The sequence below is a fragment of the Saccopteryx bilineata genome, chromosome 4, assembly GCF_036850765.1.
Source record: "Saccopteryx bilineata isolate mSacBil1 chromosome 4, mSacBil1_pri_phased_curated, whole genome shotgun sequence".
Taxonomy (NCBI): domain Eukaryota; kingdom Metazoa; phylum Chordata; class Mammalia; order Chiroptera; family Emballonuridae; genus Saccopteryx; species Saccopteryx bilineata.
In genome coordinates this window covers 159,472,109-159,586,046 of record NC_089493.1, presented here as the reverse complement: position 1 = coordinate 159,586,046, position 113,938 = coordinate 159,472,109, and the positions used below count along the sequence as shown (strand labels likewise).

Genomic DNA, 113,938 nt, shown 5'->3' with positions numbered 1-113,938 from the left:
ACCAAAGGACCAGGACAAAAAAAGAAACTGCTTTTCTGAGTGATTAGAGGTTGTTTTATTTGTTTTTGTTGTTGTTGTTGATTTTGGGGGGTGGGGTGGCAAATAGATTTTTTTTTTTACTTTTGAGGCCAAAGGAATATAGAAACTAGAGTGATTAGTCAATATAGTTAATGGATGATCTCGCTAATCAACTTAGCTACCTCCACTCTAGGTAGGTTTTTCCTGCTTTGAGCTAATGATAAAGCCCTTCTTTAAACTACAGATTTGTACTGTTGATTAAAATGTCATGTCAAAAGTTTCAAAATCTGTGAAGGGTGAAGTACATTTTATTTAATTTGATATCAAATACTTGCTGCAAAATGTTAGATTACATACAAAATAAGCAAGACCTAAACTGCTGTATCAGGTCTGAAAAGCAAACAGCAAGAAATCGAAAGTATTAAATTTGATCCTAACCCTATTTTATCATTTGCGTGAGAACTTTACTAAAAATATGTTTGCTGTGTATGGATTCTACAAGTCCTTTGTACGAGTTAGAAGTATGAAGACTTCTTAGGATAAAAATGACACTTTAGTCAAACTATTTTCATCTTATAGCCCCTATAACAAAGTCCCAAATCATATTATCCCGAGAACACTTTAAAAATATACACAAGCACGCAAAAAAAAAAAAAGAAAGAAAAAAAATATACACAAGCACAAGTTTCTCAATCTTTTAATGAGAAAAAAAACCTCAGAGAGAAACTGAACCTTCCTGAGGTCAGACTGAAAATCGGGGTGACTCTTCAAATGGGCAAATGCTTAAAACTCATCTCAAACGTGCATTAGTTTCTTTCTCTCTTATGCAGCTCCTTAATGATCTTGGTTTGTTGACTCTGGCACAAGAGTTTGATGTGTTTAAATCAAGCTTCTTTGAACTTTGTTCTATTTAAGCAATGTCTGTTCAGAGAGGATAAAAAAACTGATGGAGAGGATTAACCATTTAAAAAAGTAAATAACCTCACTAGTTAAATCAGGTTAAATATACAAATTATTTGCTAATAAGTAAACAATGCTTTTTTTCCCTAAAATGTGTCCCACCCCTAAAGAATCTGTGTTGCTTTACCCCTCTCAAAACTAGGGTTGAGTCTCTTAAATTTTTTTTTTTTTTTTTACTTTTTCAATGTAGTCAGCTTTAAACTATTGACAATAAAAGCAGCATTTGTTATCTGCCCACTCTCAGGGACAATAGGAAGTTAAGTTTAAGTAATGAGATGAGACAGCATATTTAAAAGTTTAGTATTGTCCACATATTGTCAAATCCTTTTCTGACTTCTAAAAATGTGGTCACACAAATATTACGAAAAAATGTTTAGTGTTATTATATTACCAGTTGTTAAGGGTATTGATATTTCTTTAGTCAATTACCTCTATCTATCCTACACTACCATACACTTTTCTAAACTGATGTCAATAATACATTCAACTTTCTTATCCATTATTTCCAGAATGGGACTCTCTGCCACATCTGCATGCTTCATACATATATGTATCAGATTTCCTGTACATTATTTTCAGAGCCTTTGACCGTGCTTTAAAAAATTATAAACAATAAAGTAACACAAGAGTTTTTCAGTAAGGAGATAGCACTATACAAAGAATATTCCATTAAAGTTGATTATTCAGACCCAAAAGAGGGAGGAAGGCATTCCTAATAAAATGTGCTGATATGTAGAAGTGAACTTAGGCTCACACTAGTGTCCCTTTGCCTGCCTGCTCATGACTATTGAATTGTCAGCTGATAAACGGTGACCAATTGTGTTTCCTTTTTGGGGTGCAGGAAATTATTTTAGGGCCTTTCATTATTGTTTTTTACACTGTAATAAAAGCACTGTATTTTCTATTATATTAGCAAATTACACAGAGGAGCAATTTTTAAAATGGAGTCAAAATACAGGTTCTGACATTCACGAACACATATCGGAATCACTTGTGGAGGGGTGTTTTTGTTGTTGTTTTTTATACTTTTCTGAAGTGAGAAGTGAGGAGGCAGAGAGACAGACTCCTGCATGCGCCCAACTGGGATTCACCTGGCAAGCCTGCTAGGGGGCGATGCTCTGCCCATCTAGGGTGTTGCTCCATTGCAACCAGAGCCATTCTAGCACCTGAGGCGGAGGCCACAGAGCCATCCTCAGCACCTGGGCCAACTTGCTCCAATGGAGCCTTGGCTTCGGGAGGGGAAGAGAGAGATAGAGAAGAAGGTGAGGGGGAAGGGTGGAGAAGCAGATGGTCACTTCTGTGTGTCCTGGTCAGGAATTGAACCCAGGACTTCCACATGCCAGGCCGACGCCCTTTCATTATTTTTTAAAATGTGTTTTATTTCAGACAAACAAAATGATTTCAATTACAAACAACAGGCTTGTTTTGAAACACTCTTGTGGCTCCATTTTAGGAACAGTTCTTTTGGCCTTGTTTGCCTCTGACGGGACCTTTGTTTGTATCTGAAGTCAGTAGCTCTGAAGCTACCTTACAAGTACACTCTTCTCGCAGCAAACCAGTACATGCCATTATTATTTTTTTTTAAACTTCATCTTTCAGTAGTTCTGCACACTGGTTTTCTTCATCTTGCACTGCAGCTATTGGGATAGCCTTTCTTGTTTCCTCCTCTCAGATCCATCCTGCATGTTGAATTGAGCTCCTAAATACTGATTCTGTTTTTAGTTTCCTGTATCCTACATGTGCCTGATCCATCAAGTTAAAGTTCCTCTGTGTGGATTTTCTCATCTCATGCTAAGGAAAACCTAAGTCCTACCCAAAGCCTTCAAAGCCCCACATACTCTGGTCTTGCCATCTTCCGTACTTACTTTTTTCTCACTCATTCCACTCCAGACATACTTGCTCTTTCTCTAGCTACTCAAACACAAGCCTTCCTTTTACATTTACTTCTATTATCTGGGGTACTCTTCCCCAAGACACCCATGTAGTTCCATCTCTCACCCCCTCTACCTTTATTCAAATGTGACTTTATTGACGAGGACTGCTCTGAACACCCTGTACAAGAGTATACCCTCCCTGCTCACTCTCTATCCCTCTTTTTTCCCCACATAGCACTTCTAATTATTGGTATATATCTGGATCTCTGCTTATCTTTCTTCATTGGAATACAATTATATACTGTATTTCCCTATGTATAAGACACTCCCATGTAGAAGACTCACCTTACTTTTTGGGCCTGAAATTTGAAGAAAAAAAAAATGTATTACAAATGGGGAATTATGGTACGGTACATAACCTGTCAATTTTAAGAGAATCATTTTTGTTTTCATGTCTGGCTTGTTTAGATTGTTAGAGAGTAGAGGCCAGGGACTGTGCTCTCTTCACCTCTGTATTCTCAGCACTTGACTTGGGGCCTCAAACTTCATAGGTGTCCTAAAAACATTTTAAAATGAATAAATTTAAAGTGTCATCTCTTCTAGTCTTCCATTCTGATTATTTTAACCCTTATTAATTCACTACTACAAGTTCATATTGCACTTATAACTTAAACCACATTACTAGCACTTGCTACTAAACTATGGTAGTTTCTTATTCTTTTGAGGTCTTAAATTTTTTTTCATTGATTTGAGAGAGAGAGAGAGAGAGAGAGAGAGAGAGAGAGGAAGGGGGAGAGAGAGAAACACTGATTCATTGTTCCACGTATTCATGCATTCATTGGTTGATTCTTGTATGTGCCCTGACTGGAGATAGAACTGCAACCTTGGCATACGGGGATGACAATCGAACCAATTGAGTTATCTGGTCAGGGCTATCTTTTAATTGAATTTATTGGGGTGACACTAGCTAACAAAATTATAGAGATTTCAGGTGCCGAATTCTACACTGTACACATCATCTGTACATTGTACTGTGTGTTCACCACCCCAAATCAAGTCTCCATCCATGATCATTTATAGTTCCATGCTCTCCTCCACCTCACCTCCTCTTTTAGGTTCTTAATTATTATGCTACCTTGCGCCCCATCTGATGCAGACCTAATAGCATAGCTGAAATAGTGTCAGCTTCTCATCATGCCCTGTCTTCCCTGGGTAGCACCGGAGATACAATATCAAATGTCAATCCTTTTCTTAACCCTAAATATATCCTTTTGCTTCTACCTCCTCTGCAAATAACCTGGCACAACAGTAGCAGAGATCTGAGATGCAACTTCCCCTCTAAATCTATATTTTCATCATACTCTCTGCTGAATGTCCTCACTAGCTTTTCCATTCATTGATTACTTCATTCAACAAATATTTATTAAATGCCTTCTATATGCTAGGCACTTTGTTAAATACCAAGCAAAACCAAAACAGAATAGATAAGTTCTCTTCCTTCTGTGGAGTTTACATTGGAGGAAACAATTAAAATGTAGATAAAGATATATCTCAAGTTTAAAATTTAGTAAGTGCTATTGGAGTATTTGGTACTGAGATAAAGACTAGTTGCAGTGGATAGAGCATCAACCTAGGACATTGAGGCCCCAGGTTCGAAACCCCGAGGTTGTAGGCTTGAACTCAGGCTTACCAGCTTGAGTGTAGGTTTGCCAGCTTGAGTGAGGGACTGTTGACATGATTCCATGGTTTCTGGCTTGAGCCTAAAGGTTGGTGGCTTGAAGTGCAAGGTTGCTGGATTCAGAAAGGGGTCACTGGCTCAACTTGAGCCCTATGCTGGTCAAGGCATATATGAGAAGCAATCAATGAATAACTAAAGTGCTGTAACTATAAGTTGATGCTTCTCATCTCTCTCCCTTCCAGTCTGTCTCTTTTTTTTTTTTTTTTTTTTTTCATTTTTCTGAAGCTGGAAACAGGGAGAGACAGTCAGACAGACTCCCGCATGCGCCCGACCGGGATCCACCCGGCACGCCCACCAGGGGCGGTGCTCTGCCCCCCAGGGGGCGATGCTCTGCCCATCCTGGGCGTCGCCATATTGCGACCAGAGCCACTCTAGTGCCTGAGGCAGAGGCCACAGAGCCATGCCCAGCGCCCGGGCCATCTTTGCTCCAATGGAGCCTTGGCTGCGGGAGGGGAAGAGAGAGACAGAGAGGAAAGCGCGGCGGAGGGGTGGAGAAGCAAATGGGCGCTTCTCCTATGTGCCCTGGCCGGGAATCGAACCCGGGTCCTCTGCACGCTAGGCCGACGCTCTACCGCTGAGCCAACCGGCCAGGGCCCTTCCAGTCTGTCTCAAAAAAAAAAAGAAAGAAAAGAAAAGAAAAAAAGACAGGCCCTGGCCATTTGGCTCAGTGGTAGAGCATTGGCCCAGTGTGTGGAAGTCCCAGGTTTGATTCCCAGTCAGGGCACACAGGAGAAGTGCCCATCTGTTTCTCCACCCTTCTCCCTCTCCTTTCTCTCTATCTCTCTCTTCAGCCAAGGCTTCATTGGAGCAAAGTTGGCCCGGGCACTGAGGAATGCTCCGTGGCCTCCACCTCAGGTGCTAGAATGGCTCTGGTTGCAATGGAGCAACGCCCTAGATGGGCTGAGCATTGCCCCCTGGAAGGCATATTGGGTGGATCCCAGTCCGGCACATATGGGAGTCTGTTTGACTGCCTCCCACTTCTAACTTCAGAAAAATACAAAAAAGAAAAGAAAAGAAAAAAAAAAAAGACAAAGAAGACTAGCAAGTAGGGACCTGATTTGCATATAGTTAGGACAGGAGGGGATATTTAAGTTACAATCTAAAATAAAGAAAAGCTAGCTATACAAAGAAGATGGGGACAAGCAGGGCTCTGGGCAAACAGAACAGCATCTGCAAAGGCCCAGCGGCAGCAACAAGCTTGCTGTGGTGAGCAAGGCAGAATGGCAGGAGATATGATTGGAGAAGTAGAGACATGCAGAGGAATAAGAGCCTTATAAGGCAGTGTAAGGAGTTTTTAGGCTTTGGAAAGTAGTTGAAGAACTGTAAACAGAGAAGTAATTGATTCAATTCATATTTTAAGATGAATCTATTTTTTAAAGTTAGTTCAGCAGCTGTGAGGATAATTGATTGTTAAAAAAGAATGGAGTTGTTGTAACCCAGGGCCAAGATGACAATGACTTACAGTAAGGTGCTTGTAGTGGAGAGAAAGAATAGACTTAATAATCTAAGTTAAAACTTTGGACTTTGATATCTCCTTTACTTTTGCTACCAACATGCAGTCAATCATAAAATCTTATAGGTTCCAACCTTTACACTTTCTCACTCATGACTCCCTATTTCTCTGTTCCCACTGACCCACTGGTGTGATTCAGCCAGTTCGCAACCAGTTCAGCAGAACCAATACCTAATTTTTTGTTGAGTTCAGCGAACCAGTTGTTAAAATGACACTTATAATCAGAGTTCTCTCTAAGGTGGGTGCCTGGGCAGCTACCCAATGTGGAAATTACAAATTTACATTCCTTACTCTTCTTTAATGTTCATCTGTGCAACAGCATATTCTAAGCACCTGTAGTAATGTTCATTCTGTCCATAGGTGAAAAAAATTGCAAGTGAGGATGCCAATCAAGAAGCAATATGGAAATATTTTAAATAACAGTTTTATTGTTTTTTGCCAGGTATTATTTAATATTTTTTCATTAATATTTTAAAACTTTCTTATAACATAATCTAGTTTTGTGTACCTCTTTTATTGTTCTTATTTAAGTAATAAAGGCATGAAATAATAAACTACCTTTGGTATATCTTTTTTTATACTTAACACAATCATTAGGGCAGAGAACTGGTTGTTAAATTATTTGAATCCTACCACTGCACTGACCCAATGCAGGACCATGTACTTCTCACCTGCATAATTATAGCAGCCTCGTTGCTGATCTCAGTTTTCAGTCTTGACTTGTTCCAATACAATCCACACAATGGCAGCAGAGCAAACTTTTAAAAACACAACTCTGACCACGTTTCTGTTCTGCTCAAAATCCCCCAAAGGCTCAATAGTTTGGGAGTCAAGTTCCCTGAGAATCCAGCCCAAATATATCCAGTCAAACTGGGTGCTTTCCCCATCTCTATTCCTTTTTGTGTGTTATTCTTTCATTATAATACATCATCCTTTCTGGATATTAATCTCCCATATTACATATACAGAAACGGAAACTTTGTGTGGCTGCCAATGTTAGAACCATGGTCTCTAGCTAGAGGTTGAACACTAAACTATTACACTTTATTAAGAATGCAGCCATTAAAATTCATGATTTAGCCTGACCTGTGGTGGCTCAATGGATAAAGAGTCAACCTGGAGCACTGGGGTCACTGATTGGAAATCTGGGGCTTGCCCGATCAAGTCACATAAGAGAAGCAACTATGAGTTGATGCTTTCTGCTCTTCCTGCCCCTGAGTGTTTCTCACTCAATATCCTCTAAAATCAATAAATAAAATCTTTTTTTAAGAGAGAGAAAAAGGAGAGTAGAGAGAGAGAGAGAAAGAGAGAGAGAGAGAGAGAGAAAATGGGGTGGAGGGAGAGCAGGAAGCATCAACTCATAGTAGTTGCTTCTCATATGTGCCTTGATAGGGCAAATCCAGGGTTTTGAACTGGCAACCTCAGCATTCCAGGTTGACACTTTATCCACTGCGCCACCACAGATCAGGCAATAAATAAAATCTTTTTAAAAAAATCATGATTTAGAAGAATATTTATATAAGAAAGTACCCAGATTAAGTAATTAAGATTTAAATAGTAAATGTTTTACAAAACTATGTATAGTATGATTATAATCTTATAAAATTGGTTATATCTGTAAGGTGCAATTGGGAATGATTTTTGTTTCCATTATGTTTTTCCAAACTTTTCACAATTACTAAGTATTACTTTAGAACAACAATAATGATGAAAATAATTAGGGGAAAACATCCCATGTATCCTTTAGGGCTCTCCTCAAACACTGGCTCCTCCTGCCCTCCCCCTCACTCCCACCAACATACATACTTATTATCCTTTCTCTCCCCTATCTTTCTTTTTATTTCTTTTTTTTTTTTACAGAGACAGAGAGAGAGTCAGAGAGAGGGATAGACAGGGACAGACAGACAGGAAATGGAGAGATGAGAAGCTTCAATCATTAGTTTTTCTTTGTGTGTTGCAACACCTTAATTGTTCATTGATTGCTTTCTCATATGTGCCTTAACCGCGGGCCTTCAGCAGACTGAGTAATCCCTTGCTTGAGCCAGAGACCTTGGGCTCAAGCTGATGAGCTTTTGCTCAAGCCAGATGAGCCCTTGCTCAAGCTGGTGACCTTGGGGTCTCGAACCTGGGTCTTTCGTCCGATGCTCTATCCACTGCGCCACCGCCCAGTCAGGCCCTATCTTTTTTTATAGTTGTGGCCTAACACATCTCCCTGCAAAACTGAAAGGTCCTTGAGTAAAGACACTATGTCTTGCTTACTGTCATGTTCCTCCATTCCTCATTATTTCACAATATGTTGTTGAAGTCAGCAGCAGTCATAATTTAGAATTTTAAAGGCTGACTAAGATGCCAGAATTATTAAGAGAAAAAGGCTATTCAGACAAGAGCTATAGAGTAATCTTGAGGAGCTCTGTGAAATGCCTCAGGCTACCTAGAAACCTAAATTAAACTCAAGAGTAGGTGAGCAGCACTGGCCCAGTAGCTCAGATGGTTGGAGCATGTCTTTTTAAAAAAAATTTTTTTTTTTATTCATTATAGAGAGGAGAGAGAAGGGGAGGGAGAGAGACAGAGAGGAGAGAGAGAGGAGAGAGAGAAGGGGGGAGGAGCTGGAAGCATCAACTCCCATATGTGCCTTGACCAGGCAAGCCCAGGGTTTCGAACTGGCGACCTCAGCATTTCCAGATCGACGCTTTATCCACTGCGCCACCACAGGTCAGGCGGTTGGAGCATGAATTGATAAGAGAAGGTTGCAGGCTCAACTCCCCAGGAATCAACCAATGGATCCACAAATAAGTGGACAACAAATTGATATGTTTCTCTCTCTCTCTCTCTCTCCCCCCCTTCTTCTCGCTCTAAAACTAGTAATTTTTGTGTGTGATAGAGTCAGAGAGAGAGAGAAACAGAGAGAGGGACAGACAGACAGGAAGGGAGATGAGAAGCACCAACTCTCCGTTGTGGTACCTTAGTTGTTCATTGATTGCTTTCTCATATGTGCCTTGAACAGGGGGCTACAGCAGAGTGAGTAACCCCTTTCTCAAGCCAGCAATCTTTGGGCTTCAAGCCAGCAATCTTTGGGCTCAAGCCAGTGACCATGGGGTCATGTCTATGTTCCCACGCTCAAGCCAGAGACCCCATGAGCTTGTGAGCCCTCATTCAAATTGGATGAGCCCACACTCAAGCCTGAGACTTCAGAGTTTTGAACTTAGGTCTTCTGCATCCCAGTCCAACACTCTACCCTGTGCCACCTCTTTGTCAGGCTAAAAATCAGTAAATTTTTTTTAGAGTAGGTGAGGGAACCTAGACTAGAACAACAGGATCCTCTAACTCAGAGCAACGGACTCTAGGAAAATGCTTCAACCCTCTGAGGACAAAAATGCACCTAGGAATCCTTCACGTTATAAAAGAATCACTTGCTAGTATGTACTGGGCACCTATTTTATGCCAGGCACTGAAAATAGGTTCAAGAAGAAGAAAGGTCGATATGATTTTTGACTTCAGGAAGCTTACAGATCTGTTGGGGGAGAGGTTATATAAACGTACATATTTGTGTAATTATAAGCAAGATAATTTCAATAATATGGAAAAATGTCCAGGGAAACTTGTAAATGAGGGCTTAACCAAGTCTGGAAGGCTAGCTGCACTGAGACCTAAACAGTGTTCAGGAGTTAGCCAGGTGGAGAGAACATAACCTTCCTTAACTCCAAATTCATGAAAGAAACTGAACTGTCATTCGAGGAAGCATTTTTTCTCAATCTATTGAGATCTTGCTTCCAGTTGTGTCTTTGGCTCAAATAAAAAAATTTAATTGATTCTAGGAATAGAGCTAGAAACAGGGAAAGGGGGAGGGAGAAGGAAAGGGGGGAAGAACGAGAGAGAGAGAAAGAGAGAGAGAGACAGGGAGAGAGAAAGAGACATATCAACTTACTGTTCCATTTATTTATGCATTCATTGGCTGATTCTTGTATGTGCCCTGACCCAGAATGGAACCTGCAACCTTGGCAACCTTAGCATACAGGGAGGACACTCTAACCAACTGAATGACTCCGTCAGGGTTAGCTCAAATAAGTTTTTATAAAAATATGGGTTTGGGCCTTCTCAAAAGAGCAGTCTTGAAAGTACTGTCATCACACTTGCATTCAAGGCTCCCAAATATTCCTATTTAAAAACATTTAAGGAAGGTATTGCTAATTTACTAACAATGAACAGAGTCAAGGTAGTCTTGCTCAATACCCAGTATCCAACATATGATCTTAGCATTTACATTTTCTAAATCACTTGTCAATTAAAGAAACATGTACATTAAAAGTATATTTCTTAAAGATGATGTCACGGACATTTCCCCATGTTAGGAACCACTGTTTGCCTCTCTACTTAGGACCGTGAGCTCCCCGATTCCCTTCTGGCCGATGTGGGGAGGCTGGGCTGCGGGGAGGCAAATCCTTGCCGGCAGGGGCGTGCTCAGCCTAGGGATTGGCGGCGGAACCTCTAGAAGATGGAACTTGGACCGCACGGTGCTCCAGTCCTGCGGACAATCAGGAGTGAAGCACCCGCCGGTCCAGAAGGAGCTGACGAGAGCTGGGCTAGCGGCGGCCATCGTGCTTTGCAGTTGGGTTTCGGAAGGTGTAGGGCAGACGTCAATTAAGGAATTGTGTTCTCTCCAATCGCAGGTGAGTGACGGCCTGTCCTCCCGGGAGAGCTAGCAGGCGGCAGCTGTAGATCCCGAGGAAGGTGCACTTTGGGGGTCTAGGCCCACCCAGGGTCCCTGCGGGTGGCGGGGCGAGGAAGGGGCACCTGTTTTTCTGCCCCGGAATCAGGCGGCACGGGGCAGGATGGGTTCCTTTTCTGATGTGCGTGGCCATCTGTCAAACACTGCTGTCAAGTGGTGGGTTATTTCGGGAAAGAACCAAATGACTAAACTGCAGACAAACCCTTTCTTCCCCTTGGCCTCAATTTCCTCACCAGGTAAGGAAAAGGCGGCGGGAATCTTGGACAGCTCAAGAGGCTGTAACGCGGCTGTTGTTTGTTTTCAGATCTCCCAATTAGTGTATGAGAAAACTGAGCTTTACTACTAGTAGTTAACGTCTTGCCATAGCCCAAGTCCCATTTGAGTGCGAAAAAGATGCAGTAGGGGGAAACGAATGGTTTATAAATGTTCCAAGATTTTACCACAAGATAGAAATTTGTTTTGACAGCAGCGAAAACTGACATCTTTGGCTAAAAGAATCAAGCTCGTCATAAATTTAAGGTATTTGGTAAATTGGGCAACATATGTGAAGAAATCCTTTTATCTTGAAAAATTAAATCCAATATTATTTGCATATTCTTATATCAAGATCTGTATTACTACATGTATTGTTCTGAAGAATGTTCTCTGCTCAGTATTAAATACCAGTTAAGAGGAAGTCACGTTGAAGCAAATGAAAGGAAAGGAACATTTATTGACTACTATGTGTAAGGAGGTAGTCATGCACACAGCAGTCCACTAAGGAAGTTGGTAATATCATTTCTATTTTACAGATGAGGAATAAAGGAAGATCTATAATTTGTCAATGGTTAGTGGTGCTGATGTATCAAAGCAATTGTATATGTAATATTGTTTTAGTGGATTTGTATTCGTTATCAAAATATTTTGAACTTTAAAAACTTTAAGATTAGGCCCTGGCCGGTTGGCTCAGCGGTAGAGCGTCGGCCTGGCGTGCGGGGGACCCGGGTTCGATTCCCGGCCAGGGCACATAGGAGAAGCGCCCATCTGCTTCTCCACCCCTCCCCCTCTCCTTCCTCTCTGTCTCTCTCTTCCCCTCCCGCAGCCAAGGCTCCATTGGAGCAAAGATGGCCCGGGCGCTGGGGATGGCTCCTTGGCCTCTGCCCCAGGCGCCAGAGTGGCTCTGGTTGCGGCAGAGCGACCCCCCGGAGGGGCAGAGCATCGCCCCCTGGTGGGCAGAGCGTTGCCCCTGGTGGGCGTGCCGGGTGGATCCCGGTCGGGCGCATGCGGGAGTCTGTCTCTCCCCGTTTCTAGCTTCAGAAAAAAAAACAACAAAAAAATTTAAGATTATTCTATTGGTATTTTCTACATTTGCAGAAAGGAAGGTTGCCTTTATTTTAGAAATGGTAAAGAAGTGTTTTCAATAATTATGAGGGTTAACAGTTTAAATAAGTACATTTTAACCTTTCTTTCCTTGCACTTCAAGCAAGAATTGAGACAAAAGATTAGGCTATCAGAAAAGAAATCAGTGCCACATCATTTGAAGCTTACAAATCAGAATTCTATAGTAATGATTCATTATTTCTCCACCCTCTTAAGTACACTTGATGGAAACTCATTTAAATTATTTCTCTGCAAAACATTACTAACCAAATAATTTTAAAATCACAGTGTTGGAAAGTTTCTCTTCCTTGTGTATAGCTTTTAGAACAATTTCAATTAAAAGTATTTTAAGGATTGAATTTGTCATTGCTTATTTACTATACGTAATTTAGAATACACAAGTTGTGAGTACTCAGACTCACAACTTACTTCATAATATAGAGGTTTTTTCCCCCTTTTTTCACTCTTCAAATATCCTATTGTTTATATTTGTCACAGATTTAGCCTTCTTTCAATTGAGTGTCACTTAGGAAATTTGAGTATGTACTTTTTGTTGATTACATCAACCAGAAGATCTTTTCCATTATTGTGATTGCTATGCATTCAATCCTAAAATGTTTTCTTGAGTTTTTTATTTTCATCAGTGACTCAAAACTTTAAATGCTATAGAATGAAAATCTAACAATTTTCGGGGAGAATACTTATAAAGCAGCGTTGTCTTGAAACATTGAACATTGTTACTGTCCATCCTTAATAATGTACAGGGCCTTGCTGAACTTCTGCAAAACATGGTCAAGAAGAGATTTTGGTATTCTTTATATTTCTATTAGTTCAGTTTGAGACAGAGGTGTGTATAATTCCTAAGTTAGCTTACAGATAGTATATTGATCTTATGGATTTTGTACATTTTTTAATGTTATTCTTTTTCCTTGTCAACCTACTCCCTTCTCCACCTCATTTCCCACCCCTCTGGTAACCATCCCTTTGGTGTTTGTTTCTATGAGTCTGGTTTTGCTTTAAGTTTCCACATATAAGTGAATCCATATGGTCATAAACCTGACACGGTTAGGTAGAAAATTATGATTGATCTCTTTTAGTGAAACTTTTTAAATCTGGAGTTGAAGGAAACTCGTCTAGTGTCTTTTCTGGTGACAGTCAATGACAGTGTTGTTAATAAAGTAAAATCAGAATACCATGAACAGCTTTTCATATTAAAAGTTGTTAAGGCCCTAGCCAAGTAGCTCAGTTGGTTAGAGTGTCATCCTAATAAGCCAAGGTTGTGGGTCTGTTCCCCAACGGGGCCTATACAGGAGTCAACCAATTGAATGTATAAGTAAGTGGAACAACAAATTGATGTTTCTTTCTCTCTCTCTCTTCCACTCTCCCTGAAATAAATTTTAAAAGTTTTTTTTTCTTAAGTTAATATTGAAGTTAATTTGAAAACTGGCACTTAACTTACTGGGCATTGAATTTCCATTAACTTAGTCTGAACAAGTTAATTCCCCCTTATACTGTATAGTATTCAAGGTGTATTCAGGTATATTATTTTCTTTACTCATTTTTACAACTCTGATGCCGGTGATATTCCCGTTGTATGCAGAAGGAAATCGGGGCTCAGAAAGATTGACTTTCCCAGAATGAAATAACAGTATTTAAAAATATGCATGTTAGCCTGACCAGGCGGTGGCGCAGTGGATAGAGCGGAGGACCCAGGTTTGAGACCCCAAAGTCGCCAGCTTGAGAGCGGGCTCATCTGGTTTGAGCAAAGCTCACCAGCTTGGACCCAAGGTTGCTGGCTTGAGCAAGGGGTCACTTGGTCTGCTGAAGGCCCACGGTCAAGGCACATACAAGAAAGCAATCAATGAATAACTAAGGTGTCACAATGAAAAACTAATGATTGATGCTTCTCATCTCTCTCCATTCCTGTCTGTCTGTCCCTATCTATCCCTCTCTTTGACTCTTGCTCTGTCTCTGTAAAAAAAAAGAAAAAGAAAAAAAAAAAGCATGTTAAATCCTTATTTTTTAAAATTCTAATACAGGTACTCTATTTACTTCCCAAAGTTATTAATGTATTGCTTGTATAAGCCTACTCTGATGTCATATTTACCTCTTTAGACTATTATAGCTGTTTGCTATCAGCAGTACTTTTTGGAGTATTTGTATTTTGTTATATTTCATGTATTTTTCCTTTAAAGTTTATACCTAAATGGTTCTTCTAATTACCGGTACTTATATAAATTTGTTGTAAATGTTAAAAGGCCATGTAAAATTGTTAATTTGACTTTAATTTTAATTTTATTGTTTTTAGAGAGAAAGGAAGGGAGGGAGTAGGGGAGAAGGGGAAGGGTAGGGAGAAGGAGAGAGACACACACACATCAATTTGTTGTTCCACTGATTTATGCATTCATTGGTTGATTCTTGCCCTGACTGGTGATTGAATGTGCAACCTTGCCTTATCAGGACGACACTCTAACCAATTGAGCTACCCAGCCTGAGCTGACTTTAATTTTTTTAGTAGCAGCCCTGGTCAGTTAGTTTGGTCATTTGGAACATCCTCCTGGAGCTGGAGATTGCTGCTTGGATTCCCCAGTCAGGCACATATAGGAGCAGCTCTATGTTCCTGTCTCTCTCCTCCTGACTCTCTCAAAAAAGAAAAAGAAAAAAAAAAAAAAAAAGAAAGAAAGAAAGAAAGAAAAGAAAAAACAAAAAATGTTGAAAAAATTTTAATAGCTTTATTGAGATAGTAGTTTATATATCTTAAAATTTATCCTTGTAAATGCAGTTCAGTGTTTTTAGTATATTCACAATGTTGTGCAGCTGTCACTTCTATTTAATTCTAGAACATTTCATCACATCAGAAAGAAACCCAGTATCCATTAGCAGTCACTCCCGGTTTCCCCTTCCCCTCCTGTCTGACAAGCACTGATCTATTTACTCTAAGGATTTGCCTATTCTGGAAAATTTCACATAAGTGGAATCATAAATGTAAGTTGAATGGGACAAGGCTTTAAAAACTCATTTTTAATGTGAGAGATTCTTTTCCTTTGCACTCTTTGCACTGATTTTCATGTTATATCAGTAGATAGATCATTTTTCTGAACTGCATAGAACCTTTTCCTGTTTGGTATTCATGCAATAAATAAATATGCTGACGTGTATATATTTCCTTGTTCTTGACCTTTGCTCTTCACATGTCTTAATAGGGTGTTCATGGTGTTGTGTAACCTGTTCTCAGGGCTCAGGTATCTGTTTGTGGCTAAGTAACTTTTATTCTTAGTTGGGCATTTTTACCTCTACTTAAAAATGACTAATGACTGGTAGCTTGTTTTAAGGTTCTTAGAAACCACTAGTTTATAGAAATATAAATAACTCATTTTCTTCTAAAGCATATTTGCCCATATATGTTACTAAATTATTTCTCTTGTGAGAAATTTTATAGCAGCAAATAGGTACCATCCTTATGCAAAAAATCCTTTTTCCTTCAAGGTTTACCCCCTTCTACTCTCCATCAGCCTTTATAACTCTCACCTACCAATAGTCATCTTCAGTAAGGGCTTCGCCACTTGATTCAGTCTTCATTTCTATTGCAATGCCCTCCATTTTTGTAGGTGATTCTACTGCCTGTCAGTGTAGACAGAGTATCCTCTAGTTTGGTTTCCCATATCTTTCACCTCTAGTTCTCTCCAGCTGTCTGTGCAGAGCCAGGCCTTGGAGCTTGCCACCACCCAGATCTTACTCTCTCTTGAATTCTTTTTTTTTTAACTTCTAAAAATTTTATTTATTGATTGATGAGAGAGAGAGAGAGAGACATTGATTTCTTGTTTCACTTATTGATGCATTTGTTGGTTGAATCTTGTATGTGCCCTGATGGGGGATGGAACCTGCAACCTGGGCATATGGGGACGACCCTCTAACCACCCGAGGTATTCGGCCAGGGCCTCTCTAAATTCTTGAACCTCACATTCTTCTCCACTTTGCTGGCACAGTTATGGTCCACCTTCCACTTCTCTCACCCTTTGACTACATCTATGCTTGTTTTACTACTAAAGGCTTTCCCCCTTTTCTCCTTGTTCTATATTTTGAGAACCCTGCTGTCGATCCCCATCCCCTATACCACCTGCTTTTATAACTTTATTTCACTCAGCCTGAGCTTCTGATCAGATCACTTTAGTCTCTCGCAGTACTCTCGGTTTCCTGTTCCCCTTGTCTTTTTTTAAGTTTCTGTTCTGCAAGTCTCTAATTCTCCTTCCCTCAGTGTTCTCTAAAGGTAAGCATTGCTGGAGAGTGAGGGTGGGGAGGAGAGGAGATTGGAAATCAGTGCAGATCAGCACTGCTGTGAGTGTTTTTCAACCCCAGCCGAGCACTTGGCTGTTTTTACCAATCTTAACTTGATCTTTCTGCCACAGTAGCTATTCTAATCCTCACTCTGCTCCTCAAGATTTCTCTACACCCTTCTTCACTTTTGGAGTCATATTCCTGCCACCTCCATTTTACATTCCTGGCCTGTCTTCCTTGTAAGCTTGGAAGAAGAGATGTGCTCTCAGCCTAGGCCCCTTTTGAAACTTTGCCCCTTTTGGTTAACTCCTTCCTTCTCTTTCTCTCTCATCTTTAACCTCTTCCTTTCCACTAGCTCTTTCCCTTCAGTGTATCAGCATACTCAAGCCTCACCCTTCCTTAAGAAGAAAACCTCATTTTTCCCTCATTTCATTTCAAACTTTTTGTAAGAGAATTCTCTCCTCACTGCCTTCCTCTATTAACTTCCTGTTCCATTCATTTCTCAGCAACAGCAGCTAGTTAAGGACTTCCTTGGTGCAACCTATCTCATTGATCTTTACAACACCCTGAGAGGTTTTGCAGAAAAAACCTGTAACTTGTTCAAGGTCACACAATTAATGAGTCATGGAGCTCGGCTCTGCTGTGCTGGAAGTACTGGCCATAGGCTCTCCGGTACCACTGCACCCCTGCAAGTTCCTAATTCCCCTTCCCTCAGTGTTCTCTAAAGTTAAGCATTGCTGGAGAGTGAGGGTGGGGAGGAGAGGAGACTGGAAATCAGAGTTTGGAAATAAATGGAGGCTGCTCATGCTCTCAGCAATTGTCTCTGTGTCACCAAAGCCAGCTGTGGCATCTCTACTGCTGTATGTGATGGGGCTAACTTCTTTCCTTTTACTTGCCACTGTCTCTTCTAGTTGTACCCTTCCAGGGTTCCATTGGTTCTTCCACCCCATCTGGCCTGTAAAGGCCATCTCAAGTGATAACTCACTTCTTCCACAGCATTTGGCTGGTGCTTCAGGTGGGAAGACTTTAGGCAGAGGTGGTGGGAGAACATTCTGATGTTGGGAAAAACAGTGGGTAGAAGTTTTAAGGTGGTAAAATACAGGTCACCAGTGGTGAATTGCAAGCGGTTTACTTTGACCCAGGAATGCTATAAGTGGGGAAGTAATATTTATTAAGCTTGGAATAGTAGCTAAAATGTAGATAGTGGAAGTTCTGGAATAATAGACTCAGAGTTTGATTGAATCACTTTTCAGCTTAAAAACCTCCAGTGGCTCTCATCCACATGTATGGGGTGGCCACATCATTTCACACTTAAATCACCCTTTAAAGAGTGAAAGGAAGCAATATTAATACTTACACTGAGATAACTGCTGAGACTGACCCCCGCAAACGGGGATTTATAGTCACCCTGACTATATGCAACAAGTTCAAGATGACATTTTGATGAAACCATTCTGGAAGTTTGTGTACGAATGGATAGAAACAGATTTAGAGGTTAAGTTAGCAATTTAGGAATGAGACATAAGGTTCTTGACTAGGTAACACCTGTGGGAATCAAAGAAAGTTTGAGATTTCTCCACAGAAATTGATAGAATTGGGGAATAACTGGATGTGGGATGTGAGGGAGAAGGATTACATCTCAGAGTCATGAGCTGAAGTGATTAAAAAATGGTGCATAATACTTTAAGCAAATTTTAACCTTTATTTTTTTAAAATTTATTTTTTTGTATTTTTCTGAAGCTGGAAACGGGGAGAGACAGTCAGACAGACTCCCGCATGCGACCGACCGGAATCCACCCGGCATGCCCACCAGGGGGCGATGCTCTGCCCCTGCGGGGCGTAGCTCTGTTGTGACCAGAGCCACTCTAGCACGTGGGGCAGAGGCCAGGGAGCCATCCCCAGCACTCGGGCCATCTTTGCTCCAATGGAGCCTCGCTGCGGGAGGGGAAGAGAGAGACAGAGAGGAAGGAGAGAGGGAGGGGTGGAGAAGCAGATGGGCGCTTCTCCTGTGTGCCGTGGCCGGAAATCGAACCCAGGACCCCTTGCACGCCAGGCCGACGCTCTACCACTGAGCCAACGGGCCAGGGCCAATTTTAACCTTTAAAACTACGTGGGAGGGGCATGGACATGAAAGTCAGAAAGACCCAGATTTGAAACTTAGATGTGCTGATCACTAATAGTTAAGTTTCAGTTATTTTAGCCCTAGTTTCTTCTGAAAACTGGGAACAGTAATATATTTACTTTTAAAGGTTGTTGGGGTGGTTAGTGGTGATGTATGTAAAGTACTGAGTACCGTGGGCCATACAGTAGGAGAAATAACAGCAGCTAATATTGAATGCTTACTCCATGCCAGATGTGTAGTAGTGATTTGTGTGCTTCGTGGGTAGTAATTTACTTAATCTTCACGACAACCATCTCAGGTAGCTACTGTTATCCCCATTTTACAGGCGAGGAAAGTGAAGTCGCTTGCCTCAGGTAGATGGTAAGTGGTAAAGTCCTGGCTCGAGAGGTCCTGGTCTTAATCTCTATACCATCTGCTCCTGGGGATTAATAAATGGTAGCTGGTTTTTTGTTTTATTAAATTGAAAGATTGATTTGGCATTGTTTCTTATGCGCATATATACAGGTAGCAAGCATGAAGACCAGATGCCTAGAATTATTTCAGACTTGTTTATTACTCTGGCTCCTGCCTCACTTATGAGACCAGCTGATTTTTACTCTGTTTGCAGGTCCCTAACCCCAATCATCATCTAAGGATACCTGGCCTTTTGCTGTCCCCTTTCAGTTTCATACATCTGTACATGGTTTAACCTTCACAGCCTTTTAGCAAACTTACTCAGTCTTCAAGGTTTGCGCTAAACGTTATCCGAGAAACCTTTTCCTAGTTGCACCTTGTAGCTATAGAACTATGGGAATAGGACTTTGGATTTAAAGTCAAGCAGGATTTGGGAGCAATACATATTATACCTCTTTCTGTTGCATTATTTATTTTTATTACTTTGTTTTCATGCTCTAATCCACTTGTAGCTTATGATTTACAATGTGGGAATTTTTTTTTTGTTTTTGTATAAATCTTGAAACACTATAGGATAAGTTGTTACTGTCCTTGATAATATCCTATTCAGTTTTAACATTTTTCAGTTAAATCACACTTATTTAGCTAATTTATCATGCTAGACTATTACCTTTTTGAGAGATTTATGTTTATCATCAGTATTTGTACTCCCCATGGTGTTGAGCTTAGGACCTTCAGTTTAATATGAGCTCAGAAAACATGTATTGAGTTAAATATCTTAAGATACCACTGCTTTATTTGATTCTCTACAGTCAAGATTACGATGCTTTATTAATTTATTTTTAATTACAGTTTACTTTTAGCATTATTTTGTATTGGTTTTAGGTGTATAGCATAGTAGTCAGACAGTCATATACTTTACAAAGTGTCCCCCTGATATTTCCAGTACCCACCTGGCACCATGTATAGGTTATCACAATATTATTGATTATATACCCTATCCCATACCTTTTTTTTCTTTTTAAATCACAGTTGATGTATCATATAATGTAGTTCCCCATGTATAAGACGAACACATTTTCAAAAAATGTGTGTGTGTGTGGGGTCTAACCTGACCAGGCAGTGGTGCAGTGGATAGAGCATCAGACTGGGATGCGGAAGACCCAGGTTCGAGACCCCGAGGTCGCCAGCTTGAGCCCCAAGGTCGCTGGCTCAAGCAAGGGGTTACTTGGTCTGCTGAAGGCCCGCGGTCAAGGCACATATGAGAAAGCAATCAATGAACAACTAAGGTGTTGCAATGGCAATGAAAAACTAATGATTGATGCTTCTCATCTCTCTGTTCCTGTCTGTCTGTCCCTTTCTATCCCTCTCTCTGATTCTCTGTCTCTGTAAAAAAGAAAAATGTGGGGTCTAAAAACTGGGTGCGTCTTATATAGTGGTTGTGTCATTTCAAATGCCATAGATGGAACTGAGGATGAGGCAATATATGAAGACAGTGATTCATCATCAGACAGAGATGAGGACAAGCTAATGGATGAAAGTTTTGACAGTGATTGGGAGTTGTATGAATTTTATGATGAATAAAACTTGAGTTCAATAACTTTATGTAATACATTTTTTTCAAATTTCGGGCCCCAAAACTAAGGTGTGTCTTATACATGGGGAAATACGGCATTAGTTTCAGTCATACAGCCCTGTAATTAAACATTTATATAGCTTATGAAGTGATCACACTGGTAAACCTATGATTCTCAATGAAAAACATATATGATACCTAAAAAGAGATAAACCACTTGTATATATTTTTTTCTGCCTACAAGTTTCGGTTCTACATGACCTAGAATGAGAATAGTAGAAGGAGGTGTAATTTTCAACTTGAGTAAAACATGAATTAAGATATTGGATTCTTATATAAAAATATGTTGCTGTTGTAGATCTCATTTTTTTAATTGAATTTATTGGGGTGACACTAGTTAAGAAAAATATACAGGTTTCAGGTGTATGAGGTAGTAAAGCTTGTTCCATTCTTGTGTTACTGACACATGAAACTTCATAATTTGCTAATCACTCTCATAATCAGAATCAGCTGGTTGAAAGAACAAATTTCTGCTCATGTTAGTTTAAGTAAGGGTGAGAAACTGTTGCCAGGCTCCAGGGAATCTAGGAAAACTGCTAGGCCTTATACAAACTGGAGGCAGGCTCTTTTCTCTCAAGGCAAGGTGGTCCCTTAACATCTTTCCTCGAGGAGTTCTGAGTTTGGTGGCTCCACATGCATCAAACTTGGCAGCCCATGGAGTAAGAGATGGTTAAAGAAAGCAGTATTGGCCCTGGCCGGTTGGCTCAGTGGTAGAGCGTTGGCCTGGCGTGCAGGAGTCCCAGGTTCGATTCCCGGCCAGGGCACACAGGAGACGTGCCCATCTGCTTCTCCACCCCTCCCCCTCTCCTTCCTCTCTGTCTCTCTCTTCCCCTCCCGCAGCCAAGGCTCCATTGGAGCAAAGATGGCCCGGGCACTGAGGATGGCTCTGTGGCCTTTGCCTCAGGCGCTGGGATGGCTCTGGATGCAACAGAGCGGCGCCCCAGAGGGGCAGAGCATCGCCCCCTAGTGGGCATGCCGGGTGGATCCCGGTCGGGCACATGCGGGAGTCTGTCTGACTGCCTCCCTGTTTCCAGCTTCAGAAAAATGCAAAAAAAAAAAGCAGTATTGTGTGTCATAGTTTGTCCAAAGAATGTCAAAGGTAGCACAACCCTTTAAACTTTTTGGGTTTGGCCCAAGTTTTGGGCCTGGGTTATTTTTGTTCAGCTTTATTTTTGTTGAACTTTATTGATCTGAAAGTATATTTTTATATACAAATATGTGATCTTTCTTAAAGGGCTTCTTTTAATTTTCATATTAACATTTTATCAAGCACATGTCAATTAAATGCTGAACTACACTGCATTTTCTACTGTGATTTAAGATTTTTTTTTCAGTGATATGATTGGAATGTGAAAAATATAGCTCTGGCTGGATAGCTTGGTTGGTTAGAACATTGTCCTAATTTGCAAAGGTTGCCGGTTTGATCCCTGGTCAGGACACACACAGAAACAGATTGATGTTTCTGTCTCCCTCTCTCTCAAATCAGTAAAATAAATCTTTAAAAAAAATGAAAAATGTAAATAGATAATCCTATAAATTTATCACCTGGTACAAACTGCTCCAAAATAAATAGAAAAAGGTTTTTACTCCATTAGGTATAATCAGATTTTGAGACATTTTATTATCATAAACTTTCTTCTCTTTCTCTTCTCCCTGATAGTCCTCCTCCCACTCCATCGTTTTGGTAAATATTCCATAGGTCATAAATACTAATTAATTTAATCTGAACAAAGATTTTTTTCCAAATTTTTTTTATTTTTATTTATTTATTTATTTTTATTATTATTTTTTTTTTACAGAGACAGAGAGTGAATCAGAGAGAGGGATAGACAGGGACAGACAGACAGGAGCGGAGAGAGATGAGAAGCATCAATCATTAGTTTTTCATTGCACATTGCAACACCTTAGTTGTTCATTGATTGCTTTCTCATACGTGCCTTGACTGCGGGCCTTCAGCAGACCGAGTAACACCTTGCTGGAGCCAGCGACCTTGGGTTCAAGCTGGTGAGCTTTGCTCAAACCAGATGAGCCCACGCTCAAGCTGGCGACCTCAGGGTCCTGAACCTGGGTCCTCTGCATCCCAGTCCAACGCTCTATCCACTGCGCCACCGCCTGGTCAGGCTTTTCCAAATTTTTTTGTAACATTTTGATGCATATCTTTATATATATAACTTTTCCATATTCAGGATAATTTCTAAAAGTAGAACATGTATCAACATGTATTATTGCCAAAAACAATGCTTCTTTTACCACTCCTTTTCTAGCTAGCTAGTATATATATTTTTAAATTTTATTCCATATTATTTTTTTAAAGATTTCACTTTATTGATTTTAGGGAGAGGAGGGAGGGAGAGAGAGAAAGGCAAAAGGTGGGAGGAGCAGGAAGCATCAGCTCATAGTACTTGCTTCTCGTATTTGCCTTGACCAGGCAAGCCCAGGGCTTCGAACCAGCTACCTCAGTGTTCCAGGTCGATGCGCTATCCACTGCACCACCACGGGCTATAATTTTTTTTCTTGTTGGTTACTCTGATGGGCAAAAAACGGTCTCTACTTGGTATTTTAATGGTATTTTGTTTTTTATACATCAGTATAGATCAGGTTAGACCAATCTAAATAAGTGTTTTAATTCTTTGTTAGTAAGGCTATTAATGGGTATTTACTCAGTTGGTTAATTTTGTTGATATTTAATGTATGTTGATGTTTAATGTTGACAACTAAATTTAAAACGCTTTTTTTTTCTAGACCCTGTAAGATTTGGATATGTCCTTCATATTTGACTGGATTTACAGTGGTTTCAGCAGTGTGCTACAGTTTTTAGGTAATGTTGGTCCTGTTGTTACCCATTTAAGCCTATTTACATAAAAGTACATATTTGTCTAGAGCGTCCTTTTATATACCCAGTAGTTACAAGTATGGGTTTTGAAATTGTACAATCATGTTTAATGACTCATCCTATCATCTTTCTAATTAAAATTTTTTTTTTAACTTTTAAAAATTTATTTATTGACCCTGGCCAGTTAGCTCAGTGGTAGAGCATCGGCCCAGTGTGTGGAAGTCCCAGGTTCAATTCCTGGTCAAGGCACACAGGAGAAGTGACTCTCTGCTTCTCCACTGCTCCCCCTCTCCCTTCTTTCTCTCTATCTCTCTCTTTTCCTCCTGCAGCCGTGGCTTGATTGGAATAAGTTGACCCTGGGCACTGAGGATGGCTCCATGGCCTTGCTCCAGGTGCTAAAATAGCTTGGTTGCTGAGCAATGGAGCAGTGGCTCCAGATGGGCAGAGCATTGCCACATAGGGGGCTTGCCAGGTGGATTCTGGTCGGGATGCATGCATATCTGTCTGTCTCCCTCCCTCTCACTTAATTAAAAAAAATTGATTGATTTTAGAGAGAGAGAAAGGGAGGAGAGAGAGAGAAATATCGATTTGTTATTCCACTTATTTATGCATTCATTGATTGATTCTTGTATGTGCCCTGACCAGGGATCAAACCTGCAACCTTGGTGTATCAGGAGGACGCTCTAACCAACAACCAGCCAGGGCTCATTGTATCTTCTATAAATTATATAATCTTGGGCAAATTACTTTCTTCATGTTAGCCTTAGTTTTTTTTATCTATAAAATAATAATCCCTACTTCTTAAAGTAGTTGATAAGAATATTATATAAAATAATATTTTGTATAATAAAACTATTGAAACTTTTATATAATACTTTATATAAACTTTTATATCATAAAAGTATATGATAGTAGTTAATATTATAGTGGAGCAGAAGTAGGTTTATAGTTCTTCATTTGGCAAATGATTAATAAATAATACTAAAAGAGCTCTGGCCAGGTCACTTTGTCAGTGTTTTTGTATCACTTTATCAATGCTTGGTTGATACATCTAAAATTATGTTTTTTTGGCCCTGGCCGGTTGGCTCAGCGGTAGAGCATTGGCCTAGCGTGTGGAGGACCCGGGTTCGATTCCCGGCCAGGGCACACAGGAGAAGCGCCCATTTGCTTCTCCACCCCTCCGCCGCGCCTTCCTCTCTGTCTCTCTCTTCCCCTCCTGCAGCCAAGGCTCCATTGGAGCAAAGATGGCCCGGGCGCTGGAGATGCTCTGTGGCCGCTGCCTCAGGCGCTAGAGTGGCTCTGGTCGCAACATGGCGACGCCCAGGATGGGCAGAGCATCGCCCCCTGGTGGGCAGAGCGTCGCCCCTGGTGGGCGTGCCGGGTGGATCCCGGTCGGGCGCATGCGGGAGTCTGTCTGACTGTCTCTCCCTGTTTCCAGCTTCAGAAAAATGCAAAAAAAAAAAAAAAAAAGAAATAAAATTATATGTTTTTTTTTTTTTTTGTGTGTGTATTTTTCTGAAGCTGGAAACGGGGAGGCAGTCAGACTCCCACATGCACCCGATCAGGATCCACCCGGCATGCTCACCAGGGGGTGATGCTCTGCCCATCCGGGGCATCGTTCTGTTGCGACCAGAGCCACTCTAGCGCCTGAGGCAGAGGTCATGGAGCCATCCCCAGCGCCCAGGCCATCTTTGCTCCAATGGAGCCTTGGCTGCGGGAGGGGAAGAGAGAGACAGAGAGGAAGGAGAGGGGGAGGGGTGGAGAAGCAGATGAGCACTTCTCTTGTGTGCCCTGGCTGGAAATCGAACCTGGGACTCCTGCACGCCAGGCTGATGCTCTACCACTGAGCCAACTGGCCGGGGCCTAAAATTATATGTTTTTATTGTTGCTTAGTTTTATGCAATCCTGTGACTTGTTTAACCCTATTCTTAGGGAAATTTGACCATGACCTAAACTTTTACTGAAAAAGTCACTGTAATTTTTATTGTCAAAAATACTTATTTATAGCCTGACCTGTGGTGGCGCAGTGGATAAAGTGTCAACTTGGAAATGTTGAGGTCGCTGGTTCGAAACCCTGGGCTTGCCTGGTCAAGGCACATATGGGAGTTGATGCTTCCAGCTCCTTCCCCCTTCTCTCTCTCTGTCTCTCTCCTCTCTCTCTCTCTGTCTCTCCCTCTCCCCTCTAAAATGAATAAATAAAAAAAATTAAAAAAACAAACTTATTTATATCCATTAAGTTTTCTTTAATCTCTCTTTTGGTCTAGCTTCATAAATACATGATTTCAACTATTTTCGGAGTGTTTTTTTAGTAGAGGACATATATATATATCTCAGAATTGTCAAGGGGACAGCTTTTTGGCATTGTGGATAAGTTTAGATAACACATTCATTGATGGGGCAAAGTTTAGTTTTACTATGATTTGAACTCCCAAATCGTAAATAAATTTAAAATAGCTCTTCAAAACTAAAAATAGGCAGTCCTGGCCAGATAGCTCAGTTGGTTCGAGCATTGTCCTGAAGCACAAAGGTTGCTGGTTTGATCCCTGGACAAGGAACAAACAGGAACAGACTGCTGTTCCTGTCTCTCTCTTTCTAACCTTTCCTTTCGCATGGAAATCAATAAATAAAATTAAAACAAACCTAAAAATAGGTTAGAAATCCAAGCTTATTCAGACCAATTTATAAAGTCTTAGAAGTTCAAAAGGTTAATACGTGTTTCTTTATCAAAAATCTAGAGTAATTAGGAAAAGTATCTAAATAACTGTTAATATATTATAGTTTTATTGAAGGTCATTTTATTTGGATAATCTGTGTCAGATACCATTTTGACTAATCACAGTTCTTTCTACAGGATTATATAAGAAAACTGGCAAATTGGTATTTCTTGGATTGGATAATGCAGGAAAAACCACATTGCTACACATGCTAAAAGATGACAGACTTGGACAACATGTCCCAACGTTACATCCCAGTAAGTATATTCCCCATAAGTGCTAGTACTTCATCAAGTGATAACGATTCATAGGCATTGACTAGTGTTATTTTGTTTTGGGTTTTTTTTTGGTGGATAAAATATTATCAGGTGATTTGACCCAAATCCCAGGGAGCATATTTAGGTCTTTAAATAATACTCATATCTTCTTATCAGTTAGTACACCCTTCTTCAGCTAGAGGAATTAAAAAGTTATTGTCTCAAGGATTATGATATGATTAAGTTCTATCCAACCAGATATTTCTTAGGCTATATAATTCACCATAACCTTGTTTACATATATAAGTTTCTTTCAAACTTTCAAACTGCTATTTTAATCATTACTCAGTGGACAGAATACACTCTTCTACATCCTTTGCTGGTCTTTCAATTTATTAACCAGTTATTTTTCTAGTCCTAACAACCTCAAGAATATCTAATATAAAGACCATAGAATTATAGTCATGCACTGATACAGTTTAGTAAAGTTTTAAAATAATTAACTGTGCTTTCTTTAAGACAGACTACCTGAAAGACAATGACTTAATACATACCACTCTTTTTAAGAAAGTAAAGGTAAAGTGACAAAGTTATTACAAAGAAGCCTAACTTATAAATAACTGGAACCTCACTTTTACTGTTGAAAGACTATGAGTCAAGTAGACACAGAATTTAAAGACAATTGACAGAGATTGATATGAAATAGAGAGTGTGGCCTTAAGAATGAGTGTAAAATGGAGGACTGGACCAAAAAGTAGATAATATGATAGTTATCTAGTTCAGTAAATAATCAAGAACAAGGAAGGAGAACAGAAGAAAAAGCACCATTTTATTTGTAAAATTATTAGTGAAGTTGTCAAAGGAAGATTTCATAAAATTGACAAATCTTTTTTTATATTAGGAGAAGAGAGTGGGGCTTGGCAGATAAGATTCTGATACAAGAACAATACTGTTAAAGAAAAAATAATCATGGTGAAATTGTGTTTATAAAATTGTCTGCAAAAACAGCAGAATTGGAAGAGACTACAGAGTTGGTCTTATATTAGGTGTAAGTCATTTTATAAATTTTTTGATGTTGCTCTCTCTCATCTACTCAACAAACATTGAGCACCTACTGTATGTCAGACACTGGAAGCACTGGGAGTAAATGCAGTAGCATGAACAGTTGCTATCTCAGTCTTCCCTGTAGCATATAGTCAATTTCAGTTTCTACTTTTCAGTTAATCACAAGCATATATGAAAAAAGTGACATCTATCTACCCTAAGATCTGGCAGTTCCACTACTAGGTATTTATTTAAGAGAAATGTAAACATATCCACCAAAATCCTTGTATAAGAATGTTTATACTAGCTTAATTTGTAATAGCCAAAAACTGGAAACAGCTCAGATGTTTATCAAAAAAAGAATGGGTAAACAATGGAATTTTACTCAAGAAAGGGGAATAAAATGCTGATGCATATTATACTGCATGGAAAAAGCTGGTCACAAAAAAATGACATAGTGTTTAATACCATTTATATGAAATTCTAGAGCAGGCACAACTAGGCTGTGGTGATAGAATTCAGATCAGTAGTTGTTTCTGGGAGTGGAGGTAGGGATTGACTGGGAAGGGGCTAGAGGAAACTTCCTGGGATGTTTGCAGTGTCGTGTCTTAATTAAATAAACTGGGATTTCTTTAATAAAGCAGGGAGTATAACCATAGAGGTAGTTTGCCAGTTACATTCAAGCACTCAAGCACTGTCTTTTCCTTATGGAAAGGAACATACTTTGACCACAAATTTCATTAATTATTCAGTTGACACTGTGTATAGAGTATTTTTATTTTACTTTTAAATTTTATTTACTGATTGATTTTAGAGAACCTTTAGAAAGAGAGAGAGAAAGAAAGGAGGAGAAATATTGATTTGTTCCACCTAGTCATGCATTCATTGTTTGATTTTTGTATGTGCCCGACCAGGATCAAAGCCACAACCTTGGTGTATCTGGATGAAGCTTTAACTAACTGAGCTACCTGGCCAGGGCCATGTACAGATTTTTTTTTTTTTTTTTTTGTATTTTTCTGAAGCTGGAAACGGGGAGAGATAGTCAGACAGAATCCCGCATGTGCCCAACCGGGATCCACCCGGCACGCCCACCAGGGGGCGATGCTCTGCCCCTCTGGGGTGTCGCTCTGTTGCGACCAGAGCCACTCTAGCGCCTGGGGCAGAGGCCAAGGAGCCATTCCAGCGCCCGGGCCATCTTTGCTCCAGTGGAGCCTCAGCTGCGGGAGGGGAAGAGAGAGAAAGAGAGGAGGAGAGGGGGAGGGGTGGAGAAGCAGATGGGTGCTTCTCCTGTGTGCCCTGGCTGGGAATCGAACCTGGGACTTCTGCACGCCAGGCCGACTAGGGCCCATGTACAGAATTTTTAACAAAATAAACTATTGTGGGGCCTTAACAGTTATACTGAATAGTAAACAATTGCACTGAACCTTTCATTGTAGGAACTTATGCTTTTGGCCATGAGGGAGTTACAGAGTCCTAAATTGCCTTCTCACTGTAAACAACTATAGGAAACAGGACAAAAATATATACTACAATTGTTTTCAGATACTGGGCAATAGTTAGCTCATGACTATGATTCCTATGAGTAAGAAAACAAACCCTTCTTTTTTTGTGTGACAGACAGAGAGACACAGAGACAGGGACAGATAGGAAGGGAGAGAGATGAGAAGCATCAATTCTTCATTGTGGCACCTTAGTTGTTCATTGATTGCTTTCTCATATGTGCCTTGACCCGGGGGGCTACAACAGACCAAGTGACCCCTTGCTCAAGAAAGCAACCTTGGGCTCAAACTGTGAGCCTTGCTCAAACCAGATGAGCCTGTGCTAAAGCTGGCGACCTTGAGGTTTCAAACCTGTGTTCTCCATGTCCCAGTCCGACACTATCCACTGCGCCACTGCCTGGTCAGGCACAAACCCTTCTTTTTTTTTTTTTGTATTTTTCTGAAGCTGGAAACGGGGAGAGACAGTCAGACAGACTCCCGCATGCGCCCGACCGGGATCCACCCGGCACGCCCACCAGGGGGCTACACTCTGCCCACCAGGGGGCGATGCTCTGCCCCTCCGGGGCGTCGCTCTGTCGCGAACAGAGCCACTCTAGCGCCTGGGGCAGAGGCCAAGGAGCCATCCCCAGCACCCGGGCCATCTTTGCTCCAATGGAGCCTCGCTGCGGGAGGGGAAGAGAGAGACAGAGAGGAAGGAGAGGGGGAGGGGTGGAGAAGCAGATGGGCGCTTCTCCTGTGTGCCCTGGCCAGGAATCGAACCCGGGACTTCTGCACGCCAGGCCAATGCTCTACCACTGAGCCAACCGGCCAGGGCCACAAACCCTTCTTTATTCAGGCTTTATTATAGGAGCCTTGCTGAGTTGAGGAGACAGAGAACAGGTTTGGAGAGGCAGAGGTGACTAGAATTTGCTGCGTAAGAATAGTAGAGAGGAAGGAGCTCTGCAGAGAATAAACTCCAGAAATGGTTGTGGTTGAATACTAATCTGTGCCTGCACAGGGTAAAACTCCACATGGCCACTCAAAGAACAGCTTCTAGAGAAGATTGTAGCGGAGTGTTAACCACTGGGAATCATTCATGTTCCCATCAGCCAGAATGGAGAGATCTGGTTGAGTATGCAGGGTATTTATTTGATAGAAGCTCCAAAAGGCTTAGACCAGGGGTCCCCAAACTACGGCCCGCGGGCCGTATGCGGCCCCCTGAGGCCATTTATCCGGCCCCCGCCGCACTTCCGGAAGGGGCACCTCTTTCATTGGTGGTCAGTGAGAGGAGCATAGTTCCCATTGAAATACTGGTCAGTTTGTTGATTTAAATTTACTTGTTCTTCATTTTAAATATGGTATTTGTTCCTGTTTTGTTTTTTTTTTACTTTAAAATAAGATATGTGCTGTGTGCATAGGGATTTGTTCATAGTTTTTTTTATAGTCCGGCCCTCCAATGGTCTGAGGGACAGTGAACTGGCCCCCTGTGTAAAAAGTTTGGGGACCCCTGGCTTAGACCTTAGTAATGGGTTATAGTAGCCTCAGAGTAAAGCCTCTTTAGATCTGTCCTAACAAAACTTAAAAACTGATATGCAATCAGTTTAACTGCCTGCCAGAAAAAAGTTTAACTGCCTGCCAGAACAAAGTCTTCAGAAGAATACAACAGAATCTACCACCCAGTCAAAAAATTACTGGACATGCAAAGAAGCAGGAAAGTGTAATCCATAACTAGGAGGAAAATCAATCATTAGAAATAGAACCAAAAATGACAATGATGATGGAATTGGCAAATAGAAAGTTAAAAACAGCTGTTATGAATATGCTCAAGGGTTTAAGGAAAACATGAGCATAATGAGAGAAATGGAAGATATAAAGGAACCCAATAGAATATCTGAAATGAAGTTTTCATTGGATAGGATTAATAGCAAATTAGACAGTGCTGGTACTGTAGAAGGAAAGATCAGTGAACTTAAGTCAATGCAACAGGAACTATAAAATGTGGCACAGAAGGAAAATATGACTGAGAAAGAAAATGAACAGAGCCTCAGTGACTTATGGGATACTGTCAAGCCATCTAGCACAGTGGTCCCCAACCTTTTTTGGGCCACGGACCAGTTTAATGTCAGAAAATATTTTTACTGACCAGCCTTTAGGGTGGGACGGATAAATGTATCACGTGACCGAGACAAGCGTCAAGAGTGAGTCTTAGACGGATGTAACAGAGGGAATCTGGTCATTTTTTAAAAATAAAACATCATTCAGACTTAAATATAAATAAAATGGAAATAATGTAAGTTATTTATTCTTTCTCCGCAGACCGGTACCAAATGGCCCATGGACTGGTACTGGTCCGTGGCCCGGGGATTTGGGACCACTGATCTAGCAGACCTACAATTGAAGTCCCAGAATTGGAGGGAGGTAGGGAACAGAAAAAATATTTGAAGAAATAATAGCCAAATTTTTTTATGATAATTGTTTGTCATTAAAGACTCACTTGTAAAATTTGACAGCCACAAGACAAAATTGTTTATTCTGCCTGTGTGTCATTTAAGCTAATTCGCAGGAAAAATTATTAGATTGTTCACACACAAAAATAATTGTCTGAGTGGATTAACATTTTCAGCAAGAGAAATAGAAAGGGAAAAATAAGTGATGGGTTTGTGGTGCTGGGTAGTAAAGACTGGAGTTGATCATTACCATGACTTGTGTTATAGCATTGATATGACTTAGAGTATATCTGATTACAGTGAAGAATGACCAGTTTCTAAATGTTTGACCTTATTTGTAGTTAAAGTAAATCAAATACTAAGTAACAATATATATCGTGAATGGATTTCTGATTTTTATGTTGTAAAATATTTTATTATTTAGCTTCAGAAGAACTAACCATTGCTGGCATGACCTTTACAACTTTTGATCTGGGAGGCCACGTTCAAGGTAAGATTCTGTTACTCTTACCATAGCTTTATTTTAATTTAATAAAAAAATGACCATTATGTTCCAAGCACAAAATCTCATTCTACTCAAGGAGGGCCAGAGTAGACTTTAAATTCAGGAATTATTACTCCCAGCTAAATGCTTTAAAGGCAAAGGGTGTTTTCATGCTTCTCCTGGGCAATTTAAGTCTGAATTGCTTTTGGTGGTAAAGCAAATGAGTAAAATTGATCCTCCATTCTCTCTCCGCCCTAATCCACCTCTCACTTGTTGTTACTGTCATGTTGTGAATGTTACTGTTCTGTATAAAAAAAACCCAGTGGTTAACTCTACCTACAAATTAAAGGCCAAACTCATTGACCTGGCATTTAGGGTTCCTTTGATCTGATTCTAGTTTACTTTTCAAGGCTTTATTTCCCACTATTTCCCTTCCCATTTTCTATTCTAACCAAGCCATGCCCACTTGGTATTCTCCCCCCTCTGTGTTTTTGCTCATGCTATCCCCATATCACATGAGTGACCCCTCTAGGGCCCAGGGTGAACACTGCCACCCGAGGAGATGTTTCCAGCTGGGAGTGCTCTCAACTGTGCTTCCACAGCACGTAGTGCAATTGTTCACATGTCTGCAGTTTTGAAAGACTGCCTTCTCTCCTCTCCTAAAGTTTCTGGGATTAAAATCCTATTCTTTTTTTTCTGTTTATTTTTTATATCCCCAAAAGAACTTGGCAGTACCCAGAGCATAGTAATTCATAAATAAAGAATAATACAGCCTGACCTGTGGTGGCTCAGTGGATAAAGCGTCTACCTGGAATGCTAAGGTTGCTGGTTCGAAACCCTGGGCTTGCCCGGTCAAGGCACATATGGGAGTTGATGCTTCCTGTTACCCCACACTTGTCCTTTCTCTCTAAAATAAATTTTAAAAATCTTTGAAAAAAAAAAGAAAGGGAGACTACAGCCTCTAGTCAGTGGCTCAAGAGATAGTCAGCCTGGCGTATGGATGTCCCAGGTTCGATTTCCAATCAAGGCACACAGGAGAAGTGACCATCTCCTTCTCCCTCTTTCTTCTCCCCCTTCTTTTCCTTTTCTGTTCTCATAGATAGTGACTCAATTGGTTTGGGCATGGCCTTGGGTGCTGAGGATGACTCTGTTAGAGCACATCAGCCTCAGGCACTAAAAATAGCTCAGTACTCTAGCATCAGCCTAAGATGGGTTGCCTGCTGGATCCCAGTTGGGGTTCAATCAGGAGTCTGTCTCACTGTCTCCCCTCCTCTCACAAAAAAAAATAAGAAAAGTTTTTGGACATTCTAAAAACCTCATATGACAAATAGTTGAAAAGGTTTTATAGTTGTAGCTAGTGAAAGCACATTTGAGACATATAGTAATTTTTGAAATTCACAAAGTAATTTCTGGAATATAATTATTAGAGGGAATTAGAACCTAATGGAGCTCATATGAGACTTCATTTCTACATTGTTTTTAAGATATGTCATAAAACTGAAGTCAGAGAAAAAAGGTATTTTCCTCTAGGGTATTCCAAAAATTATTTTCTCTAGAAAAAAATGACATGAATAAAATTATCCTAATGGTTTTAGAGACTTTAGTTTATTTCTGATACGAGTAGAACAGTTTGCTTTTATTATTTTAACTTTAGTTTGTACCTGGTACTAATATCCTTCTGCCACTGACTCCAAATTTACCACTGGCTAAAAAACAAAAACAAAAAACTAATAAACTAGAAATGTCAAAAAATGAATACTGCATGTGAAAATAGTAGCAGTTGTCCAGTGAACTTAACAAGCATCATGTCCATTGGTAGCAGATATGAAGTCTTTCTACTTCTAACATAGGAACATGGGGGCAGAGTAAAATATTGACTTGCCCACAATCAAGGAAAGCCCAAAGCTTTGTTTTCTGGAAAGATTTTGGCAACACTGGGTAAAGATTAACGAGAATATAGTGAAACAGCAGCAGCTAAGGGATAAGTACACTTGGTATCTTATTGGACTTTCCATCAAACCATCTGCTAGGTTTGACCAGCAAATAAAATCTAACTCCTGATTGTTTTTGTTAGCTCGAAGAGTGTGGAAAAACTACCTTCCTGCTATCAATGGCATTGTATTTCTGGTGGATTGTGCAGACCATGAAAGGCTGTTAGAATCAAAAGAAGAACTTAATGTAAGTTAAATAATTAAAATTAAACATAGTTGGATTACTAGTAAGCCTGATGAAATAGGTTGGAGATCTAGGTATCAGAGTACAGGCTCTGATGCAACTCCTGGCAATTTGTGGAGCTCAGTGATTACTTAGAATGCAGAAGGAGTAGCTGTTGAAGAAGTACTAATGTAGACTTCTTTCCTGAAAACTAGAGCTCACTCTGTGCAGTGTGCCCTTGTAAGATATTCATGTCTGCTACATTCCTAGAGTGGCTTGGTCTTGAGCCCCTGGTCATCCTCAGATGCCAGTTTCTTAAGGACTTGGCCAGAACCTAGAAGTGATATAACATACTATCTTTGTCACCACTCCCAGGAATGAGCAAGGCCATGTGTAGCTACTTCCCCTCGCTTCATCTAGATAAGATGCTTCTCAAAGGGGCACAGGAGTGGCAGGCAAGGCCAGCACTGGATTTTGAGCCACAGAGAGCAGGTCCATGATTTAATTGAAGGCTGGCCTGCCTCTGCCTCTGCCCAGAATAGGTGAAAAAATGCTTACTTATGTGTAAAAGTCCAGGTAGGTTCGGTGGTTATGAAACAGGGTGAAGGAATTCCTAAGTTCCTACTTTATGCCACACGCTATGCATATTACCTCATTTAATTCTCATATCAACTTCATAAGGTAGGTGCTACTACTCCAGATTCTCTTTGAACTTCAGTGAGACCTATTTGTCCAAGATCTCACAGTTTGGAAGCAGCAGAACAAGAAGTGAAACCAGTCTGCCTGTTTTCTGGTCACTGTACCTCACTGAGTCACAGAGCAAGCAGTGTGAACAGCTACAGAAGGAGCCTTAGGGAGACATAAGAATTGAGCTGATGGATTCATTGAGCTCACTTTAAGGGAAAGCTTGACAAAGAAAGTTGGCAAAACTGACATGTTATGATAGAGAATGAATTACAAGATACCCATTTGGTATCTTGTAAACATAAGCCCTTCAGATGGTTTCTTATTGACATCTTGTGCTTCTTTTTGTTTTGATTTTTTTTCAGTCACTGATGACAGATGAAACCATTGCTAATGTGCCTATACTGATTTTTGGGAATAAGATTGACAGACCTGAAGCCATCAGTGAAGAGAGGTTACGAGAGATGTTTGGTTTATATGGTCAGACAACAGGAAAGGTAAAAAAAAAAAAAAAATTTGTTTGAAAAGCATGAATATTTCATTTAACAGTACATTTTTATCTTCTGAATTTTTTTTAAATTTAGGTATAATTAATACATAACATATTACTTTCATGTGTACAACAAAATGTCATTTTACATTACTAAAGTCCAACTACACAAGCCCATTATCTTTCCTTTTTTTTAAAAAAAACTATCAATTATACATCAATTAGAGAAATGCAAATCAAAACCACACCAGACACCTGTCTGAATGGCTGTTACCAAAAGTTAACAAGTAGCCCTGGCCAGATAGCTCAATTGGCTAGAGCATCGTCCAGCGGTTGTGAGTTCCATCCCTGGTCAGGACATATACAGGAACAGATCAATGTTTCCAATGTTTCTGTCTCCCTCTCTTTCCCTTCCTCTCTCTTTAAAATGAATAAATTAAAAACATATGTGTATGTATGTGTGTATATATATATATATATATATATTTTTTTTTTTTTTTTTTTTTGTATTTTTCTGAAGCTAGAAACGGGGAGAGACAGTCAGACAGACTTCCGCATGCGCCTGACCGGGATCCACCCAGCACGCCCACCAGGGGGCAACACTCTGCCCACCAGGGGGCGATGCTCTGCCCCTCCTGGGCGTCGCTCTGCCGGACCAGAGCCACTCTAGCGCCTGGGGCAGAGGCCAAGGAGCCATCCCCAGCGCCCGGGCCATCTTTGCTCCAATGGAGCCTGGGCTGCGGGAGGAATATTGAGAGACAGAGAGGAAGGAGAGGGGGAGGGGTGGAGAAGCAGATAGGCGCTTCTCCTGTGTGCCCTGGCCAGGAATCGAACCTGGGACTTCTGCACGCCAGGCCGACGCTCTACCACTGAGCCAACCGGCCAGGGCTATATGTTTTTAAGTTAAATAACATGTGTTGGCAAGGCTGTAGAGAAAAGGGAACCTTTGGGCACTGTTGGTTGGGATTGTATATTGGTACAGCCACTGTGGAAGATAGTATAGATATTCCTCAAAAAGCTAAAAATAGAACAATATGATCCAGCTATTCTGCATCTGGGTATTTATCTGAAGAACTCAAAAACACTAATTCAAAAGATATATACATCTCTATTGTGTGTTGTAGCATTGCTTACAACAGCCAAGATACAGAAGCAGCTCAGGTGTCCATCAGTACATGAGTGGATAAAGGAGATGTTAGTGTGTAGTACCCAGCAATAAACAATAAGTTTTGCCATTTGCAACAATATGGATGAACCTAGAAGACATTATAAGTGAGATAAGTCAGACAGAAAAATATAAATACCATATGGATTCATTTATAACGTGGAACCTTAAACATAAAGCAGAAACAGATTCAGAGAAACAGACACCAAAGGGATGGTTGTCCGAGGGGTGGGAGATGAGGTGGGTGAGTAAAAAGGTGATGGGGAATTGAGTCAATAATATTGTGATACGTTTGCATGGTGACATGACTATCTAGAATTAGTGGGGTGATCACAATGTAAGGTATAACAATGTTGACTTAACTGCCTGTGACTTAACTGCTTGTGGTGGCTCAGTGGTTATAAAGCATCAACCCGGCATGCTGAGGTTGCTGGATCGAAGCCCCAGGCTTGCCTGGTCAGCGTACATACAAGCAGCAACTACTGCGAGTTGATGCTTCCCTCTATTCCCCCGGCCTTTCTCTCTTTCTCTCGCTCTCTCCTCTCTCTAAAAAATATATAAGGTCTACCGGAAAGTTCTGTTTGTTTTTGAAATAAAACAAAATACAAATTTTTCTTACTGTCAATAAACTTTATTAAATAATATAATTGCCATTATTATTAATGATTTCTTGCCAGCGTGAGGGCAATTTATATATCCCATTTTTGAAAAATGTTTTATCTTTTGATGTGAAAAATTGAACCAGTGCTTGTTTGATATCTTCTTCATTTTTGAATTTTTTGCCCTTCAAAAAGTTTTGTAAGGACAAAAACAAGTGATAGTCAGAGGGTGCTAAGTCCGGGGAATATGGTGGATGCGACAGACATGCTTCTATAGCATTTCTTCCTTGTTGAAATTCGTAAAAATTACAGTGGCGTAAATGAACTTTATCAGTAGCCATGGGTACACTATCGCTTCACACATAAGACTAACGTGAATCAACTTTGTTTTAGTTAATTTGCTATGTCAGTATGTATACATTAAGTGATAAAAATAGAGAGGCACACATGCGCCAAATAAACATGTGCTTACGTGTCGAAACTTGTGATAGAAATGGACAGAACTTTCCAGTAGACCTTATATATATTGAGCCTGACCAGGTGGTGGTACAGTGGATAGAGCATAGGACTGGGACATGGAGGACCCAGGTTCAAAACCCTGAGGTCACCGGCTTGAGCATGTGCTCATCTGGCTTGAGCGTGGGATCATAGACATGACCCCATGGTCACTGGCTTGAAGCCTGAGGTCGCTGGCTTGAGCAAGGGGTCACAGGCTCCTGCTGGAGCCCCTTCTCTGGTCAAGGTGCATATGAGAAAGCAATCAATGAACAACTAAAGTGACGTACCTATGAGTTGATGCTCCTCTTCTCTCTTGCTAAAAAAAAAAAAAAAATGAAAAAAAATTTCCAAAGTTTACAAACAAAATTTCCTTGGTTTACATATATTCAGGTTATAGAAATACTGCAGCTGATGGAAGGAAACTCTTATGTTACACAATGTAGACTTGGGTCTCCTTCTTGTCTTTTTTTTTTTTTTTTTAAGATTTTATTTATTGATTTTAGAGAGAGGAGAGACAGACAGAAAGAGGGGAGGAGAAGGAATCATCAACTCATAATAGTTGCTTCTTCCCGGCTTGACAGGGCAAGCCCGGGGTTTTGAATCAGCGACTTCAGCATTCCAAATCGATACTCGATCCACTGCACTACCACAGGTCAGGGTCTGTCTTCTTTTTAATAACTCAATTCCATATTAGTTTTAGGAAATGCCTTGTTTAGTCAAAAACCTACTCAGAGAGTACTCATCCTTAATATTTGTGAAGCCAGTTTGAGTAACCTGAATTTTTTCTAAGTCAGTCCAAAATTATTTCTGTTCCTGAGTGCCTCGTAAGCCACTTCGTCCCCATTCTGCCCTGAGGTGGGACACAGAAGAGGGGGCTGTGTTTAGAGGACCCAGACGCCAGCATGGCTGGATCACAGTCACCTTTTGTTCTAAGATATATTGTATAAGCTGCAGTTCTGTGGGGGAGTGGAGCTTTTATTTCACAAAGGGGTCATCCAGCATGTTTGTCTTCTCTTCCAGGGCAATGTATCTCTGAAAGAGTTGAATGCCCGGCCATTAGAAGTCTTCATGTGCAGTGTGCTCAAAAGGCAAGGTTACGGGGAAGGCTTCCGCTGGATGGCACAGTACATTGATTAACACCAGCTGCCTTGGGTCCAGCTCTCGCCACTCAGGCCTAATCAGAGATTTGATTGCTGAACATGCATAACTTGAATTCAATAGACTTTTGTTGTTTAGAAAACAGATATTTTTTAGATTAATATTATATCAACTTAATTTGAGTGAGAATTGAACTGATTCAAGTAAGTTTGAATATCACAATGTTAACTTTCTAATTCCATAAAGATAATTAGTTTTTACAGTTTGTAATCTGACATGACCCCCAGCACCATTTATAAAGAGCAGCTTTGCAGCAGTACATTTGAAGCACTTTTAACAATATGAAACTACAAATATAAACCAAAATTAAAAGCTCATCATGTTAAAATTTTTATGTACTTTTTGGAACTAGTTTTTAAATTTTAGATATGTCCACCTATCATAAGTATACAGTTAATAATTAGCTTATTGATGATTGCATGATGCCTTACAGGTTTCAATATTTTTTCTTATGCAAACGTCATGCAATAAAACAGACCTTTGTGTTTTGGCATCTTTGTTGGACAAATGTTTCATTTTAATGTGTCTTATTTAGCTAGTATGCTCTGAAACTTTGAATATTTATATTATACATAAGAGGTGGTTGTTAGGAAAGAAAATTGCTTCAGAATATTTAGAATATTGTTTCAATCCCCAGAGACTTTTGGATTTATCATGAGACAGGTTGTGCTTGGTGTACCTTATACCACATTTATCTCTGAATCCTGTATTTTTTTATCAATAACAGTACCATTATCAGTGCTGATTAGGTCCCTGTGGGATTGGCCTTCTGAAGAAAAACACATCTTGTGGTACAACACTAGGCTAGTTTTGGGTTTGCAAGCCCCCTGTAGCTCCATTCCAGTTGTCTAATTCCAAAGTGCTCCATTTCTACTGGTGCCTGGCCTGATAATCTGCCTTGTCAACAAATGTAGTGACAGGCACCAGTCTCCCCGCATTTAGTTACTCCCCCGTCTCTTTATACTGAATAGCACTTCCTGGGCAAGTGACAAGCGGGGTCCTTTGTAGTTAGTTCATTGCGGAGCCTGCGGACCTGAGAAAGAAGAGCCTGCTCTGCCTCGTTGTCAGGGAGACGTGTCCTCTAAGCCCTTAGGCATTCTTTGTTATATTTCATTTCTTGGAAAGAAAATTAATGCTTGTATTTAACTTTCTTTTTTTTTAGTTGCTCCCAGCCAGCTGTTACATTACAGCACAGAGGCTTTTACTTTGAGACATAACGCTGGCCATGTGGTTATGTCCATTAAGAGATTCCCCTAATTAGTAAAAATAAGATGAAAGACAAGTGCCAAATATGTATTTTTAAAGACTCTCAAGCTTAAGATTTCTCTGTTGGTTATCAACCAAGATTTTATAGTATATTTAACCAATACCATTGAGAATAGATCACTTCAGCTCCATCAAGAATAATTTAATAAAATCAGTGTTTTCTCTAGCTATTGCTGAAATCCGTTCCTGTAGCCCTTGCACCAGTAATGTAGCACATGGCGGCAGATGAGGGCTGACGCGGATGCTGGGAGCTAAACCAGCAAGGCCATTTTTTAGCATAGCATCTGGTTTTAGTAATCTGGCTATTCTGTTTCGCTTTCAGCTTCCTTCACATTGAAAATTTAGAGCTTCCTCCATGTTTAGAAATGTAGTAGCACCATGGGAAAAGTAGGAAATAACATTTCAGCCTATTGGTTTATTTTGCCAGATATGTTTAAAGTCCTCACTTCTGATGTCCTGATGAATAGAACTAAGCCTTATTAAAAGTAGCTGCCTCTTGTTGACGGTATCATTCTTCAGTTCAAATATTTTGTAATATCTGTTGTGATACTTGAAAAGTTAATTATTTGTCTCATTGGCATAAAGGAAAAAGCTTGTTGGTTTCTCTAGGGGGGGAAATACTTTTCGATACAAAATATTGAAATATCCAGAATTGTCATTCTAGCTCTGACACTGGGATCAAAGAAACCAAGTCACTGTGGACATTTTCCCAATGATGTAAACTTCATAAGTCCCGGCCCTTTGGAAGAGCAGCTACACTGGCAGCAGCCCGCTGTCCCGCGCCAGGGGCATGGCCTGCAGGGTCCCCACCATTACCATCAGGCAGCTAGCTCAGAGCTCCCCAGAGCACACAGAGCCCCTGCCCGTTTCAAGAGAACACACACAGCAGAAGCACTGGGGGAACATCCTGTCTGCTTGTGCCAGCGTGTGCACCTGTGGAGTATTTTAAGGATACATGGCCCTATTGGGGATATAGATGAATTCTGTACCTCCTCCTGTGACGTATGACAATGTAATGGTTAACATTCTTGTATACAAGTTAAGGTTTGGTCCTATATAAATCAAGCACTGTCCAAAAGGTGTTTTAAAATCTTAATTCTAAAACTAAAAATACAAAGTCTTAGCCCACTTTTATATTTCTAAAGGGTTTCTTTCCCCTACACCTAATTACACTTTTGTGTAACTGGTCAAACTGCTAGATTCCAGTTTATCTTTAGTTCAGCGAATTTTTAGAATGGAGACTATACCATGTTTTAAATCAGGGCATAAACATTTCCTAAAGTACAGCGGCTCCCCTTACCCATGGGAAGTAAGTTCCGAGACCCCCAGGGGATTCCTGAAACTGCAGATAGCACCAAACCCTCTACAGCAGGGGTCTCAAACTCAACTCAGCATGTGGGCCGCAGAGCAAGATCACAGCCGTTAGGCGGGTCGCACTAGGTCTACAAAAGGCAACTGTTACGCAACACTTTTCTCACTGCAGTTGAAAACAAAAAAAAATCAGTACAACAAGCACAATCGTACATGCAGTTTACTCAGTGTCACAAAACGACCAGAAACTGTAGTTCGCATCACAACTGCTATTAACTAAGCTAATATCTAGCTAGGATGCTAGAGAAATGAAAAATACAAGTAGGCCCCTAGGCTTACTTAATTTTATCCAAAATATTTTGAACTTCGTTGGATTAGTCTGCGGGCCGCACAAAATTGTTCGGCGGGCCGCGAGTTTGAGACCCCTGCTCTACAGTATGTTTTTTCCTGGACACACACATCTCTTCACTTTAAGGAAGCACTTTATGGCTTCTCTCTGGCATGTCTGAATGCTGACATCATTACTCTTGTGCTTTGGGGTCATGATTAAATAAAAATAAAATAAAGATTACTTGAACATAAGCACTGTGATACATAGTTGAGCCAGCTTCTAAGTGACTGACAGGCAGGCAGTGTATACGGAGCGGATACACTGGACAAAGTTGGTTCCTGTCCCAGGAAGAACAGACCCAGACAGAATGGCATGCATTTTAAAATTTACGACTTTTTTATTTCTGGAATTTTCAATATAATAGTTTTAGACCATGATTGACCACTGGTAGCTGAAACCTCAGAAAGCGAAACCACGGATAAGATGGGGGTCTACTTATATATGAAAAATATATTCTCTACCTTTCTTAGTTCACCCAGTTTCTTTGAGTGCCAAAGATATAGAAATTCAACTGCATGCACAGATCTAAATTTTGGTTTTGTGTGCCTGTGTACATAAATTTACTGTGGTTTACAACATAATAAGCAGAACATTGTTTCTTTACCATAGTTTTCAACTGGCTCACAATTCTCTATAGTCTTTCCAGTACATGAACTACTTGTAAGTCATTAAAATAGGCTAATAGTTGTGATAATAGTGTTTCTTGCCTTCTGCAAAATGATTTGATCAACCACATTTTTTTTTTTTGAGAGTGAGCGAGAAAGGCAGGAAGGGAGAGAGATAAGAAGCACCAACTCGTAGTTGTGTCACTTTAGTTGTTCATTGATTGTTTCTTGTATGTACCTTGACTGGGGGGCTCCAGCTGAGCCAGTGACCCTTTGCTCAAGCCAGCAACACTAGTGACCTTGGGATCATGTCTAGGATCCTGTGCTCAAGCTGGCAACGTTGGACCCTCAAACCTGGGACCTCAGCATCCCAGGTCAATGTTCTATCTACTGTGCCACCACCGGTCAGGCAATCAACCACATTCAAAACCTAGCATTTTTACAAGTTCACCCTTGTGAAATCTGGCATGATTTGAGAGATTCAGGAGAAAGATTCACATCTTCTAAACTGTTTTTGGTATGTGGTTCAATGTGGCATTTCAATGTTGTAGTAACTTATATGACTAAGTGTGCAAGGAGTTATTGCCAAATAAACTTTGGCCATAATACACCGAGAATGGCTAATATAAAGGAAAGTCTCTCAAAATATCTTGTGTTCATTTTCTTTAGAGGATAATGCTTGGATCATTTTAAACATGTAAAAGTTGGTGAAGCTTCAAAAAATCAAGAAAGCTTGAAGAATAGAAATGAGCAAATACAAATTCCTTAATAGGAAATTAAAGGTTTTCTATAAGCCTTTAATATTTTGCTACAAATATGATTCAAAAAACAATATATCTTTAATGAAGGACTAAATTCTCACAGCTACATGTTGATGCTTCTGGTTATTTCTGTCACTGTCCTGAAATACAGATCCATGCTTTGTAGCCAGAGAAAGAAAAAGAACAAGCTCTTGTAATCAGGACTATGCCTCTGTGTAAAGTGATCAGGATTTTGCTAAAACCAAGTCTCCACTCCTGCCTGAACCCTGCAACCATGTCCCTGCCCCACGTGTGGATAAAAAGATCTCCAAGTATGAAGGGAATCTACAGTCTCGAAGATGCAGATCTGAACCAACTAATTTTTGTCCTCATAATTTAGAACATTGAGTAGCTAATATATTTAATACTAGTGATTGATTATTGAGAGCTTTGACCACATTTAATCAATGTCAAGTAAGCAAACTTATCCAAAGGCAACTTTGTTTCAGGAGTGCCCCCACCCCAAATAGATTTTAGGACAGACATGGGAAAGGCTTTTGTGTGATTTTACGCAGAATTATTTTTGGAAAAGCTGCACTAGAGTGGATGAATTCTTCAGCACACATTTCAAATAGGGGAGGGAGGTTAGGTCTTAGTTCCAAAAATTTGGAGGTAAAAAAAATAAATAAATATGGAGGGGTATAAAAGCAGGTGACAATTCTACAGTTTTTGACGTACAAGTTGTTTTTGGAATTTTTTTCATTATCAAGGGTAAGGATTCACACCAGAATGGCCGGCTCTCCAAGGGTTTCTGTATTCCCTGGTGCTGCTGCCCCTAACCTGAACTCTTATCAGCAGCCATACTGAGGCGCGCACACTCAGGGTGAATGTAGGCAAGTGACTTGATACATGATCCAAATGTTTTCCATGGCAAGGCCTTCAGTGTTTGGCTGAATGCAGAGTATATTGAAGTGGTAAGGGGGTGATAAGTTTTCAGCACTAACCTTGTTTGCACTTTTGTACACTGCTTGCACTAGCATCTTAAGTGTGACTTTCAACAATTGTTTAACAGTGTATACAGATTATTAAATGTAATTTATATAAAGATGTTTCTATTTACATTTATGTATTTTACAAAGAACAACTAGATAGATGGTTAAATGTTTCCTGAATTGTGTTTGTATGTTATTTTTATTCTATTATCTCTTCACCCCCAATGAATTTGACTGTCAGGACTAGAAAAATAAAATGCTAACCTGGTCTTTGAAAAACTCTAGTATCAATTTTCATTTTTACCACCCAATTGTAATTTTCATTTTACTCATTAGACTTTGAAATCATGAAGATAATAGAACTTTCCCTTTGTACAAGGATTCCAGAAAAAAAACAAAAAAACAAAAACCTGCCAAAGTACCAAGGCTTAATTCGCCTTACAAGACTGAAAACAACTATGGACAAACTGAAGTAGGACTTACACCATGCTGACTCTGTTGAAATGTGAAAAATAAGGCAACTAGCCCTGGCCGGTTGGCTCAGTGGTAGAGCATTGGCCTGGTGTGCAGGAGTCCCGGGTTCGATTCCCAGCCAGGGCACACAGGAGAGGCGCCATCTGCTTCTCCACCCCTCCCCCTCTCCTTCCTCTCTGTTTCTTTCTTCCCATCCTGCAGTCAAGGCTCCATTAGAACAAAGTTGGCCAGGGCGCTGAGGATGGCTCCATGGCCTCTGCCTCAGGCACTAGAATGGCTCCCATCGCAATGAAGCAACACCCTAGATAGACAGAGCATCACCCTCTGGTGGGCATGCCGGGTGGATCCCAGTCAGGCGCATGCGAGAGTCTGTCTCTCTGCCTCCCTGCTTCTCACTTCAGAAAAATACAAAAATAAGTAAATAAACAAGGCAACCAGTTTTATTTACATCAAGGTTCTATAGCTTTGAATATAGTATGCATCAGAATACCCTGGAGAGCTTTATTTTTTTAAGTGAATGGAGGGGAGATAGTGAGACAGACTCTACATGTGCCCAACCAGGATCTACCTGGCAACCCTTGTCAGGCTGATGCTCAAATCAACCAAGCTATTTTTAGTGCCTGAGAATGACACACTCAACTGAGCTATCCTTAGTGCTCAGGGCCAACACTTGAACCAATTGAGCCACTGGTTGCAGGAGGAGAAGAGAGTGAGAAGGGGGAGAGAAACAGATGGTCGCTTCTCTTGTGTGCTCTGACTGGGAATCAAACCCAGACGTCCATATGCGGGGACAATGCTCTATCCACTGACCCAACCGGCCAGCACCCTGGGAAGCTTTAAACACACACACACACACACACACGAAAGAAAATCTCACCAAACATTTTGACTTAGTAGATGTGGGATGGAGGAGGAGGGCAGGAATCTGGATCTGCAACAAGCTTCTCAGGTTTTCTGATGCTAGTGTGGATTTCTCATTTAGGAGAAACAGTGATACAACAATTCTAAATATTAATACTAATAACACTAAATGATCATTGGCCAATCAGGGAAGAAAAAGTCACTTTGGTAATGATTATCAAAAGCTACTTTTGAGACTTAAATGCAAATATAAAACCTTTCTACAGTCACTCCTTTAGCATTCCCCCTAACTATGTGCAGAATGACAACAGGCTTTGTGCTCTTTAAAAACCAATCATTAGCCTTGGCCGAATAGCTCCACTAGTTAGATCATCATCCCAAAGCACAGAGGTTGCCCGTCAGGGCACATACAGGAACAAATCGATGTTCCTGTCTCTCTCTCTCTCCCTTCTCTCTCTAGAATCAATAAATTAAAATTTTTTTTAAAAACCCAACCATTCTATTGGTTCTATTGTATTACAATTGGGTCCATCAGATAGAGATTTACTTATGAACTCAACTTATTTGTTGAATTGAAACTAAGTGGCTAGAACCCTGGCCCGTTGGCTTAGCGGTAGAGCATCAGCCCAGCATGTGGATGTCCTCGGTTTCTAGCCAGGGCACACAGGAGAAGCGCCCATCTTCTCCACCCTTCCCCCTCTCCTTTCTCTTTATCTTTCTCTTCCCCTCCCGTAGCCAAGGCTCCATTGGAGCAAAGTTGGCCTGGGTGCTGAGGATGGCTCCATGGCCTCCACCTCAGGCACTAGAATGGCTATGGTTTCAACAGAGCAGTGCCCCAGATGGGCAGAGCATCTCCCCCTAGTGGGCTTGCCGGGTGGATCCCGGTCAGGTGCATGCAGGAATCTCTCTGCCTCCTCACTTATCACTTCAGAAAAATACAAAAAAAAGAAAAAAAAAGAAACTAAATAGCTAGAAATAGTAATTGCATTGAAGGGACACATGCTAATAAAATAAAGCCTAGTTTATTTAGCTCATTTTCTTGAATTTAGCCACATAATCACCAACTACACTGATATTTATACCAAAGGTACAAGCAATGCAAGTGACCAGGTTCAATTCCCGGTCAGGACACACAGAATAAGTGCCCATCTGCTTCTCTACCCCTCCCCCTCTCGCATCTCTCTCTCTCTCTCTCTCTCTCTCTCTCCCTCCCTCTCTCTTCTCCTCCCTTCCTGCAGCCAAGGCTCGATTGCAGGGAGTTGGTCCGGGCACTGAGGATAACTCCATGGCCTCTGCCCCAGGCACTAGAATGGCTCTGGTTGCAATGGAGCAAGGGCCCCAAATGGGTAGAGCGTCACCCCCTAGTGTGTTTTCTGGGTGGATCCTGGTCAGGGTGCATGCAGGAGTTCTGTCTCTGCCTCCCAATCCTCTCACTAAATTTTAAAAAAAATCACCTTGTTGAAAATAGAGAAACTTCCTGGGAAACCATGTAAATGAAGCCCTTTGGGTGCTGGCCACCAACTTCCTGTTGGAAAAGTAAGAACTACAGTTTAGAAACCTGATGATTAAAGACAGAAGTCCTGGCCCTGGCTGGTTGGCTCAGTGGTAGAGCGTCAGCCTGGCATGCAGGAGTCCTGGGTTTGATTCCCAACCAGGGCACACAGCAGAGGCCCTGTCTGCTTCTCCACCCCTCCCCCTCTCCTTCCTCTCTGTCTCTCTCTTCCCCTCCCACAGCCAGGGCTCCATTGGAGCAAAGTTGGCCCGGGCACTGAGGATGGCTCTGTGGCCTCTGCCTCAGGCGCTAGAGTGGCTCTGGTTGCAACAGAGCAATGCCCCAGATAGGCAGAGCATCGCCCCCTGGTAGGCATGCCAGGTGGATCCCGGTCGGGCACATGTGGGAGTCTGTCTGACTGCCTCCCCGTTTCCAACTTCAGAAAATAAAATAAAATAAAGACAGAAGTCCTAAAACAAAACAAAGGCCCCAAAACAAGCCTCTATTTCTGCTACATCTCTCACACAGGGTTCCACTAGATTCAATTTATTGGCAAAGGTCAGGGCCTGTTTACAAAGCCTCTTAATTCTATTTAAAATTAGACACCAAGTCTCAATCATTTTCTGGCTGTTATTTAGTAAACAAAGTGAGCCTTGCTTTGGAATGTGGGATTTGATTTGGGACATTCTGAAAAATATTTATTTATTTTTGAAGTGGGGAGGCAGTCAGACAGACTCCTGCATGCCCCCGACTGGGATCCACCCAGCATGCCCACCAAGGGGTGATGCTCTGCCCATCTGGGGTGTTGCTCCATTGCAGCTGGAGCCATTCTAGTGCCTGAGGCAGAGGCCATGGAGCCATTCTCAGCGCCCGGGCCAACTTTGCTCCAATGGAGCCTTGGCTGTGGGAGGGGAAGAGAGAAACAGAGAGAAAGGAGAGGGGGGAAGAATGGAGAAGCAGATGGGCACTTCTCCTGTGTGCCCTGACTGGGAATTGAACCCGGGACTTCCATATGCCAGGCTGACACTCTACCGCTGAGCCAACCGGCTAGGGCCTAAAATGTTTATTAAAGTCACTCTTACTTCTGTGTTGGCAATGTGTCACTACTGACAAGCTGATAATGTCTCAGAAAGGAACTGAAGAGCCTTCTTCCTCAACTGAACTGAAAAGGCCTCAGTTAATGGTAACACATTCCTCTAAGCACACTTCATGGCTGTTAAAAGCAAAGAAGGGGAAGAGATCACTGAAGGTAAGGTACAGGTGGACAGGGAAAGAAACACTTGGGGTTCAAAATGTTAATTGTTTTAAAATTTATTTTAGAGAGGAAGAGAGAGAGACAGAAACATTGATCTGTTTCTGCATGTGCCCTGACCAGGGATCAAACTGGCAACCTTTGCACATCAGGATGAGGCTCTAACTAGCCAAATCATCTATCCAGGGCACAAAATGGAAACTTTTAAAAGTACTTTTTAAATTGAATTTATTGGGATGACTGGTTAATAAAGTTATACAGGTTATAGTTGTATAATTCTATATAAAGCGGAAATTTTTGTTTACTGCTTTCTGGATGTGAAATTCAACAGTGGCATTGTAGTTCCATTTCATCTGGGATTAACAAAATCTCAGAAACTAGGGAGATTACAAATATTATCAAGCACTATACTTAGGGTTTCCTCCCAGCAAGGGCTAGTGTTTGGCCAGAAGTCTCCTTAGACCCTGCTCGTAGTTAAGGAATCACATTAAACTATTGACTTTCCTCCAACCTAGGGATTTCACGTTCTTTGTGGGGGGTTTTTTGTTTTAGGTGAGAGAAGGAGAGATAGTGAGGCAGACTCCTGCATGCACCTCAACCAGGATCTACCTGGCAACCCCTTTGGAGCTGATGCTTGAATCAATCAAGCTAATTTTAGCACCTGAGGATGACACTTGAGCCATCCTCAGCACCTGGGGCTATGCTTGTACCAATAGAGCCACTGGCTGTGGGACTGGAAGGAGAGAAGGGGGATAGGGAGATAGGAAGAAGCAGATGGTTGCTTCTCCTGTGTGCCCTGACCAGAAATCGAACCTGGTATGGCCATAAGCCAGGCCAACACTTTATCCACTGAGCCACCATCCAGGGCGAAGACTTCACTTTTTTTTTTCTTTTCTTTCTTTTTTTTTTTTTTTCTGAGGCTGGAAACGGGGAGAGACAGTCAGACAGACTCCCGCATGTGCCTGACCGGGATCCACCCAGTACGGCCACCACGGGCGATGCTCTGCCCACCAGGGGGCGATGCTCCGCCCCTCCGGGGCGTCGCTCTGCCGCGACCAGAGCCACTCTAGCACCTGGGGCAGAGGCGAAGGAGCCATCCCCAGCGCCCAGGCCATCTTTGCTCCAATGGAGCCTTGGCTGCAGGAGGGGAAGAGAGAGACAGAGAGGAAGGGGGGGGGGTGGAGAAGCAGATGGGTGCTTCTCCTATGTGCCCTGGCCAGGAATCGAACCCGGGTCCCCCACACGCCAGGCCGACGCTCTACCGCTGAGCCAACTGGCCAGGGCCAAGACTTCACTTTTGAGACCTGAATGGCCAAGAGCCCCTCTGTGAGAAAGGGAAAGGAGAGCTCTATCCCTGTTCTGAGCACCAGTGGCTAAATACGTGGCAGCTTGTTTGTATCTCAGGACTCCACTGCATGGACCACAGCCCTAGCGGCTCCTGAAGGAAACCGACAATGCTTTCTTTCTTGACTGCCTGGCCACAGATATGCACATACCCAGCAAAGGCTGGGGCACAAAGCTATTTAGGGAACAGTCTGAGTTTTTCTCCACCCAGCTTCTGTTTGGGGCCAGGCTCAGAATCACTGGTATGCTGGCAGTTGGGTGGCAGTGTGGCCCCTTTTGGGTTCTCTGGAGCCGCAACTTGCCTTCCTCCTTAGAGGAGCAGTGTGCTGGCACTGCTTGTGACTTCGCTCACCACTCCAAGGGCAAAATAGGGGGCAGGGTCCCTACTCACCAGCTTTTCTCTTTTCCCCTCTTCACACACAGCCTTGCTCATACAGGAAACCATTGGTTATCATGAGGCATTTACCAAGGATTGTGCTGGTGTTGCACTCAGGTTGGGGAGCCTGGTCTCACCTTCCACCTGCCTTTCCATCAGTCAGCTAGTCAGCAGACATTTCCTAAACGTCTGCTTGCCGGAGGCTGGCATCCCACAATGAAAAGTGGGCAGAGATCTTCTAAAGGCACTGTGAAAGGCAAAAGAAAAGGCAGGTTTCTACAAACAGGGCATTAGAGCTGAATCTTTAAAGGAGCACAAACTGGTTAAGTGGAGAAGTGGTGAGAGAGAATATTCCAAGAGATAGAACAGCAAAGACAAAGGCATGGCAGAAAAGGGCTTTGTTTGTCTTGCGGGCTGGTAGAGTCCAGTGCCTGAGGCCACACTGTGTGCGGAATGTGTTAGAAGGAGGTAGGACTGGCCCTGGCCGGTTGGCTCAGTGGTAGAGTGTTGGCCCAGTGTGTGGAAGTCCCGGTTGATTACCAGTCAGGGCACACAGGAGAAGTGACCATCTGCTTCTCCACCCTTCCCCTTTCCTCTTTCCTCTCTCCCCCTCCCCCAGCCATGGTTCATTCTAGCAAGTTGGCCCTGGGCACTGAGGATGGCTCCATGGCCTCACCTCAGGAGCTAAAATATCTCAGTTGCTGAGCAATGGAGCAAGAGCCCTAGATGGGCAGAGCATCTCCCCGTAGGGGGCTTGCCAGGTGGATCCTGGTTAGGTGCATGTGGGAGTCTGTCTCTCTGCCTCCCTGCCTCTCACTTCATAAAAAACAAAACAAAAAACAGAAGGAGGTAGGACTGAGGGAAAGCCTGGAGGGCATGCAGCCTCAACAGAGGAGGAGACAGGAGAACAGGGCTGCTCTTTTACCATATTTCAACCTCTTTCTCCCCTGTAATGATAAGGACATTATTTTTCACACCAATCCCAAAACCAGTATTTTATGACACATGACCATGTTTTCAGAGCAAAGGTAAGAGCCAGTGATCTACTGGAATAGCCTGCTTGTGGGGCCATTGTTCAGATGAGGACATACTATCTGAAGTTGGGATCATGTGGCTAGACATGTGCTCTCCTCAAAATGCCACTCTGACCATTGAGCATGTGCACCAGAGTGTGTGGCCCTGGCAGCAGGAACAACCACAAAACAACTGAGAAGTCTTAAATTACAGCAAGCCACTGTTAGAGGGGAGAGACGAGGGGTTAGTCAGTCAAAAACTGCAGGGCAAAACCAACAAAAGACAGCTCACACTCCTAAGTGTACATGGAAACTTGGAATTAACTCTCAGGTAGCTATTTGCATGATTATCTAAAAAAGAACAGCTGAGCCCTGGTCGGGATGCTCAGTGGATAAAGCATCCTGGTTCCATCCCGGGTCAGGGCACATACCAGAGGCAACCAATGAGTGTACACCTAAGTATAACAACTAAGGGGAACTGAGTTGATGCTTCTCTCTCTCTCTCTCTTCCTTCCCCCAACCCCCTCTCCTCAAATCAATGGAAAAAATTGAAAAATAAAAAGAAAACAGCGGAGTAGCCAACCATGAGGAGCCACAGACCACCGGACACCTCCAACCTAGCTGCACATGACCCTTGCAGACTGCAACCAACAGCCAATCCTAAGCAGCAAACACCTCCTCCCTGGGGACTCTGCACCTGCCCCAGGACGCCCCTCTTCACCTTCTATCTGCAGCGAAGTCTTTCAAACAACTTACATCTTCTTCCTCCCTCAGGCTTGATGTACAAAGGAGCCAGTCCGCTCCAGGACTGCGGCCATGCTGCCTTCTCCTCCAGCTTCCGGCTGGCAGTGCTGGCGTTCCAGCTGCAAACCTCTGCACCTGCTCTTTTTCTTGCTGGCACGTGGCTTAATGAACCCTTTCTTTTAGGAAATCTTTCAGCTGCGAAGACTTTTTCATTGCTGTTTAACAGGAAAGATTCTGGTTTGGGTTAAAACTGAAACACATGCTGAAGCTATTGAAATGGCAGGTATGCCGGGCTGAGCTGGGGTGGGGGCTTTCTGATGACGTTGCTGGGACTGAGGGGAGCTGAGGCAGCTCTGTCCCCTCTCTGACCCGGAACCGGCCCTATCTGAACAGTGTGGGACCTGGTGGCCCCCCCACCAAGCAATTGAAGTGCAGTGGAAAGAGAGGAGGGGAATACCCTGCATTCTAACCCCTTGGGAAAGTACTGAACTTGAAGTCACATGGGATGGTATCTTAACTCATCAAATAGTGCAGAGAACAGAGGATTGGACTTGACCCTCTGTGGCTTCAGGGCTCAGGACGACAGTGAAAAAAATATCAAATATCAAGGAGACAACTGCAGTTGAATTTAAGGACTTTTTTTTTTTTTTGAACACAGATGGCTTAGCACTGGGTTGCTTTCAAAATGACAAGCTCTCTGTCACTAGAATGCCAAAGCTGTCCTATAGAAGGCAGTTCTTTGGGCACAAGCTTTCATGCCCTACCCCCCCCCCAACCCTGAAAACCAGGATCAATGGTACAGGCTGGGCCAGTCCCACAGTTTCTTGACTAGAAGGAAGTGCTTCTGGAGAGGAGAGGGGTGCCTGAGATTTGCGCATCTCCTCTGATTCACGATGCGTCCACATGGCACGCTGCTCTCTTTGGCATGAGCTCATTTGTGAGTCTTACACTGGATGAAGCAGTGGTCAGACCTGCCCACCAGACCTCCTTGCCAAGCCTCCTAGGTTTCCTTCGGTAAGCCAATGGGCATGAATATTACAGCTGGCATGTGGAAGTAAGGCTGTGTATATCAAGCACCTGTCACCAGAACCAGGCAGTCACTCAGAGCCCTAAAATAGCAGTTCAGACATCTACCAGGGAACGTTGCTTTTGCTGAGTCATTCACCCCCCTCAGCTTCTCCAGCAAGTCCTAGCTGCTCTCCGGAGTTTATGTTGATCACAACATTTGATCCCTAGCAATGGAACATTCTTTCTTTGCAAAAGGGGGTTGGGGGTGGGGGCAGGAGGGATGTCCTGTTCAGCTACCTACAGGCTCTTCTTGGGTTACAAGGTTTCAGGTGTACAGATGGCCATGTAGAAACCCAGAATGCTGGGAAGTGGGTGTTTCTCAGGCCCAGGCAGCTGACTGTCACAGGGTTCACATGAGCTGCTTCCTGGATGAGCGCCAGCTGTTTACAACCAGCACCCATCCCAGCTGCAGGTGGCCAGTCCTGCCCTGACCCAGACCCCGCCATCCTGGTTGGGGTAGGAAGGTACACAAGAACTTGTAAACAACGGGGTTTTACCGGCTCAGTTTCCAGGAAGGGAGCGCACACAGATTCCTCTGACTCCTGCATCTGGCCCGTCTGCCTGAAGCTCTGCTGATCCTGTCCCCCAGCGCTTCTCCTGTCCCCCAGGGCTGTCCATGGCTCCCCACCTTGCCCACTTCACACTCATGCCCACTTGCGCCTCTCAGCCACCCTGTCTGGTGGGTCCAGCAGGAACTCTCATCCTCATTTATGAAGTGAGGAGACTGAGACACAGAAAGGGCAGGAACACATGTCAGTAATTCTCCATTACCACCCCAAGGCCCTCCAGATGCCATTTCAAGTCACTTTCCCCTTCACGGTGCATTCAGGGATGAACCCTCTATCCCTGAATGGCCACATGTGGCTCATGTTAGCTGAGGACAGAGGGGCCTGAGGGGATCAGTCATGGAACACAAACCCCTAGACCCAGGGCGAGCCCAGCCGAGAACTGTCACCCAGCCCTGCCAGTGAGGCCCACACCCCATTCCCAAGACTGGAGGACGACGCCTCCAGGACCCCAAACCCTGCTTCATGCTTAACCCTGTCACTGTCTCAGTCAGACCTCTGACCCCATAATCACATCCAAGGCTACTGCTGTGCACCTCCTAACCCCTTCACCTGATGACAGATGAATTAGCAGCCAGTGGCATTCTGATTAGGTGAAGATCACAAGCTGGGTGAGTAAAGCTTCTTCCTTCTCTCCCTCTGCCCAAGTCCAGTCTGGGGGCTCACCTCACCTATCTGCAAACCAGCCCCACCTCACCCAGTAGGTCTTACCTTAACAGGCCTGGCAGGCTCTCACTTGACCCTCACTGACCACATCTTCTGGCCCTCAGGACCTGGACTTTGAAGATCCCAGTATCCTCAACCTCTTCTACCATTGTACATATGGGAAAACTGAGGTACATCAAGTCCGTGGCAGAGAGACCTGACCCCTGGTCTCCTCACTCCTGAGTCAGTCTGTGCAGAAAGCCTTGGGGGGTAGGGAGGGGAATCACAATAACAAAATGGAGCCTGATTTGAGTTTGAGTTGGGGGATGCAGGGGAGTCATGGGTATAGCCCAGGAAAGGCAGAGGCCCAAGCTGGACTCTTTTTTCTTCTTAATGTTTTAGAATGGCTTCTAGAAAGGGGGGTGCAGGAATAGAAAGAATCAACTCGCAGTAGTTGCTTCACACATGTGCCTTGACTGGGCAAGCCCAGGGTTTCGAACTGGCCACTTCAGCGTTCTAGGTTGGCGTTCTATCCACTGCGCCACCATAGGTCAAGCTGCCACATTTCCTTTATCCATTTGTCTAGCAACGGATACCTTGGTTTCTTCCACCTCTTAGCTATACTGAATAGTGCTGCAACTCTCTTAGATGCTGACCCAAGTCAGCAAATAAATGGGTTGTGGGCCTCAAAGAGCTTCAAGGAGCAGGGTCCTTTCAGGACACCTTGGCATCTATTCAGCCATGGACTGGGACATAGATGCAGTGGGCACTGTGGCAGAGTGAGACAGGTGCAGGCTGGGCCCTGTCTGTCCTGGCCACTGGCTGTAGCCTGCTCCCATTGCTCTGGGGCTGCATGGGTGAGTGTTCTGGGGTGTGGGGACAGTCCGGGATCTGCTCCAGTTTGTTCACAACAGTAAATCCCATGCCAGCACTGACCCCCTGCCTGGGCACAGTGTAGTGGAGGACACGAGGCCTCTCACCAGGACAGCCAGAAAAAATAAAGGATGTAGTATTTGGAATAGACTTATACTATAGCATTACTCGTTGTTTGTCTGAAATGCTAATTTTACTGTGTAGCCTGTATTTTTATTTGCTAAATCTGGCAACCCTATAGCCTAACCCACTGATGGTCTTCCTGACGAGCCAGCACCAGGGCCTCTGTGTCCCGACCCGGGTTGCCTTAGAACGGACGTGTATGCTTCTGGATGCCAGTCCTGGTGTGGAGCACTGGGGATTGAGCACCACCCTGCTCTGTACAGCCTGCCCCTTAAGTCACGTGCTTGACCAATCAGTACCTCCTTTCCTCTCTTCCTCTGACTCTTGGCAATGAGTCTGCCTGAACCCCAAAAGGTTGCCCTAAAACTCATATTTTATGACCTTTTTTTATTGAGCACTACCAAATGGTAATCATGAAGCCTCATGTGCCTCTGCCTGGGCCTCTCACCATGGGGAGCGGGTGGCAGGGCCAGACCCACAGGGGCAGTGACAGGCTGGCTCAGTCCTCACAGCGCCTAACAGCTGGCCTTTGTGGATGCCCGTGAGGCTGAAGGTGAAGCTGAAGCGTGGGGGTCTGCTGTGGAGGGGAGGGCGGCTGCATTTCCTGGCCTCTGAGTCCTGAGATGGTCCCCAAGAAAAGGGCCTTTGCTGCCTCCTCTGGCAGCTCTGGTCACAGACACAGATGCAGAAAGAGACTGAGGCCAACTCAGGGAGCAGGGGGTGCTCCCTCTCCAACCCACCGTTCCTGCCCTCCTTCGGCAGTTGCAAGAAGGCAGGGGCTGGGTATTCTTGGTCTACCCACTCCACCCAGGTTGGGCATCCAGCAGGCCTCGGCCAAGGCTTTATTCTCTCAGGAGGCCCCTTGTCCTTGAACTGCCTCCCTGTTCTTGAAGCTGACAAAGATCCTTCTCTGCACTGAGGGGAGCTGGTGTGCAGGGACGAGGAGACCGCTGGCAGAACGCAGCAGCATTGGCTCTGGCGCTCAGGACTTGGAGCTGGAGGCGTTTAGGCTGTGGCCCGGCGGGCAGCAGATGGCGCCCCAGATCCAGTTGAGTGAACAGGGGAAGTATGGGGTGGGCAGAGACCTCCTCGCACCTCACACTCACTTGCAGCACAGTCGCGATGAGTAGGTGCACATTGCTTTGGGATTATCTAATTCAAGTCTGTCTCCCACCCACACGGGCCTGGTCTCTGCACAGAAACTTGTGGTCATCCTAGTGGCCTCAGGGCCCAGCACCAGGTGTTCAGTGAGCCCGAGTCAATGCAGGCCTGACTAAAGTTGTGAATGAGGAGATATTCCCCTCTGAGAGACGCTGGCAGAGAACTGGCCCTCCTCAGGGGAGCTGCTACCGGTCTGCCTGCACATGTCCTGTCCTTGGGGGCTCTGACGGGGCAGGGATGGCAGAGGCAGTGACTGGCGTGAAGGCCTAGGAACACCGATCAGACATCAGACCATATGAGACCGAGACCAGGGCAATGCAGGGGACAGCCGAGTCACCAGGGCTGTGCTGCCCAATGGACAAGACATGGATATTAAGCTTGAAATGTGGCTAGTCTGCACTGAGGTATGCTGTAAGTGTAAAATACACAGTACCAAAAAAAGAATGTAATATATTTCATTAATAATTATTCTATATTAAGTATATAGTTTAAGTTGTGACACCTCAGATATAATGGATTAATTAAAACTCCTTTTTCCTGTACTATTTAAACTCATGGCTACTAGAATTACTCGCAATGTATTTCTATTGAACATTGCTGCTTCAGACCCACAGGTGCCCCAGTTATCAGCCGGGTCTGCCGTCAGGTGCAGGTCTTAGAGGGATGGAGGGACCCTGCATCACTCTCGTGGACTATTGGGGCATTGGGCTGGACACAGGAGCGGGAGAGGCTGGGGAGCTGGGCCCGGAGCAGCTGGTCAAGAGATGCTCCACACCATGGCCAGGTGGGCTGGCCTCCCAAGAGTCCACAAGTTTATTTCTAATGCTTTCCACATTGTGGACTCACAGAACTTTGGATCTGGAGGTGCCTTTGGGGACCTGCCACTTATTGCACTGGTGAGGAAAATGAGGAAGTTCTCTGCCTTAAACGACTAAGTTGCCAGCTCAGCTCGATTCCCAATTCGACCCCCTTTCCACACAGCCTCCCCTTGGGCTCTGAGGTTAAAGACCCCTCCTCGCATAGCGAACAGGTCTTTAACTGTGGTAAGCCCTCTACCAGGAATGTTTCTTGTACCTTCCTTCTCTTCAGTTCCCCTTGGACAAGCAACTGTTTATTCTTCAGCTCTCCATTGCCTGGAAGATCCAGGAGGGCAGAGTCCTAGTGACATGCACAGTATACAACCCAGCACACTGGCAGAACCGGCTGTGTGGTCAATAAATTCATTCTTGGATGAATGAATGAATGGGATTGCTTTCTGAATGCACTCCACCCACCCAGATCAGCCCAGGCCTCCATAATGACCCCCAGTTCCCTCATGTCTGGTTCTTATTGGACTGTGAGCTGCCCTGGGCAGGGATGGTCCCCATATTTCCAGAGACCTGGAATGAATCAAGCTCAGAAAATAATGAATGAAAAACAAACCTGGGCAAAATTCTTCCCTGATGTAGGGACAGATGCCTGAGCTTCCTTCTAAACCTTCCCACTGTCCCAGGCAGGTGGCTCATGGGGGTGGCAAGAACCTAGCAGTCTCGCCTGTGACACAGCACTTCACCTCTTACCAGAGGCAGAGTCCTAGTGACATGCACAGTATACAACCCAGCACACTGGCAGAACCGGCTGTGTATATCCTTTGGGTATATCCCTCACCCACTCTGAATCCCAACAGGTGGCAACAGGGAGGAGCAAAAGAAATACAGCCCTTAAGCAGAGCCCCTGGCACATACCGAGGGGTCACTATGACCATCACTATTGTGACTCCTTAGGCGGTAGCAGCAGCTCTGTGGGACACCCAGGGACCACTGACGTTTCACTGAGCCCACTGTCGGGTGTGTGCACAGGACCCTTGCCCCGTTCAATGCAACAAAGCCTCACACCAGCCAGCACGGAAAACATTGCTTTATTAACTGCGTTTGCCAACACATGAGGAGTGCAAAGGGCTCCTGGAGACACAGGCCCTGGTCGGGGCGGGGTCTGGAACCCCCATGAGTGAGCAGGACAGGATGGGACTGAAAGCTATGTAGCAGCAGCAACACAGAGTCATGCAGGGCACGTGGGAGCGGGCCGCACCAGGGCGGCCATACATTCTATTGCTCGATAAGGGCAACGAACACGGACGATGTACAAAAAGGAGAAATAGGTCTTTGCGTTAATGAAAAATACATTTTTTCTCTACAAAGGAATCTTTTCTAATACAAGAAAATAAATATTGCAACATAAGCCAAAAATAATTTAAAATTGCTCTTTTCAATATATTTTCAATATTTCTCTTGTATATTAACAAATGGCACATCACTTTCTTTGAAACAAAGACAGAAGGTGTCTCCTCCTGTGACATTCATATCATGCCCCCACCCCAAGCCGACGTGGAGCACAGAGTGTTGTGCGTCTGAGGGACAAGGTGGCAGGCAGTGCCTTAAAGAACAACCAAAAGCCCCAGACTCCAGCCCTGGCTCTTTGACCAATGTGGTCAGCTGCGCCAAGGGGCATGGGAAGTGGCCTCCCCCAGGGCCTTGCTACAGGCATTCAGACCATTCTGCAGAGCTCTGGGCACAGGCAGAGGTTGGCCACATCTGGCAGTGAGCAAGGAGATGCCAAGTCCAGCTGCTGCTAATGTCTGTTCAAGTTGGACAGTTGATTCTTTGGGAATTGTCCCAGCAAGTCCCGTAGTGTGCCCACCTACGACACACAGACACGCATGCACATGGACACACGTGATGTGCCCTGGTACACATACACTCACATACCAACAGCCTGACCCCCATGCCTGGAAACACGGGTAACTTCTCCAAGGAAACCGAGACCCTTAAAATGCTCACACACTGTCACCAAGTCAGGGCTCATTTAATAAAATAAACCTTTCTACCTTTCTTCTCCTTATTTGTTGTAAAATACATCTCTCATCCATAAAAATAGTTTCCTTGCACAATATCCTTTCTCGCTGTGATGAGGGGGAAGGTGGGTGGGCAGCCAGAGTGAGCTACAGAGCAGCCTCTCCCTCCCCGAGGGCAGGGGAGTGCGGGCCAGTGAGGTCAAGTGTGCAAGATCTGCCCCAGCCTCTGGCCTGCAGAGGCCTCTTCTGTCGTCTTCCCACCTTAACTTCAGGGGTGGCGGACAGTAGAACAGAAGAGGAATGGGCTCTGGCTAATGGTGGAAAGGAAGGAGGTGGAAACCGGCATCCTTGCCATCTTTTCAGCCTGGTGGACATCCAAAAGGGGGACAGCTGCTTGATAAGGTCAGGGACTCGCCTGGGAGGGAAGGGGTCCCCACCAGCCAGCTTAACAAGACACCTAGGCTCTATGCAGGATATGGCCCCAGGGATAATTCAGTCCAAACAAAGCAAGAGCCAACATAGGAAAGGGTCAGAATCCAGAGGCCAACTTGAACAGAGCCCCCCACGCCCACCTAGGCAGAGTGCCGTCTGCCCAGCAGGGGCCAGGCCCACCACACTCCCTCCCTGATCTCTCCCAGCCCAGGGAGCCCAGGCTTGCCCCAGGGGAAAGTGCTGAGTCTAGGGATCTATCTAAGTCACTCCTGGCACCCTACCCCACACCCTGGGGGGAGTTTGGTTGTTCTTTAAGCCCATCCTTTTGCTTCCTGCGAAGTCAGACTGGGCAATCCAGCACAGACAAGGCTGTGACCTGAAGCGTGGGGAAGGAAGGTCTGTTCAAAGGCAGTAAACAGAGTGGGGCTGGGACGCTGCTGCTGACACTGCACTGGCCACTACTACCAAGGCGGCAACAGACTAAACTCTTATGTGGTAGCTTGTGCCATCTCAATGCCCAGAATCCTTGAAGCCTGCTGAGTCCATTCCAACTGGACACATTTGTCCGATCCCCTGAACTTAAAGTCATTATCTTTGTTTCCTAAAATTCACGTAAAACTTGAGTGTTGATGACAATGCCACTGTCGTACCTTGCTAGTTTTGGAGTCGGGAGTGAGTGGTCAAGTTGCTCCCCATCCCACTGATTTGCGCTTTGTGTATCTGCATGGTGGTGACGGACGGAAACCTCACGGTCAAGACTTTGGCCATGCCGGTTTCACTGCCAGTGTTCCTCCCCCCCCTCCCCCCTGCTGTGAGTCTGAGTTTCCGGAAAGCTCACGGTGGGCCCAGTCCAGGATCTGAAATCCAACACCCAGTTCCTGGTTTCCACAGTTGGGCAACAGAAGAGCATCCTCCTCCAAGAGCTTGGGCTCATCTCCTTGGGTGTGTGCAACGAATATGTTTCTGTATTTTGTTGCTAAGAACTCCATTAAAAAAAAGTCCAAGTGACAAGCTGGTAGGTCCAGGCTGTGCTGTATTATGGTCAAGATATTCTTTGGCATCCATAGAATGATTCGACTGATTCACTGGACTTTTGCAAGCTTCTTGTTGAAGTTCTGGCTTTACCAGTGGTGGAAGTGACCCAGGAGTAATTCACAAAAGAAAAAAATAACATGTTTTCACTGAATTCCTTTTTGTTTGTTCCCTGAGCTATCACCCTGGGGCCACTCCACTAAAAATTCATCAGAGCAACTACCTGGGACCTAGAGAGTGGGGTAGGAAAGGCTGGAGGGTGGTAGGAAGGGAGAGCACGGTTGGGAAAGGGCGTTAAGGCTTGAAGGGAGAGGAACCAGGAGCTTCCAGCAAGACTTGAAACAGTTCCAGCAGCCCACACGACTGCCGGGCCCCGGGATCCCACTGCTAGTTGGAAGGAGGAGTTTCCAAAAGGAAACCGAGGAAGCAGCTCATCTCTTAGCAGGACTGGGAAACTTGAAAAGGCAAATGGTCTGGCCTGGTCAGCTGTCTGGGAGTGAGCAGACTCTGGCCAAGACTGGCCCCTAAGGAAAGAAGGAAGTTGGAGCGCTGGAGCGACTCTCTGCAGTGGGCGAGTCTGAGCCCCATACCCCCGTCTGGGCACTGGCCCTCCCTGGCAGCCCTCCACTGGCACTGGCGGCTGGCTGCTTGGGAGTCCCCTGAGTAAGTGGCACAGCTCAGGAAGGATTCTGGGAACCCCTTCCCACAGCTGCAGGGCTGGGTGCTGGCAGGGGCAGAGCAGCAAGGGAGTGGAGGGTCACGGGTTGGGCGGGCAGGCCTTCGATGTGGGTTGGTAGGGACGGCTGTGGTTCGCCTGGAACCAGCAGGCCCTCTGTGCCCCCTCAGTGCTTTCTCGTATAAGCTCGTTGTGCTTGTGACAGTGAGTAGACTGGCTGGGTATCACTTAGTATATACTTCCTTGGGGATCAGTGGAGTGCAGCAGGACCCCCCAAATGGACTCCAGTGGGATTCAAGGGCAAGGTGGGGCAGACCCTGGACTGGCCCATCTGCCATGAAATAATGCCCAAACGACAGTCTATGTCACCCAGTGGCAGTGGGCTGGCGTCCTGAGCTCTTCTTCACCATGCCTTTATCTAGCCAGGAGCCCACAAGGCCGCCCGGGCGAGGCCAGGACGCTGCTGTGGCAGGGGTGCTGTGCAGGACCTGGCCCCGTCCTTGCAGCCGGGGCCGTGGAAGGAACCCTAATGTCCTAGGCCAGCACAGAGGAGAGACAACAGTGTGAAATTCAAAACTTTCTCTATATTAAAAATAAAACCACAACAGAGTGGCAGCCTCGAGGGTCTGGGACACTCAGCAGATTGGAAATGGCAGTTGTGACTGGACTGAGGCCTCATGGGGGGACCAGGGCAGGGCCTAAAACAGGGGTAGGGGTGACTTAGGAGGCCAAAACCCCCATGCGGACCACCTCCTCAGCCCCTGCTTCCCGGGGACCCCGCTGCAACCCGCTGTCCTCGGCTTCCACGTCTGAGTCGCTCATCTCCCCATCAGAGAAGAAGCCATCAGTCTCAGTGTCAAAGTGTAGGCTGACCTTTGGCCTGTCGGCCACAGAAGAAGGCGGTCCTGCCCCAGCATCAGGCCTGGCACAGGATGATCTCCGGGTTCCCTTGCTCTCGCGGGATGGCCGCTGCCGGCCTACGGGCTTGGGGCTTGCCGTAGGGCCAGGCACTTGGACATTTGAGTCGGCAGCCATTGGGGCTGCTTTGTCGGGGGTGTCAGAGGCCAGTGGAGGGGGGCTCTCGGCAGCTGCTGGGATGGGACAGTCGCCAGCTGTAGGACTGGATGGCAGGTGAGAAGGTGTTCGCCGTGGTGGCTTCCTGGTAGGTGGTCCTTGACCTTGACCCCCCTTGTCGCTAGCTGCATCCTGGCCCCAGGGCTTCTTGGGGGCTTTGTCTGGAGTCATCCGTGAACCGGCCCCATCCTGTGGTGGTTTCTTCTTGGCAGGCTGGCGGGTGGTGCGGCCGCGGGCCTTCCTGGCAGGGTCGCCGGGTCGCAGTGAGGGGTCCCGCATGAAGCTTAGCAGCGTCTCTTCGTCCTGCAGCAGCTCCTCGGACAGGAGCCCTGGGGTGGGGTCCTCGTGGTGCCCATTGTTTAGTGACCACTCGCTCATGGCCATGTTCTCCGCTGTGATCTGCACTGACTGTGCCAGCCAGCTGTTGAAGAAGGTGCCATCGATGGGGAATGAGGTGGACAGGCCTGGCAGAGAGGAGTGAGGAGTAAGGTGAGATGCCAGCAGGTGTACGTTCCATCGTCTTTCTGGAAGCCCTCCCAACACTCTCAGCATGCCACCTGTACCTTTCTCCCTGCAGGCAACCTGTTTGGAACTCACTAAGAATTTCAAGGTGGCCACACTAAACCAAGGACTTCTGAGACTGCACAGGTACAAACCCATGAGCCGCCCTGCCCCCCACACTCACCCTGGGAGTACAGGAGATGCAGGAATGGAGGAAAACACCCTCAGACCACCAGGGGGCGCTGGATTTCTATGAGCATCGCTTCCCAGAGCTGTTTTTTTTTTTTTTTTTTTTGTATTTTTTCTGAAGCTGGAAACGGGGAGAGACAGTCAGACAGACTCCCGCATGCGCCGGACCGGGATCCACCCGGCACGCCCACCAGGGGCCATGCTCTGCCCACCAGGGGGCGTCGCTCTGCCGAGACCAGAGCCACTCCAGCGCCTGGGGCAGAGGCCAAGGAGCCATACCCAGCGCCCAGGCCATCCCCTGCTCCAATGGAGCCCCAGCTGCCGGAGGGGAAGAGAGAGACAGAGAGGAAGGAGGGAGGGGGGTGGAGAAGCAAATGGGCGCCTCTCCTATGTGCCCTGGCCGGGAATCAAACCCGGGTCCCCCGCACGCCAGGCCGATGCTCTACCGCTGAGCCAACCGGCCAGGGCCTTCTCAGAGCTTTTAAAGTGAGAAACTTGGATAAGGGTGTCAGGAATGAATAGGATGGCAAGGTATGATCCCTCTTGGATGTCAGGGCCTGCTGTAGCTATGGGTCATTCCTCCTTTACTGAGGTCTCAAGACAGCTAGTGAGACTGGGCCTCCCGTTACACACTCAAGTTGTCCCCTTTCTGAGACTGAAGGAAACAGAAGATGGTCTGGAACTTCTGTGCTGGAAGTGAGGTCGAGACAGGACTCCACCCCGATCCCTGAGCGGTGGTCTAGGGGAAGCATGTGACATCCTGGGACTCAGAGACATGTGATGTCCCTGCAAGGTGGTCTGTGACAGTGAAGATGGGTTGAGCCAGTGCCTCTGGCCACTCCTCTGGGTTTCCTTAGGTGGCCCCATGAATGTTTACTGGCAGGGAACAGAGGCAGAGTGGTACAAGGATGGAGAATTCTAGGGCCCTCGCCTTCAAGCATGGAGCTGGGCTCCTAGAAGGGCCCAGATGGCCTAGAGATCTCTTCAGGACCTCTAGGGAAACCTACAATCCAGGATCCCGGCCAGGGGAATGAGCAGTCAGTTCCTGAGCTCCTGGGCATGGCCTCCAGGTCTTTAAAAGAGGAATTTCTTGGGATGGCAGACGGTGCTCTGAAACTCTAGCTTTCTTTACGGCTGGAAGGTATGAGCACCTGAGTGAAGAAGGGCCTGGTGGCCTCTCTCGGGCCTCCCACTCTGTAGTGGGGATGCTAGGGTCCCTGCTGGCCCGACATGGGGGGGTTACAGCACAGTGATGGTATGAGCCTGGCCAGCCTGCCAGGCCAGCCTGGCCACTTACTCACCCAGCTGTCCCAGGACTGAGTCAGGCCCTGCCTTCACTTTCTCCTTCTTCTCAGGGCTGCCCCTTGGGCCCTCATGGCCTTTCCTTTTCGAGTTGCTCTTCTTGCCCTTTGCGCTCCTCCCAGAACGCTCTGTACCAGGGAGAGAGAGCAGTAGGTGGTTATCCAAAACCGCCTCAGCCAGAACCAGGATCACTGCATGTCACCCCAAGAATCCTGCTTCCCTGGGGCCTCACCATCTAGGTCACCTTGGCTGCCTCTGTACCCCGGGCTCAGAACCTTGGGGGCCTGAAAGAACTGGAGCTCTAGTGAGTCAATGCAGCTGGTGTGGGAGAGTGTGTGTATAAATGCCCACTGCTGCTCTGGCCTGGCTTGAAGAGTGTGCAAGGCCACAAAGAGGGTAGATGGCCATTGTGCAGGAGCTAGACTTCAGCCTGATCAATGGGGCCTGCAGATCCTGGGAGAGTCCTGGCTTGCGGTGAGTGGCAGAGCCTTGATTGCCAAGGCCAAGGAGCTGGACACAGAGGTGGACAGAGCACTACCTGAGGAGTCAAGAGGCTTTGGTACAGGACTCACACTGGTCAGCCCCCTGAGCAAGCCTGCCTTGCTCTCCGGGTCTGCTTTCGAGCTCAGACAGTAGATAGGAGGTCATGGTCCTTTCAGTCTGTGATCACACAGGTCTAGGGAGCTAGAGAACAGCAGAGCAGGGATGAACATATGGAAGGGGATGCCCAGCTGCCAGGAATATTGTCCTGGCTTCTCAGCTGCAGGCTGGAGGGCTTCCAGAATAAGGGCTTAAGAGAGTGTTGTGTGTGGGGGGGGTCCTGGGTCTGCTGATTCCCTGTGCAACGTCACTGGGACCCAGTCTCCACATCTGTACACAAGACCTTGCACAGCCAACCCTGGCAACCCAGCCTCACTCTAGACTAGATATCCTCCTTCAACCCTAACTGTACCTATGCCAGCCTCCTTCTACTTTCTCTAACAAGACAAGTTCTGGCCTCTAGGTCTCCAAAAATGCTCCTACTTTGTCCTGTCCTTCACCTGGTTCAGCTCACAGCCTAAATATCACTGTCGTCAGGAAGCCTTCTCCAGCCCTTTGGCGAGACAGGTCTTGGCCATATGCCTGTAGCCTGTGTCCCACTCCAGGGTCAAGCGCACAACACTAAGAGTGTCAGCTTTGGGCAGAGGCAAACCAGTCTTTTCTTCAAATGTCCTGCCTTGAATAAAGAGCTGCCTGTTGCAGCCGCTCAGGTCTAGGAGTTGCAAATGTGCCCAAACTCAATGCGGGATGTGGATCCACCAGGCTCTTAAACATGTCTCTGGAATCCTGTGCTCCAAGGCATAGCATGCCTGGCCACTCTGCTGCCTTGAATGTGAGTCTATCTACAGTTGGGTGTGTGGTCACAGTGATGTCCCAGAAAGCAGGAGATGCTGCTCCGGAATCACTGCCACTGTGAAGCCATCCTTGTGCCTGTCCCTGCACTGCCACCACTGCGGTCCCTTGGGCTCCACTTCCTTTATCTTTCTAGATAGTGAGCACCACAAGGGCAGGAACCTTGTTCATTCAGTCTGCAGCAGCATGCCCGGCAGGGCCCAGCACAGAGCCTGGCCTTCTGTGCATGCTTAGTCAGTGCTCTCTGAGTCAATCAACAGAGAGGGAGCCTGGAAACACCCTGGAAGCCAGGAAGCTGCCCCACTCTTGGGGCACAGGGTGAGCTCTGAGTTCTGCATGGCTGCAACTCCCAAACCCACTATCTGTACTTGGCATTCCTGGGTTGTTTTTCTCCTGAAGTGAGAAGTGGGGAAGCAGAGAGACAGACTCCCGCATGTGCACGACCAGGATCCACCCGGCATGCCCACTAGGGGGCGATGCTCTGCCCATCTGGGGCGTTACTCTGTTGAAACCAGAGCCATTCTAAAGCTTGAGGCAGAGGCCATGGAGCCATCCTCAGCACCTGGGGCCAACTTTGCTCTAATGGAGCTTTGGCTGTGGGAGGAGAAAAGAGATAGAGAGGAAGGAGAGGGGGAAGGGTGGAGAAGCAGATGGGCGCTTCTCCTGTGTGCCCTGGCCAGGAATTGAACCTGGGATTTCCACACGTAGGGCTGAAGCTCTACCACTGCGCCAGGCAGCCAGGGCCACATTCCTGGGTTTTGGGTAAGAGTGAATGGTGATCCCAAATTGCAGATGAGGTGGCATGGCTCTCAGGCAGGGGTGGGCAGTGCCAGGTCCTCAGCTGCCTGCTCCGATGGCAGCCTGGCAGCTCTCCGCCCTGTCCACTCCAGGCCCAGCCTGACCCAGAGGCTGAGCTGGCAGTGGCAGCCCCTGGCTCAAAATCTCGCCACCCCACCATTTCTGCTGCATGTAACTCAACATGAGCACACCATTTGCTAGGTCAAGCACTGCCCTTGTTACCATGTGAGCACTCCAGGAAAGGCTGTGTCTGGCAACATCCACACAACTCGCATATAAATGCAATGTTGGTGCTTCTTTGGCCTTTGATGTCCAGATCAGTTAAATACATGTGGTGCAGGAGAATAAGAAAACGGGGGAAAACTGCCGACCCTGGGGCTGCACCCTACACAAGGTCAGCAAGGGAGAGCGCACAGGACCCCCTGCATCACTGGGTAGCTGCCTTCTCCAGAATCAATATGCAGGCACACAGGTCCTGTCCCAGTTCACTGGTCTGCACCTGTTCACACGCAATTTACTCCTGACCACTGCAGCCCTGGCACTACCTGGGTGTTCCCAGTGAACTAGAAAGCTCTCTGAGGTCAGACCAGCTGCCCACAGTCCAAAATCTTTCGTTCCTTGCCTAACAATACATACCTGGGACCTTGGGGTGGTCCCCGTCTTGGCCCAGTTACTGAATGATGGAAGGTGGGGGTGGGGGCCAGTGGCCCCCAGCCCTATGCACGTGCTCCCAAAACAGGCCCCACAGACACGCCTTCCTTGGGACCCAGCCCCTTGAGAGCGTGCATACTGAGGTGGTCAGCATCAGGCAGGGGAGGCGCCTACCTCGACACAGATCCTGTTCAATAAGCTTCATCTGCAGGTGGAATATCTGCTCCTGGAGTCTGCAGATGGCATGTTTCGTTCTCTCACGCCTTGTCACCATGTAGCACAGGTTTCTAACCTGGGGAAACACAAGAGAGATTTCCTACCTTACTTGAGGGCAACTACCCCTGACCATCTGGCTGTGGGGGGCCTAACCTGCCCAAGGCATCTAGGAATCAATTCCTAGACGCTGAGTGTGTCCATAGCCCTAAGCCACAATTGTCTGATCCAAAACATGGGGCCAAGCACAGACTTGGCGCTGTAGCCCCCAGCTGAGCCAGAGTAAGAGGGAAAATGCCTGGGTAGCTCAGGCTGGTGACTCTGCCTTCCTGGCGAAGCCAGCCATGATGCTGCCCAAGGCCCTTCTAACAGTGCTGCTCTCCCCTATACACACAGTGCTCCAAGTCTCATTGGTGCCTTGTGAGGTCACCAAGCCCATCCCTTCCTGACCAAGGCCTCTCCTCTCTCTTTCCCTACAAAGAAATCTTCAGCCATGGCAAAAACTACCTCCTATCCTGAGATACGGAGGGCCATGGTGCATGGAGCAGAGAGAACTCCAGCCAACAGCTTCAAGTGGGCAGTCCCCAACTCACCTGGGTCTACCTGCTGGTCCAGGACCCAAGCCAGGCCCACACCTGTGAAGGCAAGGCCCTCACGTCCACATGGCCACGTTTGCTCAGCTAGAGACGGAGCTCCTCACGGGGAAGGGCAGGGGCCTCTCTGACTCCGAGGCCAGCCAGGAAGAGCCTCTTAGGGCCTGGAGGAGCCACTTCCTGCACTACTCTGGAAGCACCTGAAGGACGGGCCATGTCACTCCCTGTCCACGTGGCACCTTTCCCCAGTGTGCCCATGTTCACCAGCTGCTCTCTGGGCTAAGGCCAGGCCCCTTCCCTTGAAACATTTCCTTGTTCTGGTGTCATCTTCAGTTTGGGCCAGAATCTCTAGTGGCCGGGACAGCTGGCCAGGAGCTGCTGAACTGAAGTCCTGGTCCCACCAGAGTCTTTCCAGCTGAAACTAGGACTGTCTCCACTTGGGTTCCATTTTCAAGTGTAAGTTCAGGTTTCACGTCCGTAAGTGCCTGGCAGTGATCTCTAGGTTTTAGAGCCCCAGCCTGCTGTCATAAGCACCCTTTCTCCCGGGGTGGCTGTGACCCGGCCACTCTGCAGGCACGGGCATCCTCAGCTCCTTCCTGCACCTAGCTGTGAAGGAGATCCCAGAACACCTGCCCCAGCCTGACCTGCAAAACACTCAGGGCACTCACACTGGTGTGTACACCCAGGCTAGACCAGCCATCCTAGTGGCCGGAACCTCCCGAGGGGGCAGCTGTGCCCAGCCTGAGAGGCCTCGCTCTCAATGACACTTGTCTGACTTTTTCAGTACCTCCTGCCACCTTGAGCACAGGCTATGGCTCTGGGAACTCCTGTTGTGTTGGGTTCCAGGCTAGCAATAAGCAATGCCATCCAGGTCCCTCCCTCTCTTCTCAGGATTTGCCACTCAGTTGGGCAGATAGACACTGACCTAGTTCTGATAGGACCAGGCAGCCCTGACCCAGACCTGGGGGCGATGAGGAAGGTTTCCTGGAGGAAACGAGAGCTAGGCTGAAAAGGAGCTGATCACAGGTCGGGGGACAGATTGGGGTAAGGAAGCCAGAGTAAGGCCAGGCAGGGAACAGGCAGAGAGAGGCCTTGTGGCTACAGTGTTGGGCTTCAAGGCCAGCTGAGGTGTGAAGAGTCTGACGGGAGGAAGTGCAGAGATCCCCGCCACTCAGTCATCTTCAATGACCCAGCTCCTCATCTGTCCCCACAGCAGATCCATTAGCATGCCCATTAGTCCTTCCTGAGGAACACGACTCCTTGCCACCAGCTCCCTCAGCTCTTAGCCAACCCCATCTTCAGCCACTTGGACCCCTCGGCTATCTCAGAACAACCTTCTTTTTTTTTTTTGTATTTTTCTGAAGCTGGAAACGGGGAGAGACAGTTAGACTCCCGCATGCGCCCGACTGGGATCCACCCGGCACGCCCACCAGGGGGCGATGCTCTGCCCCTCCGGGGCGTGGCTCTGCTGCAACCAGAGCCACTCTAGCACCTGGGGCAGAGGCCGAGGAGCCATCCCCAGCGCCCGGGCCATCTTTGCTCCAGTGGAGCCTCAGCTGCGGGAGGGGAAGAGAGAGACAGAGAGGAAGGAGAGGGGGAGGGGTGGAGAAGCAGATGGGCGCTTCTCCTGTGTGCCCTGGCCGGGAATCGAACCCGGGACTTCTGCACGCCAGGCCGACGCTCTACCACTGAGCCAAACGGCCAGGGCCCAGAACAACCTTCTTGAAAAGTAAACGCAAATCCTCCAATGGTTTCTGTGTGGGGCTGACTAGTGGCCTGTGCCCAAGTGTATGTCTGCCTGGCATCTCAGATATAACTAGTTAAGATAAAATTATACTGCATAAAAGTGAGCCCTAAATCCACTGACTCGTGTCCTTATGAAAGGCCATGTGACGACACACACACGGAGCATTCCTTGTGATAACAGGGGCAGAGAGATTGGAGTTGTGGGTCTACAAGTAGAGGGATGTCCAGGGATGCTGGCAGCCACCAGACGTCAGGAGAGGCCTGGGACGGATTCTTCCTCAGGGCCTCCGGAAGGAATCAACCTTGGCGACTTTCAGGATCCAGAACTGTGAGACAACAGAGTTTCTGTTGTTTAAAGCCACTGGGCTTGTAGGACTTTGTCACAGTAGCCCCAGGAATCAAATCTAGCTTCCTTGCTATCACAGTGACAGATGCTGAGCAGCAGCCCAATGCACATGGCCCATGTCCCGAAAGGCCTCCGGGGCGGCACTACCCTCCAGGCACCTTCCTTCTGTGTCCCACGCCATTCTGCCCTGAAGCCTTGGTATACACTTCGCCCCTGGCCAGGGTGCTCCGCACTCTTCTCTTCCCCATGCTGGACCTCGTCCCTAAGGTCCTGGATCAAACGTCCCCTCCAGAAGGCCTGCCCTGTCTACCACGTTTAAATAGCCCAACACTCTCCCTGTATCCTGTTCTGCTTCCGTCCTGGCCATTACGTGGCCCAGTGGGCGTGGGGTCAATGGAGATGAAGAGAAGTGGATGGCTACTTGGAGGCCTCAAAATAAGCCAGTCAATGTATCTAACTTAAAAACAGATCATTCAAGGTCCAGCTTTTAACAATTTTCTAAAACAAGTCATTCTGGAATTTTCTCGCCCTTAAACCTAACCTCCGAAGGTGAGAAACCAGATGAAGTGAGGCTCAGACTTGCAGATTTCTCCCCCAAAACACTACAAATTATACTTAATTACTTCCTATTAAAATCTACACGTAGTTTTTTGTTTTTAGTCTTCCATGGAAACTCTAGAGGAAGGAGCCTTAGGGCACACCTGCATGAGTTACTGGCATCAAGACCCCTAGGGTGGCTGACTAATACTACATTCCCAGGCCTGGGGACCCTGACCAAACTCCCTAGCCGTGGGGTCCTCATGCATTACTGTGGAATCAGACAGTAGCCCTAGGCTACTGAGCTAAACAGTTCATCCCAGGACAGGATGAGAATATTAGACCTTCTACTGGTATATTTTTTTACGCTATTAGATATTGAGTATGTTTGTTGTATAATAAACAGTGATAGATAGGAATGGATATTAAAGACACAATATATTACAGATAAATGTTCAATTTCTCTTTTCCTGAAAAGGGCACACTACACTATCAGTAATGTCTGGGATTCCTGCTATAGAAGACAGGGCGCTTCCTTCTATGAGAACCGCAACAATGCCAACATTCTTTGGTCGGTACCCTGATCCTTATTCCCATTTCACCCTCCATCACCGACTAGTTCTGTAATCTCTCCCAGACTCTTGCAAACAGAACCACCTGTGACTGAATGCTGTAGAATTCCCCTCCACTGATGGCTTTGGGGGAGGAGGTATCACGCACCTAACAAGCTCATCCAAGCCATCAGGGGTCCTTACACCGTCATTATTGTTTTTGCTCACTGTAAAGATAAAACGTCTGCTTAAAGAAAGAAGAATCGAATATAAAAGGCCTCCAAAACTAGGGCAGGGACTGGTAATAAAAGCAGGTTTTACATTCTGATGAAGTTGTTTTGGTATTAGCAAGTTTTGGAGAGAACCTGGATGTGGGCTGAGGAGAGGGAGGGCAGAGAGGACACCCAGCCAAATTAGCTTAAGCTAGAAGGGACCAGGGTTGGGGACATTTATGGAGACAGGGAGGTTGTGGGATGAGCAGGCTAGGAGCCGTGGGCGTGCTGGGCATGAGGTGCTGGAGCTCAGAAGGGGGTGTGGGCTGGAGCGTCCTGCCGGGCAGCAGGCTGCGGAGCTGACGTAGCACTCAAGGTCAGGCAAGTGTGCTGATGCTCACCAGACCAGGGCGAGCTCAGGGAGGGCAAGGCCTGGGGTCCTGGGGCTCTGGTCAGAGCATCAACTGGAAAAGTTACTCAGGAACAAGGGTGTGACTGACGGTGGCAACCACTGCTGAGAGGGCTAGAGGACAAGGATGGAGAAGTGGCCACTGGATCCAGGGAGATGGAGGCTGTGGGCCCTGGTCGAAGGTTCTGGAATGTGTTGGTGGCAGGAGCTTGGCCAGAGTGGGAGGCAAGGAAAGAAGAGCAGTAAGGAGTGATGAAAGAGGAGTGCAGGGGATGGGAATGGAGAAACCCACGACCAGAGGGAGATGGGGAGGGAGGATTTGCATTTGAAGAGAGAGAAGATGGAATGGATGAAATGCTGGCGGAGAGAGGAGGAGGAGGGCTCCTGAGCCGCAGGCCGGGGCTGGAGGCGGCTGGGTGGGAAGGAAAGCCAGTGGCAGAGGGATATCCTGGATGAAGTCTGAGCTGTCTGATCTGCAGAACAGGAGGTGAGGTGGTCTGCTCAAACGTGGGGGGCCTTGAGCAAAGTGGGGTAGGGGTGGAGCTAGGTGGTGGGTTAGGGAGCCCATAATGTGGCTGGCTTGGGTCCTGCCAAGTCTAGGGGCAGTGACCTTAGGGGACCCACTGCCTCAATGCTATAGGGTCACTACTGCTGGGCAGAGTGGCTCCTAGTGGGTGAGAGTCTGCCAGGGGTGTGGCCTCCATACAAAGGCAAGGGCACAGGCAGTGAGCTAAAGCCAATAAAGAAAGTAAGGGACAGTGAAGGGCAGGGGGTCTGGGAGGCAAGTGAGCAGGGAGAATGCAAGGCTGTGGTCACGGAGGAGAATGTAGGAATTTGGAGATGGTGATGGCGTTTGAGTGGGGCGGGGCACTAATGGGTTGGGAAAGTCTGAGATGGGAGATGCAGGGGCTGAGGAGCCAGAGTTCTGGAAGCCTAGGCTGCTTTGGTGGGAGGCCACGCAGCCCACAAGTCAGGCACTGAGAACAGAATGAATGGAGCAGTGACCGAGTGACAAGGAAGCAGGCACAAGACCTTCTTCTCTTGGGAGAACTATGGGAAGCGAGGCCTGGGGGAGTTTCTACCTGCTATTCTCACTGGGGAGTGTCTGAGAGCCACACCCGCCCTCCCAGCCCCGCACAGGCCAGGTCAGGCTCCCGAATAAACTCCTGGTAACCAGATCCAGAGCCACGGGCAGCGAAGCCCTGCGCAGCCTGAACCGCCTTCGCGGTTGCTAGGGGACACCAGCGTGCTCTGGTTGGACTGATCATCAGTGTTGCAAATTTTTTGTCAGCTGTGAATAACTCTGGGAGACTGCAGTGGCCACACCTTCCCGAGCTGCCTACCAGGGCCAGGGCCTATGGCTAAAATGTTAGAAAAGCACATTTTCCAGGCTGACCATAAAATGGGATTTTCTGGTGGCGGCAGCATGGCCCTGGCTCCTGCTTCTCTCAGCAAAGCTCCCGCCTGGCCTTGGGGGAGACTCATCGGGAGGATGCCTTGCGGTTCCAGGCACTGGGTCTGCCTTTTGATTTTCCATGGAGCCCGCCCTCCACCCGGCCACCCTCTTACAAGACAGAGCAGCAGTGATAGCTACCTCTAACAACAGAGGGCACTGCTAGGCTCTGTCCCCCATCCTCACCGTGAGCCCGAGGTTAGTTCAATCCTTATTCCCATTCTACAGACAAGGAAACCAAAACTCAGAGAAGTAGAAACCAAAACTTGAAAGGCATAGAGCTGAGCAGCGATGGACTGGCTGCAAACCCAGGCTACCCACGGTCTTGACCTCAGCCCCTCCCCTGCATCCCTGACGAGTTCAGCCCACGCTGGCCTGGTGCCAGTCACAGGCTGGAAACTCTCAGCCGTTGGCACTGGGCCATGGTCAGACTGGGCCTGCTGGCCAGGCCACCAACAATCAGGGGGCTTTGCAGAAAGCCTCCCTGTGGCATAGTTCTCGGCTCTGTTCACTTACTCAGGTCACCAACACATGGTCGTGAAAGGCCCTGAGGCCAGACCTGGAGTGGTCAACCTGGCACATGGCTGTGCACAGCCTCACAGTGCAGCCCAGCGCAGCAGCTGCTGGAGAAGCGGCATTTGATGGGGCCTCCTGAACCTTAAGAAGCTGCACAGACTTAAAGCCAGTCCTGCTTCCTCTTCCTAGAGGAAGAGTGGACTAACACACACCTGACTCTGAAGGACTCTATCCCCTGACCAGAGCGGTCTGTGTGGCAGCTCTGCTGCCCCAGAGCTGGCCTCAACAGGCTTGCTGGCATCCCAGCCCTTGGCAACCTTCACCCTGGGCACACCTCTACCTGCTAACAAGGGGGGGTGGAGAGGCGCAGGGGCTGATAAGAGGATTTTTGCCCAGGATGTGCACAGAATAGAGACTAGGTCAACAACCCTCTCTCTGACAAACCCCTCACCCCATTCAGGTCTAAATCCAACTATTAGGACACAGCTGATCCTCTAAGGCTTCCTGTCACTTCACCAATCTGAGCCCCAGGTTCCTCATTTGCTCCTAGTGGCTGGGCGGTCCACCTCTCACCTCTTTTCTAGGGGACAGCAGGAATGGAAGCAGGGTGTTTGCACTGGGGACCCGGGGTGGGAGCTGAGGGCAACTCCAGTAGCAGCTCTGAAGGGTTTGTACCAGATGGCCCTGACGCAAGAGACAGGAGGCCAGGCTGCCCAGGAAGTGGTGGCTGCATGGCCTTGCCCTCTGCCCTGGCTGGAACTGGGGACATTTGGTGCCACCCCTGTATACCTCTCCCTTCTGACCTGGTGGCAGACTGGCTGTCAGGCAGTAAGCTCCCTCCAAGGCCAATGGGTTCATGTCCCCTTGCCCAGGTGGAAGGGCAGGTGAGTGGGGTGCAGGATGGTAGGGGAATCGAGTCCAGTTTCAGAGCCCCCGCTGCAGGCCCCCCTTCTGCCCCACATCACAACATCCGCCCAAGGTCCTCTAAACATGTGACAGGCTTGCTGACCAGCCACACAGAATGAAAAGCCACTTCTTCAGGTCACACTAATCCCCCCAGGGACTTCTACCCAGGGCTGCTTCCTAGCACAGCCTGGGGAGAATGCGGGCAAATATGTCCGTACCCATGAAAAACACTGTGACATAATCCCACATGTTTTGGAGCCCCTGAACTGAGTGTCCCCCAGAAGAGAGGCCAGACCGGCACCTGGGGTTTGGAGGACTGAACCTAGGACCAGAGCATCTGTTTCCTTCTTGGGTGGCCCTCAACATCAGGGGGGCACTTTATCCGCTGGAGGTGGCAGGGGAGGGTGCCAGAAACACCAAGTTCAAGGGCACACCTCACAGCAGGCAGGCCGCCTAACCTTCTTTCTGGGGCTGGAGGAGTGATTAGAGGCCTAGGGGGCCTCCATGCTCTAGAAAAGCAACTCTTGCTGCTCCCCAACCTCTAAGCCAGGGGTCCCGAAACTGCGGCCCCCTGAGGCCATTTATCTGGCCCCCACTGCACTTCCGGAAGGGGCACCTCTTTCATTGGTGGTCAGTGAGAGGAGCATAGTTCCCATTGAAATACTGGTCAGTTTGTTGATTTAAATTTACTTGTTCTTTATTTTAAATATTGTATTTGTTCCCGTTTTGTTTTTTTACTTTAAAATAAGATATGTGCAGTGTGCATAGGGATTTGTTCACAGTTTTTTTATAGTCCGGCCCTCCAGTGGTCTGAGGGACAGTGAACTGGCCCCCTGTGTAAAAAGTTTGGGGATCCTTGCTCTAAACCAAGGTGTCTGCACCCCTTCTTCCTCTCACTCAGCCCCCAAAGCTACCACCCTGGACCAAACCAAAATCACCTGTCAGCTTACACTTGGAGGTTCTTGGCCAACCTGCCCACAACCTCAAGGCCCTGGGATTCCTCCTTGGGGTGAGTGTTTGGAAGTGGCAGTCACAGCAGGACAAATCCTTGCTTAAAATGCTTCTGGAGTAGCCCTGGCCGGTTGGCTCAGCGGTAGAGCGTCGGCCTAGCGTGCGGAGGACCCAGGTTCGATTCCGGCCAGGGCACACAGGAGAAGCGCCCATTTGCTTCTCCACCCCTCCGCCGCGCTTTCCTCTCTGTCTCTCTCCTCCCCTCCCGCAGCCAAGGCTCCATTGGAGCAAAGATGGCCCGGGCGCTGGGGATGGCTCTGTGGCCTCTGCCTCAGGCGCTAGAGTGGCCATGGATGGGCAGAGCATCGCCCCCTGGTGGGCAGAGCATCGCCCCCTGGTGGGCGTGCCGGGTGGATCCTGGTCGGGCGCATGCGGGAGTCTGTCTGACTGTCTCTCCCTGTTTCCAGCTTCAGAAAAATGAAAAAAAAAAAAAGCTTCTGGAGCTTCTAGACCACTTTGGTCTCCCCACCCACCGCCACCCTTCTACTCCACACAGGCCTCTGCGGGTCTCTAGTCTCCATCCCCCACTGCTCACGTCTCCTCTCTTGGCACCACCAGGAGCTGCAGCCACGCCTGTCTTCCCTGCCCTGGTCCAGCACATACTTGTTGGGCTGATTCAACTCACTGGTCATTCCCAGGTCCTCCCCCACCTCTGACTCAAAGCAGAAGCTCGTGCGCTGGGGCCAGGCAGGGCACACAGAGGCCACAAGTGGGGCCGGAAGCCACGAGGAGCTGGAAGCCTGGGTCCTTGCCCCAGCCCTGGGATCTTCCAGCCTTATGACCCTGGCAGGGCCCCCGCCCTTTACCAGGCCTTTGAAAGGGCTGGGACAAGAGAGACTCAGACCCAATAGCTAGATCCTTCCCTGTTCTGCAAAGTATTAGTGACCTCTACCCTGCCTGGGACCTGGAGGCCCTCAGCCCCTGGGCCAGAGCTCAGAGTCCTGATGAGTCACAGCTGCTCCAGGGCAGTGACAGTGGGGTGCAAAGGCCTCCCCGGACAGCCTGGCGGGCAGGTGGTAGGCAGGAGTACTCACTCTCTCCAAGTCCTGCCGCAGGTGTGTGAAGAGCTTCAGGCGGCGGTAGAGGACATCCTGCTCCTGCTGGGCCAGGTTGTCCACCTCGTCGGTCTTGGAGGTCAGCAGTGGCTGGTTGGCATTGGCTTTTCTCTTCAGCTTCCAGTATTGGTAGATGAAGTCAACCAGTGCCTCAGTCAGGTCCAGGCGCTCGGCCACCTCGGCCGGCTCCACCAGCTCATAGAAGTCTTCTTCTAGCTGCTGCAGCCGCTGCTTACGCAGGGTCACCTTTTCCAGGTCCTCTCCAGCTGAGCCAGGCTCCACCGGCTCGGATGTGGGCTCAACCCTGGGACCCCCATCACTGTGCTCCTGGCAGAATGACTTGAACTTGACCTCATCGTTGTCTACTAATATAGTCCGCATTTCTAGGCCATGGTCAAAGGCGCATGTGACGTGGAACGCCGTGACGCAGGAAGGCATGGAACACTGGAGGGACATGGAAGGCAGTGTCAGGCATGAAGGAAGCCTGATGGGAGGCAAGAAGAGTGTGGGCATCCCCCAGGGCCTTGAGAATAAAGAATGCTGGTGAGACCCTAATAAAACAGCATGGGCTCCTACCATCCTGCAGGGTCTGAGGGAGTTATAGCAGATGGGAAGGGGGTGCTGGAAAGGAAACAGGGATTAGCCCTTAAACCCTGGGGAAGACAACAAGCAGATGACTGGACAACCCCTCTGGGGGCCAGCTGTATGCCTGTGTGGGCAGGATGACTTTGGAATGAGAGGCATCGAAAGAGGCTGGTGATGGGCCGCTGCCCCCTCTGCTAAAGTATCTAAGATGGGAAGCTGCACCCCTTCCTTGTCCTCTGGGAGGGGCTGGCTGGCTCTTCTTCTTCTCTGTCTGCCCTGGCAGCTAGGGCCAACTCAGGGTCTGCCCCACCCTGCGAGCCTCGGGTGATGGCTGTGGGCAGCTGATCACTGTCTCAGCAATTACCCAATCATTAGGGACCACCTCTGCTATACTCATAGCCACTCCGAGAGCCTTTCAAATGGGTGGAGGCACAGCTAGTGTTTGCCATGACAACTTCTAGAGAGACCAGGGAGAGAAAGGATACCCCCTGCCTCCCAGCCTGTAGGCCAGTAGCAGCAGTATCACCTGGGAACTTGCTAGAGATATAAATTCTCAGCCCCACTCCAGGACCCCGTGAATCAGGCCCTCCGGGAGTAAGCCCAGCCATCCGTGTAATAATGATCACTCTGGGACCTGGGGCCCACTGCTGCTGATGGACTAGCAGCCCTGCACTGTGAGGCAAGGGCCCAGGTTTGATTCCTACCCCTGCCACATGTCATATTTGACATCAGAAGTCAGGTCCATGGATTTACTAAGCACAAAGACACTTGGTCTTGAGCTTAATAAGGCAAAGCGCTCAGCACTGCAATGGGGTGGTGAGCCTTGGCTCCCCAAGGCTGTACCCCATGCCTAGAGGAAATGGGAAGGGAGGAATGCTGTCCAGGTAGGGCTCTGAATCTGGTCCCAGTCCCAGGCCTTCTGGGCCTATCAGTGGCTCTGTCTGTAGCACCGTGGGTGTGGGTGAAGGGTGGCGGCACCCGGCCCCTGCGTGGGCTCCTGGGCAGCAGCTGAGGGAAGTGGCCATGTACCTGGATGCAGGTGCCCGTGCACTCCTTGCACAGGCTGCAGGACAGAGCCCAGCGGCTGGCTGGGATATGCGAGATCTTGGTGATGGGCTCCATCTTCTCGGGGCAGCCAATGCTGACCTGGGCAGGACACAGGGAGCTGCATCAGGCCTCTTGTCCTCAGCCTGCCCCCAAGAGTCCCAAAATTGGAGGCTGTCTTCTGAAACCAGGCAGGGGCAGACAGGGCAGTGGGAGAGCTCCTGAATCCCAAGTCCTTCCTAACTATCCCAAGCACTGAGCACTGTGTGAGTGTGGGCTCACCTGTGACAAGTATTACATCTGACTATATGAGACAGTACACATCAGTGGTGTGAGTATGTGCGCCTATGACTGTAGCCCTCAAGACTGAGATGCTTCAGAGAAAGAGAGAGAGAGAGACAGAGAGAGAGAGAGAGAGAGAGAAAGGGAGAGAGAGAATACTCAGATGAGTGTAAGGTCTCCTTTCTTCTGCATCTCAAGCCTTTGTCAATATCATCTTCAGAGTTTTTACCATAACTTGTATTTATTTTCCTGGCCAATGGGGATGTGCCTCTGTTTAGCCCCTCCCATTTGTCCTCTGGGACAGGCGTACAGCCATGCCCAAGTTTCCTGGACACAGCCCGCTCCCTTCCACTGCCCATGCCTAAGGATGGAAGAAGGGCCCCTGTTCACAGGTGCTAAACCAAAAGGTCACCACGGTGGGTCCTTGTTGGGTCTCCGTCCTTGTTGGGTCTCCGTCCCTGCTGTCCCCAGCCCAGGAGTCCCAACCTTCCAGAGGCTGATCTGGGAGCAAGTGACTATTGCTGAGACAACCACTATCATCATAGAAACCTGTAATGTAACTCCCAGCAAGGACCTGCAGACTGGGGGCCCAGGAAGGCAAGGGCCACCGGTTGACGGGGCCACCCACTTTGCTTCCGGGCACAGGGAACACTGAGTGAGGCCATGTTCCGGGCCATGGCACACAGCAGGGCCAGGGCTGAAATGCCAGTGGATTTTAGCATTTCTCATTTTAAATAAAATGGAATGCCTTCTGGGAGCCAGGCCCTCTGCTAGTCACTGTGGGTCCAGTCTATAGACATGGTCCCTCCCCACCTACACTCAGACCCAGGCCCACCCCGCTGTCTAGCCACAGCCACAGCCACAGCAGCAGGCTCACCATCCAACTTTTTCTTATTTTTAAGAGAGGAGAGAGTGACAGGAGGAAGGGAGAGAGATGAAAAGAGAAGCATCAACTCGTATTTGTGTCACTTAAGTTGTTCATTGATTGCTTCTCGTATGTGCCTTGATTGGGGGGCTCAAGCTGAGTCAGTGACCCCTTGCTCAAGCTGGTGACCTTAGGCTCAAGCCAGAGACCTTAGGCTTCAAGCCAGCAACCTTTGGCCTTAAGCCAGTAACCATGGGATCACGTTGATGATCTCACACTCAAGCTGGGGATTCCGTGCTCAAGCCAGATGAGCCCGTGCTCAAGCTGGTGACCTTGGGGTTTCGAACCTGGACCTCAGTGTCCCAGGCTGACGATCTATCCACTGCATCACCACGGGTCAAACACTATTCAACTTTTAGTTAGGCTTACTACTTGATTCCCTTTTAGGTCAGTTGGCTTATTTTTGTTTTTAAAAAGGCAGCTTGACTTTGGTCGGAACCACTGCCTAGATAGGGATGGGTCCACACCACGTTCCCCACAGTGAGCTGCCTTGCATCTAGCTCTCAGACCTACACTGGATCCTGCACTAGCCTGAAATCCCATTTTCCCAGGGAAACCACCACCTGAGTTCTCCCCAAGTCCATAACAAAGCCCCCTGGTGGCTGCTTCCCCAGTTTTCTCCAGGGTTACACCTGAGGACCCATTTCATGTGGGCCCATCACCTTCTTTTCCCAGGGCTCTGCCGCCCGAGTTCTGAGTACCATAGTTCTGAGTACCATGCAGACCCACTTCCCCATGGCTGTTCCTCAGGGCTGTTCCCCAGGGTCGCCCACTCCCACACCTGCCCACCTCAGGAATCCACAGAGCGCAGCTGACGTGCACCCACTTGGTCCCACTTCTGGTGGGCTTCAGGGCTCCTCCTCGCTTGGGGCAGAGCAGGCACTTTGGCTGGACACCCAGGGCACACGTCCGGCATAGCCAGCTGCCTGTGGGCACCTTGAGGATCCCGTAGCATGCCTGGGAAGAGAGCAGGGTGGTCACAGGTCAGAGGCATTGGTCACCCCCCCTGGGCTGGGAGCTGCAGAGCTCCACTGCTACCAGGCTCTGGCAGGAGAACTGAGGGACGGTGACACAGGGCTCCTCTACCTGCGTTGTGCACCTGAAATACCACCATTTCAGTCCTATGTGAAAAGGGCTCAGATCTGCCCACTGCTGGGAGGACAGTCACTTTAGCCAGAGGCTCCTAACCAGTGAGGGACCTCCAGCAGTGTCCAGGAACTGATTCAGGAGAGTACAACTCTTGGTACGTATGCTGTCCGAGGGCAAGGAGCCGTGTCATGCCTATAGGTCAAGGAGCTGCTGGGTATAAGGGATGTGGATGCATAGGGGTGGGGGTCCTGCCTACCCACCCACCAGCTAGGGAAAGCCTTCTGAGCTTCCCAAGAGATACTCCAGCAGCAGTGCATGGGGGTGGGGGTGGGGAGAGGTTTGGTGGGGGAGGCATCAAAGTCAGAACCAGAGTGGGCCCACTGTGTTCCAGTTACATTGTCTGCAAACAGGGCCCAGGAATATCTAAGACCTAGAGTCTTGGGCCCAAGATCAAGAGGGGTGGGCCAGACCCAGTTTATAATATCAACAACGGTAACAAATTCTTGGAACACTTATGATGCTGTTCAAAGCAAATCACTCAGAGAGGTTAAGAAACTTGCCCAAAGCCACAGAGCTGGTGAAGGGCAGAGACGCAATTTGAAACCAGGCAGCTTGGCTCCAGGCTTTGCTCTCAATCACTACATGGTGCTGCCTCTTTGTAGCAGGCTCGGGGCAGCGAGAGAAGAGGAAGATGGCTGGGGGCAGGATGTTCAGTGGGGAATTGGCCAGAGGAGGACAGAAAGACCATCCAAGGGCGCTCACTCAGTCTGGCGGGTGGTGATGAGCCAAGGGGCCCTAGATGTCCCTGGCACCACAGGGCACTCATGCCAGTCCCTTCTGCCCACCCTGTCCTCGTTCTTAGGGGCCATGCCCACAGTGCTGTTGCATGCCCACTGCCGGATGACCAGCCAGGCAGGAGCCTGCCAGGCTGCATGTGAGGACACAGTGAGGATGCAGGCAGCTAGGGGCTGGCCACCTGGTGCACGCAGACGTTGCATTTGTCACAGAAGACCATCTCGTTGCCATCTTCGCCCTCAGGAGAGCGGCACACATCACAGACAACATCCTCGTCATACTCGATGCCCAGCCCCTCCTGCGTCTCAATGGCCCGCGCCATGTTCTGGTGGCACAGCGTCTCCAGCTCCTCCAGCACACGCTCCAGCGTCAGCTCGTCCAGTGCCGGCCTCTCTGTGAGGACAACACAGCAGGGTGTGAGGAGCCTGGCTTTCTGGGGCAGAAGTATGGGAGGGTCTCCACTCACCTGCATAACCTGGGAAAACAGGTCGGCTGTTGTGGGTCTCAGGCCCACTGTCTAAAAGCTGAGTAGTGGGCTGGACCATCTGATCTCAAAGGCCCTGGGGCCTGTTGTGTTCTGACTTTATTTATTTATTTTTCATTTTATTTATTTTTTTGAAGCTGGAAACGGGGAGAGACAGTCAGACAGACTCCCGCATGCGCCCGACCGGGATCCACCCGGCACGCCCACCAGGGGCGAGGCTCTGCCGCGACCAGAGCCACTCTAGCACCTGGGGCAGAGGCTAAGGAGCCATCCCCAGCGCCCGGGCCATCTTTTGCTCCAATGGAGCCTTGGCTGCGGGAGGGGAAGAGAGAGACAGAGAGGAAGGGGGGGTGGAGAAGCGAATGGGTGCTTCTCCTATGTGCCCTGGCCGGGAATCGAACCCGGGTCCCCCGCACGCCAGGCCAACGCTCTACCGCTGAGCCAACCGGCCAGGGCTGTGTTCTGACTTTAGACAGCCTGCCTGTAACCATACACATTATGTGCACATATAGATAATGTGAAGTGTTTCTGGGATGCAGCTGGCTCTACTGCTTGAGCTGTGGGGTGAGGGGACCTCTGGAGGTGGCTGGCCCTTCCTGAGACATGTTAGTGGACTCCAGACGGGAGGTCCATACCAACTGATCCAGCCACATCTGTCATCCTAGACTCACTCGTGTGCTCCCTCACTCTTCACGTGACAGTAATACTTACTAATGTTCCCAAGAACTGTCAATGACATGCTGTTCTCACCCTCACCCGACAACTACAGAAACCAAAGCACAGAAACACCAACTAACTTCTCCAGTCTGTAATATTGCAGAGACTGTCACCCCAGATCCATTCAGAAGCCAAGTTGTGGCTACTGCCCTTCTGAGGGTGAGGTTGCTTGGAGTTCAAAAGAAAACTCTGCCTGGCCTGCCCCCGATTCTGCTCTCAGTCTGGCAGGTCACTTACCCATCTCCTTGAGCTCCGAGTTGATGAGCTCCAGCCAGTAGGCATCGATCTCGTCCAGGTCATAGCGGCTGCCTCCTGGCCAATCAGACTGGGAGCCTTCGCCAAATTCAGAGCTGCTAGGGGACACCTGGGTTGGGGGGCCTTCCATGGGCGGGAGGATCCTAGGAAATCAAGAGTGGGTGTCATGAGGGAGGGATCCTAAGACTGCCACTCTTGCTAGGTTTGGGGGCATCCAGTGAGTTGAGCAGCCCAGCTGAGGACCTGGTGGGCAAATGAGGTGCAAGACTTTGATCCAAGTAGGGCCCACCTCCTTTCATTCCCTTCTTACACCTCCTCCTCCTGCCTGCCCACCCTGTAGTCTCAGAGACAATGAGCAAACAGGACAGGAAAGTACAGGGCTGTGGGGCAAAGTAGGGGATGGGAGGGCTGACCCATAGCTCTCTCACATCCCTCCAGAAACAGCCATTCTGTTCAGAGAATTCTTACTGCCCCTCCCATCAGGGCACCTGGGCCTTAGTGAAAGCCCCACGATCTGGATCTGCCCCGGTGTGGCCTGGAGGAGGCATTCCAAGTGCTGCCCTAGGCCATTTCCAGTGCCGGTCACTCTGGATAAGTAGAACAGAGCCAGGCAGGCTCCAGGTCCTTCAGCACACCCCTCAAGGCTGGGGAGAGGCTGGGAATTATCCCCATGCCCTCACAAGGTCTGGCCCCTCCACCAAAAGCCTGAGAACTGAGGCCAGGTTTCCTCGCCAGCTACATGATTGCAGCCCAGGGTGGCCATTTCCACCTACAAAAGGGCTACTGCCCCAGAGCACTATTGTCCACACACCCGGTCCTTCCCTTAGGAAGAATGCTCCCTGAGCAGTGAGTCAGTCTACAGCACTCCCCTCACCCAAAGATGGAAACTGATTCCCCTGGATGCTAGGATGCACCTACTGTAGACCGAGGACCACTCTTCCAGGTAAATCCTCCCTTGGCCATGGCTCTGCCTCGGAGGCAGCTTGGAAGGGCCCTGCCGCAGAGCGTGGACTCAAAGCCCAGCTCTGCCACTTGATGTGGCTTCTGGGCCGGCCACTTAATTTCTCTGTGCCCCAGTGACCTCATCCAAACACCGGGCTAATGAGAACAGTCTTTACCTTCTATGGTTGGTGTGAGGATAAAATGGATGAATACCTGTAAAGCTCTTAGAACAGTGCCTGGCACACAACAGCCCTCTATGTATGTGTCCTTTAAGACCCCTGGATATCACTTGGCTCCTTCTGAAATGTAATACAAGAGCTTTTTGCTCTGGGATGGCACAGTTTTCCCTTTTGGTTCAGCAGTATGCTGCCCCCAGTTCCTGATACCAGTTCAAAATGCCAGCTTGTCCCACCCCCCACCAGTTGCCATGGTTATTGCTGCAGAGCCTGGCCTGCATCTGGCCAGCCCTCCCTGGGCCAAGAGGCCTCCTGGGGTCGGAGGCAGGGCTGCCAGGGGCTGTGACTCAGCGCAGAGTGAGGAGAGGAGGGCAGGGCCCTGTGCTCCAGGAATTGCCCAGAGTGTCAGCAGGAAAGGCAGGAAGGATGAAGGAGATGGGAGGCCCAGAGGCAGCTGAGGGGGCTCAGGGCTCCCTCTCCCCACACAGGGGCCCAGATTAAGGAAGGCCTTAGGCACGATTCCCCCCCACTCCCATGAAAGGTCGTTTCAAATAGAAGCAAGACAAATAGTTCTGCCTTTTCTCATGAGGCTCTTATTTGAATTAATACATTCTTTAAAAACACTGACTGATGCTGTCATGCTCTGCTTTGTTTGTGCCCGCAGCATTGCTTAAGTGGGGTTTTGGATCACCTGTCCCAATGCCCACTACCTGCTGGCAGGACTGCCCACACCCCTGTGCTCAGGCGGGGCTACCTGGCGGGGCTACCTGGCGGGGTTCTTAGGGCCAATATCACATTCCTTTCTCTGGGGAGTGGAGTTCAGGAGCTTACACCAAAAAAAGCATTTCCTGTGCTCCCTGGGCTTCTCACCTTCCTCCATTTGGCCTCTGCTGGCTGGCTATGGAGGAGGCTCTTGCACCAGGCGTGGACCAAGCTGACCCCAGGCCAAGGCCTCTGTCCGCTGCAGCCAGCTACTGAGGTCGGCTGGGAGGAGGTGGTGGCTGAGCTGGGATGGGGAGAGGGGAGGAGTCTCTACACCAAAAGACCAGAAAGACACCAGAGGCAGAGGTTGGTTTAGCCTTAGACTGAGTCTTTTGGCCACACTGAGGGAGCAGTGTAGGCCCTCACTCCATTCATGATCTGGGGGCAAGACAGATTCTCATTACTCAGATAAACTTCAGGCCATGCGGGGACAGACCTGCCCAAGGGCCAGGGAGAATGGGCAAGGAGGGAGAGGCAGAGGGGGCTAGGGCAGCAGCTGGCGAGGGCAGTCAGAGCCAACATGCAGGGTGATCAGGCACAAGGTTCTCTCTGGGCCTCACAGGGGTCACCCAGGGCTTGTTCCCAGGCCTTGTGACTTCCTGACCTAGCCCACTAGGCCCTGACAGTCATGCAGGGAAATCCCCAGAATTTTCCAACTTCCTCATCTACAAAATGGAGACAGGAGTATGTACTTTATAGGACTAATACGATAATTAAATGTGAAGATGAACATAACAGGCTCAGCACAAGTTCTCAGGAAGAGTTCCTGTTAACAATAATTCTGACGATAGTGGCTGCCTGCGGCTCCCAACAACGGTCACGGTCACGCGGTAGCGGCACTGAGGGAGATGGAAGGACTGGGTGGGAGTGAGACAGGGGAAGAAGGGGCATGGGGATCTCTCCAAGAGAGCACCCCACCCCTCGCCTGCAGTCTAGCCTCTGCAAAGAGCACGGACAGGACAGGCTGCCTGGCTCTTGTCAGCTTACAGCAGCGTGTGTAAGTGGGAATGCACCAAGTAGTGCCAGAGCCATCTGAACACGTGCTCTCCTCTTGATGTCAACAGATAAAGCAGACTGAAGCCAAGCTACTGGTGTGGAAGCATCTGCAATTAATTACCCAGGGCAGCGGATGTTTCCGGAACCTCCTGACATTGACATCAAGGAGAGGGGACAGACTGCTGGGCCAAGCCTAATCAGGATACACCCCTCCATGCCCAGCTGGTGGCCCACCCCTCCCCCTCACTATCCTGGGCCCTTGGCCCCTACTTTGTCACACAGTCCGCACCACCACACCATCAGCCAGGTACTGTTTTAGCTCCATTTGACAGGAGAGAAAACAAGCAGTAACAGTTCTTTCGTCTGCAGGCACTTGACCTACATTTTTGGCCCTGGATAGGGGATGTGGAGAATAAATTCTGCCCCAAATCTCACATGTACTCCCCCTTCCAGGGAATCTGGAGCTCCCTGACTTTCAGAAGTGCTGGTAGCTACTCAGCCCTCAGGAGCCACAGGAGGAGGAAGCCTGCCTAGCAGCCAAGCCTGGTGAGCTCCCACGCAGGGATTAGCCTGCCTTCCCTCTGTAGTCTCACGCCCAGCACAGACCTGGCACCAAGAGGGCACTGGGTGTCTGTGAGCCAGTGATGGGCATGACTGCCAGGAAGCAACAGTGCCAATGTCATGGAAGGTGACGGCTGCAATCTTTGCCCCAGGCCTGGTCAGATAGGCCTAAGCAAAAGCCACGGGGCTGCCAACACCAGCAGTGGGCTGCAAATGATACAAGCTGCCCAGTGTTGGCGGGCTGGTGGGCAGGAGAGGCCAGGACAGCAGGCTCCTCTGCACCAAGATAGGAGTTGGGGGGGGGGGGGTTCCCAGGGTGTAGAAAGAGGCTGAACTCTGTTGCTGGAGGCAAGGTACCGGCCATGAGGTCGCCTCCTGAAAAGAGCACCAGGGGTATCTGACCCACAAGCTCAGAAGGCTCCAAAGCCCAGACAGGACTCGGCCCTGGCTCAGCCCCGGCAGGGGCCTCCCAGGAGGCTGGTCACAGCAGCTGCTTCCTGAGCTTCTGCTGTGTGCATACAACCCTCTCCCGCTAAGAACTCCTTAAAAAGGTTTAAGAAGTCGAGAGATTGGCTTATCCCTGTTTTAAGGACTCATCAAAAGTCTGAAGACTTCCCTAACATGTGCTTGTGAGACCCAGTTTGAATGGACATCAAGCTAATCCAAGGCCAGTTACCAGTGAATACGCATGTGCCAGACCCTGTGCCAAGTGCCTTTCACACATCATTTCCCTGTATCATCTTGACCACCATAGGAAGTAGGTGTTATTGTCATCATTTGCATTACACAGACAAGGAAACTGAGACCCAAGGAGATTACCTTTTTGGCCCAAGGTCACACTAAATGTGAATGGCCATTTGAACCAAGGCTAAGGCTGTCTATCTCCATAGCTGAGCCCAAGCCCAAGAGCCTAGCCTAAAAGGTAAACTGCCAGTATTTCTGGGACACTTCAATGGTTTATGGGCCCCAAAAAAATCTAAGACAAAATAAAGTCAGGCTAGAGAGGAATCCCAGGATGGGTAGGTCCCATGCGGGTCCTCGCCTCCCCTTCCTCCCCTGCCTGGGCTTCCTGGCTCACCTCACCACGGGCTCTGGAATGGCCTCCGCCCCGGCGGGCACCTGCACACCTTTTTCCCACTCCTGTCGCCATGGGTCTGCCAGGATGTAGTAGTCATCCGGGCTGAGCTGGTATGAGTCTGGGATCTTCATGGCTGTGATCAAATCTGTCCGGAAGACCTGTTGGGAGCAAGAAAGGAAAGAGTAGCTTCAGACTGCCTGTGGTAGTCTGCTCCACAGGCCAGGGGTGGAAAAGACAAATGCAATTCAACAGGGCTTTCTGTCCACTCAAAGTCAGGAACCAAAACAAGTGCACTAAGCACAATAATGTATCTTCTCTAAACCCAGCACAGTTCTTTGCACACAGCAGATACTCAGTAAATGTACTGAACTGAATTCACATGTGTTCTGACCTGTTAAAGGTCAGAGTGATGAATAGGAGTGGACCTCAGAGGGAAGAAGAAAGACTGGAAAGGCAAAAAGTAAAAAGGGAAAGTCAGATGGCAGAAAAGCCTCTGTGAATACAATATCGTCATTAAGTGACTGTTCGGGGAATTTCTGTGGAAGGCTTAAAATTATGTTTGTAGTTGTAAACATAGCGCTGCAGGCACAGTGGAGAGGCAGTGCATATAGGGCGCCAGCCTAGGCAATCGGAACGCCAGGACCTATGCAAACAGCCAAGGGGCGGCTGGGCATGCGAAGCCTAGAAATAGGCTTCCCATGGGTCAGGGTCTCCAAGGTCTCTCAAGAGCAAGGACACCAGGTCCCCTGCTCGACAAGGCTCTACAGTTCCACCCTTCGTGTGTAATGGGGTAGGAGAAGAATGGGCAAGTACTCCTTCTCAATCAAGCCTACCCAAGTTCCTTCAGAGCCAGACCACGGAGTGAGTGAGTGCACCCTCATTTTGGTTTTCTTCTGGTCACTCAGGAAACTGTTCTTCCCAGCGTTTGATCTGTTGCCCTCTCACTGCCCCAGAACAATCTCCAAGCCCAGCTCCCGCAGCACCAGCAGGGATTCCTGTGCCCTGGTTGCCTGATCCACTGTGGCCTCCCAGGAGAGGCTGCTGTGGGACTTGGTGGTTGACTTGCTTAGGTAGCAACCCTCCGAGTGATAATCACATGAGAATCACAAGTTAAAGAAATTGCATCGCTGAGACAAGAGAAACCACTTCAAGGAGTGCTCTAGGCCTCAGAGCAATCTCCAAAACCACCCTCCCTGGAGAGGTCAGCATCTGCTGGCCTTCCAGAGGCTCATGACAGGCTCATTCACGATAACCTCTGCCTGATGGGGGCCCAATTCTCTGGTTGTGTCATTTGAATTTAGGGCCAGAACAGCAAGAAAACTGAAATGGGTGCACCAGGGAGGTTCGAGGCAGCATCTTGCAGAAATCTAATTAACATCTGCATCTAGCTAGAGAGGGTCCTGGATTGAAAAAGGTCAAGTTTCTTTTTTTCTTTTTTTTTTTTACAGAGATAGAGAGAGAGTCAGAGAGAAGGACAGACAGACGGGAATGGAGAGATGAGAAGCATCAATCATTAGTTTTTCGTTGCGCATTGTGACACCTTAGTTGTTCATTGATTGCTTTCTCATATGTGCCTTGACCGCGGGCCTTCAGCAGACCAAGTAACCCCTTGCTCGAGCCAGCGACCTTGGGTCCAAGCTGGTGAGCTTTTGCTCAAACCAGATGAGCCCGTGGTCAAGCTGGCGACCTCAGGGTCTCGAACCTGGGTCCTCGGCATCCCAGTCCGATGCTCTATCCACTGTGCCACTGCCTGGTCAGGCAAAGGTCAAGTTTCTTGAAGGCTCTATTTGCCAATATAATTTAATTAAGACGAATACCCTAACATTTAATTAGGGTGCTAGTGTGAAAAAATTAAAACGAGATTACAATTAAATGCTAATTAAACAGAAGATGGAATGTGGTGAAGATTTTATAGCCCTGATAATTTGCGTATCTTATTAGCAAGCAGTAAGCCCACTGCTACAAAAACACAAACTCAGGCACCCATCGCTTTTATGGGGCCTTTCCTAGCTGTGGCCTCAGCCAAGCCAAGCAGGAGTGTGGCTGGGTTACTTCCCTCTGGGCCCCAGTACAAGACCTGGAGGGTGAACTGAACCCACAGTGGACTCATCACTGCCTCAAAGTTCTCCTAACCCAGGAAAGCCATAGGGTATGACATCAAAGCCCACTGCTCTGATGCCAAGGGGTGTTGCCCACCTGGACAGTATACCTCCCACCCAGAAATCAACTTTTCAAGAGCCCAGTGTCACTGTGTACCCCTCTAAAGAGGCACCCAAAATTCAAATCAGGTGGCTTCTGTAAGGGCTGGAATATGCAAATCAGATGGAAGCTTTTGCAAGGTGCAACTGCCCACAAGCTGAGCTGCATGGTGTACCAGGCCTTGTGCCCACATGGATGAGTATCCAGAACACTTTACTCCTTTGGTGCATGAGAGGACTCTGCTGGGATTCTTTTCCCTTGCCAGTGTGGAGTTGGCCTGCTTCTTTTTTAAGGTCTTAGTCCAGCTCACATCTGCTATGGGAACTCTCCCCCAATCTCAGGCTGGGTTCTGGGCTTCTTCTGAACTCCCACAACCCCGCTATGGGTATCTCCTGGTTTCTTGCCACATCTCCCCATGAGGTGATCTCAGTGAGGTCAGGCAGGCCAGCAGGTTGGAGCCTAGCAGTGCACATAGGGCCTGGCACATACAAGGTGCTCACAAAGGCTGAAGGACTCAAGAGCCTTCCATGGGTCTGCCCCCACCTTGCTGGGTTTCTGCCCAAGGCTATGGCTAGGCACTCTACCCTAAAGAGGAGCCTCTGTACCTTCACATAAAACCTGTCCACAAACACGGCAACCTAGTGCAACCCAAATATCTTTTTGTTTTGAGTTGCCAGAGGTTAGGCTTGAAAAAGGTCACAATTATTCTCCTAAACCACCTTTATGAAAACTAAATAAAGAATAAAATGGCCCTGGCCAGCTGGTTCAGTGGTTGAGTGTCTGCACAGTGTGTGGAAGTCCTGGTTCAATTCTTGGTAAGGGCACACAGGAGAAATGACCATCTGCTTCTCCCCTCCATCTCTCTCTCTCTTCCCCTCCCGCAGCCATGGCTCGAATGGTTAGAACAAAGTTGACCCCAGGCGCTGAGGATGGCTCTATGGCCTCACCTCAGGAGCTAAAATAGCTCAGTTGCAATGGAGCAGTGGCCCCAGATGGGCAGAGCATCATCTGGTAGGGGGCTTGCTGAGTAGATACCAGTGTGGGCACATGCGGGAGTCTGTCTCTGCCTCCCCACTTCTCACTTAAAAAAAAAGGATAAAACAGACACTGATGGACTGGAGGCCTTGCTGTGGCAAGAAAGTTAGAAGCTAGAAAACAAGCAATTGTATAAGAATGTGAATGTTTACTATTTTCCTCTCTTTTGAGAGAAATTGACAAATTGTTCTTAGAGGTCTGCTGCCTGGCAACCAAGTTCTGCTGAACTGCTTAGGAGATGTTCATTGCAGCCTCTTCAAACAGTAGGAAGAAAGTTTAAAGGTCTAAAACTGGAATGTAATAACCAATCTGAGTGCTAGAGGTGCCAGTGCAACTCTGGAGGGAGCTGAAGACCCTGCCCTGCCTATAAGTAGGAACACAGTTCATGGCTTTGATCTTCACAACCATCAAAGTCAATCTAGCTTTCGGAACCCATTTCTCCAGCAAGAACCAAAAGCAGGCTCTGCCACAAAATATCGGGATTCTGACGTGATCTCCAAAAGCAAATCAAGACAATGACAACGGGCAACTTCCACCATCCCATTCAATGCGTTCTCACATATGACCATAGGACTTGTGGGTGTAATTTGAATATTTGATCCTGGGACCTTGGACTCTGCTTCCTTTTCTCAAGGGTGAATTATATATATATATTTTTAGCAAGAGAGAGAGAGAGAGAAAGGAGACAGACAGGAAGGAGAGAGAAGCATCAACTCATAATCACAGCACTTTAGTTGTTCATTGATTGCTTCTCATATGTGCCTTGACGGGGGTAGGGGTGCACCAGCCCAGCCAGTGGCCCCTTGCTCAAGCCAGCAACCATGGATCATGTTGATGATCCCATGCTCAAGCTGGTGAGCTTGCGCTCAAGCCAGTGACCTTGGGGTTTTGAACCTGGGACCTCATTGTCCCAGGTCAATGCTCTATCTACTGTGCCACCACCAGTCAGGTAAGGGTGAATTATTTTATCATGGTATATTTCAGACCAAGAGGCACCAAGAGGAAGTTTAGTTACTTAAGGAAAGGCCCCAGCATTTATCACAATTACAAAATATGATTATTTGCGTAATGGTTTGTTTAACGTCCATCTAATAATCAAGCTGAGAGAGGCAGTGATGACATGTGTATCCTGTTTATCATTCAGCCTATTTGTGCACAGTGCCTGGCACACAGCAGGTGTTCAAGAAATGCTTGTGGAACAAGTGAGTAAATGAATGAATGAACCTCAGAGTTTGTCTGAAGTATGACTAAACCCTGAAACTTCCTGTTCTGCCTAGCAAAGGGCTGGTCCAAAAGATTCTTCAGTGGACTTCAGCAACTGGTCTTGGTCACTGTCCCCAAGCCAGTGAAAATGGCTCTCTCTGGTCAAAACTGCCTCTACTTGCCCTCCGTCCATATGAGGAGTCCCACTGCAAGCTGGGAGTGGCCCCCTCCCCTTAACCCTCCCCTAAGGATGTGTGAGGGTCTGTCCTGAAAGAGCCAGTGAAGTTTCTCCTTTAATTTCTTCTGAGCACTTCATCTAAAAACCAATAGCTAGTAGTGAAAGGCAATTGCCTTGTTGTGACACGGCCGGTGCTATGTTCAATGCCTTGCATATTTAATTTCACCTAATTCATATCACCCCGTCCCACAGATGTGCGGACTAAGACTCAGAGGTTAAACCACTTGTCTGAGGTCTGCACTGTCCTTTAATCACTGCAGTTACTACCTGCAAACCAGTCAGATATTTCTTTTGAAAAAAAAATCTTTCCTGGGCTGCAACCTGAATAAACAGTATGCCAGACAAGAGCAACATTACATACTTAAAATTAAGCATAACACACGAGAGAAAGGCTCTGCGAAAAGCCACCTTCTGCCCAGACCCATTCAAGCTTGCACATTTGGTCACACACTTAAAACACATAGACACAGACACACACTCTCTCTCTCTCTCAACATCTCTTTCTCTTCCACAAGGATAACAGCACTTCCTGCTCTTAAAGAGAATTTATTACAGGCATTTCTTTTGCAAGACAAGTCCCAGAGGCCAGGAGGCCTTTCCAGCTGGCGGAAGGAGCATGGTTTCCGACTATACGAGACCCAGAGGAAGGTGGCGGGAGGCTCAGCAGGCAGGCGCAGAGCCCAGTGGAAGGGCTCTCCGCTCACTCACCGCCTGCTCCAGGACAGCGGAGGAGCTGCTGGCTGGAAACAGGGCTCGAAACCACAGGGGCAGGCACAAAACCTTTTGGGAATTCTCCTGTTTTATCTCTTCAAGTGTGAGGTAACATTTTGCATGTTACTACAATACATGCCATCATTGTTTTAGTGCAAAATCAGTTATGTCAAACATCTGGGTACTGCCTTTGCTCTTCCGGGAAGGCATCTCATTGATTCTGTGGTTTTGCACCCCAACACAATGTGGCTACTTCTGTCTCCACCCAAGGTAGAAGGGTGTCATTTTTAAAAGCAATGGGTCAAGCCAATGAGCTGCATCCTCACACTAAACGTACACCAACACTGGGTCTTGGGGATACCCCAATGGGGGCAGATGCTCTCCATGAGGACCAGCTTTTTCCTAGGTCCTGTCCCCAGGGGCAAGAGGCTGAGCATTGGTGAAGGATCTCATGCCCTCATTTACAGATATACTAGTTTGTCACCAGAGCCTACAAAAGAGCTGATGGGTGGATCTCAACACGCCCCTCCATTCTGTGATCACCCAGGCTTTTGTCCCAGGGAGGCCAGCATCACCTCCACTCTCTGGGATCATCCTTACCCCCAGGCTCCACAGGCCTCAAGAAAGAATAGTCACATCTACCAAACAGAACTCCACATCACGGCGCAGGTTATGGTTCTACTGATGACAATTCCGAGGCTCAGAGAGAAACAGCTACTTCCCCAAGATCAGAGTTCCTCAGTGGCAAAGCTGGCTGCACCTCTCATAACGGACACTTTCCTGTGCAGCACCTGCATCCTGCTGATGGCCCAGGACAAGTTCCCTGGGGACAGGCCTTGTATTTTCTGTCCCCCAGCACCAGAGGGGGTCTATTAGTGCTCTTGAGTGCTAGCTGAGTTTTATCGGTTTCAGTAGCTCTTGGGTCCTAAAGATCCACACCCCTGCCCACTGGCTGAGTTCCAGGGACTCTCGCTTTCTAAAACCACGGCTTTCTACTTCAATACAGCATGCCTAGGGGGAGCACCCCCAAATGGCCTACCCTCTCATCTGCCTCTCTGCCCAGTCTGAGGAAGACACAGCCTCAAACAGCAGCCCTCAGGTCTCTTAAACTGCCCTGCCAGGCGAGGGCTTAGCAGAAACCTATCAGTTTCCAAGCCACTGTTGGGAGGGGGGTGAGCTAGGTGACTGCCCCCTCCCACTCTCTGCCTTTGCTTAGGTCACTGAATCAGGCTGGAAAGCCTCTCCTCCCTCCTGCAACCTCAGGATCTTCCAGCAAATTAAGGAGAAAGTTCTATGGTAGTAGTTTCTAACCCTGGTTTCCAGCGGGAACACTTTTACAAAGCACCGGTAGCTGGGGCCCCCCTCCAAACCATTTAGGTCAGAATTCCTGCGGGTATGATAGGATGGGGAGTCTGTGATCTCTATCAGATTCATAGAGATATGAGCCACAAAGTGCTAAGCACCAATAATGGCGGTGCCATCTGGTGAGACGGGTCAAGACAGAAGCGTATGGCTTCACCATGATTTATAGGCTAACATCACCTCCGTAGGCCAGGCTAATCCCTTCTCCCCCTTCGGGACAGACCCGGCCACCTTTGATAGATCTCACCTTTGCTGGGATGCTGAAGACATGCAGAACAGAGGAAGGCAGCAACCTGTGTCCTCGGCATCAGCCCCACCTCTTCCCTCCACTTCCAAAGGGGAGCCTGGGGCCAACCTCAGACTTGGTGGACTTCCATCAAAATCCTAATCCAGCTTCCCAGGCCCCCCAGGCCCTTTCCCTTCAGTCCCCAGGACTAAATCCTGCACTTGGCCACCCACTCCTTAAAGGGTGGATGAGAATGTGGGTCTCAAGGCCTCAGCCCTGTCCAGGGTCCTGACTCCTGGTTTGAGCTCTTTCTCCTGCCCTATGGCACCTCCCACTGGTATAGAGGCCATCCCTCGATTTGCACCCTTAGGGTGCACTAGGAAGGGTGGCCTCGACTGGTCATCACAGGGGCAGCCCCTCCGGTCTCCCCGAAACCCAACCCTAGCCCTTTCCACAGCGCTGGCTTCATTGCAGGTTAGTAGTGCTGCTACGCTAAGTACTCCTGGTTTTCAAACAGCCCGCCCCGTCACGTCCACACTCAGATATGAGGAGTCCACATCCCGAGACAAAGAGGGGAAGTGAACTGTGCAGCCACCAGGAAGGAGGCTCCTGCACCACACACATCATTTTGCAAACATTCGGGCTGGGCACTTGGGCCAGACGGGGAGCAGACATCCATCCCACAGGTTTCTTACTCTGGGAGACAGGGCAGATGGGGCCCCAGGCCCCCTCTCATCAGGGGTCCAAAGTCCAGGGCCCCATGCTCAGCAGGCTAAAAAGGCCCTCCTCTCCACACCACTCACAGAGAGAGGGAACAGCCCAGAGAGGTTTAGGCCAGGGCAAACGTTCTCTGCCACCAAATCCTTGCTTTCCTCTTGGCCTTCTCAGGAGCCAAATAATTTGAAAGCTTTCACTGATGGTTTCCTCTATGCCACAATATAGCTTGGAATTTATGGTGGCTATGGCTTGGCCTCCTAACTTAGGGGACGAGGGAAACCTTGCAGGCTGGCCTCCAGCTGCTGTGAGAGGGAAAGCTTGTCCTTGGCCAAAGTTCAAGGTGAGGAAGACTTCCTCAGCCCTCCTGGAGCCCAGGACTTGAGGGCGGGTATCTCCAGTCAGACAGCACAGCCCTCTGGGAGGCTCCTGTGCTTGAACCCAGGACCACCTGTAGCCAGTCCCTAGCAGGACCCGGCACCAATACTCTTACAATGGCTTGACTCTATTTTTAGGTGGGGAAAGGTTCAAAGGCTCAGAGCTGGAAAGCCCAAGAGGCAGGGGAATTTTCAGCCCCATGCAAATCATTCTTTCTCCTTCGCCTTCACTGACACCTGTTTCCTCCCCTCAGCCAGCCTATCCAGGGTGCCAATGGCAGCCCAGCCCTGGGGATCTCGGCAGGGGACCTTCTCCAGCTTTCACCAATCTGAATACCCAAGAAAGGGGGGTGGGTGTGGGTGGGTTTCCTCTTCTCCAAAACATAACAATTGCTGCCTCAGAAGACCAGGAAAGTACATAAAGGTGGCCACTGTTTTACTAATTCAACCATAACAACTGAGGAGCAGCTGCAGGCCTTAAGATGAGGGGTGGGCAGAAGGGGAGGGATAAGAGGAGTAGAGGAATGGACCTAGGGGCCCCAGCACTCTGCCACATACTTCCCAGTGCACCTAGACACATCCCATCCACCCACCAGCAGGCCTAGTCCAGGAAGGCACTAAGAGTGGCTTCCGTGCCAGTTCCAACTGCATTCCTGAAGCTCTCTCTTTCCATCCTCATCCCTCCTCCATGGGGCCAAGGGAGGACAATAGATTGGGGAGGTGGAGGTGGGAGGCATCAGGTCTCAAAGGCTCCCTACTCCCCACAAAGGGAGGCTCTTAGGGTCAGCCAGCTCCCTGAGGAGGCGGGAAGTCCTTTTTCAAATGCAAGATCTTGTGGAAGTAGGGGATGGCTCAAGACAGCTGTGCCAAGATTGCTCCCATGGTGAGGGTGGGATGAGGGGGGCGCTCAGAACACAGATAACTCCTCCCACCCCAAGCCAAGGACTCAGTCCAGAACTCTGGTTCTCCCTATTCTGGGCACTGTTAGTCCCCAAAACTTTACGTCTTGGCTATATAAGTTTGGGATCCTCAGTTCCCTTATTATAACGGGACTGAAAACTCTCAGCTACATTGAAGGATTAAAAAAACAGTGTCCAGTCCAGTGCCCAGCTACTACATAGACTGCAGAGCAGTATCTCTTTTAAGGGCCAGATTCAAACCCCACCCCTTCTCAAAGACATGTTGCTCTAGCAGTTTCATCTGTGCCCAGCAAAGGGCACTGAGGACCCAGCAGGGAGCAAGTAGGCCTTGGGAGGCAGTTCACCCCTCCACTTCCAGGCCACTTCTCCATAGCTCCAGGAGCCAAATACTGCTACCTGCTACAGGCCACAGCCCAGGTCAAAGTGAGGAAGGCATACCATGCAGATGCACAGGAACAGGGCATGATGAGAACCAGACGACCTAACTGGATGACTCAGGATCCATCCTTCACCCCTACATCAGCAATCCTGTCACCCTTGCTCGGCCTCCTAAGTGCCCCGAATCCTACTGCTTTTTACTCCCCTGCCACCTTCGTTCATCTCCTGGTCAACAGCAAAAGAATCCTTCCTGCTTCCACCTGTGTCCCTGGCTTTCCCTTCTCCTTACAGTGGGGCCTTTCAATGAAACATCAGAGAATGGCATTACCCTGCTTATGATCTGGAAAGGCTTCTTTCACTCAGACCAACAGAAACATTTTTACAACAACCTGCAAGGCTAAGAGAACTGGCATCCCCTCCCTGCATCCACTCCATCAGCCATACTGGCCCCAGTTTGGCAATGACTGCGCCCACTGCCAGGAGTGCTCTTCCCACACAGGTCAGCAGGTTACCCTCTCCAGTCGCTGCTTCTGCATCCTCCCCATCTCTGCTTCACCTTTCTCTAGGACACCAGTCACTACCCACCTCTGAGGGCTTCTTTTCGTTCTGCCGGGACCAGCCCGACTTGGTGCTGCTGGGCAGTTTGGAGCATCTTGAGGCAGATGTAGTGTGACCTGCAGAGAGAACACAGCTATTAGTAACCCCTGCAGGGCCAGGACCACCCACCATGCCCAAGGATAGTGAAGCCTGTAAGAAAAGCTCTGGCTTGAATGTTCAGAAAGCGGACACCTCTTTGAGTACCTGGTAGACTGTCTCCGCTCTGGGACTCTACAATGAGTGAGGATGTGACAACCCTTCCACTCACTAACCAGAAGGGGTTGGGAAAGAAGAGGCAGTGACCGGGACTCAGTATCAGTTTACTGTGTGACCTATGCTAAGTTCCTTGTCCTCTCTGGTCCTTTGCTTCCTCCTTGGTGTGATGCCCAGTGGATAAGACAGAGGAAAGGCATAGCAGTGGGAAGAGTGTTGCTCTAAAAGTAGACCCATAGACCAGGCTTGTCACCCTGGGCAAATAACTTAATTTCTCTGTGCCTCAGTTTGCTCTTCTGTAAAATGAGGGCAAGAGACTGTCTTCAGAGGGTTGTTGTGAGGATTAGATGATATCTTGCCTGTAATCTTCTCAAACATTATTATGAGGGTCTAATTTAAGGCCCTTGATGAACTACAGGGCTGTGGCCTCCAGCCCTATGGGTCAAAGGAGCAGCAGCCATGGGTAGGCACAGTGGTGGGGACTGCTGGGGAAGGAATGCATCAGCCTGGCCCAACTCTGATGCAGCTACAGGGCTCAGCTGCCCAGAGGACCATCCCTTGCATGTACTCTGCCATCTAAGGTTCCTTTGCATGCAATAAAGTTATTAAAGGATGCGGTTCTACTTGGCTCTACTGAGCCAGGCCACAGGCAGAGTGGTTGTAGCCACAGAGGGCCAGACGCTGTAATCTCCTGCCACAGGGAGGAAGGGCTGACCAGGTAAGGCACCAGAGCCAAGCTGAACCAACAGACCCCAAAGGACAGTGAATGAGACCTGGGGGGAGAGGGGAAAGAGACTGGGACCAGACCCATCCACCGAGTGCATCTGCCTCAGGCTCTTGGGGGGAAGGTGTGGAACTATGGGAGCTCTAAGGGACCTCAGACATTTCCTTCACCCCAGGAGCTCACCACACATGTGAACAACTGAGGTCCAGAGTTGCAGGGTTACAGGCCCAGCCTCCCTGGCAATGCAGCCTCTTCCTCAGCCTGAATTTCACCAGTCTACACCACTAGGTGGGATCCTCTTGCCAGTGTCTTCCTTACACAGGGCAGAATTGAACTCCTTACTCCAACCCGCCCATGCAGGCCCGGGCTCCCAGGCGGCTGAGAAGAGCCACCCTCCACTAGTACAGAAAAGCTCTCATCTTACACAAACCTCCCCCAAATTCCAGAAGAGGCTCCCTAGCCCCTATTTGCTCCCTGACAATGTGTCCCCACATCCCAGATTTCCAAATGACACCCCCAACCCATACACTAGTGGACTTCTAAGACTCTATTACTGAGATCCCACAAAGGTCAGACTCCTTCATTAATTTCTTCAGCAAACATTTACTGAACACCCACTGACCTAGCCGGGGATAAGGCAGCAAGCCAGATGTGACCTCTCTTATCACAGAGCTTACCAGTTGTTAGGTAATAATATTCATCAGGTAATTATGATAGTGACAAGTTTTCTATGGATTGTGTAGAGACCTCTAAGAGCCTGGGGCCTGACTCAATGGGAGGGTGCCCCAGAGAGAGGGATGTGCTCCTAGTAGCCTGGAGTTCCATATGCAAAGGCCCAGAGGGGAGCAGATTTGTTCCAAGCAGAGCAAAACATGTGGGGCTGAGACCTACAGGGTAATGGGGAGGGGGGTAGAGTGAAGAAGACAGCAAGGGCCTAGGGGCCAGAGTGGTGTGGGGACTTTCTCAGGAGTAGAGGGGCCTGATTTTCATCTACACTGAGACTCAGGCAGCCTCTCCCCACTGGGCCTGTGGGCCTGGTAATTATTCCCATGCTTTCCCCGGAAGAACCCCAAATGGAAGGCCTTACTGTCAGTGGTGTCAGAGTTGTCGCTGCTGAAGGAGTATTTCCGCCTCTTCTCTTCCATCTGCAACAAAAGGCAGGCCCCATTATATGCAAAGGCAGCTTGGGAAATCCTCAATCCCTTAGAAAATCTCCAGGAACCTGCCTCCTCACACTCACCTGCTGTTGCAGAAGAGTGAGAACAAGGCCCAGTCCCTGCCAACCCTGGGTGAGGTAGGGGCGGGAAGGAGGTTGCATCTCCTACCTCCTGAGCTCAGAGTCTCAGAAGAGAAGCGGTCTGAGATGACAGGACTGCCCAGCCCCAGCTCCCACTCAAGTAAACTCAAGCCCACCAGAGTCCACTCCTACCCAAGAGTTGCAACTGGTGCCTCCTGGGTGCTGAGGAGGGGAAGGCAGAGGAAACAATACTGATTCTCCCAGTAGGACCAGCCAATCTGAGTTTAATGTCAAGTCAGCCCAGACAGCACTGAGGACACATCCCCAGGAGGTGGCCAGGAGTGTGGAAATGGGGGTAGGGATAGGGAGGCTCCAACCTGGGGCTCTGAGATGTAGGCCCAGGGTGACTGGTCCTGGGCTGCCCCCACCCCTGCCATGTCCTTCTCCAGATAAAAGTACAAACCAACTCTGTCCTGACTACAGTATTGAACTTCAGGGTAAGAAGGGCAGCTCTTCCATCTCTCATTCCTCTACCCACACCATCCCAGCTATCTCCTGCTCCCAACAACCTGGTAAGTTGTGAGCTTTTAGCTTCCTGTATTGGGGGGCTCAGTGCCTTGTCCTGCTAGTAACTGGCTGAACTGGGATTTGAGTCCATGAGGCCTGACCCCTGAGCCCACACTGAGCTGCCTTTGTGTCCTGTCAGCTCCAACCTGTTGGAAATGCTTTCCCACCAGCTACTTCCTTTAATCCTGCAGAGTGCAGGGTGGCAGAGCCTGCTCCTGTCCCCTTTTGGAGAAGAGTACACAGAATGGCCAGTTAACCTACTCTGGGTCTCACAGCTGGTCAATGGCTGCGTCCTAATGTGAGAGCAGATCTGGGGCTCGGGGCCCAGAGCACTTTCCACCATGTTCCTGTTAGTCTGGAACTTGGGCTGCCTCACTGCCCACAGCAAACAAGGAGCCAATGTCAGCAGGGAAAAGTCCCGCTGCCCAACCCCGCTGCAGTCCAACCAGGCTCCAACACCCCAAGTCTGCCTAAGCCAGGCCTGGGGTTCCCCTTCTCCTGCTGCGGCCGTGCAGATACCCAGAAGCATTAGGCAGGGTGTGACTACCCGGACCTGAGTGACCAGGAGGACCTTCCCCCAGGAGATTTGACCTGAGCCAGGAGCTTTTCTCTCCCCCAGTGTCCCCCAACAGCAAGGCCAGGACAACAGGAAGGTTCACTGGGGCTGCTTGTTGCCCAGCTCTGATGGCATGGACAAGAGGGTGTGGCAGTACGGAGCGATGCCTGGTGGTCTGAGCTGCATGGATGGCAGAGGGAGGGGACACCATGGTACATGGGGACCTTACTAAGTCCTGAGAACAGAACTTTGGTACTGGTAGTCCTAACGAGTGCTTCCCTTTTCCAAATGAGGAAAACAAAGCAGAGAGGCTAAGTGGCTGCCCAAGACTGCAGTGCCTTTAAGAAGTCTATCTGATTCAAAGACCACGCTCTTGACCTTTAGACCTCCCGCCTGTGCAGCAGAGCGCAAGCAGGCAATACGCCCTACCACCCACAGCCGCCTGTCCTCGCTGTTCTCTGGGGTCTGAGGGTGACTTCAGAGAAAGCCCTGACTCTACCCTCCTACATCTTGCCAACCCAGCCCTGTCGAGGTTGGACAGGAGTCAGGGAGAGGTGCTGTGAACGCACCCACCTGTTTTCCCCTGCAACGGGCTGTCCAGGAACTGCCTTTCTCTTAATTTCTAGCAAAGAGGGCACTTCTGAGCCAGGCTCCCCCACAGCATAAAAGCCACACCCCTCAAGAGACTAGGGACCATGGGAAAGACACACCTCCCTGAGGACACAAACTGGAGCTGGATTTTTACATAAATCTCCTAAACTTAAAATGTTGGCAACTGATTCAGAATTTTAAAAACACTTTGAGAGGGCCAAACCAAACACATCTGTGGGCCAGAATCAGCTGGTGAGAATAAATGGGAGCTGCGTACAGCCCTCTGCACAGCGGTGGGCTCTCCATATAGGTGCCAGTTATTAAACCAAGGCAGTGGGGGCCAGGTAGGGGGGCCTCCTGCCAGTGCCCACCTGCGGGGCTCCTCAGAGGAGCAGTGACCCTGTGCAGTAAGGAAGGCCCCAGTAACAGGCCCCCTGGCTGCCAGCACCTTCTCATAATGCTGTTTCCTGCTGCCCTGCACACTGGCAGGCCCACCCCCAGCCAGCTCCGTCTCCAACCTGCCCTCTATGAAACACCCCGGAGTCCTCCTGAGCAGGGTGTTATTAGGGAGATTTTGTGGTGGCGTAATTGAAATAATAACCAGGCTTCAGAGGAAATTCACTCTTTTGTGAGTGAAGCTTCTTTCCTTTGAACCAAGTCTGTTCTAAAGGTCTCCCTGCCTCGGATGAGCCTCTATAGCCGGTGGCTAACGAAGCCCCCAACAAAGCCTGGGCTGCCCTGTGGGATGGCCCCAGGCCCCGTGAACCCCCCTCACCCCCCAGGAGGACAGGGAGGACTCCTTCACCAAAGCCAAATTGAGCCTGCAAGTACAGGTGGGGGTGGAAGGTACTGAAAACTGAGCTTGGCCTCTGGCTGTTCCCTCTCCACTGGCCCCTCCACTCTCTCCCCAAGCAAGGCCTCAGTGTCACAGGGTACCTGCTTTTGGGGACAGAAAGGGCTCCTGAAACCCTATGTACAAAGGAATGAAAGGGTACTATTTCCTTCCGTTTGTACCTCCCACACCATCCCCAGCATGGAGACACAGAGAGGAAGCTCTCTTTTGGGAATGGGGTGTCAGAGGGTCACCTTAGTGGAGCAACAGCCCACATATCTGTGTGTCCTCCACCCCACAGCCAACCCTTGGCATGACCAGTGGGCTCTCCCCTCCAGAACGTACCATGAATCCACCCACCTTTTCCCCAGTTCTATTGCTACCCAAAGGGTCTCAGCCAGCTCATTCATCTCTTGCCTGGACTCCTCATTTATCTCTCAGCTTCTACTATCGCTCCCCCATAATCCCGGATCCATACAGCAGCCAGAATGATCTTCAAAGAGTATAAATCAGATAATGCCATGCCTCTATTTAAAATCTCCCAAAGGCTTCCCCCACTGACCAAAGGATAAAACTCAAGCTCCTGACCACAAGACCCTGCAGGATCTGGCCCCTACCTACCTCAGCAAGTTCATGTCTACCACTGGCCCTTCCCTACCACTTTCCAGCCTCTACTGCCTCCTGTCAGTTCCTGGAACAAGTCAAACAGGCCATGCTTTGAGACCTGTACACAGCCTCTACCCTCTGCCTTTAATGGTCTATGCATGTCTAACTTTCATTTTTCAGCTTTCAGCTTAAATGCCACAGAGGTCTATGCAGAGTGCCTTATCTAAAGAAAGCTCACCTGTTATTCAGTGTCTTCGGGGGATCCATCATAACCTGTAACTTGTTGAACATCTCTCCCCGGAACATACATTCCATGAGAGTAAGCCTGCCTGGATCCCTGTGGGAGCCTCCATGCCTTCCGTGCGGTGCACCAAGCATGTTACCGGGCTCGATACATGCAGTGTGCTTGAGTGGATTCTTGTCCCCTCCCTCTATTTGGGGACCACACAGCCCAGCTGGCCTGCCTGTAGCTTGCAGAAACAACACCCCAGCCTGAGATTTCGTCCTGTTTTCACAGCCCTCTTCTCCGTCTTAACCTCACACATTTTCCAGAACTCTTTATTTGGTTGGGCTCCTGGCTAATGATCAATGTCAACTCAGTAATAGGGCAGCAATTTGGTGGCAGATGTTTTCTTGGCAGCCCTAGTCACTGGTCTTAGTGGGGGCCTCAGGTCTGGACTTGAAACACCAATGCCCACTGCCAGCCCCCTTTAAAGACCTCTCTGCAAATAAACTCAAATAAACACCCTGGGCCTCCATTAACGCCCTTCCAGCTGACCCTGGGAACAGTGGGCCTTTCAGGCCAGCTACTGCAGCCGCTCCCTGGGCAGTTAAAACACCCCAACCTGGCCTCCGGCCTCTCCTCTCTGGGGGCCACCAGGCCTGCCCTGACCGCCACCACACACAGCAGGATTTCGTCTTCCTCCTTTAAAAAAGGGGAGTGGGGGAGGCTTTCAAGCAGGCAATTTACCATTCCAGACACAATCTTTCAAAGAGAAACAAAAACTCTCCCTGTCTGAGGCAGACCACTAAGGCGTGTATGTAATAAGATGCTAATACAATTTAATGATATTTCGGCTGGAAAACCTGTCCTCAGAGCCTCCTTGTGTCGGGAAGGCCAGACATTCAGAAAACAAGAACTGCATACTCTTAAATGGCTTTAAACGGGGGTCAGAGCCCTACTCCTTCCTATCTCTCATTAACTTTAATGCCTTCTCAGGGACAGTAATTGCCGTTACAGAAATGATTTTGTACACACAGATCTTCAAACTTGCTTCTCCAAGCACAGAGAAGCCTGAAGTCTCCTCCGACTCCCAACATTGCCTACCTGCGATTCCAAGAGTCCCAGAGTGCACCCAGCTCCCCTAGAACATGCTGCCCACACCCACCCTCCAGACCCAGTTCTGGGGACGTACCAAGGGGATCCTGGGAGAATGAAAGGGGCTTTGTCTACTTTGTCGTTCAGCACTCTCACCCTACTCTCCACCTCAGAGAGGGCAAAACTCAGGCCGTTTGCTCCCACAGATGTCTGCCCATTGGCAACTGCAGGGTCCTTCTGATCCCTTCTTCAGAGAAGAAGGCTCTTCGGCCTAGCCTAAAGGGGAGAGATCAAAGGTCAAAGCTGTGTTTGGACCCTCTTCATGTCATTAATAGTAATAGCAAGAATGACTAATACTAATCAAGTGCTCATCACACGCCTGCCTTTGAGTTTAATCTTTATGTAATCAATATCGCTTACTCTGTGCACCCACCGTGAGGTAGGTAGTGTTACTAACCCTATCAATAGATGAAGAAACTGAGGCACAGAATAATTGTCATAACTGGTGACTGCATAGCCAGCATTCAAACCTAAGCTGTTTCACTCCATATGGTGTACCCCACCCCACTGGGCTACAGTGAACACAGGCCTACAACTCCTGAGTGTTGCTGTGGTACTCCAGTTTCCTGTGGGTTACCTGAGAAACTTCTTGGGTGCCTACGCTTTGAGCCACATGGTAAGGGTTCTATGTGGAGGACAGGGAAAGCCAGGGATACTTCCCTCCTCACAACTCTGACCTGGCATCTTTACAAAGCCTGCTGGATCAACTTTGAAGATTTTGGACCAGAAGCCTCTAACCTGGGATCTTGGGTAAAAGACAACTACCTCCCTGTTAACTGGACCAGCAGTTAGCCAGAACACCCTGCCCCAAAACTCAAAGACATGGAAGTCAGTGTCAAAGGCCTAACCTCAACTCTGAGGTGCACCTAGGGGCTGGGGACCAGCAGTCCCACCTCACCTGTCAATGAAAGCTAAGCAGACATATCTGACAGCTTCTTGGATCAGTATTACTGTCTGTTTAGCCAGGCAATTTAGGGAAAGGAAAAGCACGTTGGATGGGAAATGTTCTGGAAACATTTGCTGCATCTCAAGCCCAAACAACTTTATCCTTAAACACTTCATCTCCAAAAGTGCTGGGGAGACCGTTGGCCAAGCAGTTTCAAATCCAACATTCTCGGCTAGCCCGGCTGTTTGGGGTGAGGACTTCCCTCTGTGAGGCATTTGCTGTGAAACCAAATGCTTTCCCACTCTAAACAACAGCCAACAGCACTTGGGACAACTGAGAGGGCTCCAGATCAAACAAACATCCCTTTTTTTTTCTACCATGCAAACTTTCTCAATAAATTATTCGCCCATTTCGGATCAAAGCCTGTTTTTGCAGCCTGTGACCTAAAAAGCAAATAACATCTCTTAAACATGAAAGCCCTCCTCCCTGCCTGGGTCGGCTTTATTACTCATTCCCTCTCCTTACAGTTATTCTGTTATTTTCCTCCTCTGCTTGTTAGATGGTCCTACGAGTCCCAACCTGCCCCAGGAAGATGGGACAGAAGGGATGGTGCTTTTACTTGCGGTCCTAAGGTGAGAGAGGAAGTCAGGGTAGGGGAGAAGCCAGAACCCTCGGAACCCAGGAAACAGGGCCAGGCCTGGTTGGCAGCTCCCTGGCCGGCCTTTTTGCCAAATGTTCTACTGGGAATTTTACCAGTGAAGAGAGTTAATGCCACCCTGGGAGGAGGGGCCAGGTGGCCCTACCACACCAGGGCCCAGAACTCAGTTTGCAAACAGAACGGTTAAGTGAGTCTCCTGACAGCTTGCCTGGGCTCAAAGCTCAGGGCTCCTCCCCTTCTAACAAAGGTAAGACAGCAGGTCAGGCAAGCCCACTCAGTCCCTCCCCATCCCCTCTGGCAACGCTGAGTACAAGCCTGGTGTCTCCTGATGATCCCCTGCAAACTCAGCCCCTGGGTGAAACTTCCTCTCAGAATCCTGCAGATGAGCGCGGTTGGGGAGTGTGCTAAGTGCTAGGGCAAGGTTTGGAAATCTGCAGAGACCACAGTTCCCGGCTGCAGCGTGCCCTCGGCACGGGGCAAAGGGAAACATAGCTCTTCCTGCCCCCAAAAGCCCTGGGCTCAAGACTTGCGGCGACGATAATTAAAAAAAAAAAAAAGTCAAGTGTCCCGGCGGGTGGCAGAGACCGGAGGGGGGTGTTGGTTGGCACGCGCCTCCAGCCTGCCCCCGGAGGCAGTCCGCGGGACCGCAGGCTGGAAGCGCGCCGGCGTGATTCCGACAGCGGGAGCCGGGAGGAGGAGCCGAAGGTAGCTGCGGGGGGCTCCGGCCCAGGCGAAGGAAGGGCAAGAGGCGGTTCTGGCCAGGGGCGGCGCCGGGAGGTGGACTAGATGCCCAGTGTGGGGGAGGGGGTTGGGTGATGTGAGTGAGAGCCCCGCGCCACTTAGAGGTGGGCAGCTGTGTATGGTGGGGAACTGTCTGTGTGTGTGTGTGTGTGTGTGTGTGTGTGTGTGTGTGTGAGAGAGAGAGAGAGAGAGAGAGAAAGAGAGAGAGAGAGAGAGAGTGTGTGTGTGTGTGTGAACGGGAGGGGGGGTGTTCTGGGCCTCTGGAAGGTACAGTGAAGCCTTCCTGCCTGTCTTGCAAGCATCCTCATTTTCTGACCTAACAGCTCCCAATCGCCAAGCTGACCCCCTCTCATCCCTGGAATAGAAGGTGTCTCAGGGCCCAGAGATAGGCGGGAAGGGACCGGAGGGATCCACAAGTCTGCACACAGGCAGGGAGGAGGCGGGCGGGAGCCGCTCCGCAGGCGCAGGCGAGTGGGTGGGAAGGAGGGAGGGAGAGAGAGGGAGGAAGAGAAGAAGGAGGTGAGGCCGGGAAGATGCCACTGCCGGGGGCGGGGCCGGGCCGGGATCCGGGAGAGGGACTGCAGCGGCGTTTGGTGGGGGCGGGGGATGCAGTGTCACTCATTTGGGGGTCGGGTGTGTAAGTCCGTGCTGGGGCTGCCACTTGCCTACGTCTTCCCGGTACCACCCAGGGCGCAGGAGCGGAGGCGGAGGGCCGGGGACTGCAGAACCATCCCCGGAGCGGGACGCGAACCGGCTGAGTTGGGAGAAGGTAAACAAGGGCCACGCCCCCTGCCGTCGCCCCGCGGGCGCGCACCCGCCGCTTCAGCCGCCGCGGGTACATTTCCACTCTCTCAGAGCTTCTCCCCCGCCGGACTCCCGCGCAGCCCTGGAGGAGGGAAGCTGCCCCAGACCCAGCCCGCACCCCCCACGCTGGGGCTGTGTACCCTCCATACTCACCTGGAAGGGCATCCCCCACCCCTCCAAAAAACTGTTTAATTTGTGCAGAGGCTCGGCGCCCGGGAGCTGAACATGCTGCCCCCGCGTGCAGCGCCCGCGTGCACCCAGCCTGGAGAGGGGGCGACAGGGCGGAGGCAGTGGCCCCCGGAAGGTGTCTGGGACCCGGCCGGCTGCACGTGAGCCCAGCGCGGGGTCATGTGCACCGGCTTAGCCCGGTTCAGCGCCCAAACGTGCTGCGTATCAATAAAATGAAACTCGGGGAGACCGGAGGGCAGTTAGCTCCGGGTCCTCCGAACCCTCGCCCCCGGCCGTGCGACCTCCCCTCGGCACTGGTCTCCCGCCGCAACCCCTCTACCCGGCTGGAGCTGCGAGGCAACTTGCAGCCCTGGCGCGCCCCCGCCCGCCCGCGCCCCCTTGCCGGCCCGGGGGCTCTTTGCCGCAGTCATTAATAAAGAAGGTCGCCAAACTCACCCTTCCAAAAGTTGTTGTTGCATGCGCCCCTCTCAGCCTCCCTGCAATGTACTCTTTAAAACACGACTGACCAACATGCGCAATCTCTCTCCCCTGTGCTGTGCATCCCCCCTCCCCCCGCGCGCTGGCTTCCTAGAACAGGCAGCCAGCAGGAGAGAGAGAGAGGGAGCGAGCGAGCTAGAGAGAGAGAGCGAGCGAACGAGGAGCGCTGGCAGATCTGTTGCAAAAAAAAAAACACAAAATAACGCTGTGGAGATGCGCAGGGCCCATCCCCGAGGGCTGAATCTTACCTTGCTCCGTGGTGCCCTTCCGAGGGGCGCTGCCCTGGGCTACGCGCAGCGGCGGGGGCCGGCGCGGGAAGGATGCTCCCGAAATCCGGAGCTCCTGGGGCCGGCGCAGGCGGGCGGGGGGCGTGCATCCATCCGGGGTCGCGGCGAGGGAGGCGGCGGGGCCCGCGGCGTCCTCGGCCCCGCACCCCTGCCGGGGACAGTCCAGCCCGCGGGACCTAAGCCCTTGCCGCCTAGGAGTGGGCGCAAAGTAACTCCATGGACGCTACTCACTCCCGTCCCCCCCCCCCCAAAATAGCCTCCAACTGCGATGGCCGCGGTCAGGACCATTCACCAACCCCCCCCCCTCCCGGTGTATGTTTCTGTTTCTTTTTAAACCAAGACTTCCTTGTGATCTCTTTTTAAAAAAAAAATGGGGTGGGGGTGGGGTGGGGGCGGGCGGGAGGAGCGAGGGGGAGTAGCCACTTTTTTTCTTATTCAGTCAGATCTCCACTCCTGACACCCCCGGTCGCCCGCCCCCCCCCTCCCGGAGCCCAGTTGTTTCGCTTCAGCAGCGGGTCCAGGTAGCGTTGCAGGCCTCGGGAGGGAGGATACTCTGCCGAGCCGCCCGCCTGCCTGCACCTCGAGCCCGGACTCCCCACGGGCTCTGGGGCGCCCCCAGCCCGCCCTGTCCCCAGGGCCAGGCCCGAGCGGCGGCTGCGCCCGTGCAAGTCCCATCAGGTCTGCTCACACTTCACACACTCACATACATACCCCGCCCCTCCACTCTCTCACTCACACTTTCTGCTCACACCCCGCCCCCTTCTCGCCCCAGACCCGGGCGGTGCCCCCCGCAACCTTACAAAAAAAAAAAAAAAAAAAAAAAAAGCAAGCTATACTTAAAAAAATCTTTTGGCGCCATATTAATGACGTACTTAAAATTTGCCATTTCTCCCTGCGTCAAAAAGACGTTTCTTTGCAAATAGCCTGAAGGCGACACTCGCGGAGGGAATGGGGTTTGCACTGAGCACACCACCTCCCGGGTCTCCAACGCTGGAAGACCCTCGCCCTAGGCCCTGCTCCTGAATCGCTAGTTTAAAATGCGAATCAAATCGCGTGGCGTTTTACAGCGCCAGAAGTGAGCAGAAAGTGCTGGCAAGAGCGGAGGGGAGGGGCGCGCGCGAGTCTGGAGGAGGGGGCGCGGCCCTTCTCCCCCACCCACAGCAGATGAAAACTAACATCCCGGGCGGGGGAAACTTGAAATTGTGGGCGACCTCAAGAAAGAAGGGGCGGTCCATAGAGAGGGTCCCTCTCAGGTTCAACGCACCCTCCTCCCGCCAGGGTGCCTCAAGGCACCCAGCTTTGCACCACATTTCCGGGGGGTGGGGAACGCAGTGATGGGTGGGTGAGTGGCTGCACGTCATGGCCCCGGAGGAGTTTGGCCCGGAGTATCCCCTTCCCCTTGCTTGTCCTTCCCACTACCCATAAAGGATTAAAAACCAGGGGCAACTTCCAAGGGCTGGCACTTGGCGAGGAAGCGGGGAGCCCCTCTCCCCACCCTTCGCCTCCTCGCCCCTCCTCCTCTGGCTCCACTTCCCGACTTGACCTTGTGGTGCACAAACAGTGCGCTCGGATCCTCGCAGTTTCTGGAAGAAGAGCTTGCGCTCGCCTGGCAGGCGGACTCTGGGGCGGCTCGCGAGCGGTGGCGGGGCCTTGGGTCGGTTCCCGGAGCCGCGGGCCACACCCACTCAACCCGTTGTGCCCGCCGCGCTCACCTTCTCTCGAGGAAGGAGCAGGGCTGGACTCCTGGATGGGAAGAGTGAGAGGCAAGCTACAACCTTCACCGGACGCTTCCAGCTGGGAAGGGGGTGGCTGGTCTCAGGAGAGGTTTAGGGGGCAGACCTGGGAGCCTGGCCCAACATCCCCAAAGCATCATGGCCATTCCCCCCCTCAACCTTTTGGCTGCCCCTCAAAGATGATCCAGTAATTTTTCAGCTCACCTTTAGCTTTGAAGGCTCAGGGGTGAGTTATAAATTGGGCCAGGACTACCTTCGCTCTCCAAAACTGAAGGTTGTTTATTCTTTCTTTCCCCTCGTCCCCTTCCATGGGAAGATAAATATTCAATTTACATAAAGTGACATTTATGTCACAATTAAGGAGATTCCCTGATGGAATGTTGTGAACACATTTACTTATAGGAGAAATAAATCTAATAATAAACTCGTAATGACAGCACAAATCTGACGGGGTTGATTGTCTACACAACAAAGAGGGAGATCATGGATGCTGAAATAAGCACTTTTGCAACCAGAAAGAAATAAAGAGCTCAAAGGGAGCCAGTGCAACATTTCTCTTTCTTGTCCTTCATTCTCAAAATCTAGGGAGGTATTTCTGGCAAGAGTGAGGGGCTGGGTGAGACCTGGTTTTACTCTTAGTGGTCAGTTGGTAGGATTTGCCCAAGCCCAAACTCAGTACCTGGAGACAATGACAGGTTGTGAGCATGTAACAGAAATGGTTAAATACTTGGGTTCTAATCCTGACCCTTCAGTTTAAAAGCTGCTTGATGTGGGCAAGTGAATTCATCTCTCTGGTTCTCTTTCTCCTCTTCTGTGGAATGGGGTGGTGGCAGGGTCCCTAAGGCCATGTGTGCCCTCGTGTACATATCCACGCTATATGTGTACAGCAGGACCTGGCTCAGAGTGCACAGTGTGCATCAGCACTTTCCCTGGTGCCTGCATTTTGGAAGGGTGACTGTGCTCTCTGATAGCTCTTAGCACTGAAAAACTGGGGGACAGTGATTTCTGTCTCATCCTCTATGTGGACATATATGAGATTCCCCAGTGTGGGCAAAAGGGAAAGCCAGGAGAAAAACTGTGATAAATGGTGGGCTTCATGGTCAACGTCCAGATGTGAATCTCAGCCACGCATCTGAGGTGGGAGTGAAGGCATGGATTTACAGTGGCACAGTCCAAGGGGGCTGCTCTGGTCGGGTCTAGTTGCAAAGGGTTTACACACAGGAGAGGACTGGACCGTTTCCTCTTAGCCATCAGGATCCCACAGACCTTGACAAGCAGGTAAAAAATGACCTAGAGAGATAGAAGAGGGAGGAAGTGACCATTTATAGAGTACCTGCTCTGTGCTGTGCACTGTGCGAGCCGTCCTGTTTCATTCTCCGGAAAACCATCTTACCTTTTCAGAAAGGCTTAGTTACTTACCAACAGTCACACAGCTAGCAAGCGGTAGCAAAATTGGCACCTAGTCCAGCTGACCCTGAAACCTATGTTTTCTATTTCACCACACTGCCAGAAATAGAAAGTATTAGTAGTAGTGGTCTGATTGCGATGGGTTTCTGACTGGTGTGTGGATAAGAAAGAATTTTATGGGCAGCACTTTGATTCTGAGGTGATTCCCTGAATTTGGGTATGACCTATGTCCCCTACAAAGTCTTTGGAAGATACTTCCTCCTGTTGAGGACTGGAAGCTTCATCAGTATTGTTGGGTTCTACAGCTCTCTGCTATTGTTTAAGGTTAACCTTGAAATGTTAACGGAATGACAGCCATAAAGCTAATATAACTCTTGAATGTTTATTAAGAGTCTCACAAATCATTAACTTTTTACAGGAAAAAAAATGAGAAAAAACATAGAGTTCTCAGAGATATCATCACTCATTTTTTCCCCCAACAAATATTTGTGGAGTGCTTCTTGTATGCCAGGTCCCATTCTGGGTGCTGGGGACACCGCACAAACACAGGACGGACAAAAATGCCTGCTCTCATGGGACTCACTTTCTAGCAAAAGGAGATACACAGTTTCTTTAGAAAGTAAAAAAATATTTGAAGTTAAGTACTATGGAGAAAATTAAGTGGGAAAGGGGGATAAGGGTATGTGGGGATACAAGTTAAACAGAGTCCTCAGGGAAGGCTTTTGAGTAAGAGGAGGTAAAAGAGTGAGCGATGAAGGTTTATGGGGAAAGAGCATTCTGAGCCCAGGCTCTCAACCTAGAATCCACACATTCCCCCTTCAGAGGTCAGTGGATGGAATCCAGGCAGTCTCAGTCTTAGAAGGGAAAAATATATCTTTATTTCCACTAATAAAATTCAGCGTAGCCTGACTGGGCGGTGGCGCAGTGGATAGAGCGTTGGACTGGGATGCGGAAGACCCAGGTTCGAGACCCTGAGGTCGCCAGCTTGAGCGTGGGCTCATCTGGTTTGAGCAAGGCTCACCAGCTTGAACCCAAGGTTGCTGGCTCGAGCAAGGGGTTACTTGGTCTGCTGAAGGCCCACGGTCAAGGCACATATGAGAAAGCAATCAATGAACAATTAAAGTGTTGCAACGCGCAATGAAAAACTGATTGATGCTTCTCATCTCTCCGTTCCCTGTCTGTCTATCCCTCTCTCTGACTCTGTTAAAAAAAAAAAATTCAGCGTGGTCTTCAACTATGAATGCAGACAGCAAATCACAGTGATATTAGCAGCACCTGTACATTGTTGCTACTAGAAATCACAGATATTTTTGCAACACATTATAGTAGAAAATATCTTTAAAATATTATACTCACTACTTCAAAATACTGCTAGCTTTTGTAATTTAAAGAGTTAATAAGAAACACATATTACACATTTAAAAATATTTTGAGAGTTGTAATTAGTTTTCTTTATTATTTATGTAACTTATTTTATGAGTCGGAAGATATATATTATGCTCAGAAAGAGTCCACAAACATCACAGACTGCCAAAGGGGTCTGTGGCACAAAATAAAAGGTTGAGAGCCACTGTGTTTACAGAGAGATCAGCAAGTACAACAGGCCCTGAGGTAAGAATGTACTTAGTGTGTACCTGTACAAGTAAAAGTTATATGGGGCATTGTTAGAAATTTGGCTTTTGCTAGGAGTAATATGGAGAGGTTTTTTTTCTGTTTTTTTTTTGTTTTTTTTTTTTGTATTTTTCTGAAGCTGGAAATGAGGAGAGACGGTCAGACAGACTCCCGCATGTGCCCGACCAGGATCCACCCGGCACGCCCACCAGGGGCGACGCTCTGCCACGACCAGAGCCACTCCAGCGCCTGGGGCAGAGGCCAAGGAGCCATCCCCAGTGCCTGGGCCATCCTTGCTCCAATGGAGCCTTGGCTGCGGGAGGGGAAGAGAGAGACAGAGAGGAAGGAGGAGGTGGAAGTGGAGAAGCAAATGGGCGCTTCTCCTATGTGCCCTGGTCGGGAATCGAACCCGGGTCCCCCGCACGCCAGGCTGACGCTCTACCGCTGAGCCAACCGGCCAGGGCCAATATGGAGAGTTTTGAGTAGAAGAGTGGCATGACCTGTCACTGGATTTAACAGGTTACTCTGCCACTAGATGGAGGACAGACTGAAGGAGGAAAAGTTGAAGCAGAAAGACTAGTTAGGTCACTGAAACAAACCAGGTAAGAGGTGGTGTTACCTTGGACTATAGTGGCAGCAGTGGAATTGGACAAATCCTGTATATATTTTGCAGATAGCTCTGACAGGATTTGTTGATGGGAACAAGACTTTTACATTGTACCAGTGGAAAGATGGTGTTGCCATTAACTGGGATGGGGGAAACCTTGGAAGAAGGACATTTTGAGGGAAGCTAAGGAGCTTAGTGTTGGACATGTTAAGCTTGAGATGTCTATTACATATCTAAGTGCAGTCATCCTATAGGCAGCTGGAAATGGCAGCCTCAGCTCAGGCGCAAGGGCTGGGCTGAAGATATCATTTGAGAGTGGTCAGCAGGTGGATGGTATTTAAAGCTCTAAGGCTGTTTGAGCTCATTAAGGAAGTGTGAGTGTAGAAAGAGAAGCAGTCCAAGGATGGTATCTTTGGGCACTGCAAGGTTAGGAGGAATCAGCAAGATGCTGTTAAAAAAAGAAGTTTCCAGACATTTCTGCAAAGAAGGGATACAAATGGCTCATAAGTACACCAAAAGATGCAAAACATTACTTACTAATCACTAGGGAAATGCAAATCAAAACTACAGTGAGGTACTACCTCATACTCACGAGGGTGGCTATAAAATAAAACAACCAGTGTTCGTGAGGATGTGGAGAAGTTAGAACCCTGTGTATTATTGATGGGAATGTAAAATAGTGCAGCCATTCCTCAAAAATTTTAAAATAGAATTACCATATGTTTCAGCAATTCCATTTCTGGGTATATTCCCCCCAAAATTGAAAGCAGAGTCTTGAAGAGATACCTATCTGTGCACTCATGTTCACAGTAGCATTGTTCACAATTGCTAAAATGTGGAAA

The 113,938-nt window shown here is 48.2% G+C and overlaps 2 protein-coding genes across 7 annotated transcripts; one reads left to right on the top strand and one right to left on the bottom strand.

The window, feature by feature from the left end:
- The first annotated feature begins 10,611 nt into the window (after positions 1 to 10,611).
- On the top strand, positions 10,612 to 44,203 carry SAR1B (secretion associated Ras related GTPase 1B). Of its 2 annotated transcripts, none has more exons than XM_066272493.1 (7): positions 10,612 to 10,770; positions 23,357 to 23,432; positions 26,299 to 26,418; positions 31,812 to 31,877; positions 33,946 to 34,049; positions 35,075 to 35,206; positions 38,482 to 44,203. In XM_066272493.1, the coding sequence occupies exons 2-7, from the start codon at positions 23,375 to 23,377 to the stop codon at positions 38,596 to 38,598; spliced, it is 597 nt and encodes a 198-aa protein (XP_066128590.1). In that variant the 5' UTR covers positions 10,612 to 10,770; positions 23,357 to 23,374; the 3' UTR covers positions 38,599 to 44,203. The 2 variants fall into 2 exon arrangements, with proteins under 2 accessions (XP_066128590.1, XP_066128591.1); XM_066272494.1 differs by lacking the exon at positions 10,612 to 10,770 and adding an exon at positions 15,048 to 15,173.
- A 13,594-nt stretch (positions 44,204 to 57,797) lies between these two features.
- On the bottom strand, positions 57,798 to 109,436 carry JADE2 (jade family PHD finger 2). 5 transcript variants are annotated; one of them, XM_066272485.1, is made up of 14 exons: positions 109,282 to 109,436; positions 107,700 to 107,929; positions 103,734 to 103,912; positions 99,017 to 99,074; positions 96,981 to 97,069; positions 87,033 to 87,190; positions 82,500 to 82,660; positions 81,243 to 81,454; positions 79,967 to 80,134; positions 77,956 to 78,072; positions 76,321 to 76,785; positions 66,968 to 67,085; positions 63,952 to 64,080; positions 57,798 to 62,424 (listed from the first exon to the last, which is right to left on the bottom strand). In XM_066272485.1, exons 4-14 carry the CDS (start codon positions 99,072 to 99,074, stop codon positions 61,607 to 61,609), a joined length of 2,493 nt encoding a protein of 830 aa, XP_066128582.1. In that variant the 5' UTR covers positions 103,734 to 103,912; positions 107,700 to 107,929; positions 109,282 to 109,436; the 3' UTR covers positions 57,798 to 61,606. The 5 variants fall into 5 exon arrangements, with proteins under 5 accessions (XP_066128582.1, XP_066128584.1, XP_066128583.1 ...); XM_066272487.1 differs by lacking the exon at positions 103,734 to 103,912; XM_066272486.1 differs by lacking the exons at positions 107,700 to 107,929; positions 109,282 to 109,436 and adding an exon at positions 107,410 to 107,526.
- Positions 109,437 to 113,938: the final 4,502 nt, after the last annotated feature.

Coding starts and splice junctions, on each gene's coding strand:
- SAR1B (XM_066272493.1), top strand. CDS start 23,375: ATGTCCTTCATATTTGACTGGATTTACAGTGGTTTCAGCAGTGTGCTA. Junction 26,419..31,811: donor TGTCCCAACGTTACATCCCA/GTAAGTATATTC, acceptor TTTATTATTTAG/CTTCAGAAGAACTAACCATT. Junction 31,878..33,945: donor TCTGGGAGGCCACGTTCAAG/GTAAGATTCTGT, acceptor TGTTTTTGTTAG/CTCGAAGAGTGTGGAAAAAC.
- JADE2 (XM_066272485.1), bottom strand. CDS start 99,074: ATGGAAGAGAAGAGGCGGAAATACTCCTTCAGCAGCGACAACTCTGAC. Junction 80,135..81,242: donor GCAACGTCTGCGTGCACCAG/GTGGCCAGCCCC, acceptor CTCTCTTCCCAG/GCATGCTACGGGATCCTCAA. Junction 78,073..79,966: donor GCGCTCTGTGGATTCCTGAG/GTGGGCAGGTGT, acceptor TGTCCTGCCCAG/GTCAGCATTGGCTGCCCCGA.